The sequence below is a fragment of the Leuresthes tenuis genome, unplaced genomic scaffold (genome assembly GCF_036924035.1).
Source record: "Leuresthes tenuis unplaced genomic scaffold, fLeuTen1.0.hap1 SCAF_21, whole genome shotgun sequence".
Lineage (NCBI taxonomy): Eukaryota > Metazoa > Chordata > Actinopteri > Atheriniformes > Atherinopsidae > Leuresthes > Leuresthes tenuis.
Window position 1 is genome coordinate 29058888 of NW_027325375.1, and position 140489 is coordinate 29199376.

At 42.5% G+C, this 140489-nt stretch overlaps 10 protein-coding genes across 17 annotated transcripts in view; 6 read left to right on the plus strand and 4 right to left on the minus strand.

The window, feature by feature from the left end:
* Nucleotides 1-2357: 2357 nt before the first annotated feature.
* Nucleotides 2358-11979, minus strand: LOC140279479 (transmembrane protein 47-like). Its single transcript, XM_072374615.1, has 3 exons — nucleotides 11653-11979; nucleotides 7543-7683; nucleotides 2358-3190 (listed from the first exon to the last, which is right to left on the minus strand). The coding sequence occupies exons 1-3, from the start codon at nucleotides 11867-11869 to the stop codon at nucleotides 3009-3011; spliced, it is 540 nt and encodes a 179-aa protein (XP_072230716.1). The 5' UTR covers nucleotides 11870-11979; the 3' UTR covers nucleotides 2358-3008.
* A 9701-nt stretch (nucleotides 11980-21680) lies between these two features.
* Nucleotides 21681-44515, plus strand: LOC140279757 (neuronal migration protein doublecortin-like). Of its 2 annotated transcripts, none has more exons than XM_072374927.1 (7): nucleotides 21681-21880; nucleotides 25211-25636; nucleotides 29081-29421; nucleotides 37220-37340; nucleotides 38904-38993; nucleotides 41523-41620; nucleotides 41722-44515. In XM_072374927.1, exons 2-7 carry the CDS (start codon nucleotides 25273-25275, stop codon nucleotides 41776-41778), a joined length of 1071 nt encoding a protein of 356 aa, XP_072231028.1. In that variant the 5' UTR covers nucleotides 21681-21880; nucleotides 25211-25272; the 3' UTR covers nucleotides 41779-44515. The 2 variants fall into 2 exon arrangements, with proteins under 2 accessions (XP_072231028.1, XP_072231029.1); XM_072374928.1 differs by having other exon boundaries at nucleotides 21682-21880; nucleotides 37220-37322.
* Nucleotides 44516-47354: 2839 nt separating this feature from the next.
* On the plus strand, nucleotides 47355-56714 carry LOC140279788 (calpain-5-like). The gene is made up of 13 exons (XM_072374960.1): nucleotides 47355-47473; nucleotides 49263-49445; nucleotides 49607-49738; nucleotides 50745-50953; nucleotides 51245-51437; nucleotides 51521-51711; nucleotides 51898-51975; nucleotides 52053-52248; nucleotides 52339-52461; nucleotides 54818-55020; nucleotides 55440-55561; nucleotides 55654-55790; nucleotides 56502-56714. The coding sequence occupies exons 2-13, from the start codon at nucleotides 49281-49283 to the stop codon at nucleotides 56682-56684; spliced, it is 1932 nt and encodes a 643-aa protein (XP_072231061.1). The 5' UTR covers nucleotides 47355-47473; nucleotides 49263-49280; the 3' UTR covers nucleotides 56685-56714.
* Nucleotides 56715-57131: 417 nt separating this feature from the next.
* On the minus strand, nucleotides 57132-87231 carry LOC140279496 (serine/threonine-protein kinase PAK 3). 4 transcript variants are annotated; one of them, XM_072374641.1, is made up of 16 exons: nucleotides 87033-87231; nucleotides 72106-72299; nucleotides 71931-72031; nucleotides 69920-70073; nucleotides 69774-69811; nucleotides 66154-66216; nucleotides 64755-64910; nucleotides 64487-64661; nucleotides 63981-64044; nucleotides 63050-63098; nucleotides 62836-62948; nucleotides 62095-62212; nucleotides 61834-61933; nucleotides 61495-61691; nucleotides 60198-60335; nucleotides 57132-59767 (listed from the first exon to the last, which is right to left on the minus strand). In XM_072374641.1, exons 2-16 carry the CDS (start codon nucleotides 72275-72277, stop codon nucleotides 59678-59680), a joined length of 1728 nt encoding a protein of 575 aa, XP_072230742.1. In that variant the 5' UTR covers nucleotides 72278-72299; nucleotides 87033-87231; the 3' UTR covers nucleotides 57132-59677. The 4 variants fall into 4 exon arrangements, with proteins under 4 accessions (XP_072230742.1, XP_072230741.1, XP_072230744.1 ...); XM_072374640.1 differs by having other exon boundaries at nucleotides 64755-64925; XM_072374643.1 differs by lacking the exon at nucleotides 66154-66216.
* Nucleotides 87232-98494: 11263 nt separating this feature from the next.
* Nucleotides 98495-108978, plus strand: mepcea (methylphosphate capping enzyme a). Of its 3 annotated transcripts, none has more exons than XM_072374826.1 (5): nucleotides 98495-98811; nucleotides 99752-101590; nucleotides 105327-105545; nucleotides 105632-105755; nucleotides 105836-108978. In XM_072374826.1, the coding sequence occupies exons 2-5, from the start codon at nucleotides 99797-99799 to the stop codon at nucleotides 105868-105870; spliced, it is 2172 nt and encodes a 723-aa protein (XP_072230927.1). In that variant the 5' UTR covers nucleotides 98495-98811; nucleotides 99752-99796; the 3' UTR covers nucleotides 105871-108978. The 3 variants fall into 3 exon arrangements, with proteins under 3 accessions (XP_072230927.1, XP_072230928.1, XP_072230929.1); XM_072374827.1 differs by having other exon boundaries at nucleotides 98810-98854; XM_072374828.1 differs by lacking the exon at nucleotides 98495-98811 and adding an exon at nucleotides 98895-99090.
* Nucleotides 108979-112243: 3265 nt separating this feature from the next.
* On the minus strand, nucleotides 112244-113103 carry defbl2 (defensin, beta-like 2). The gene is made up of 3 exons (XM_072374866.1): nucleotides 113002-113103; nucleotides 112652-112763; nucleotides 112244-112542 (listed from the first exon to the last, which is right to left on the minus strand). The coding sequence occupies exons 1-3, from the start codon at nucleotides 113057-113059 to the stop codon at nucleotides 112521-112523; spliced, it is 192 nt and encodes a 63-aa protein (XP_072230967.1). The 5' UTR covers nucleotides 113060-113103; the 3' UTR covers nucleotides 112244-112520.
* A 2032-nt stretch (nucleotides 113104-115135) lies between these two features.
* spag7 (sperm associated antigen 7) lies at nucleotides 115136-120469 on the plus strand. The gene is made up of 7 exons (XM_072375777.1): nucleotides 115136-115266; nucleotides 116222-116289; nucleotides 116395-116483; nucleotides 116574-116658; nucleotides 116755-116844; nucleotides 118617-118773; nucleotides 119476-120469. Exons 1-7 carry the CDS (start codon nucleotides 115182-115184, stop codon nucleotides 119592-119594), a joined length of 693 nt encoding a protein of 230 aa, XP_072231878.1. The 5' UTR covers nucleotides 115136-115181; the 3' UTR covers nucleotides 119595-120469.
* A 1773-nt stretch (nucleotides 120470-122242) lies between these two features.
* On the plus strand, nucleotides 122243-127649 carry chrdl2 (chordin-like 2). Its single transcript, XM_072374668.1, has 11 exons — nucleotides 122243-122378; nucleotides 122722-122834; nucleotides 122942-123035; nucleotides 123133-123278; nucleotides 124127-124220; nucleotides 124436-124497; nucleotides 124959-125127; nucleotides 125231-125419; nucleotides 125519-125692; nucleotides 126067-126159; nucleotides 126791-127649. Exons 1-11 carry the CDS (start codon nucleotides 122312-122314, stop codon nucleotides 126922-126924), a joined length of 1335 nt encoding a protein of 444 aa, XP_072230769.1. The 5' UTR covers nucleotides 122243-122311; the 3' UTR covers nucleotides 126925-127649.
* Nucleotides 127650-132907: 5258 nt separating this feature from the next.
* Nucleotides 132908-138728, minus strand: xrra1 (X-ray radiation resistance associated 1). The gene is made up of 16 exons (XM_072374430.1): nucleotides 138721-138728; nucleotides 138526-138649; nucleotides 137661-137831; nucleotides 137515-137586; nucleotides 137360-137432; nucleotides 137177-137274; nucleotides 136938-137086; nucleotides 135856-135985; nucleotides 135487-135681; nucleotides 135313-135406; nucleotides 135109-135227; nucleotides 134766-134936; nucleotides 134496-134637; nucleotides 134265-134380; nucleotides 134058-134163; nucleotides 132908-133976 (listed from the first exon to the last, which is right to left on the minus strand). The coding sequence occupies exons 1-16, from the start codon at nucleotides 138726-138728 to the stop codon at nucleotides 133807-133809; spliced, it is 1938 nt and encodes a 645-aa protein (XP_072230531.1). The 3' UTR covers nucleotides 132908-133806.
* LOC140280080 (sialidase-3-like) overlaps nucleotides 138672-140489 on the plus strand; it is a 4261-nt gene continuing 2443 nt past the window's right edge. The window contains exons 1-4 of one of the 2 annotated variants that reach the window (XM_072375346.1): nucleotides 138672-138729; nucleotides 139040-139305; nucleotides 139390-139632; nucleotides 139743-140489. The exon at nucleotides 139743-140489 is cut by the window's right edge and continues 2443 nt beyond it. In XM_072375346.1, coding sequence (XP_072231447.1) covers nucleotides 139405-139632; nucleotides 139743-140489 — 975 coding nt within the window. In that variant the 5' untranslated portion in view covers nucleotides 138672-138729; nucleotides 139040-139305; nucleotides 139390-139404. Of the gene's footprint in view, nucleotides 138730-138964; nucleotides 139306-139389; nucleotides 139633-139742 lie in introns of those variants that run through there. The other variant, XM_072375347.1, reaches the window with a different exon arrangement.

A 140489-nucleotide genomic window follows, 5' to 3' on the forward strand; every position in this document is an offset into this window, starting at 1 on the left:
TGTTCACACTTTGTGTTCCACGGTGATCAGGACGGCGGTATGTGGCCTAAAACAGACCCAGGGAGCTGCAGGGCTGCAGAGGAGTGATAGTGGAGGAGAAATGAGCTGTTTTTGGGTTAATGTGTAATTTTGGTGGAGCCAATCTTGATAGAGGATTGGTAGGAGGGTAATGTATAGCCCAGGTGTTGCACTTCAGTTCATTTATCTGCTGACTCCCATGTGCAGAGGACTTCCACTTGAGGAGCACCAGAACATGACAACTTCAGGTTTGCACTTTGAATTTTCCGATTTTTTTTCTTTAAAGCATTTCTGCATAAACTTATCAATGAAACAATGTGTTTGTTTCCTCAGGTGCAAAGTTGCCAGAGCTTGTGTCTGCCTCTGTCCCCTGGGCTCAGTAACTGGAATCTGTCCCTGCAGAGTGAAAGTGTGCAGGGCCTGGCTGGTTACTGCCCCCAGGGGCCAGGCTGCCCTCCACAGACCAGATCATCTTCAAGGCAATCAACTCCTAACACATGTGACAAAATGCGTCGTCTGTCCTTGCAGCTTGAGGAAATACTTTGTCTTGCTTTGGTTTTGCTTCATCATCTGACATATTGTAGCAGTTGAGCTTATCTTCTGCTGCAAGGGCAAAAGCTGTGGTCACATTCAAAGTATTCAACGATGAATCCTTCATTTTGTTGTACTTAGGTAAGCTGTGGTAAGTTAGTCAAACAAATCTTTATTGATAATCTATGATTTAGGTTTAATGTCAATCATAACAAACAGTTTGGTTTTGTAGTTTCAGGTCAGTTTTACTGCTCTCTGGTGCCGTTCTTGTGGCAGGATTAGAATTAAAACAATCTTTGCATGTGCCAAGCATTTGTTTTGCAGCATATCTCAATAAAATCTAATATGAAACATCCATTTCTCACAAAGAAAAACTGATTCAGGATCACCATTCTGATAAAACCATTTAAAATCCCGTTTCTTCTGAGAAAGAATCCCAACTGCACGGCACAATTTGACCACTAGGTGGAGGAAGATGCCCATGGATGAGGCTGTGGTTAAATAAGCCGACCACGTAAACAGTCACAGCTCTGGGGAATTTAGCAACTGCCTCCACCAGAACCCCCAAACAATGCCTTTGGTGAGACATTTCATGTAGCTGCTCATATCTCTTTACGAAGCACAAGGAGATGTAAATGTGTGGGTGGAGAGCTGAGCAGGAGAGCCAACTGGCATTTCCACTCTTGACCTTTTGAAACACATCAAAACTAGAGACTGACTATGTTCTCCAATCTTCTGCTGAATAAAAGTCGAGAAAAACAAGCTTTGGAGAGTATATATGCATGTTATAAGGATCCACTAAGGCACAGTAGTGTGTGAATCCCTTCATCTTACCAATGAAAAGGTGTAAATGTTTTACTTGCTAACTCTCAAAATGTTCACAATGTGCGCTCCTCTAATATTTAACTAAACACAACCTGTCTTACATGTGCTGCATGTGGGACAGTAAGGCAACACGATCACATCTGTGTCATGTTTTAGAAGCTAAATGTGAGCATGACATAAAAAACCTTAACCTTTGACACATTTCAAGCGTTCCACACAGCTATTATATGACAAAAAAACGATCTCTGATCTCATACATTCACAATCCAACATCGAACAACCCACAAAGGCCATTTATCAGGTGCAAATGGAGCAATAATTAGTTATTTTCCTGGGGGGTGTTTCTTGTGGTGTAAATACTGTTCACAGCTGTTGGGTTTTCACACTGCTGCTGCTGTGGGAAACATTTGTCCCTTCCTGTAGATTCTCTGACCGGCAGCAGCAGTTTGAACTCTCTTCTGTTCTTCACAAAACAGCCAAGAAACGCACGAGTACCTTTCAAAATGTCCCTCTCATAGCCACACTTAAACAAAGTGGATAAACTGAATTATTCTTTCTTTTTAAACATATTTTGGCTGCACAATAAGAAGCAGCTGTAATGTTAAACACAACCTGAACTTTCAGTCTTCACGTGCCCCATTCATGACAAGTAAATTGTGATATATGTGCATTAATAAACGTGACCCCTAATTATATGAACTGTGCGAGCACACTATCAGACTTCTGTAAAATGCCTCTTGTGGTCACCAACACAATGTTACTCATGTTTCATATAACCTGGAGGTATCCCTTTAAATAGCCTGGCCATGGTCTCCTCTGAGGAATGTGTGCTCTGGATAATGAAAGTGGTTTGCATTTTTCAGTCTGAAGAGGGTGGGGGGGGCCCTGATGGCTCCTATATAATCTGTCAAAGGTCAGTTTATAAGCCACGAACTGAAACCGCCAAATCCAAGTGCTGCAAACAACAATTAACACTCCCGATGCTCCCAAAACTATTGTTATTTATTCTGAAATGTCCTTCGTGTAGAAATACTTTGTACACATTTACAATTTCTGTGAGACAAACTTGTTTCCAACCCAGCAGCACACTCGATAGCATATATAAAAGTTGGCTAATTTACACTGATTAAATATTTTTAAGCTACGATATAAGGAGTGAGTTCAGGTTTTCAGTTATTCTGAAGCAGAAAATGTTGCTATAAATACGATAACAACAAGCTGATCGTCGTGAAAAAGGTACAAAAACAATGAAAAAAAGGAAATGTGGAGATGGATCAGCCCTGTTAAATATTCAGCCACTGCATGTTCAGGACTGTGCCGTTTCTCACTAACAAAAGACCTCCGGGTCGGTGGAAACGTCCAGCATTGGTGGCTCAAGCCTGTCCAGAAAGCTCTGTGCTTTAGAGCTGCCACCTCGCCCCAGATACCAGAAAGGCTGAGGCACAGGCAGCGGTGAGTGGATGTGGGCAGAGGGAGGGGGGCAGACATTCTGCTCACATGTCCTAAATAAGGACTTCACAACCTGCCTAAAAATAACCGCCAGAGCAAGGCAGCAGGAGAAACTGGGAAGCAGGGTCTGTGCAGAGCGAAGGAAAGTGTTTGTGTGTAACTCCAGCAGCTGGGCTGGAAACAGACTAATACATCGCATCCTCGTAAATGTCCGTCCGCAGGCAGAAGAGGATCCCTCCACCCAACATGAAGATGGTGGCTCCCCAGCCGAGCCCGTAGCCCCAGTTGAACTCATGATACGTCTGCAGGACCGTCCCGTCGATGAACTTGATGGGGTAGAGGACCAGAGCACAGGCCTGCAGAACCACTGCAACCAGAGAGACAATCATGAGAAGCTGCTTCGAGCTAATTCAGATGGGTTTTACTCCCTGATCATGTGATTAAATCAGCTGAGGAAATAATCAGCTTAGAATCAGTGATGTAAGGAATCCACCATCAAAAACACCACTTCAGTACTTTAAATACGGTTCATCTTTACACCATTATAACATGTTATATTTCACACTTTAATAGTACAATTTAAGAGCATAGAGCACTGATGAAATGAATATTTTTTAACAGACACCACTTCTATAATCGCTCTCATCCTCATGAATATAACTCCAGCACACCAGTTAAAATGGAAATAATACCAGAAAGCAGCCATTTTCCCCATGAATATATGGAAATATAGTACAAAGAAAGTGTGATTCATGTTAAAACTGAGCAACAGTATTATTTTCTGTTCTTTTTCTTCAAATTTTTCAACATTTCTGAAAACATTGCAACATTTTGTTACTATAAAACAAATGTAAAAATGAAAAAAAACTTTATTTCCAAAGGTTTTTCTCCTTTCAACCCTTCTTTACTTCATTCATTCATCTACAAATGCACTCTTATCAAGACTGGACCATATATTCTTCGGATTTCTTCTGTCACTTCACGTTTTACACATAACCACGACTGCAAATGAGCTTTGAGCACCTGCAAACCATTTAGTCTGCACAAATGCACGATCCAGGTCAAAACACGTGATATTTGTGGCCTTGTACGAGTACATCTGACGGCTCCCAGGCTGCTTCTGGCTGTGGATACAAGCTAAAAGATAAGAGAAGAGGAGGAAAGTGTTTTTCTGCGTTGTCCAAGTCACTAAAAGTAACCAGAGATGGTTATATAACGTCATTATCTAGCTCTTGTCAGCGTTTCTGCTTCACACATATATATATATATATATATTATTGTACAGTATTTAATTTCCATTGAGCATTTTACACTTTTTTTTTAACCTGTCACACAGTCTCTCCCTTGTGTTCTTTATTGTTTTTACCTGCTAAATAATGTTTCTGGCTTTGTTTGTTGTTTTTGTTTTGCACAGTAGCTCCAGTTTCGTTGTACCACAATGACAATAAAGACTATTCTATTCTATTCTATTCTATTCTATTCTATTCTATTCACATGAATCTCATTTTCAGCCTCTACAGATTCACAAAGACAGTAAGTAGGAGTGTTTTCAGGAGCCTGCAGATGAAAACAATGTCAGATGGGTTTCTACAAAGTTCATTACTTTATTTAATCAAAATGGAATAAAAAATGTGACTCAATGCATATGAGAATAGTCCAAAATATCAAGCTGTGAAGCGTTTTTTAGGCATGTGACATATTCTAATCAACAGCAAAAGTGTTTTAACTGTATAAAGAACGTCTTTTAGCTTTGGTATGTTCCCTTTCCTCGTGTAGACTGACATCTCCATGAAGACACAAAGAAAACCGCCTGTTTAGCATCCATCTCTGTGGGTTTCTTGCTCTCTGGCCTCTTTTTTCTTACCCAGCTGTGCTCTACAGAACCTTAAGAGCATGCATTTTGGTAGCAGCACTTTGGCATCGAGAAGCAGAGCCTGAGCAGCTCTTAAACTGTGTGAAGTTTGGAAAAAATACAAACAGTAGTCATCGTACAAAGAGGGTGGTTTTAATGTTTCCATCCTCAGCAGCACGAGCTCCTGGAGCGAAATGATCAAAGACGTGTTGCAGTCACCTCTCAAGCCAGCAGCTTCAGTTCCCTTTTGTGTGTCCAAGGTGACTCTTTGTGTAAATATGGCTCTGCCTTTTCCTTTTTACAGGACGGAGCAGTGGGATGGGAGGAATGACGGTAGCCTGAGACTGTGCTGTGTTGATGGAGGCCAGACCGAGCTCGCTGTCCACTGAGGTCATATTTCTGGACAGAAAATAAATACCATACAGTCACGGTCTCACTGCCAAGGGGCATTTAACAGTCCAGCCCTTCTGCTGCTGCTCCACTGAGGACTGCGAGTCTGCATGGAGACCTTTTTCTTGCAAGGGTCTTAAAGCAATTACACACAGGAAAGGATAACACAGCATTCCCACGCTTTTCAGCAAATGGGTAACAGTCAAAGCCACTGAGCCGACTACAGAGGTCCTTTGTGGCCGATGTTTTCATTCACAGAACAAGACAAACGTTCCTTACAGTTTCTCTTAAACATCCTTCAATAGCAGATTGTTACTTAAGGCAGATTTTACAGTAATATAAACTATTTGTACTTTGAAACTGAAGGATCTGATGTGGATTTTGGACCAAACTTTACGTCTTTCCATATGCAATGAGCTTGAAACCAAGGACACACAACAGGGAATATTGGGCTATTTTGCTTTCAACAAAGTATACAAAACTCACTGAATTTAACTCACAGTAGTCCAAAAGTAACGTACGAGTTGATGAAACTATACATTTCGTTGTTTCTGGGGAAATTATCGTTTGTTCTGGCTTCTCAGAACAAAAACAGTTGGCACACAGGCTGAAATGTTATCCCAATCTTTCAGCTCCTCAATGGTTCTTCTAATGTATATTTGTCATTGTGACACATGTCTTAAAGGCTACAAGCTATAAATTACTACACTGAAGGCAGACTGGGACCTGGACTCTTGTCAGAGCCATGCTGTTGAAATTCAAGCAAGTTGTGGTTGGAAAATATTCAAAAAGGTGAGTTCAGATCGGAGCACAGACGGCACAGATTTCACTCAAAATATAACAAATAAAAAAGAGTTTGCTATTAGTTACATCTCCCAGTATAATAAAAAGGACTAAAAGTTTTATTTTGAACAAATTATATATGAATATAAGAAGTACACAGGCCTAATAATCCCATATGATGTGTTTTACAAGAGAATGAGTACTTATTCTATCACAATAAATACTAATATTCAGAAAGAAAAAGCTTTGGCACAGCTGACCCAATAAGCAGTATCTATAGGACCTCACTTCCAAATCAGTTTGCACACCCAGATCTGAAAGCTTAAAGCTCTCTAAACCTCTAATGAACCCACACAGGCCTGAAGATAGGAGCCTCAAGGAGAGATTGTATGTGAACTTCATTCGGTCTCACTTTGTTCCTGTTTATAGTCTCTGCAATCACAGAAACACGAGCTCCGACATCAACAGCAAACGGAGCGGCCTTGCTTTCTTTATAAAACACAGACAGACTGATACTTTGGGTAGAAATGGTACACTGCCCTTCACCGTGTGCACAGTCGCTCCAAAACATTCAGAAAGAGCCACAGCGAACGGGTTAACCGGCATCATCACGATGGTCCCTTCAGCCCAGCCAACAAATTAGGTTCACTGTGACGTTACTGGGTTTAAAAAGAAGGCCTCTGAGCGCGGATGATCCCCTTAATGTGGGTAAGGGCTTGTTGTAACAGCTCTAAAACCAGCAGCTGTTGTGATGTGGGGGCGCATTAGTGCACAAAGCATCTGTGAAGGCACCATTAACATTATCCAGAGGTTTTGGATCTGCTTTTGCACAGAAGATCTTGGTTGTTTCTACTGTTGTTTTCTGTGTACTTTTAAAGCTGAGAAATGTGGCGTTAACTTGATGTTTGTAACATTTCACAAAGTGTCCCAACATCCACACAAACATTTGGGTCTTCTGCTAATCAGAGGAGTGATACTATCCGTCTGTTAAACATGCAACAAGCTTATCTCTGTCTGAAGGTAACCTGCTGACCCTGAACCTCACAAACAGACATATATTTTTATTAATCCAGACAAAAACACACAGGAAATATGTCTGAATCTGGTTTAAAGGCACAATGCAAAACTGTAGAGGACATTAACTAGTTTAGCATAGGACGTCTGTTTCTTATATAATTACATTTTATTGTGGAAACTGGCAGAACTGGAGCTGGTGAGCAGTTAGTGTTTCATCACTGTTAAAAACACACGGTGCCAATATAGTACTTGGAGGAATGTGTCTTGACCATTCAACTTAATTACATGTTTTATAGTTAGATCCTCCCATCTTGGTGTTGACATTTTGGTTTTACTCAAAGGACTTTGTCACAAGGAATTCAAAAGAAGCGTTCCAACTCTGAGGCGATGATGGGCGGGGAGTCTGTGGTGGCTTTTCTTCCTCCTCAGTGATTTCACTTCGTTGGTAAGCCTGCATATTCTGCGGCTGCTTTTTCTTGGCTTATGAGCCAGCAGCTTTCCAGATTCCACACCACAGAAAAAAATGAGCTCAACAAGCCATTTCTGCAATGCATGAACTTAATGTGAGCAAAAAACAAGCCTGTGTGGAAACTCTTGTGGTGAACGAGAGGCTCTGTTTCCATCTGTTTCTACAGCACAGGGCTTAAAGGAAGCTGTGTAGGGGAAAGGTGACGTACCTGCAGTGAAGAGGAACACCGCTACAATGCGGTAGTGTTGCCTCTGGGTCCCCCTGCAGAGGGAAATGAAGGCCACCAAAAAGGCCACCAGAGTTGCGACTGCACCGACCCCCAGCAGCACCAGGGTGGCGATCTGCCAATCTGCGGGACAGGACACAAGCAGGTCAGAGAGGAGCATCCCGCTCAAAAACAAAAGCTCGATTCAGGGGACAGCAGCGTTGAATTGAACCGCAGCGTTGACAAACACGAGACACGAGCTAATCTGTCACATAGAAGAGAATAAGAAGAGATTCAAGCCTTTCCTTCATGGAAACGAGGAAGAAGAAAGTCCCAGAAATGAGATTATAAAGGAACATCATTACATAAAGAATCTATTCAGGACTGAGCCTCAGCGCAAGTTTAAGTTTTTTAATTCTATTTTAGTCCTTTTTGTTACTTGTTTCAATGTTTTTTTTTTTATATCATTCAATGTCTTGCTTTCAGAACTCTGTAAAAAGTTTTAATACAGTGCAAAAGTCTCATTTCTTTAGATGTTGGGAGGAAAACAGTAAAACAGGAGCAGCAATTAATTAAAACCTACTAACATGAATATAAATACAGAATATAAGACAGAGTTTGTTCAGTTCTGAGCAGCTTTAAAGTGAATATCTGCTCTGAGCTCCTTTATTCTCCATCACAGCCTGAACCCTCTGAGACGAGCTTTCTGTCATTTCTTTAAGGAGTCTTCAGGAATAGTTCTCCAGGCTTCTTGAAGGACATCCCAAAGCTCTTCTTTGGATGTGGGCTGCCTTTTGTTCCGTTCTCTGTCAGATGATCCCACACTGCTTCAATAATGTTGAGGTCCGGGCTCTGGGGAGGATTCATCCCTCCATAAGACCTGTTGCCACTGATTTTCAGTCCACTTCTTGTGTCATTTGGCACAGCTCAGCCTTTTCTCCCTGTTTCCCTTCCTTAAGAACGGCTTCTTGACAGCCACCCTTCCATGGAGACCATTTCTGATGAGGCTTGGGCCAACAGTAGATGGATCAGCTGAAGGTCCAGATGCATCTCTCAGGTCCTGTCAGGTCACAGCTGGATTTTTTCCTCTTTCTTAAGGACATCACTTTCAGATCCTGTTCATCTGCTGCAGATAGTTTTTTTTAAGGCTGCCACTCCTTCTTTTGCCCTCCACTTGTTCAGTTTCCTTCTTAATTTTCTTAACAACATGGTGCACACCGTGCTGGGACCAGTAGCTCTGTAGGAATAACCTTGCAGCTGTAAAAATACTACTTTATGCCAAAATGTGTTATCTTTTGTTATCCTTCACAGATGCAACTAAAGAAATGGGAACATATGATGTAAGCTGCTCGTACCAAAGTGTAAAGACTGAATTCATAAGATGATTATGTGTTGGCAGAACACTGGTTCAACCCAAACAAACACCAGGACCACTGCATCTGAATGGTTTCAAGTGTCAGAATAACAAAAACTAACAAACAAAAAAACACGTGATTGGTTGTAGTTCTGCAAGGCACAGCTCTGAGGGAGATTAAAGGTTTGTCATTCTCAGTGAGCGAACAGACTTCTTACAGCTCGCTGCTCAAATAAAGTGAGTAATAAAGGATAAAGGGTCCTGGTCAGGCCTGGAAGCAGCCTTCCTTTGTGGAGGAGGAAGGACCGAACAAAAGGACAGACTTCAGTGCAGCATTCCACCAATCAGACCTCCATGGTGAGGTGGGCAGACAGATGCCATTTCTCATTAAATGGCTAAAAGGCACGTGACATCCTCCTGGGAATGTACCAAAAGCCATCCGAACGAGAAGCAAAACCCTCCGACCTAATGGAACAAAGACTGTCCTATTTGGCCATCATTCCCACTGGCTAAGGTTTACATTTGAACAATACAGTGACACACAGCGTGCTGCCGAGAAAACCCAGCCTGAGTCTGTACAGAAGCTCTTTGGAGACACCTGAACATGTCCGTGTTGAGATGCTCCATTTCCAGCCTGGTTGAGCTTGTTTCTGCCAACACAAGCGTCAGAATCATTCCCAAGAGGACACTGGGAGCTGCTAACCAAGTACAAAGGGAGTCTTTGAGTCACCCCAGAAACTGCTTTTACTCAGTCACTTTGGAATATTGTGTCGCTTAATGATGTGAAACATAAAGCTTTCCGTGCTCAGCTGTTCCACACAGCATGGAAATCAACCTGTTTAGCACCATCTCCTTGAGGGTTTCAGCGTTTTATTCCATCTTGTTTCAACCACAGTGGCTTTTCACCACAGCATTTCAACTTATTTATTCCAAACTAACTGCAGTCGCTCCGGCTGGAAAAGTTCAACTCATCTCTCCCCGTGCGCCACTTGCCTGGAAAGATCTCCACAACTCGGTGTTGTTAAAACGGCACATTTTAAACAAAGTTCTGTTGCTGTTCTGTGCTGGGTGTGTCTGTGGTGTTCTGAGCCCCTGAAAATGCATTTAATTTCATCTGAGCTCATTATTATCCAGCCTTCAGAACATTTTACCATCCTTAGTCCTTGATTTGTGGTTTTAATTTAATAAAAACAGTGTCGTCACGTCACAGAAATGTTTTTATAGCGCTCTGAGTCATGATTTTATTATTTCAGTTATCTGAAAGTCACTCTAAAAATAAACAGGAACTCAAATATCTTTGGATAAGCACGAGAAAACGCAGATAATCAGTCTTCACTGCCTTTTGGCTAACTGCACCTTTAACCTCAGCACACCCCCCCTCACTGTTGTTTTAATGAGCTCTGCACACACTCAAAGCAATGACCCGCCTCCTATTCACCCGACACATTCCACAATATCAGAGAGCGGTCAGTCGCCTCACCGAAGCTGCAAATCCCCCATTTCAGCTGTGAAAGTGCAAAGAATAACTTTAAAAAAAGCTATAAGGTTCTCTTTCATCCTTTAAGGCTCTAATACTTCTCTAGTGGACAAACTTCAGTCGTAAAAACCAACCTACTGCACCAAATACTTCCAAATCGGCTGCTTTTTAGGTGGATTTGCTTTGCTGGTGGGGGAGACAGGGGTCGGGGGCACAAAAGCTCCTCTTATGAGCCTCTGTTTGGGGAAAAGGGAAACTTTGAATAATGCTGAGGTCGATGATGAGGAAGATGCTGAACATGTCTCTTCAGACGCACTCAGAGCTCTCTGCATGTGCCAAACGGATTATGCTGCCATTATTCAGCACGTGATCATTCTCTGCTGCCATCATTTCCTAAAAACAAACAGTCGGATGGTTTTTGGGGAAAATGGAACAAATTAAACAGCCTGTCTCAAAACCCACGGTTTAAAACAAACCCCACGGTTTAAAACAAAACCCACGGTTTAAAACAAAACCCACGGTTTAAAACAAGGCTCGTTCCAGCTCTTAGAACAAGGCTCAGCATCACAACGCACTTTTCTCAGAGTGACACTATGTCATTTCTCTGGTATGAACAAAGGAAATTTCAGCAGCACCAGAGAGCCTCAGCTGCTGGCCTACAAGCCAACTACAGTAAAACAAATCCCTACTGTGGGAGGATGATGGCCAGAGGTGCCAGACGGGGTGGAACACAGCTAAGTAGTTTCACTCCAGAATCTGTGCGTGAATTATTCAATTTTATGTTGCTTTATATTATACTACAGAGGGAAAAGGCTACTTTACAGCTGATGCACGCTAATGCATTAATAATGACAATCCAAGCGTAAAAAAACAACCACAGAGCAGCCAGAGGCTCCATTTTTGCGTCTCTTTATACTTTTAATTCTCTGCTTTAGGAATATTTTGTCGATGGTATTTACATGTCAGACTGAGAGTATTTTTTTAAGTGGAACTGGAAATTCTACAAGAGTAATCTGAGTACTTCTTCCACTACTGGCTGCCAGTGGGACAGTTATTACAGTTCAATAAACCCTTTTTATGTAAACCTAAACAGACCCTGAGAGCTTCCGTGTTACACAGAACATGATTCATCTGGTAAAATCCGCCAATCTCAACCTTTCAAGTGCCGTGAAGCATGTAAGACATCAGCTCTGTGCAACAACAGGTCTGAATGTGTGGTTCTGTCTCCAACAACATCAAACTATCAGAACAAATAAAGAAGAAACGCATCGCCACCTCCTACCAGATGTGAGGGTGGAGAAGCAGCTCCACTGAGCCTCCTCTGCGGGATGCCGAGCCTCGGACAGGCTGCAGGACTCCCACAGAGACAGGGAGAAATGTTCGGCCGTGACCCACGCTGGACTCAGCAGAGCCACCACGTCCAAACACAGCGCCAGAAAGACGCACAGCAGCGCGATCAGCTTGAAGGGTCGGAACACGTACACCTCGTTCACGGACATCTTCTCATTACACGGTGCGAGGCTGCGGGTCAGTCGCTGTCAGGAGAGCTCGCTGGAGGTCCGACTACGTCTTCTCCCACCATAACCCTCAATGCTTTGTGTGTGCGCGCGTGTGTGTGTGTGTGTTCAGCTGGGAGAGCTGAATGGGAGACATCCGGTTTTTCAGAATAAGCGCTCACATGCTGAGCCAAGAGAAGAAGAAGCACATATGTATTAATATAATATAATATGATATAATATAATATAACGTAACATAAGATGAAATAAAAACGAAATAATGTAATATAATGTAATATAAAGTAATCAATATAAGATAAGTTAAGATAAGATGAAATGAAATAAAATAAAAACGAAATAATATAATATAATATAATATAATATAATATAATAATAAACTTTCCAAGTGAACTTTCCACTTAAGGAATAATAATATAATATAATATAATATAATATAGTAATAAACTTTCCAAGTGAACTTTCCACTGAAGGAATGATAATATAATGTAATGTAAGATAAGATAAGATGAAATAAAATAAAAACGAAATAATAAAATATAATCTATGGAGAGGAAATGGGTGGAAAACCAATTTGTAAGTTGTTCAATATAACATACAATGTTTTTTCATACAACTGCTCCCATGTTCTGGGGTATTTGGAGGATTTGTTCCCTCCTAACCACATCCCAGATAACAAATACTTTTTTATCTCAGAGATTGCCCCCATTTGAGGTTTTCTTCTGGCCCTTATTGTTGACTCAGGGTGAATCTGTCTGCTTATACTCAGCCAGAGATCCAACAAACATGGCCCGGATGCACATATTCTCCTACATCTTGGGTGTTTGAGCTCGTCCGGCCCTCACAACACTTGCTTTTACTTATGTTAAAGTCAATATAAGACAGTTGGGCCACATCTGGCATTTACACCAAGTTAGGCCCAGTGCCACAACTGACCCAAAAGTAGCCCAGATTGGGTGCTTATATTCTGAAAGGAAAGTCAAGGAACCAGACTGGTTTAAACTTTTGGAATATTCATCTTTTTTTTTACATGCCTCCAGACAATATTCTCAAAGACACATATATGAAGCTGTACATATTAAACCTGTTAAAGGATTGAGTAGGGATGCAAAAAAATAAAAAAATCCTATATTTTATTTTGGACCAGAATGCAACGCTGAAGGATCAAAGTGCCAGTCCAGATTTTTGGCTTGGAGTGTCATGAGTTACTCTTTGATGTATGGACATGGTCGCAAGCTTTAATAGACTCTGTAAATGGAGAATAACCACAAGAAAGTAACCACTGCGAGCTCCTGACGCTGAAGGCTTGGACAGATACTGCACTGTTGCTATGATCCAGCAGATGGCAGTCATACAGCACTTTAACTCTCCTATGTATTGATTTATTCCTTCCCCAACACTGTATTATTTGTGGGATTATTATTTATTAAAGGGTGACATTTAGGGAGGAATGTCAGGCTGAGCTGCAGCATATTTAACAGAAAAAAAGCCGCCCTGACATTTGAACATCACTGGACTGTCTGTTAGCTTGCTGCTGTTTGCCGTTAATCCGGTTTTTGCTTCTCACAAAGCCAGTGAGTGGGCTGAGCTCAGTCATATATTTACCTCTTTTTGAGAAATCACCCTTTTTTATGATCCAATTCTTAACAAATGTTGAGTTTAGTATCGGCTTTGAACAGCCACAGATTTAAGACGCACTCAATAAATCCCTTAATTTCAGTGACAAGTATATAATTAGACTAGACTTGTGCACAGTGTGGTCCTCTCTATGGTTCTGCTTAAGTTCATATGTCTTGTGGATTATTTCCATCCTCTGGAGAGACACATGACTGCAGGTTATGGCGTTTTTCATCTTTTTTTATTTATTTATTTAACTTTTGGAAAGTTTTCACAAGCAGTTTTGAAAACTCCTGGTGGACCACAGTGACTTTACCAACAAATGGTGCTTGGAAAAGCTCAGTAATTGTGGAGAATCAGCTATGATCGTGTCTCCAGTTCATGCTTATTAACGTATGTTTGGTGCAACCTTTGTCATCCACCAACATGCTTAAGCATATTGTCATTTTTTAGTGCAGAGCATCAAATTTAGCATCAAACAGAGAAAAACAGGTGAACATTGCTTTAACGTGGTGCATTTATCACCTGTATGCAGCTTCAGTAACAACCCCATCATTGGATTTCAAGAGAGAAAGAAAATCTAGTGAGTAGAAATGCTAAACTGCCCTCGCATCAAAACATTTGTGACATTTCATATGATTACAGAGCTCATTTATCGCCATAGGTGGAGACAAACCATCACTCATTGCTCATTTTGTGTTGAGGGATTTATTTACCAGCTGTCACACCAGTATATCGGTCTCGCTCTAATCGTATCCTGACAGAAGAGAAGGCTTGTGGCAGTGATCTAATTCATGTTTGATGATAGTTTTTCACCCACCATAAACGAGGTCTTGTCTCAGCAGATGATGTTATTCCCATTTCTTCTAATGATGTTTACTTCTCTTTAGATAATAGTTATTTCTCTTGTCTTCATCCTTTGGGTAAACAGCACAGAAATGTGAATCTAAAGTGGCCTGCTGCTGTAAAAACCCGTCTTCTGCGTACAGAACAGGTGTCTAAGAAGCCTGACAGAGGGTTTGTGTTTTATTGTGTGAATCAGAAAAGGTGGGAACACAGAATCTGGCTTGATATGAAATCTTAAGTTATTTTGCTGCTCAGAGCACAGTGTTTGCTCTCTAGTTAAAGTTGTCCATTAAAGTACAAACAAGGCTGACTTGAGTACTTTGAATTACACCTCTGCTGCCTTCTTGCCCAGTTTTTCCCCCCTTTTTTTAAATTCTACCCCTATCACTTGGAGCCTGGATTAGGGGTTTTCAGTGTATCTGACATAATGAGAGTTTCAGACTAATGCCACCCTTCTCGGTCCTAATGGTGCTGCCAAGCTGCCAGCAGGGCATCTGAGTAGGGGGGATCTAGCAATAGGCGTATCTGAGGACAGAGCATTGCTGGTTTTCTTTAAAGGCCCCTCCTCCCCGGCAGAGCAGGCAGAGTGCTCTGTCATCCTCCTCCAAAAGCCCCTCATTAGAAAATCTGCCGAGCAGACAAAGCTACTTGAGACACAATGGTAACTCCCCACATGGTGATTTAAATGAGCATAAAGGCAATCCAGGTCATGTATTACTTTTTTTGGATCCTCTCTCCCTAATTGTGACTTGTCCACTGAGCCATTCTCCGACACAACCCCTGTTTAGCTTGAATCTAGTCTTAAACACAAAGATAATATTATTCAGGCACCGTACAGTGCAGTCACATGGATGGTGGACATATTTCCCCTTTGATTAAAGCAACAAATCAAACAAACTGAAGCAACAAAGACACAGAGGAATAGAAAACGAGATTGTGATGCTAACATGGCGTCTCTGAGGAAGAAACAGCTTCTTTGTGAGCTACCTGTCTCATATAATGCTCATCACAGACTTCCTGAAGAGTCTGCAGCTGATTAGGCTCAGAATAAGCCTCAGTTTTTTTTTCCTGCCCATGAATCAGCTGCCATGGTAACTGATGAGGCCTTGTTTAATGATGCTAACATTACAACGGGGGTCTGTCCTGCTCTCCTCTAACACCACCATCACACCATCAGGAGTCATGCTGCCATCAGGCTGCGTGAGCACGAAACCCGCCGGGATGAGGAAGGTTAACTGCTCTGATTCACTTGCTACTTCAGCCACATGTAACTTTATTTGACTACTTTCCTAAATGTTAAGTGGAGCCAATTTTACTTGTCAAGTCAACCTAGAATCTAAAAAAGGATGCATAGGTGTTTTCAGCGTTATAATTTATTCTGTGAGGAAGCTGATATAAAAAGCTTTAACAGCTCAGGGGGACTGCAGTAAAAAACACAGATGTGGTGATTTGAAAAGGCAATTATCTCTGTTACCTAGATCAATGTGGTCCTCAAAGGGAGGAGGGTCCTTCCAGGATTTTATGTCCCCCATCTTCATGTAATTTTCATGGATACATAACAAAATATGTCCCCTGGCTCTATATCTGCCTAATATCACATCAGCTGTTGTGAGATCTCATCCAAGGTGGAGTTGGAGTTGGAGGATGAGGCGAGGGGCTCACGCTCACACGAAATAAAAAACAATTGATAGCCACTCATTTTATTATGGGTCCATAATAGTTTTAATGTCATGTTCCAATAAAATAGGATTGCATTTATAAAATATCTTAATCGAGTTGAGTCTAATTTGACAGAAACAGCGATAATTGTGGTTCTTTAAAAATAGGTTTTCACATTCTTTGGTTGTCTTATAACTACAATTCCATACAAACCATTTATGGATCCAGATGATAGCCACACAGCTAAAGTATCAACCAACCCAAACTCACATGCTACACTTATTCATCCAAATACAAACAACAGATGTTTCTGGAGGAATTATAAACAACAAGGACTTACAGAAGCCCAAAAAGATTAATGAAACCTCCCCAAGTCGTCACTGCAGCATCTTTGGATGACAGAACACAGAAAACTAGGTTCATTATGTGACTTTGGCTTTTCACACTGTGGTATTCCCACTTTTTCTCAGTTGAATGGTCTGGATACTCGCTTCAAAATCCTCACATTTACACGTGTTTCCAGAAAACTTCAGTCAAAATGAAAGTGGGTTAAACACTCAGACTATGAATGTTCTTCCTGTGGTTCTTTATATATTTAAGCATGAACCAAGCGATGAACACGGTTTCATTTTAGACATGTTAGCTGGACCCACAACACTTCCATGACTGCATTTGTACATGAACTGTCCATCGTGGGGTTTGTTTGATTGTTCCATCGATATAAACCCTCAGGTTAACCCTACAAACCCTCGCAGTGCACACACTGAGCCGTCCTACTGATGCCGGCACGCTTATCATTGTTTTCCGCACTTCCTGTCACCAGAGCACAAGAATTTTCTCACCTAATGCCCTCAACCTGCCTCTCTTTGTGTTGCAGAAGCCAGAAACAGCCTTTGAGGGCATCTCAGAGCAGCTGGGTTTGAAGTGCCTTGCTCAGGGTCATGTTGACAGTTAGTGCAGAGGGACGGCGACGCCGTGTCTCCTTCGCTTCCTGCACTCAGATTTAGCAGCTTACCAGGGGATTTAAAATGATGGCTTTAAAGTTTCAAATAAATTCTTAAGACTTGTCTTGCTGCACAGACTCTGCAAAATGCTTGGGGTGGGAGTTTAAAATGACAGTTGCAGATTAGTGAGAACTGCTGAGGAGAAGATTTCCACTGTTGCGCAGTTTCATCGTGTCATGATTTCAGCCAGGTCTGACTATAACGATGACTAAGATGTTCTTCACCACGTGGCTTTTAAACTTTACATGATGTAATGGGACGGTGTGAGATGGAGTCACACTTTCTTTCAGTAAAAACCTCTAAACTCCATCAGCTCGAGTGGCTGGAACACAAAACCAGTCAAATGGGCCTTATTTGTGCTGCTTTTCCTAAATTAAACAGTAACAGATTTGTTTATGAAAATCTCCGCTGTTGGTGAGCTATAAGGGAAACACTGCTTGGCTTCACAGTCTCTCTGCAGTCCCACTGAGTTTCTGGATGTCCACCTGTCTCTCAGCGGCTCGGCCACTTCGGGCCTGTCTGCCAGCTTGTGGACATCTGTTTACTTCCTCCTCCATCAGTCGTCATGGCTGCAAACCCCCCACTATCTCCACCGCAGCCCCTCCTTTTGCCGGCCGGCCCTCCCCGCCCTTCTCTCGTGTTTCCCCCAGACACCAGCTGTGAACCACTTATGCTTATCCTGCAGTCCACCTTAGTCAGAGCTGTCTTGACCACAGTGAAATGGTCTAATATTTCACTGCATGCACTAGTTTGGTGTTACAAACTGGAACTGAGTTTATGTCCATACTCGTGAATAAAAACAAGATAGCTTCCAGAAATTGTGCACATGGTTGAATGGTGGAGAGATAGGCAAATCCTGCTTCAAATACATCCATTATATTTGATTACCACACTGCTGTGCCAGCGTACAGCTCTTCTTAGAGTTACTAATGACCATTAGATGCAGAGTGATGCAGGATATTGCTCTGTACTGCTGCTTCTGGACCTCAGTTCTGCATTTACTACTATAGATGAATACTTTCTGGTATGTTATCATGTTCTGTTGCATTACTGAGATGTTTCTCATCAATAAAACCATTTGAGTAGACAACGAGGGAGATGCTGTCGGATGGAATCAGTTCCTCTTCACATAGAATTTAGTTATGAAGGATGTTGAGTCACAACACCAGAGTTTGGGACTGGTCTCAGATGTTTATGTTTATGCATTTAGCAGCTTTTATTCAAACCGACTTACAAATGAGGATATAACATTACAGCTAACGTCAAAGCTAACAATAAGCTACATGGAAGGAAAACCACGAGTCAGGCTCTGTCAGAGGTGACAGTGCAGAGATAGAGGGAAGTACAGGGAAAGTGCTTAACTTTCTGCATGCTTTTATATTGTTTTCTGTCTTCTCTTCACTTGCTGTTTGCTTTTGATTTCAGTTGCTGTTTGGTTAGGTTGAGGAAACAAAACTACTTGGTTTCGGGAGGTAAAAGATGATGATTTGACTTTCAACACAACCATTCACAGCAATAACCCTCTGTACTGATTTGCAGTGTCTTTGAATGAGAAGGAGCTTGTTTCTTAATTGTATGCCATCCCAAAAACTACATCACTCTGGATGACAGTTATGTCACAGTACAAGGGGATAAAAACACAAGAAAATACTGGTTTATAGCCGCCATTCTCATTTTAACTTCCAGAACAGTGTCTAAGTACAAATAAATGGTCTTATACACACGAATACACTGAGAATAGAGATTCTGGATGATCACCCCTTTGAAAAGCATGTTTAATATGTGAATAAGAGGTTCAAACACGGAGGAAAAAGTTTGTTTTTCGTACACTACCCATAGTATTGTGAACAGGACTGAATATATCGATTGTTTTTTCATGCTACAGGACAGGAAAATAACTCCACAGAGAAACACAGGGCCCCAACATTTTGTCAAATGGTCATTAAATAATTTGCTGCATCACATTTAAGCGATGACAGAATCCACATTTGAGGCCAGAGTTGGTGCATTGAGCTGCACACACAAACAATCTCTGATGTTTTAAAGTGACTTTACCTCAAAATTACATTTTGGGGTTCAGTAGTTGTTTCTTTACTGTTTTTATCTCATTAATAAAAACAGCTCGGTTAAGGTTGGGCTTTTAAATCGACTTGATGAAGGTAAGACATTGAAAACAGCACAGGTGAGGTTAGGAAATCTGCATAAAAGCAGACTATCAACTTCCTGGTTCCCTCATCTTTTTGCTAAACCAGACATCCTACAGTAATGGATTACAGTGAAAATGATGCTAAGTGGCACAAAAGAAACAAAGATTACAAGGTTTTTTGTTTGTAATATGATCTAAAATGTAAGCCTATAACAAGGGTTGGGATGAGTGGCTTGGCTTGAGTGCTATCCCTGCAGGAGATGCAGGCTGGTGATGAACAGTCGTTGTTGGTTGGCACATCAAAGGATCAGCTGGATAAATATGAAGAGAACCAGTTTTAGACAGACCTGGAGTCCCTCACCCTGTGGTTTAACCTGAAACCAGACTACTGTGCACACAGCAGAGCCCTCACAAAGTGTCACACAATGATTTCACAATAAAAGGAATTACGAGACCAGATTTAGAGTCGCTGAGTACATCTTCACTCTTGGCAAAATGCTCCAAGAAACACAGCACCTTGCTGAGAGCCAAAGTCCAAATGTGCTCCCCGGTCCCATAAACCAGCTTCTGCATTGACACTTTGCTTTCTCTCGCCTCTGTCTGGCTGCACACGGCGGACAGTGGCTCTCGGGGAGCTCTCTGAGGGAGGTGTGGAGCAGCCAGTGATCAGAGTGAATTAGAGTTATGTGTGACATGCAAAGGAGAGGCTCCAGAATGTGACAACAGCTGAGTTTTAGTGTAGTGTAGCTTTTCCGCCTGAGGGGAGTAAAGTAGATGATAAAGAAGCTGCAGCCTGCTGTGAAAAGGCTTCTTTTGTTGCCTCTTAAAAAACACAGTCCTGGAATCCTTCAGCTTTTCCTTTAAAGCTGTGAGAAACTCACTGATGTCAGTAATAAGTAAATAACTATATCGAGTTCGAGTATTCGCGGAAGGTTTAAAGAATACAGCTCATCCTCAGAGGGTTTCAGCTCTTGAATGGACACAATCATATGGAATACATGACAAGATCATTGCTTTGCTGCACTTAAATGAAGATATATCAGTAACAGTAAGATGGATTATCGAAGGAAAACAAAGACACACTGTTTGCCCTGAAATCTGTGCCTGATTCAGAAGATGAACTCTTTACTCATTTACTCCGTGGCTCAGTTCTGCGGCCCAGAAGTCGTTTCTGCTCAACAATGGAGTTAATTTGCTTTGTGATGTTTAGCCTCGTGTTACGCTTGTTCTTACCACGTTTTCGTGTCATGTGACACATCTGAGGTGAACATCTCACCTTTCCTCTCACCCATCAACCCGACAGAGTATCAGTGACACCGATACTGCCAGCACTCAGCTTTTTGTCATTAAAACAACCTCCACAGGTACCAGGTGACCCCAGTTCGGTGAACTATCCTGACCCAGAGGAGCATATTTGTTGCTGTGCTTTCAGAGGGTTGTACTACAAAGCAAGTTCAACAAAGCCAGGCTTCCTTTTTATCAGATGGCTCCACTACTACCACTGCTGCTTTCCTCTTTGGCCCCCGTGCACGTCCGCTAACTTTCAATCCTTTTGGCCTGATGACATTCAGATGTTGTTTCGTGCTGGTTGTGCCGTCTCAGATATCATCAGGATAAGAACTGCTGAGAGGATTTAATCCTAAACTCTGAGAATAAACTACTCTGACCGGGTTATGAGTCCAGCTTATGTTACCGTGGCGATAAAGCCAGGTTAACGGCACTTAAAACTCTCTGAGATTGAAATGTTATGTCGTTTATGTCGTTATGTTTTTCCTAATGCTTTCCACGGGTCAGCCGTGTACAACAGGCCAGTTTAGTGCTAAACACAGTATTCTCAATTCTCAATCTTCACTTTGATTCATCGTCTCCAGTGTGATGCAAAGTCAACCAAACATCAGTTTCATTAGGGAACCGGTCGACTTTCCCATCATTACATATTACTTCCGTTGCCACTTAGAATTCAAGACAGAATACAATAACTTTGATGCTGTGGGAATGACTTTCAGACTACAGGGCACATGTTCTGTCAAAGGAAACAATAAGGAAAGAGGGCTGAGCATGTATCCCTTATTTGAACATGGCTAATCTTGATGTCCTATCCAAGCTTTCACTGTCGGGATACAAATCATACGGCCCAGTGACAATGAAATGCTGCTTTTAGGGAAAGAGAAAGAAAAGTCAAACACAAGCACTGAGGTAATCGAGCTTTTATCTGCTCCCAACAAAGAGCTCCAGCAGACTGAGCATCAAACTGTGGTTTGTCTGAAAGGAGCACACTCATGATGGCTTTGCCTCTCACAGAGAGCCACAATCCTACAGGCTAAAATAAAGTTGGCTGCAGAAATCCACACAGAAATCTAAGAAAGGATCATCTCTTGACAGATAGTCTCATTGTCTCATGACATCTCTTTCGTCTTTCATCCATAAATCATCTCCTGTAATTCACGCAGGTCTTTGCTGATCAAACAGGCGACCTTTGGTGACCCTGATATCAGCTCCACCCCAGCCCAGGATGCCTCCCACCTATACTGCTACAGTGGGCGGGTCCGCTACTCTTTAGGACCCAGTGGCTCCTCAACCGAAGCAGACAGCGACTCGGCTCTCAGACTGAGGCAGACAAAGGCAGGGGAGAGACGGCGTGCCGCTATCCTGCAGCATCGACTCGCACACACTCTCATCCACTCCCCCACACACACTCCCTTCACTCCGCAAGCAGCGACGCAGGTGAGTCTGCCACTGGGTGTGATTATTTCCAGATTTACTCATTAGAATAGACATAACGTCCTCGTGCTTTTGACTCTGAGTGGGTAAATTGAGATGTCATTGAGGTTGAATGTGTTAAGAGGTGATTATTGTTATTTTTCTTTAGATTTGCGTTTGGGCAGGTGGGTTGTGAGTAGGTGTGTGCGCACCCAACCCCCCTCTTCCCCCACTTTCCCCCCCCTTGGAAGAACTTGCATTTTAAGCAGTTGCTCTGCCATGTGGCTGCGCTCATCCATCATAAATGAGAAAAGAAACTTTGTATCCCACTTTTGCGGCTGTGTTTTAACACCATCTCCGCGCGGATGGGTGTGAAAGATGAGATTAATTTATAACGTTCACGGTGAAGGCTGAAGTGTCACAATGTGGTGCTGGTTTGTCTGAAGTGTGCGGTCACCGGGGTGTTGTGTGGGTGGCTCAGTCAGGAACACAGAACCAGCCAAAAATATCAATGACACCACGCAGTGTTGCTGCAGTGCTGCTTAATGGCAGGTCTGGAATTAATTTAGACCAACACGCGCCTTTTCCTGTAGTGGGGCTCATTTTCATTAACTGATATCATCGGTCAGCCACACAAAGAGGTAATCCTATGTGTTTTAAAGGCTGTCCTCGTGCAGTTTAAAACCGAAACGCTTCGTTATGTTCCACTGAGAGGATGCACTTGATGAACATGAGCTGGAGCCTGAGCTGGAGCCTGAGCCGGCTGCTGCAGGAGCAGCTCTGATGGTGATGTCACTGAAGGCAGGCCCCCTGTTTGAGACAATGGACTGTCCTAGTTGTTACTCCACTGGGGAAGGGTCACTGTTAGCTCTCCTATTAGTGCAGCAGATGGGCTGAAAACCTGGTCTTTGTCAGCTGAGGAGGACCACAGAAGTCCCACCCCTCTCATAAAACACCAGTCAGCAGCTCAGCCGTGGGTCGGAGTGATCGAAGGGCCCTGCCACATGGATGGGCGGTGACTGCACATGTCCCCCGTTCATGTGTAGTCGTCTACTCATATGCATTATATAGGATATTAAACGTTGGATTACACACATCAGGCATTGTGTCATAGATTTGTTTAAGTGGTAAACGAAGAGTTAAAAGTATTTTGTGTTCAAAGCAGGACCAGATGATGTGTTTGACTTGGTTATCATGGGCATCAAATCTGCAATTACTGTCCTTATTGCTTTGTTTGGATGCTTATTGTAACAGTTTTATTCCATAAAACATGAGGCTGTAACCTGATAAAAATGAGTTTTCTCTCTCTTTTTATGATGGAACTCACTTCAGAGAAGTGAACCGTGTCCCGCTGTAATGCATAAGCTTTGAAACAGGAAGTGAAAAAGCTCAACACAATTTTCATATTTTTGTCTTTCATGTCAGCACAGTTCAGATCTGAGGGAAATTTAACTCAGCAAAGAGCCAAATGTGGCCTGTTGGAGAGACTGTGCACAGTTGAACTTTCTTTCCTCACATTTCCCTGTCAAAGGTGTTGTTCACCCCATGAAAAAGGCGTTAGTGGAGTGAGGTTCTAGTCATAGCATAGATAACTTCCTCTTTTATGTGGTGGATGGGTGTGGGTCAGTGTTTTGGGTTGATCAGCTGGAGGGATATGGGTCAGTGACTTCTTGTGGCTTCTAGGTACTTAAATGTGGTTGTAAGGTGGGAGTTTCACATGAAAAGCTTTCATCAAAAGCTGACGCAGACTTTGCATTAGTCCACCGCATAGCATTGGTGGCTTATTGTTTATTGATGGAACAGGTGCATCTTTTGCATAATTCCTAGGGAAGAACCATCTATCCTTACCCAAATCTGCACTTAAATGTAGTTTAGAATAATGGGGATGATGAGAGAAGTCCTTTTGTCCTTGTAAATATTTAACATTGGTCTGAGATTCCAGTATTTTCTACATGTTTCATGTAACCAAGCCCGGAGTGAGATCTGAAACCCTCGGCGTATTACAGACCACACAGCCTTTGAATATTTTACGAAGAGCTGAATATTGACTTAATTACATTTTCTCCAATAAGTTGTAATAAAATCTCACAGAAGTTAGAGAAAATGTCAAAGGTAAATGAATGACTTGTGCTCTGGAACATGACTTTTTTTGTTGGTTTACATCAAAATAACTGCATATAAATGTACTGTTTTGTCATATTTTGCCACAAAATGAGTGTTTTTCAGTTTTATTAAGTGAAAAGGGAGCCTGAGGGGTGTGTTGAAGGAGTTGTGTGTTCTTGTATTCAATGTTTTCTTTTTCCTTTAAGCTCTCTCTGGTTTGGTTTAAGCACCTAAAACTCCTTGGTTAGGTTTCGGCATGAACCATCAGAGTAGAAAAACTACAAAACGTGCATCAGAATAAACTCGTTCACAGCAGTTAATGTTAAAAATCTCCTTTTTTGTGCTTAAATGGTAATGATTGTCACCCCATCTGCAAAAGCCACCAATGTGGTGCAGATAAAGACTAATTTCTTTGAGAATTAATTGTTTCATTCCTATGTTAACAAATGGCCTCAATCAAAGAATAATTTTATGAACCCTTTTGTTTAGTGGTTGGCCATCTGCCAATTACTGAATCATCTGATTAAAACGGTTGTTAACAGCTGCTTGGAGGCGGGACACAGAAGAAGAGACGGTTTCATCATACATGCCACATACATGAATCTGGCCAAAACTGACGTAATATTCTGAGATTACATCATTTAAGTGGATGTAACCAATGATAATTAATCATATTCTGAGTATGATCCCATTTTTAGATGCTTAAATTCACATCCCTGGATCCCCCAACTGAATCAAAACTCGATTTAAGCCGAGCATTTGACATTTTTGAGAAAATGAGCTGTTTTTAGAGTTTTTGGGGCTGTCTGCAAAGCTTAACCGATAACAATGCTTCACAATCAGATCCTCTTACAGATATTCATGTTCTTTTTTGTATTAACTGAAAAGGTTTCACAGAAAAACTCATGCACATATGGTGCTGTTTGAAGTGGTTAAGTTTGGGTCACAAGCAGAACTTTGAATCACCGTTTTGGATAAAGATCCATTTGGCTGCAGCCTGAAGGCCTGTGATCTAAACCAGCCTTTTAAATATGATTGATTTTCCACCTTTTTAAGACAGTTAAATCATTACTATCAAAGCAGATTCATGCAGTAATCCATCTTAAAGTGAAATTAAAAAGAAAGTCTCTTTGTATTTGTAATACAAAATGAATGGTTTCACTTCTGGTTACTGTTTTGATGTATTTTGGTTTCTGCCTCCTTATGAAGTCACATTGTCCGTTGCTTAAGTAGCTTTCCTTGTTTTCCCAGACTCTCCGGAGCTGGTCCCCACCACCTCACATCTGTCACAACCACCATAACTTTCAGTGATCATGGAGCTAGACTTTGGACATTTTGACGAGCGGGACAAGGCCTCCCGTACCGCACGGGGGGGGCGCATGAATGGACTCCCCAGCCCTACCCACAGTGCCCACTGCAGTTTCTACCGCACACGCACTCTGCAGGCCCTCACCAACGAGAAGAAAGCCAAAAAGGTGCGCTTCTACCGCAACGGAGACCGCTACTTCAAGGGCATCGTGTACGCTATCGCCAACGACCGGTTTCGCACCTTTGACTCTCTCTTGGCCGACCTCACACGCTCACTCTCCGATCACATCAATTTGCCACAGGGAGTCCGCTTCATCTTCACCATTGATGGATCACGCAAGATCGCATCCTTGGAGGAGCTAGAGGAAGGTATGCATATTCAAGTAGAACACATTTCACATCTTCCCTTCAGAGTGGAAAGCAGTTTGGATCCTAGTGTTTCCCAGTCCCGGTCCTCAAGGCCCTGCATTTTTTTCCATGTTTCCCTGCTTCAACACACCTGATTAAGATAATTGGGTCACGTCTTTGAGCTCTGCAGAAGGCTGAGGACGACCCATTCACTTGAATCAGGTGTGCAGGAGCAGGGAAACATGGAAAACATGCAGGGCGGCGTGCCTTGAGGACCCGGATGGGGAAATGCAACATACTACACTGGATCAAAAGGGACAAACGCTGGCTTTAGAATAGGCCTCATGATTTACAGGTAGTGGGGAAAACTGCTGAAGTGCAGAGATATCGTGAGCCACCATGTTAAAGAGGTTTGTGTGCTCTGAAGATTTAAAACAGGGATGCCCAAAGTTGGTCCTGCAGGTTTTAGACACGCCTGATTCAGATGAAATGGATTGCTAAGTTCTGCACAAGCCTGCTAATGATGTATTGATCTGAATCAGGTGTGCTGAAGCAGGGGAACATCTAAAACCGGCCGGACAGCGGCCCTCGAGGACCGGATGTGGGCATCCCTGCTATAAAACAAATATTTAAAGTCTTACCTGTTAAATCCAGATTCCTCTAAACTCCCAAACAAGCTCAATTCTTTAGTCACACATTGTTGAAGTTGTGTCATGGTGCACTTCTTCAGATTTAATCAAAATGTGGTTTAGTTCACTGAGACCGAATACTGAACTGCAAAGTCGGGTCAATTGAAATGACCGCGATGGATCCATCAGACTGATGGTTTAAATGATAGATTAAGCCTCATGAGAAGCAGCCATCAGCTGTTGTAGCCTGTATTTGGCATCAGACAGCAAGTTGGAAGAAAAATGGATTTCTTTGGCCCAAATTCAAGCTGTGAAAGTTGTCAGAGATGATTTGTGGTTTTTGAGTAATCAGAAACCTTAATATGGACCTGCATGTAGAAAAGTCATATTTCAGTGGAACTATTACTCAGATACAGGGAAATAAAGCTCAAACTAAATAAGAGTTAAAACTGCAGTCGGGAGCTGAGAAGCTTCCTCGTATTAAAACTGAAGTTTCATGAGAGCAGAAACATTTATTTAGAAAACCGCTCGTTATTTTCCATGATCGTAATTAATTCTGAATGATCCCGCTAAAGAAGTGGGATGAAGTGGACGGGACGAGTTTGGGGTAGAGCTAAAAGATCAACCGCAGCTTAACTGGTCTAAAACGAGCTGATCATCTCTGCTTCTTGAGCTGCTTAGGAAAGATGGGAGTGTGGGTGGCTTTGGATGTGTGTGGCAAGTTGGGGCAGCTCTGTAAGCACCACGGTTGGTGGGAGGGGGCATTTCATTGTGCTTCCTCTTGCGGGATGTAATTAATCCCTCCATCACCTCCTCACAGTGTAATCCAGTTTTGTGCTTTGCTTTTTTTTTGTCTTTGCTGTAATTTCTTCACATTTGGCTTAATTGTTGCCGTCTGGATGTTGTTTTTTGCCAGTATTTCTCTTTCTTTTGCTCCCTTTGTCAGAAGAGAAGCAGATAAAACATGATTAATGTGAATATTTTAATTCGCTGACAGATTTTTACATTTTCAGTAGGTTGTAAAATAAAGATATCATGACTTCAGTCTTTATGAAGTGTGTCTTTATGACCAAAGTCTTCCTTAAGTCCCGTCTAACAAGGCAGCTGTTGCCAGAACAGCCTTATGGCTGCGTGTAAATGTAAGAAAGCCAATGACTGGTGCTTTAAACTGAGTCTCTGACAGTGTGAGGGTGTCTCTGCCGTGTTGCTTTTACTGTCGGTGCATGTTGGAAAGCAGATATTGTTGAACAACTAGGACTCTGGTCTCATGGGAGAATCTTGAAGTTTTTTTTTATCCCTTTCAACACCGAATAAGGACATGCAAGTGTTCTGTGGAGTGTGTGTATTAGACTCTGATATTTAAATGATTGTTGAAAGGGATGTTAGTAAAAATGAGAAGAAATTCCAGTTCCATGCAACAACCTTTTAGCTCATTGTCTGTTAGCTGGATGATCGTTTTGATAATCCAAGTCTGAAGTTATCAATCAAAATGAGCTATTTAAATTCTGAAATGAGCCGCTCAAACTGTAGCTGTTTGCATCCTGAAGGTTGCCCATAGTCGATGTAACACTGAACTTAATCAAATGGGGTTTAATCATTTAGTAAATGCAGCAACGAGAACTCAGTTTAAGCAAATCCTAAATGCAATATTGAGTTTATATCCTTTGAAACCTGTTTGCCCCCTGACCTTTTGAACAGATGCAGCCGTACAAACGAGAGATGAGCCTCACTAAAAAAGTCCCTGTGCTCTGACAGTTCTACAGGAAAGTCAGATCCAGGATGGGTCACTCTCACTTCCACAGCTGGAGCCTGTTCCCAGTCCATTCTCAACAGAAAAGTACAATGATTGTTGAAAACATGGTGCAGGACGAGTCCCGAACCAGCCATCTCATGCACATGGGTGTTCTGAGTGTGACTGGGGTCCAATGGGGGTCTCCCACCATACCCTCCTCTCTGTATAAGCTAGCATTCGTGGCCAACTAAATGCTGGAGAGGCATGAGAAGTGGACATCATGTAAGAACACGTATGACGACGTGAATGTGCTGACGAGTCCATAAAACTGGGTTTCTGTGACTACAGCTGTGCCTCCACAGCAGGGAAGAGCTTTGAGGCAGTGGCTGAAGCACAGCAGAGAGGAAGGTGTAAGGCCTGCAAGTTTTATTTGAAGCCAAATTGACCTTAAGTACTCTTCCAAGTCCTTAAACTTGCACATTTTTGATTGCTTTAATAATACCAAAATAAAAGCAGGCAAAATCCAAGCAGGACTTGCTCAACCATGTTAATATACAGATAAAATATGGGTGAATGTATTACTGAATTAGCAAAGGTCAGTGATATACATGACTCCTGACATATTTAATGTATAAATCACTCTTTTTGTAAGAAGAACATGGGTGCAATGTGCAAGTCTGGCACGTCTTTCATCCTCAAAATGATCTTGCTTGATACAAACTTAGTTCCATCATCATTCATTTGAATGCACACAGTTTGTCTTCTATCTAACCAACAGATAGTAGTGCAGTAGTTTCAGTTTTGAGTCATCCAATCTCAATGTTCCTGCTGCTACTAAAAACTAAAAACTTACGTCTGTTCAGAGGGAAATCTGGCTCCTCAAAGCCTGGCAGTGCACTTCAAAACTTCAGCAGACAAAGCTGACACCAACAGCCGTAGAAGCTGGTTTCATCGCAGTAAAACAACTGTTATTAAAGGATGTGATTGTATGCCCATAATTTCTCCCACTGGTTCAAATGTTGCCGAGTGGACAGACACTCTGAGGTTCTCCGGTGTCAAATAGCTGAAATAAAGCCCACTAACCCAATTATTTTGCCTCTACAGGGGAAAGCTATGTTTGTGCATCGGAGAACTTCTACAAGAAAGTCGATTACACAAAGAACGTCAACCCAAACTGGTCTGTGAATGTAAAGGCCTCGGCGAGCCAGAAGAACATGCAGTCCTTGGCTGCCAAGGCTGCCGGCGAGACCAGAGAGGGCAAGGACTTTATTCGACCCAAGCTTGTCACGGTGATGCGCAGCGGCGTGAAGCCCCGCAAAGCCGTGCGCGTCCTGCTCAACAAGAAAACGGCGCACTCCTTCGAGCAGGTGCTCACAGACATCACGGAGGCCATTAAGCTTGAAAGTGGCGTGGTCAAGAGGATCTACACTCTTGATGGCAAGCAGGTAAGGCGTGTGTCAGCCATGTGCTGCTCCAAATCTGAATGGACCGTATCATGATGTGAATATGGAAACTACGACCTTCCAAAATTCAAATGTGTCAAGTGGGATTTTTCTGCATGAATTTGTTTAATGTTGAGAGGGCTGTGTCACATAAAGATGGTACAGTAAGGTGTGTAAATATAGCTGCTCAACAGGAAAATGTGTGGTTGGGTTGAGAACAGTTTGCCATTCATGAAACCTTACACAGGCAGGTGTCATCAGGATGAAAGCGGAGACAAAGTTATTCACATGGAAATTGCAAAAGATAGAGCTAAAAAAAACCACAGAACAACTACTGTTTGCTTCTAACCTCAGTCAACAGGGATGTGGTATGTCCATGAGAGCTTTATTCTGACTCTCAGTTCAACTTTTTCTCCTGTCATGTGGCTCAGGACATCGGTGTCCTCTCCAGCGGTCTTTGTTGGGGAGTTGGGCCGTTGGTTTGTCTGATTCCTTTGGTCATAAAGGCCTCAGACGTCCTGGGAAATGAAATCTTCTTTTCACTGCGGTTGTGTACAAACAGCCAAGCCCTGCTTTGTTGTGGGGGATCATTTTGTCTGCTTTTGTTGCTCCTGAGATTGTGCAAAGCGATGATTTAGTAAAAAATGTGAGAACATTTCAGTTTATTCACATATTTAAGAAAAGAATAAAAACTTATAACTTGTTTAACTTTTCTACCCTCTGACAGTCGCAGAGATGGACTCATCCTGTTTGGGATTAAGCATTAATTAAGTCCAGGTTTAAAGTACAAACATTTGTTTTTCAGTGCAGCAGAAGCCAAAATGTCTCTGGTAATTTTCTTAGAAATAAGGACTGATCCCTGCATTGTGCAGATAGCTCTGATGGTCATATCTGGAGAGAAAATGGATGAATTGAACCTTTACTTTGTTCATGACTTGGTTTTAACACGGTTGAGTGCAGACTGTTGGAGACGGCGTTCGGCTTTTGTCAAGGCAGCTAATTTCTGCTGCTAAAAGTTCACCAAGCTCAGCTACAGCTACTGTGAGACTCTTTTGTTTCAGCTAAATTTACAAATGATCCACATGGAGCGGAGGCACATGGCTTTAACTTTGCATGAAAATCATCCTCTTGGGAACACTGTTTGTTTAGCACACAGCTAAAACAACGTGATGATTTATTCATGTTCACAATTTCTTACAGTAGTCTCAAAGCACAACGGCAGCCATCGAGCAAGGTCACCCGGCCGGAAGGCTGTGGAAGGTGTGCGAGACGTTGTTTGTTAAGCTGCAGAATCTCGTTCGTGATATTTTCCTGTGCAGCAGTAACCTTTTTGATAAAATCCTGTCGCCTTGTTAGATAAAGTCTTGCAGATAAGTTCCTCATCTGTGGTTAACGGCATGAATCAGATGCACCGTCTCCTGACGACGGTGAATCAATCAAATTAATAGAGGCTGGGATGAAGTGCTGCTGTGAAAACATGTGGATGTGGACATCTGTTCTTCTTTGATACGGTTAAATGTTCAAGCATCGGGGGGGGGGGGGAACCTGCCCTTTTTAGGTGTCGTGATACTTGATTTTTCTTTTATATCAGTGCTGGATTTGAATGTGTCTGGGAGGAGGGGAGGTAATCTGAAATGATAGATGGGGCAGAATTTGATTTTAATGCTTTCTCCCCAGGGTGCAGTCTGGTTGCCCCTGGTCTTAAAATGGTTTTCTATAAAATCCTTGATCTGAGGTAGTACTCACTTTATGTCATGTTGTGCTATTTTCTGTTTATTTTTTTTGTCTTTTGGTCATGCATTTTTAATGAAGTGATTCCACAAAGGAAATTTAATCATCACCATGTTACAAATCCTCGTCTTACAGCAGACTGAGTGAGAAGTCCTCACTGTGTGTTGGAAATAGATCATTTCATAACGGCTCTCCACTCATGTCTGACTCATGCTGACTTCTGGTTTCCCTGCAATGCACAGAAATGTAAGAAAAACCGAGGAACAATGTTGTGGCGTCTTTGTGTGCAGAGGCACACTGCAGCTGCTCTGTGGTGGAGGTGATATGGTAGAAGCAATATTGATGCAGTGCCCGCCCCTCCCTAACTCTTTGCCGATCCTCCTCTTCCTCATTCTGCTGTGATAGCTGCTGGGACTGGTTGCTAGGAGACCACATCCCAGGCACAAAGAGAGCCCAGCTGGTGTGGACTGGTCTGTCAGATACCACATCCTGTAGTGAGTGGGAGAGTTTACTATCAATGCGAGCCTTTGGTGTTCAAAAGGAGGAAAAATAAAATCATGTCATGTGTATATTCCACCGCTGGATGTGAATCTGAAGCATGATGGGCTCAGTTGCATATGGCTGTGTGTGTGTGTGTGTGGGGGGGTTCTCTTGAGATCTGTTTGTCACAGAGATAAAATGGTGAAAAGCTGTGTCAGAATTGACTTTCTAGGATTTCTAAAATGGCTACTTTTCATGCGTGCTGCTCTTCCCGGTGCCGCATAGGCAGCCAGCCCTCCTCTCTCAGCCAGAGTTGTGCACAAAATCATTCCCATTTTCCTCTCAAACGCTCACGGTTTCAGTTCAGTGAGAGAAGGGTGGGGCCCCTCGATTCAGGATATTCGTTCTTACAGCAAATTAGGATCATTTTACTTTCGCTAATGGGAGTAATTATTCCCAGAGTCTTTGGAAAGCTGCAGAATTTGCTCTTCCTGCCTTTTAAGGCTTCTTCTTTAATTGCTCAAAGCCGTTTTGTACTTATTCCTCCTTGATTGAGGTGGCTGCAGGGGAGAATAGCTCAGCTTTTCATTTAGGAGCCACTTCTTCTTCATGTGAATTACACTTAAATGGAGGAAAATCTAATATCATTTGCGAAACATGTTGAAGTTACGGAATGTGTCTTATCTCGATGATTGTGCTGCATCTGATGCGTATTTTAAAGTAAATCCTGTCTTGATGGTTTATCAAGACAAAGCCTTGGAGGTAAAGTAAGTGTTCCTGTATCCTTCAGACACAAGGTCACGCTGTTCTTGCCAGAACAAAAGACTCAGATTCGGCGGTAATAACAGTGGATACAACTTATTCAGTAAAGAATAGATCTGCATGTAGGCTCAGGGATTTATTTTTTTATTTTTTAAGTCTAAAATACATCCGTTAACTGACAAGAAAAGCCTAATTTTTTTTTCTCCCCCTGTTATCAGGGCTTTTGCAGTCTGCCTGCTCCTTGCCATGCTGCAGAAGCGGTTGTCATGGCAATAAGCTCCACTGTGATGTATTCAGTTTGTGACAATGGCTCGTAATGCGCTGAGTGTGCTTTTTACAGAGTCTTACCTGCCCTGCCCCCTGTTCCTTATCTGTCAAGAGCCCACTGCCTCCGCATCTGACTCACATGTGCACGCCCACACATGCACACAGGGGCGCTAGGAAAAGGAGGCAGACGATCAGTCTCTCGGAGGGGTGTGGTCCCCACGATGAAGGCCTGGAAGCCTGCATGATCCTTGCTGCCTGAATCCCTGAACACCACATCAACTCGTGAGCATGACCTGGAGGAAGCACAATTCAACAAAGCTAAGGCCACATCAGTCAGCCAAATGGAAAGCTTGCTTCCTTGGTGTTGGGGAGGGGTGGGGTTAAACCAGCATCAGGCACCAGCTGCTCACCATGACTGTGCAGATATCATTGCCTAAGTGGGTGATCTGCGCCCCAGATGCATCTGGTTCTGGATGCATAAACTCTGCTGCTGGATGGAGGTTATAGATGTCCTGATATTCTATCCATCAACAGAACTGTTGTTTTTTCTTTTAAATACCCGAAACCTTTGGTTTGGTTGTGGAGACGCCGCTGTTTCTGGAGGAATATTCCATTCACATCACTTCTATTGATGGACTCTGTGCCTACAGTGAATACAGCAGTGTGGGTGTATCCCTGTGGGTTGCAAAGCAGGATCTTAACTTGCTCTTTTTTCTTCACTTTCTTTTTATACAGCACGGTAAAGCTGGGACTACATGATACAACACCTCCGGTTGTGTTTAAAATGCTGTGCTCAGACTTTGTGGCCTGGCATTATATCGGTGCTGAAGTGTTGCAGCGTTAAATGGCTTCACTACTCAGAAAGATGCTGGTTCCTGGTAAACATCCCTGGCTTTGCTTATTTCTGAGCTGTGTGTTAGAGTTTGTAACCTTGTGGTTTGATGATTAAACCAATTGGGTTCAACACTACAGCCTCACTCTTACAGAATCAAACTATACTCAGGATTTATGATTATGTGACAGTGTTACATCACACTGATGAAACACCTGTGGGCCTGTGTTTGATGACCCAGAGTCTGGCCAAAGCAACTCAGCTCTGAATAATTTAGCTGGTGTATCGCAGCATATATAGCTGCTGGTGGGTTGGCGTGGTGTTTTTTTGTTTTTTTTAAAGGGGTCATGTGGTTCTGACAGCTGGTGAGGCACAGATTAGGGATAGGCTTGTTGGGACATTGGGTGGTGGGCTCCTGGAGTCTGGAAAGAGCCAGTTTTTCCTAAAAACCCCATTCTCAGCCTTCTAAAAGACCCAAACATATACACTCATCTGTGTGTCACCTCTGTAATTTACAGTGCTTTTGATTATCTTCGAGTTTAATGGCATCAGGACTTCTCATCTTGGCCTTCTCATGGATGCCATTGCTAGGTGGGTAAGGCTGACCTTTACAGATTGAGAGAGGATGCTTCTTAACTTGCAGTACATCCAAATTTTCCCAAGCTGGCTTGCCATTTTCTTCACCCCTGCCGTGTTTCAAAGGGGCTCTGACATTTTAAATTTCATCCAGTCGAATGCAAAGCCAAGCTGTTTCCCCACAACATGTCTGCCAGCTGAGGACAGGCCAAAGCTCACTGATGACTGGTTCCAGTTTCTATTGATCCATGATGGGAAGCAACAAAGCAATGCCTGCCGATGTAGTCAATCAAGAGATTATGGACATGTGAATAGATGTAAATATGTAAATAGACTTTTACACCCATTCACCCAATGGCAAACGCATACATAGCACCTCTTATTCAGTAACATGTTACAGGCTACACGCTTCTTTTTTGCATCGATGCGTCCTTCCCAGGGAAGGAAACTTAGACGTGTGGTCGGGGAAAGCCGGGGATTGAACTGCTGACCATGACTGCTGTTCTGCAGCCGCCCCACTTGTGATTTTTGGAGCATGTGCATGCAATTTTATGTTTATGCATTTAGCTTTTATCCAAAGCAACTGTGGGGTAAGGGGGTCTTGCCTAAGGACCCCTACTGGAGGCAGTACCTTTCATGCAGATTTGAACTCAGGTCTCCCACATGGAAGGTGGCAATCATACCACTACACTATCCAGCCCCACATTTTACTGACCGTTTGAATCATAAAGTGACCTGATGACACAGAGAGGACGGGTCTCCTCCGTAATGCTCTGACAGTGTGGCGCTAACGGGTCTCTGTTGGAATAGGAGGAGTCAGTGGTTCTGTTAAGAGCTCTGCAGCAGGGTGGAGGCTATCTGGAACAATGACTTGCACTCTTATTTTTTTATTTTGTATGGTTTAGTTGGCATGAGTGGCATTGGTTGAAAGTGGAGAGAAGACAGGAAAGCAGGCAGCAAAGGACCCCAGGCTGGGTCTACTACGACAAAGGATCCGTGGCCTCTGTGCACGTGGAGAACGAGCTCAGCACACCTTTTCCATCTTTTAGCTTTTGAATGAGGCACTTTTGACTACCAGATAATAATTTGTAAGGACCAGAGACGCCTAAATCACGGTGCCATGGGAGAAAGTTTGGATTTGGAAGTGAATGAGTGTCTTTTTGCAGCGATGCTGACGTTCAGAGCATCTTAGTGTTTAAACCAGTTCATCATCTTTGTCTGGAAGTTTACGGCCTTTGTTTAGGCTTCACAATGTTTGACCGATTCATATGTTGTGTGCGCAACTCATCCAGACTCCTAACTTTGATTAGAGATTTGGTTTATAAAGATTAAGTTAGCAGTCTGCTAGATAAACACTTAATACCTTTAATCTGCTCTGTGCTTAAAGCTATTAAAACATGAACTACTGTCTACCCTCCTGCTCTGTCCCAGCCCAGTTCTGTCTCCTCTCCGCCCGCCGGCCCTGGAGGGAAAAGAGCACTTCCCGTCGCTTCCATCTTATGATTAAGTGCCAGGTGCCCTTGTTACTGCACACCAGTTTAACCTAATGACAGTAACATGTATCTAATCTCATGATGATAAACACAGGAATACCCTAACGTATTGCCTGTGAATTAGGCTTCGGGGGGGAGGGACCAATTAGATTTAGTTCCCTGGAGTCAAAGTAAAATCTCTGCTCCTCAGTAGAGATCCCAGGCCTGTGTCGAGGGAGTTTTGGAGGGTATAGAGTCTTCAGGGTACAGCTGTTGGATGCCACGCCAGCGAGTCACCACCACACACTTTTAGCCCGTCCAGCAGGATTGAGAACCAACATGGCAGCTGCTGGGGTGGGGTGCTCTCAAATTATCTGCAGCTCATAGTTTGGATGTGCATCACAAAGGAAACCGTGATGCATATTGATTGCACTGGCATGTGTCCCAACACAGAGTTATCTATCTGGCTGTGGACCTCTGTCAGAGCAGCAGAGTGGTTTGGTTACAGTAATAGCGCTGTACTGTACAAGTATTTATCTCAGAAGTCAATGGGAAGGAACACATTTCAACAGGTGTTGAAAGGCGAGCTGGATATCTGACTTGGATGCTTTGGAGCAAATCTCCTCTGCACTAGAAGGAATAAAGCAGCTTTCAGCTTGAATGGCTTTAATAGGCACGTCTGAGTTGTATAATGGAGAGCAGAGGAGAAGGTGTGGCCAGAAGACATCTGTCTACTTGGTAGCCCATATTGTTTCAACAGCTGCTGCGGAGTGAAAAGACCCTGTGGAAGGAAGTCAACTCGTTTAAACATTAGAGTGAAAATGTAGCATTGTTCAGGCTTTTTGTGTCTTTTGTGTGTGTGTTTTGTTGCCTGAACCTATGGCAGCTAAAGGCATGTTTTCAGGAAGAGTAAATGGTAAACTGAGGCTTTAGACCATAACCATTAAGTGTCTGGATTCTTCCACATGATGCCAAATTATTTATTTATTATTTTTAAATGTAATCAATCTCAGATTTTGGACATTACTTTCTTTGACATTTATCTGAGGATATTCCAGATGTAATGTTTTAGAGGATGTACTCATGACATAACAGATGTTGGATGGATTTTTGTTAAGTTTTATACAGAAAATTCATAGTTGTGACTTAGAAATATGCAAATTTCTTGTTGGTATTTCAGTGATTCACAACTAGAGTCAAGCTGCTTATACTAAAGGGTATGTGGGGAAAATCATCTAATTTTATCTCAGTAGTTTAAAATTAAAAAACGTGTCAAGTGAGCCGAAAAGTCTCAATTTAGTTTACGGCTATGAACCAAAGAACACAAATTAAAAGAAGAAGTGGCTGAAAATGCTGAAAGTGGATTAAATTGTCAGCTAAAGTGGTTAAGGGCTGAAGCGTTTCAAATAATTCAATAAATGTTGCATTTTGTGTGAATAGATAATAGATAGAAAGCTAAAAATGGAGGATAAATGGTCAGAGATGGCTTGTGGCTGTAAGGTTTTGACATTTCCGATGAGAATGGTTAAAAATTACAGATGTTTGGCATGTTTTTGCAAATTTGCCTTTGAAAGTAAATGTGAGGCGAGCTCAGTGACGCCTGAAGTGCATGTATGTGAACCTGGTCTTATTGTACCAGTTATGCTTTGATGTATCAAATTGAAGTGTTTTGTCTTCTCAGGTAACCTGCCTTCAAGATTTCTTTGGTGACGACGACGTCTTCATCGCATGTGGACCAGAGAAATTCCGCTATGCACAGGATGACTTCTCTCTGGATGAGAATGGTGGGCTTGACAGTATTGGTCAGTCATTTCCAAAGTAAACCTTAAGTACAACACTGCTGATGTAGATCCAGTAATTTATCCTGATGTCTGAGAAACTAAGCATGAAGTAATGCTTCTGAACAGATGTAGAAGGCTGAGTGACAGCAAAATGTGCCTATGCAAGAAGAGAGGCTGACAGAGAAGCTGTGAAAGATGGAGTCAGAAGTCTGTTATCAGCAGCCGGCAGCAGGGATAGAAAAAGGTGGAGGAGCCATTAATCTGTCCGGTTACAGGTTTAGGCCAGCTGATCTGTTGGTGCTGATACTGCTGAGAAGTCAAGGAGAGAAAATGTAAAGCTGACCCACTCCCTGAGTCTCTCAGCTCCCTGGGCTGTGGCTTGTTTAACAACCTATTTTTAACAACCCACTTTCATCTGAAGTCCTCTTTAAAAACAGTATCTTATACGTCTTTCGATCCAAACACGGCACTGAAGCAGGGCCGAGTCGTCATTATGTTCCCGCTGTTCTTTCTTTGCCATGGGGATGCCGGGAACTTTATAATGATGTATATCCTTTTCCGTTCTGCATACTCCCCCATGGACCAAAGCTAAATTGTTTCATTCAGGCTGTAATAACCTCTGGGCCTTTGCCAAATGAAATGGCTGAGTCTCCAGCATCCCCGCATCTCTCAGTTGGCCTCGGTGGAATTGAGGGTGGAGCTTTACCTGCGATACATCAAATGGACATTGGTTCAACTGTGTGTCTACAACACACATCAATCTGGAGGAGTTATGGTCAAATTCATAGTGTTAGAAAGAAATGAATTTAAGGAGATTTTACATGGACAGAAAAGAGAGATGCTGTGATATGTTTTCACTGTGGTTCTTCTGTCTGGATAGAGAAAAACATTGAATATTTTGTCCTTTTTTTCCTCTTTTCTGCTTTGCATGACTGCTGCTTTGAAGTTTGTGTCAGATTAAATTGTTATTTGTCACACACCTTACATTAAATACAAGACGCACAGAGAGGTGCATGCAAGAACCTGCAGCTCTGTAGCATCGACGGAGAAAGAATCTGATAGACTCCGGGCTATTTCGAGACCACAGAGTAGACTGGATAGGCTGCCAGACTCGAGTACTGTCAAAGGAGTGGTGGTGGCATAACATGCAAACAATGGCGCAAGAATGTACGTCTGTATCTATCAGTGTGTGAAGGTTAGAGAGACAAGAGAAATGGTGCGATCCCAGGAGATGGAGGGAGGACAGAAAGTATAATTAGCATCAAAAGAGGCAGAGGGGGGGAGGGATGGGGAGGCAGGAGAGAGCCTGACAGTACAAACAGAAGGGAAGATGCAGAGGGAGGAGCTGCAGTGTCTGGAGTCTGTCTACTCTGATTAATACAGTGACCCAGAATATACAATGTACAAAAAATCCTATTGTTATCTTGTTTCTTTCTTATGGAGCTTTGCCACACTGTTCTGTAGTCAGACTTTCTAATCAATGTTTAACTTATAATTCGGATTGAGCATGCATGATTTGACATTTGCAGTTTGGAGAAAAGCGATTTTTACCATTTCTAACTTTGTCTCTGCACTTTGCGACAGAATGCAGGGTGATGAAGGCCCCCAAAGCCCAGCGTGGTTTAGTAAAGAGTCCTGGGCCAATCAAGCGCAGCAAGTCTCCTGCTGAATCAAGTGAGTCTGTCGGTTAACCTACATTGTAATCTTTCCTTTGTGTTGCTGTAAATGAACAAAAAATAACAAATAATAAACAGAAATGTGATGTAGCTCAGCTCGACCTTTGACCTTAGTCTGGGGGGGTGGTGCGCATAATGATGAGTTTGTCTTTTAGGATCAATAATGTATGATGGAGGATGGTTACCCGAGCTTGCATCCAATGAGCAAATGTAACGACAGGGAAATGTGTTCCTCACACCTTTTAACACGTGTTGCTTAAAGTCTCGTATTTTCCTGCAGGATTCCCCCCCCCCCCCCCCCCCCCCCGGTTTCATCATGAAAACCTTTCTGTCTTAAAGATGGAGACGAGTCTTTGTTTGATAGCAATCTGGGGTTCAGTATGACTGGAGGAGTATGAATTAAACATGAAAAGTAAACCAAAACGACACAAATGGCTTTCAGCTGTTTGTTTAACAATGACTTGATAATATCCAGGAGTCAATGAAACCATTTGAGATTCCGCTCATGCTTAAAATATCTTTAAAACAGCTTGGAGAAACCGTGCTTATCTGAGTTTACGCAGCGAAGGGAAGAATAAACCTCTGTTTTCAGCTATGAGCATCGGATGATAAGACACAGCAGGACCATCCCTCTGATTCCATTTCACAAAAGGCGCCCACTCGATTCCTCCACTCGACACCTCTTTGCTTCTTAGTTTCTCCCACCAGAGATGCAACAGAGGAGGCGAGGTGAGACGCATTTAACAGAGTGAGACGTCCTCGCTTCGCTGCGTCATTTAAACCAGAATCGACTCAATCTGGCGTGGGACACAGCTGCGTCTGCTAACCATTGGTTAATGAAGGCTGCCGCTTTGATTACTTCTGTTGGAAGCAGCTGCAAATTAAAATTCGGTGTAGGACACACCGGTGTTTCCTCGCTTATACGTCCTTATGCCTCCTCTCTCCTCAGTCCTCCGGCCTCTGGGTGCATTTCAGGACTCCTTCACATGTTTTATTTGTGCTTTCCGGGTCACAAGCGGGAGGAGAGGACGGGGAGGCTAAAATTAGACGTAAAAGATCTTCTCAATGAATTCCCAGCAGGAGTAAATGAGGAGAGATGATGCTCTCAGATCTGGTGATTACACATGAACTGTGTCCTGCATGCACAGCAGGGCACCGTTCACATGTAATGTAACTCTGGAGCATAACACAACAGGCTGGGCAGTCCTCTGGCCTCCTGGTCCTTAGTTTTTCATACATTTGATCGCTGATACCTGGCCTTTAAGGCAGCAGATGGTTGGCCAATATACCAGAGAGGCAACTGTTTGTTGAGCGTTAACTACCTCTGTGGAACCTGAGAGGTCAGCAGGGAGATAATGAGGTCGTAGCACAGGAAACGTGTGCGACACGCCCGTGTTTACTTGCTGCTACTTTATAAATAATAGTGATGCATTATCAATAATTCAAAATCTTATTTCCTGAATTTTTCTGTTTTAATATGGCTTTATTCAGCTGTGGGTCTGTCTAAAGTTGAATCTTTTCCATCCAGCTAACATGGAGATTAAACATTTTCAATTAATAAAATAAAGATGAATTCACCCATTTAGAGCAAAGATAATTTCACAAACCTAATCAATGAGTGTGTTGTTAGAATAGCTGTTTAGATAAATGTAGTTTGGTATAATCGGAGTGTCTTTAAACTTAAATAATATCAAATTTAAAGCGCAGTTAGCCTGTTAGCACGATCTTCGGCCTCTGAAATGTTAGTGCTTGTTTGCCATGCTCCTGGTGCTGAATAACAGTGAAACGCAGTACTCTCCAGGTAATTATTCCAACTCTCAGACAAAACAATGTGAGGAATTTCTTTGAGTTGCAGAGAAATAGTTACTGTGGCTCCTCTGCGGCTGAGTGTTTGGACCTTTAAACACTGGCTGCACCTTTTTGTTCAGCAGTTTATATTTTACTTTGCTGAGCTTAAGATTCCTAGAAAATGGGGCTTGTTGATTTCTCTGTTTTAGGGTGGGTTTTATATTCTAAAGTGTTGGAATAGCCTGTGTTTGCCTTTTATCTGGCTGTGTGTAAGCAACAGTGAAGCTTTATCCACTGTTTTTTCCCCTCTCATTGGCTTAAACTTTACTCTGGCCATCTGGTTTATAGTCTTCAGAATTCCTTTCATCTCTTATAGACAAAAACTCTTTTAAACCACTTAACGCACACAGCTACATCGGCTCACACTGCTCTAAGATATAAACACAATGTTCCACACAGAGAGAATCCTAGCAACGCGGCTCGACGCAGAGGGAGTGAATAAAATGTCGTCTAACAAAAACGGAGAATTCATCAGCCTCGTAGACCTGGAGTAACTGTGCCTGGAGCCAAGCCACAGTTCAGGCCTGACTTTCAGAGAGTTGCAGAGCAAGGGAAGGAGGCTCAGACCTCTGTTGCACACATCTAATCCACACTACTGTTTACCTCTTTCACTTCTGTTTCCCTCCTCCTCCCTCATCCCTGTTTTGTCTCCTCCACCCTGCTCTGCTTGCAACCTCAGCCAACGGGACCGGCTCCAGCAGCCAGCTCTCCACCCCGATTTCCAAGCATTCCCCCACCTCCACCCCTACCAGTCCAGGCCTGAACAGCAAGCAGAAGGTACCCAAACCCTTGCTCCTCTCCTGAACTTGTTGCCCTTTGTGTTTCCTCTCCCAACAGTGTAAGTTTACAGATGTAACGAAGCTGCTCTGTGTCTGCAGGATCTGTACCTGCCCTTATCTCTGGATGATGACGATTCTCTCGGCGAGTCGATGTAGACTCTCCTTCTGCAGCCAGGCTCCCTTCTGGCCTGAAACAGAGGTTTTATACCTCTCCTGCTTTCCTCCTTCAGTCACAGTGCCACCTCTTGAGGAGACCCACTCTTTATCTCTTTTTAAGGCCTTAGCCACCAGGGCTATGACACCATTTGCTGCTTGAGAATAACACAAACCGTTTTGAATTCTGCTTCAACCACTTCAACTATCTCACTAATGTTCAGATGTGTTTCTATGTGGGGGGACGGACATTCTTTCTTTTCTAAATATAAAGATTTCATGGTGTGGTGGGAAAAACACTTTTGTTTAAAACATTTTGATAAAGCATGCACTCTCAATTTGATATTTCACTCACAGAATTCCAAGCAGCAAATGGATATTTTTAGGGGCTTTCGCCTGAACTGACTCAACTTTTTTATCACTTACCGTATTTGTGATGTTCCTCCATGTCCTGCTGTCCTTCTGCCCTGTAGTTAAAGGTGTGAAAGGTAATGGTTCTTTGTGAGGGAAGTCTACTAAGCCACATTAAGTCTTTCTAACCCGCTGTAAATACTGTGTATGGCCATCCACTCGAACATCTCTACTCAGTGTCTATTGCTGTGCTTCCATAATGTCACTACAATGTCTAACATTTGCTCAACATGATACAGGGTGTGGTCAAAGTAAAAGAAAAACCCAAAATGAAGCCCTGCCGCTAAAGGTCAGGATGTGTGGGATGCGGCATCCGACCAGAAGTCGGAGGATGTATTGCATTAAACTGCCTGTCAAATTATCCTTTATAGACCTTTTAGTCCATGTGATAGAAATAATTGGTATAAATCTAGTCTCCGATTGAAGGAGATTATGTAGAAGAAAAGCATCCCACGACTCTTTATGTTGGCGTTTCCTCTACTTTGACCGTCTACATAGACAGTAGGCTATAGGTGGTCCATACCCTCCGTGTTTTTTCATAAACTGCAGTGCATGATGTCGATGAATCATAATGAAACTTTTTGTCTTGTAAAAAGCTGAACTGAAGGACCTAACGGTGCAAAAAAAAAAAACAAGCAACCAAAGGAAAACAAATAGGCCCTTTTTTTTTTTATTTTACTAAACCAACACATATTCAGTAGACAGTTTTTTATTGACCCCCTTTTTTCACCAACTCCCTTCTATCCCTTATTGGTGGTGATGTCACCACAACTTGTGGTGATACTTTATAGTCGCTGAGATTAGTTTCTCAAAGCCAAAGTATGTTTTTGACCAAGAATGACGTTAAGAGGGGGGGGAAATGTGTAAATTGTATTAGTTCTGAACATTCTGGACGAAGCACACATGGAGTTTTATGCATGTCACTTTTAGCATCAAGCTAATATCGAGATTAAATCATCTTCATCTATGACGGTTAGATGCATCACGGCGATAAACAGCAGTGGGATTTCTCCTCTTTTGCATGGCTTGGCATAGTTTTGCGATATGGGGGGGTGATGAAAACTTAACTTTTGTCTAAATCTATGTGTGGGTTTTAAATTTTTATAAAGTTTATTAATTTATATCGAGGGTACTCATGTAGGATGTTTCTTTTCTAGCTGAACTAGTTTAACACACGAGCTCTAAACACTTTTTTCCAGGCTTCTGTGTGCAACTTTGTATCGCCATATTCCTTTTTTCTATCCTCACCACTTGCATCGTGTCTCTGAATCTACTGATGGGAGGTTTTTGTTGTTTTTCAGGGATTCGAGCCTGAGAAATCTCTGAATTTGACACTGAAGCACATAGCAGGGAGCTATTTATTCAGACACTTTACCGTCTACTTGCCAGCATTACAATGCGTGACCACAATTAATTCCCAATGTACTGATACCATGCTGCACATGTAGCATTCTTTAAATTAAGATCTATGCATTTGGATTAAAAAGTGTTGTTTTTTTTCTGTAGGAATGGCCTTTTTGAACCCGATAGCGTGACTAGAAAGTGAAATATTCATGCAGTTATTCCATTGTGATGAAGTGTCGGTGTGAAAGTTGTACGTCTTTAGGATGATGAGGTGTGCGCCCTCGCTTTGAATAGCTGTGTCCGGTCAGCCACTTGATGCTCAAGACAAACCATCGCAAATTATCTGGTGCTGTGAGCTCCATCTTTCCCCAGCAGGGGGCGCTGTTACATCAGCACAACAGCAGGGACACTTAACCCACCATTTTGTACAGGAAAAAAAAATAATAAAATCAATTTTCTGTCTTTCTCCCAAACAGCCACTTCTGTAAAACCTTACTTACTGATAATGTCCTTGTTTTTTTTTATTCTACAGCTTATTACAGTGCTGCAGCATATAAAACAGAAAGTGTTGGTTGTCTTGTGTACCCTGCTGCCGCCATGTAAGATGGATGGTGCGATTCATCAACTTTCTTTTAGATTACTGTCTTTTGATAAGAAAAAAAATGAAATGGGTCATTAAAGGTTTGCTCTTTGTTAATGGCTGTTTGTAATACATTTTTTAATGTCCTGAACGATGAGGCTCCCCAACACACACACACACACTTTGTTTTGTAGAGATGCAGGATACTTTGTCACGGTGTAAATACGCCCCCATCCTGTCGTCTTTCATATGTATGCCTTTCTAATCGAATGAATGACTTTTTATTTCTCTGAAATTTACGATGTCCTTTTTAGTGGAATTTTTGCGATGTCACAGTGGCTTGTTTTTAGTGCTTCATTCAGTGTATTAACCGGTATCCTTTTGCAATTAAACAATTGTATTTCACCTCTGATTCTGAGTTTATTATGTTCTCCTCTTGAAGATTGTCCTCTACACCATCTAAGTGATAATCTAAGTGAGTCGAGAAGTCTTAAATTGGATGAAAATATCAAGTAGCTGAAATAAATACTGGTACCAAAAACAAAGAGAATAAATGATGAGATTCTTAAGGAAAGGATGAACAAAGCAGAGAACTATTTATTCATCACAGTTGTGGTTAAAGAAGCTGATAAATGAAGTTCTGGCTAGTTAAAATTATTAGAAAATCATCACTTTAGAGGGAAGGAATTGTATGTCAATGTTGGATAAATAGATGGTGAAAAAGCTAAATGTTGGGAGTTGCTATAAGTAACTCATAATTGGTTAAAATGGTTTCAGTAGCTGAATGTGGTTCATAAATGGGTTTGAAGTTGAAGGGCCCAGTTTCTGCCTGAACTGTTGGAGCCGCAGGAGTCGGGCCCCGTGAGTTTTTGGTAATTAAATTAGGATTATGAAAAGCAGGCTACTAGATGTCTGACGGGGGAGCACAAAAGAGCAGGTTTTCACCATCTAAAATGACTCAAAACTGAAACATTTAAAAGCAGCTTAAACCAACGCTGTTTAGTGTAATATTCACGGTGACTTAGACGTTGTTTACTTCTCCACGGAAGGAAAAAACACCCATCTTGCTGTGTGTCATTGCCTGCATGGTCACAATGAAAGGATCCGCTGGTCCTAAACTGCACAGTCAGCGGTTTTTCTGGAGAAGATGGGACTCTGAGGTGTGAAATGGGAAGATTACAGTCCCCTGTGGTGCTCCGGGGCTGCTGACCACCTTCTCACGAACTATGAGACAGAGGAAATGAGCAAAAAACACTTATTACTTTACAGTAACCTTGAAAAACATATTGCATATAAATGAATCAATGGGATTCATCACAGCACTTCCTCTCTTGCATTGTGTCTGTGGTGCTCTGCTGCAGGACTTGGGAATATAAAGATGCTGCTTTAGCACAGACACTGTTTATTATTTGTGAGTGCATGGACTTTATGCCCCCTGCTGGCTGTAGTGTGCACGTGCTGCAACTCCTCCTAAAGACCCAAGAAAGAGTTGAAGGCAAAGAAAGTCGACTGAAAATGATAAATCACTGTTTCGCACTATTAAAAACGACTTTATCAATGTTTAACTCCATGACGAATTGTTGCCAAGTGTTCCAGGATGACGTAACGTCCTTAGACTGTTTGTAGAAAAGTTAAGATACTGTAAACATCAGCTGTGAAAAGTCATCTTTTGTAAGAGCTTGATCTCAAGGGGTCTGGGTATTGTCTGCATTGTTTAAATTGTTCAGTCTGAACAAAGAAAAAACAAGAAAGAAAGAAACCTCCTTCTAAAGTAGCTTTTATAACCAAATCACATGACCAAATAAACCAATATACTTCTGTAAAATAGAGTATTTTACAGAAGTATAATACTTCTGGTGTGGGGGGGTATATTCAAAGTACTGAGGACAGCTTCACTAAAAAGGCTTTGAGGAAATATGACACAGAATTCATATTTGTGAGGTTTCAATATCTATATTCATTTTGTTCCCAGCAGATTCAAATCTCTGGTGATGAAGGTTTTTATTCAGTGTAATAAGTCATTAAATTATGGAGTAGAATAACTATAACTAATGCTAAAAGTGAACACGGTGTGTTCACTGACATCTGTCTTAAGTTGTAAAAGTCAAAGATGTCTTTATTTTCTTCAGGAGGCAAATTGATGCTCAGCAAGCAGCTGGAAACAAATGATCTCACATACAGAATACAACAGATGTGACTGTGTGATGCTGCACTATCTCAGAGGCCGATGGCAGTCTGTTACGTATGTATAAGCTGCCAGACAGGAGCAGCAGGACCTCTGCTAAAAAAGGGGGTGGCTGGGTTCGTCCACATCTGACTGGGCCATTTTAACGCCCTGCATTTAATCAGACCTGTCAAGTTATTCAGCGGCGCCTGTAATTAAGCAGAAACTTTGACCGAGCCCAGCAACCTGTTCCAGTTTTAATAGCTTCTTGGTTGAAACGGTGATGACAAATGATGACACACGAGAGGTCAGTTTTCTGAGGAGCTGATGAATGCATTCCTCTAAAGCAGGAAACACAGTGGTGACCTGATGCACCGTCACACAGCAGGAGAAATGTTGCCTCTTAAAGTTGCATCATGTCTAACTTATACTGAACACTGAAGCTCACTTTGTCTCATGTTAAAAACTCTTTTAAGTATCACAAATAGCTGGAATGAGCCACTCCAGCATGGATTTACCTTATCATTGTTGGCGGTCTAAGAGCATTCCTCCTCGGCTCTCTCCTTTGCCTTTTACGCTGCAGTTGGCGGAGGTTTTGTCAGTGTTAGGACGTCAGAGTGCTCCTGTGTTCTCTAACAGCTCAGCCCAGACCTCTGAGCGCCTGCCAACTTGTCTTCTTCCCACAGTTCACTGACTCTGAGAGGATGTGCCTTATTAGCTACATTCGTTCAGTGTGATGGACCACTGGTGCAAACACAACAAAATAGCATTAAATTTCAGTTTTCATGGTGACAGAATAAATCTGGGCAGGAAGGACAGGTTTTTATTTGTTTCACCTCTGGTGGCAGGGCGGAAGGTGTTCAGTTTCAGTCTCCCCTTCCCTCCCCACTTGTAATGACCATATCAGCCTTTGCATAACACCTCCTGCTGCAGGGATGTACTCGTCAGACTGGTTTCAGAGCCGTGTTTGTGTGTTGATGTTTGGGAAAGCCCAAGAAGTGACAGAGGATAAATGGCATTTGTTCTCTGAGCAAAGGTGTGGTGAACACACTTCTTTTTTTTTTTAAATCTAAAGTTGAGGATCTTTTAACAGAAAGGTGGGATTTATTTTCATTTTTACACACTTTACATGAGCTCAACAGGACTTTGAATGAGTTTGAGCTCATCCCCACAAAGTTGAGACAACCTGCCAGGTGAGTGTTGCCTTCATTCAACATATGTTGCTTCGCTCTGGTTCAATTTCATTGTGAATTTACAATAACTTTGTTAATGACAAACAACTTTCCTGCTCTCTGTGGTCATTTATTATTGAACAAGCGTGATTTCTCAGCCTCTAGAAAGCGTAAACCTTTCTGTAAAAGACCACAGCAGGTAGATTTGAACACTATAAACAGTCTCTACAGTCACCGTCATGTACGAGCATGTGTGCCGAAAATGTGGGGAATGTTATCTGCCACCACCTTTACACATGTTGCACAGATCAGAGATTATAAAGGTCGGGTACAAACATTGTACAGGCTTGTATTGTGCTTTAGTTAATTAATGTAACGCAGTCTTGTTTCAAAGAGAGCATTTAAGCACAAGTGATAATGTTCCAATTAAAAAACCCAACTGAAAGTAACCCATCTGACCACATTAGCGAAATCATCTCAAAGGAAAACACGACGAAACTATTCAGGTATGACTGTAGCACAGGGAGCTAAGGACGAATGCAGACGGGTGCGGTTGTAAACGGTGTACATGTGAGAGGGCGAGGCAGGCAGGTACATGACCTGGAAACTTCCTTATTGTGGAGCAACAGGGAAGAGGTGTCCCACAGCTGCCTGAGAGGTTGAGAGTTTGTTTCTTTCCTCACGATTACATATGCTGATTTTATATTTTAAATCACCGTTCCTCTCTGTGAGCTGGTTCTTTCTGCACTTTGTACATATAAAGTTATTTAATCTCGATGCTTTCACTAAACGCTTGACTCCCACATGAACAGGCCTATGTGTTCCTGTAAATTACATTAGACATGTCCAGATGTGTTGCTCTTGGCTAAAACCAAAACATCAGGATGTATCCAGAGCAATGATGTTGGCTCATACCGTCCAAACAGAGTTTCAGTGTGACGGGACAAAAAGTTTGAGTTACTCCCGGGAGAATACAGCTGTGTTGCTCATCAAGACTTTTATCACAGTTCCAGTGAGGACCCTTTAAAAAATAACCCAAATATAAATAATTTTACTCTTTCAAAACAATGCCCACACTGTGGAATGTGTTGCCTGCTGCAAGTTATAAAGAAAATCACTATTTTATACGTTTTCCACATGTAAAAGGCTGGTGAGGCAGAAAATGGCTGCACACAGTCTTTGACTCTGTGACATTTAGCTATTTTAAGATAGGCTGTTTCCATCAAACCGTAAGCAGCAGCGGTTTTCAGAGTGAGACTGTGGGCTTCATCTGAAACAAAGTGTGGAAAAAGACTCCCCCTCACTCCCCCAGCAGCTTATGTGCTTAGTCCTACCCAATTTCTGGATGCCTGTGGGATCATTATTATGTTATTTGAGCTGTTTGACTCTACAGTATCAACTCTGAACTTCTTTCTTAGACCAAATCATATTAAATCAGGCGTTTCTAAGAGTTTATATAATAACTAATTTATTCATCACTTTACTTCATTCACTGAGCCTCATCTGTAACCTCTTGATGCCTCCCAGAGGAGAACAACCTCTTGGACACAATGTTTACAGCTCAATTAGGGTGTAGATTAATGCTCCATTCATTTCTCATCGCGTCATTCAGACCCCCGTATGCTCGTCAGTAACCATAGACTCTCCAGAGGAACTCTGGGTCACAGGTCAGTCTGCTGTGATTCAGAAATGAGACAGAGCGGAGATTTACAAGGAACTCATCAGTGGATTTCTTCCAAATAAGTGGTCAGGAAATCCTGCGCATACATATGAAGCTGAAACACTTTGCTGTCTGTCTTTAATCTGCAGCTGTGAGGTTTTTAGCGACCCAACCATGTTTTCCTCGGCTGTTCCGTACAAAAACCAACACTACGATGACCTGAAGAAGAACTGCATCAAGGACAAGACACTGTTTGAGGATCCAGAGTTCCCAGCCATCAATTCATCGCTGTTTTACAGGAAACCGCCTCCTGGTTTGGTGGAATGGAAACGACCGCGGGTGAGTGGCAACGAGCGGTGGTTGTCCTCCATCAGGGAGTCAAATCACTGCCAAAATATGACATTATTTTACCTTGATTCATCTTACAAAACTCTCCCATTTCATCAGAAATGTAACTGTGTTTTGACTCTTTTAGCGATGACTTCTTTGTCGTGTTGTAGGAAATAAGTGAATCCCCTCATCTGTTTGTGGAAGGCATCAGTTCCCACGATTTGAACCAGGGCAGTGTGGGAAACTGCTGGTTCGTTGCCGCCTGCTCCTGCTTGGCTTTAAAGCCAAACCTCTGGAAGAAGGTGCGTTTACTTGGTCTCCCTTTTCTGAATCTGTAAATGTTCTACTCAGTCTTGATAACAGCATTTTTTGTGCCGCAGCTCAAATACAAATAAAGCTATTGGCACACTGAAGTATCAGCTTGAAGGTTAAAGAATCCAATGATGTGTGAACAAGAACAGGTTCAACAACTCAGCTGGTTTATTAGTCTTAAAATAAAAATGGACAAGAAGAAGAAGAAGGGAACCTTCAGTAACTGGGATGCATTGTTTAGGAGGATGATGGCCTGGTGGTTTTGGTCTTGATGGACCTGAACCTGCGGCCTGATGGGAGGGTTATAAACAGGGAGTGAGTCGGGTGTGATGGGTCCCCTGCTATCCTTCAAGCCCTCTGCCTGGATCTCAGCCGTCTAACAGGCTCCTGTTAGGCGGCTGGCTGTTCACACAACGCGCTCCAGTCCATCCAGAGGATGCAGGGTCCCACACTGTGATGGAGGAGGTGAGGACACCTTCGATGCTGACTCCGTAGAACTGTGTGCAGACCTTGGGGAGACGCTCCTGTTGCGGAGCAGCCTGAGGAAGAACATCCATGCCCAAGCCTTCATTACATTGCTGTGAATGAAGGAAAGCATCTATGCATGTTGTTCCTCCCACAAATATTTCAGCTGATGTGATCAGATTTTCTGTGACGACACTGAGGACGTCTGTATATCAGTATGTTATTCCTACTGATGTGTGTCGATAGAAATAAAACAAATATCTGATCTGAGCTCTGAACCAATTTATTGTCAAAATGAAAATGCTTTTGCTGACTGATCTTTTGTTCTGTTGTCTGACTGCTGTGTTTCCAGTCCAGATCAGTGTTTCTCAATCCTGGCCCTGCATATTTTCCATGTTTCCCTGCTCCAGCACACCTGATTCAAATGAATGGGTCGCGTCTTTAAGCTCTGCAGAAGGCTTGAGGACCAGGACTGAGAAACACTCAGGGCCATATGTCATCTTCCCACACCTGTGTTTTGTGTGTTTCCAGGTCATTCCCGACTGGAAGGAGCAGGAATGGGATCCCAGTCACCCAGAAAAGTATGCTGGGATCTTCCACTTTCAGTTCTGGATCTTTGGTGAGTGGGTAGACGTGGTGGTGGACGACCGACTGCCGACCATCAATGGAGAACTCATCTACTGCCACTCAAAACACAACAATGAATTCTGGAGTGCTCTTCTGGAGAAGGCCTATGCCAAGTTAGTAAACTCCAACTGGATTCTCCCTCTTGAATAAAGCTTTTCTTTACACTGTTTCGCTGTACTATTTGTAGTTGATGTTTCCTTAATATACAGCAACTTAGAGCAAAAACCAGTGATAGAATTACAAATTAATATAATTCTACCACCTTTTATTCTGGTAAAAAACTATTAAATAGTTTGTATAATCCATGTAATGATGTTTTAGGACATTTAAAGATGGCAGGAGTTTTTCTTGGTAATTAAAGGCCTTTTTTTAAAGTAAAATTGTGACATAAACACTGTGTCCAGGCTCTCTGGCTGCTACGAGTCCCTGGAGGGCGGAAACACCGGAGACGCTGTGGTGGATTTCAGTGGAGCTGTGGCTGAAGCCATCAACCTGGAGGTGGAGGCTTTCTATAAAGACCAAAAAAGACAAGACCAGCTGTTTGAGGATCTGCTCAAGGTGTGGGATCGTGGAGGAATCATCAGCTGCTCCATTAAGGTCTGGTCTGTTTCTGCCTGTTTGCCTCTCTGTCTGTTCTTCAGAGACACCGGCTGTTGTTAAAATGTAGCCAAATGTCTTAGGCAGAGCCTCATGAAATTGAGCTGAAGATGGCAAACGGGCTGGTGAAAGGCCACGCATACTCAGTAACTGCAGTGAAGCAAGTGCGCTTGGGTCACGGGCTGCTGGCCTACTTCAGAAATGAGACCATCCCTCTGATCCGCATGAGAAACCCCTGGGGCAAGACAGAGTGGAAGGGAGCCTGGAGTGACAGGTGAGGAGGAGGCATGTGGGAGTCAGTTCAGACGGGCTGTGCACGAGACTGACACTTTTCATAGACTCAGAGGAGTCAAAACTGTTTAGAACTGTTGTCTTTTGGTTAGTTATTTGGTTTTTATGGCATTTTAAACGCACCATTGACATTAGAAAAGCCCTGATTTCTATTTTGCCTGTTTGTTAGCTCTGAGGAATGGGCAAAAGTTGGTGACACGGAGCGGGGCAACCTTGGTATTACCGTGGAGGACGATGGAGAGTTCTGGTAAGCGTTGAAGAACCTCACATCCCTTATAATTCCTCTTTAAGAGTGCTCAGTAACATCTTATTTCATGTCCGCAGGATGTCATTCACAGACTGGTGCAAGTTCTTCACAGACGCAGACATTTGCCGCCTGATCAATACTTCTCTGATCAGCATCCATAAGACGTGGCATGAGGTCGTGCACTTTGGGAGCTGGACCAAAAACTCCGAGCCGCTGCTGAACCGCTGCGGCGGCTGTGCTAACCACAAGCAGACATTCCTCCAGAATCCTCAGGTGCTGCAGACTCTGGACGCAGTTTGTTTTTCAAAGACCTGCTCTGACGCTCCTGCTTATATGCTGACTCCTTCTCAACTTCGTTCACAGTACTTGTTTGACGTTACAAAGGAGTCGGATGAGGTCCTTATCTCCTTGCAGCAGAAAGACATGAAGATCCACAGAAGAGTCGGTCAAGGAGAAAATATAACCATTGGCTTCAGCATCTTCAAGGTATTCACATGAAAGATTAGCAACAATACACCCAATGCCACCAGCTCCAGTGCAGTAAATGACTTTGTTCTGAATACCTTTTAATATAAGGGGCTGATTTGATGTCATATTTAGATCTCATTAAGGATTAAGCGGGTATAGTAATGGATGGATGGATAAATCTCATAGATTTGTATGTATGAGGACACTCTGGATGGAGGCAGATGGAAGACTGGCAGGTTTTAATATTTTAAAATCCTCAAGGCTGCAGGACTGTGATCAAAGATAAAAGACTACAAGTTAAATATAAATACAACCCACTAAAATTCATGATTGGCTGTTCCACAGACATAATATCTCTATCTATCTCTAGTGGTTTCCCTCTTTGTAGTTTATTGTTAGCTTTTCATATAGCTTATTATATCTTCATTTGTAAGTCGCTATGGATAAAAGCTAAATGCATAAACATAATAAGGAAAAATGCCTTTTAGCTTTAGTTATTACTTTTCGATTTGATCAAAAGTTAATTTTAAGAAAGCCTTTGGGTTCTGGAGAGATTATCACAGAGTTAAGAAGAGTTTTGTGAACCAAGTCAACCTTCAGATCGGTTCTGAATATGAAAGGTGGCCAACGAAGAGTCATTCACGCAGGTGCTGATAGATCAGCGCCAAAGATCTTGTGTGCTGTGATGATGAGAAGTAAGGCCAGCGGCTGCGGTTTTTTGGGGAATCAGTAGCAGCCCCCAGGTATAAGAAAGTGAAGGAGAAGCAGAAGGAGAACAAAGACGAGGGGTGGCTTGGAAAATGAGAAAGAGCAGGTGTGCAGGGTTTGTGACAAGAAAGGTCCTGTTTTTCTTAGTTTCAGCTAAAAAGAATCAATAGAAAGAAAGAAATACCTCCATATTTGGTATCTAATGGAAAACTACTGAAACAGTCAGATATTTGTAAGGTTTGCGTGAAAAAATGCAAAGATCATTGTTGGACTGAGTGGGAAACGGTGTTTGTTTGGACTGAAAATGTCGATTAAGGGTCAGTTTATTTTCTGGAAAGAAAAAAAAAGCCTTTTCACCACAAATCGTGTTCATTTTGGTGAAAGAATTTGGTTTGGCTTCAGTTTTCTCCTCATTTGTTAAACAGTTGAAAATTATTAATGACAAGCAGACCTTACTTGAGACGTTTATCGGAAACCAAACAGACCTTTTAAGCTGGAGACTAAACCATACATGATTGAACACAAAGGCTACACATGCTTTTGAAATTGTTTCAAGCTGGAGAAACCAGTGGGAACAGCAACAAGTTCTTTTTATCTACCAAGAAGGTGCAGACACTTGAGATGCCTGTGGACTAGCTCACTGTCTGTGCTGTTGAATGTAACGATGAAAATGCACCAAGAAGCTGAAAACAATCTAACTGTGTTGAATTATAAAACAGAGAAGATTTCAGTGTAGATGCCGCCCTCTTTTAAAACCAGATTTGATCTTATATACTGTGATTACACATTCAAATGAGGCCATAACGCCACATGCAGCCAAACTGATATCGTATTCCCCACAAGGGTGTTATCAGAGATCTGGCTAAGTTCAAACACACACCATACACTCTTATCACGCTGGCAGAGGTGCTGCTAAAGGAGGTACATTCTGGACAGCAATAAAAGCCGGTGACATCAAGAGCCTGTGACTGAAAGAATAAAACGAGCTGTGTGCTCACGGCCTGTCAGACTGTTAACCTCGATTGAACCCTTGACTTCTATGGTCAGCGAACAGGGGATGTAGCCTCCTCCTTAATCTGACAGACTCCAGGCGCCGCTTTCCTTTCCAGAAGTTCCAGTCATGTCTCTTTAAATCAAAACAAATCAGAGTCTTAGTCCTTATGACACACAGTTCATACCAGTACAAGAGGTGTAGTGCTCTAAGTTTACCGTGTTGCACGCAGGAGAAATTCAAGTTTTGTTCGTTATTCTGCCACCAGGAGGCAGAAGATTCTTTATGTAAAGCAAACAGCATGTTATATCAGTTGGTGTTGGACAAAGTTAAGAAACATTTGTAGTCCGGCATTTAAATGTACCTTTAAGAAAGCACAATTTGATGTACTGGAGCGGGAAAATCTGTAAGCTGTTTGTTAGTTTATTATATCCTGATATAACTGTTAAAGCAGCACAGATACAGTTGTTTTGGGTTTTACTTCCACTGTGTTTTATACTCAATATTCAAAGCTACAGGTACATTATACAACAACTAAAACTGACAGCTTCTGTGTAATGGAGTAAAAACCACAAAGATTGGCTTTAAAATATGAAAGAGGAGAGAAAGGAAAGTACAGATTAAGTGCATTAAGTTGCTTTCCACCTCCGTAAAAAGCCCAAAACTACTTTCCAGGTGGAACTGAACAGGAAGTATCGAATGCACGACATCCTGACTCAACCGTGCTTGGCGACCTCCACCTTCATCAACGCTCGCACCGTGTTCATGAGATGCACGCTGACTCAAGGTCGATACGTCATCATCCCCTCCACCTTCCAGCCTCAGATACTCGGGGATTACATGCTGAGACTTTTCACCGATGTGGACTCAGGCTGCAGGTATGACAGCGGCGATGAAGTAGGAGTGACAGTGTGAAGCTGAGTCTGTGTGAATCAGACGTTTGGCAGACAGAAAAGTAACTGTTCTTTAATATTCATATCAGACACTAATGGATAGTTTCCAAGAATAACACTCAAAATTGTATTTTGGGGAATAAAGATATTCACATAAAATCTTTTTTTTGAAGTAATGTTCCTCTCCTCCAGATATTTCCAGGCAGATTTAGTTTTCTTTGGCAGAGCAAACACAAACGAGTCATATTTGGTCACATATTTATAATGAACTGTCTCGCCAAACCAGCGATGTGTCTATGAGAAAGTGACACCTCTTTGGTTTTCACAGTGTAGACGAGAGGATTGTGTCAGGATGCAAAGGGCCCTAACTTCTGTCCCTGTCCTCCCATCGCCTCCTTTCACAGGGAACTGACGGAGGACAAGCCAAAGATAAAGTGCTGGAGCTCGTTCCTTGGATACCCTCGAGCTGTTACTCACATCTATGTCCACGCAGCTGAAGGGCTGCAGAACCAGGACAGTTCAGGAGGTCAGAGGAGTTTTCCACAGACAGGTCGTGACTCACAATTCAGGGTGGAAAGTCTAAACCACCGAAATGACTCTCCACATGTTTGCATCCAGGTGCCGACCCCTACGTGATCATTTACTGCGAGGGCAGATCGGTCAAGTCCACCATCAATAAGGACACTTTGCAACCAGAGTTTGCAACCAGCGGCGTTTTCTACAGGAAAAAGCCCAGGAAGCCCATAACTGTGGAGGTAAGCCCTGAACTCTCCCTCATGTGACCGAATTACTGGGATCCGTGTCGACATCCCACTCACAGACCTTTGTTTGAAGCTCAGAGAAGGTGGGTTTTTTAGTTATTTAGTGTGCTCATAAGAAGCTTTGAGAGCATTAGAGGGGGGGGGAATCATCGTCACAGGCTGCTAAGAGATGTAAAGCTTCAGTTTAATTAAAAAACATTCATATCTGGAAACTATTTTGGACAATATTGAAGACAACTTGGTGAGCTGCCCCTAATATAGTACATTGTAATCAGCTAATATCCATTGAAAATAAACAGCTCTATGAATAGCTCTTTACTATAAGCAGACTTCTCCAACATATCATATGCACAGACTCATTATCTCATGGGAGTAATTTTGGGGTGGAAGACCCGCTCATCCTGCTGGACCACAGCACATCCTCTTCTCCCAATTATAATGCAACCTCATTAAATCTGACTGAATGTACTGTGGCTGGTTTATTATATGCAACATTAAAGTTCTCACAGACACGTTTGATGCTCTCTCGCTGCCATAAAAGAGGGTAATTACAAAGTTATAAGTTCACCAAATGGCAGCTTTTTCGTCTCCCTAATTGAAAAATCCAGATTCTCTCTATGAATATTCACAGATTGATTTAGTTCAACAGTAAGATAAATGAAAGCTACTCCTGTTGGGGTATTAACCCTCAAACGTCTCCCTCAGGTGTGGAACAGCAATGCAGTGAAGGACGAATTCATGGGCCAAGTGGTGTTGTCGGCGGCGGTGAAGGACACTGCAGACCCTCAGAGGCTTCAGCTGAGGAAGAGAGGCCGGCAGATGGCTGACGAGATGCCCGGCAGCATCAGCGTGAGGGTCTTCACTGCAAGTCAGCTGACTGCCATTTGACCTCATCTAGGACCTGACACGGGCCTGAATTAACAGTCTGTAAACCATCAGAGCACCAAAAACCAACCGCAGCAGCAACCTTATTGTGCTACTGTTTGCTGTTACTTAAACGCTGGGGAGTCATGTGGCCTGTTGGCGGACAGAATGAATGTCACCTTCTTATGTTTACCTGTCATCAAAGTGTTTTATCTTACTTTTATCCATCCAACTGTGTAACTTAATGTTGTTTTTTATACTTGTGATTTTATAAATGTCTTATTCCGCTAAACTACACTGTGAGTAACATGACCAACACAGTCATTATTATTGTGTGAACAGTTCATATCAGTCCTTTCATTCTAATGATTATCATCCTAAGAGGAATAAAGAACATTTTAAAAACCAAGCACCTCCACAACTCTGTTTTTCCTCCTCTTTTTATTTCAGTCCAGTTCCCAAACTGCAATATTTTGTTTTTGATTTTTTTTTTTTTACACTCAAGACACAGCCATGCACAATTCAAAGTTCAAAAAGTCTATTGCTTCAACCACAATTAAAAATATTTTATCCAAAACTTCATTTCCCCGTCACGTGTTTGTCCTTTTCCAAAGATGGGGAAAGGCCTGCTGAGGTATGCCAGATGGATCAGCAGTTTTACAAAGCTAGACAATAGTAAGAGTAATAATAATAAAGATAATAATAATTTAAAAAGTAACATTTTTTGTCTTTGTTCCATTCTCTTGATACACATTAATAGAGGAAATTTCACACCACGTGTACAGGTTTACACATTCAGAAGATAGGAATGTACAGGAGCAACCACAGAAAAAGGGGCACGTCAGCGGTGTCTCATGTCCCGAAATTCACCTTTGTGCTCATAGTTCAGACCTGTACATGGGGTCGGAGGCCAAATGTCCCAGGGCCTGCGAAGCTTCCTGACAGGCCGCATACATCTAACGCACACACACACACTAACACTCAGGACAGCAGTGGTACTCAGACTGGACAGACTGTGTGGGCCCGCACACAGAGTGCTGCATTCATCGGCTCTCAGTCCAGGTGAAGGAGCATCCGATAAAGCCCAAACAGGAGAAGCAGATCCAGGAGTGCAGAGACAGCGTGTGTGTTGACTTTTCTCTTCATCAATTTCCAGGGTGCAAAACATTTATTGATACATACCATCAAGCAACCTGAATATTGTCATTTTAAGTTACATAGTTTTGAAAAAATGGGGGTTTCCTGTCTATTTACATACATACATACATATCCTAACAATCTTAACCTATTGAAGATGAGATACAGTGTATAGTTTGTTTTACATGCATGAAATCTGTTGCTTCCTCCTACCTATTATCGCTCCTTCATCTTTTGCACGTTTGCTGTACAATGGAGGTACAGTGGGACCGAGCAGCCACCCTGCACCTCAGAGTTAAAGTGGAAAATATGAGTGAGGCATCTTCCAGTGCAGTCCGAGGTAGCCCTCTAACAGAGGGATGCTACGTGGGGAATGCCTGATGAAGCTACCAACTACAGACACAAAAGAGAACCTCTACACAGGAGTGAGCTGCAACTTTAAAGCAGGTACGAGGGGAATGTTGGCAAATGTGAACCTCTGGGGGGGCGGGGATGGTACAATCATGAAATGACAACTCACTACTTCGCTCAGCGGGTAACTCCTTCTAAAATCTGCCACACATCCAAAAAATCCACTACAAAATGTACAGACTTATGGGTAAAGTCATATAAGACACCATTTAAAGCAAAATTAAAAACAAAGCTTGAATGAGCAGCAAAGTGGGTCGGTGGTGGGCTTTTTATAATTTCACCTGAACACGTGGCATCTAATCCAAACGGCCGATGGAGGAAGTGATGATTCATTCAACTGTGAGTGGTTCATGGTCACATGATCAGGGATTTTATTTGCCCTCCACTTCCAGTTGTAGTTTGTAAATCGGCTGCACGTTTGGACTGATGAGCATCATTCTTCTGGGCTTGGGGCACCGTGGCCCTCCAACTCCCTACGGCTAAACAGCATTTTGTATGCATCCTCATCTTTATACTGGGTTACAATTAAAAAGAAAAGGCTCATCCAGTTTTCATTCATTTACAGCAAGTTTGAAAATCAAATGAAGACAAATCTACACATACTTATGCGTGAATAATCTTGTTTGAAATGCTACAGTTTGTGAGAGTTTGTGGATTAGAAATCATATCAGGTGCTGAGAACATCAAACCTCTTGGTAATGTTTCACAGACTGAAAGAACGTGTCTGAGAAGCGTTCCTCACTGATATGATTTGGACGACTGTAAGGTGTTTAAAGCTGATGTGGGGCATGTGAAATTATTCCTGACTTGTTCCCCCAGTAACTGCACCCCTACACACATTCACAAACACACAGAAAACCAACAGAGATGCACCACCTTGAGATGGGACAATCTGTGGAGGATTAGTCCGGAGCCGCTCTTTCACATCAGCTGGTTGCCGCAGGTGCAGGTGAGGCCTGATGCTCCATGAAGGGACGAGAGGAAGTAAAACCGAGCCTGAAGCTGGGCAGGGAGGAAATCTTTGCTTCTTTACTTCTGCAGTGATTTCTTGAGATTTAGCCCACTTCCTTTTTCTTTTTTTGTTGTTAATGTTTGGACCGACTACCTTCCAAACAAAACGTGACAGATGTGCACAGTTTGTTTGCACACACACACACACACACACACACACTCACACACACACATAATTGTGATGGACTGTTCTACATGTACAGAGTGCTGGAGAAGTAAACAAGGAGACAAGGTCTTTTTCAGCAGCATGGGGCCGAGAGGCTGCAAGGCCAGATGTCCATCCTGCATACGAGGCCCGGGGGTCTTTTGTCCTTGTGCTGTCACTTTAAGTCACACAAACCCCTCCTTGTGCTGTCACTGTCACGCCACCCACCACCCATACACCCAAGCCCCTGCCGCCATGAACCCACACATCACAGGCAGGGCTCCAGCCTCGGGCGCGGACAGAGAGCCCATCCTTAACGACTGCTGTTCTTTATGGCTTCCTTCGCAGCTACAATCAGAGGCGTCAGGCTGGAGAGAGGCTTCGCCAGCTTGAGGAAGGAATGCTGCAAACAGAGAGGAGGGAATTAATGCATGTATGAAGCCAAAGAGAGGGACTTAAAGAGCGGAAAAAACTGGCAAAGCTTTGAGTTTGTCCACAATAACTGGTGTCCACAGGAGTTAGATTTGATCAACAGTGTAATCACATGCCAGTGTCATTTTGTCCTCTGGATCAAGGACATTTTACTGAGCTGAGACTATGAGACAAAAAGAGGAACTCAAGCATCTTTGGAGAAGGTCCAGATCACTTTATTACGAAATAGGTAATTGGATTTCTGTACCTGGCATTGTGAATATCATCAGAATACCTGTTTCGGTGGCTAAAGCCACATCACAATCACCCTCATGGATGTTGGACATTTGTAGATGTACAAGATTTAAAATATAGTTTTCAAAAATAACACAAACTGAGCCTGGATTTAATCTCAGTTCTACCTGAAGCAGCTCCTTGGCAGAGCCTCTGCGGTCCACGTCCATCTCCAGGCAGCGGTTGAGGAAGTCTCTGAACACAGATGACAGCTTTTCTGGGTTCTGCAGCTCTGGAGTGCCGTTGGTTGCTATCAGGTAAAGTGCCTGCAAAGACAAGCGTCGTTTTTCAGTTTGTTTGAATCTTTAGTCAACAGACGCAAGTACAGAGAACATTTAATGTTGTGTCTTCACTCAAAAGTTGTCATAGAGGCATGAAGGGACAAAGCAGAAGGGTAGAATACACCAAACACTGCAGTGAGGTGCTGATCACTGGGAACAAAGCTCCAGCTCCATGTGCATCCACGTTTCAAACCTCCCTAACATCAGATTCAACTGATCTTGAGGAAGATATTTATAAAAATGAGGGCAAAAGTCATTGTTAGACAGCATGTTAAAAGTGTCATAGCAACTGTTTTTCATAGATTCTCTGTTCAGGATTTTTAGGTCAAGTCTCAAGAAGAAGCAAGAGAAGATTAAACAGCTCTGCTCTGATGCATTAGCCTTGGACTAGCCGCTAGCCTTCTGCATTCATCATGGAAATTGCATCTTCACTGGATGCCAGAAATAGCAGAACTTGGTATATCCACTTAAAATGTAGAGGGACAATGAGTACAAGAAAACCTGGATCAATTTTGTGATGAATGAAGCTGAAATGTGGCACCACTGCAGATGTGGCAACACTCCAGCTTCATCACGGAGGTTTGAGGGCAGCGCATCTGCCGAGAAAGCTGAAGCTTCAGGAGTAACTACGGTCGGCGGATGCTTTGTGGATTAACGTGGTTCAGAGCTGCAGTGACAGTGAGTTCAGGATCACTGCCAACACCTGATTCATTATTCAGCAGGTACCTCTGCAAACCTTTACTGGAGATAGCCGCTGGCTGAATCCCTGGCAGTTAGGATATACCCACCATGAGAATTTAAGCTTCACAACTGAGCAGTTTTGCTCATTTGTCTGTGATTTGGAGTCTTTTATTTACTTCATAATTGTTTTAATCATTAATGTGTGGCTGGGTGGTTTACAACACATTTGTGAGTAAATTATTTCTGCTTTACTCAGACTTTAACATCTCAAAGCCTCAAGAGGCAGAGAAATAAAAGGTTTATGTGGACAATTTTCCAAAAGGAAAAACTCTGGTTTAAGAGCATTGTTTTAAACAAAGAATGTGTTAAATAAAGGTTCAAATGAATTAAATGAACAGACTTGACAGACATTCCTCACAGCAGAGAGCCTGAGTCCTAACTGCTGTGTTGCGGCTGGGTTTACCCTGAGAGGATTCTCATTCAGATACGGCGGCTCTCCTTCCACCATCTCTATCGCCATGATTCCCAGAGACCAGATATCCACTTTTGGGCCGTAAGCCTTCCGAGTCACCACTTCTGGCGCCATCCAGTAGGGCGTTCCCACCATCGTGCTGCGCTTGTTCTGCTCTGGAGTGATCTGAGCACAGAAGCCAAAGTCGGCTGCAGAGGGAGAGAAACAAACACTTTGTATGTTAACTGTATTTAACACGTCACCATGTCTCCTAAACTCAGCCTTTTCTTCTCTGATCGGTGGTGTTTTTCTGGATTAATTCTAATTTACTGAATGGAAAAATAGACTTACTGAGCTTGACCGATCCGTCCATACCCAAGAGGATGTTGTCACTTTTTATATCTCTGTGGATCACCTGGTTGGAGTGCAGAAAGTCCAAGGCCTGAAGACACTATGAAAGCAGAGAAAAAAGCATTTTGTTGACATCCACATTTATAAAAGGAAGCCTGAGCTAAGTCTTTTCTTCTGGTTGGGTGAAATGTTTCACTGTGAAAGTAGGGGTCATACTGTCATGGCCACAGCTGTAAAAGGGGCTTTTGCTTGGCATCCTACCTCTCTGCAGACTGCAGCGATCTGGCCCTCGTCCATGCAGGTCTCAGTCACTACATCTGTCAACGAGCCTCCGGCCAAATATTCCATCACCACCCATAGCTCATCTCCTACCAAGTAACTAACAAAAGAATGACAGAACAAATGTGGAGGTGAAAAGATGCTTGTGCTTTTTTTACACACATCCAGCACACGAGTTGTCCAGTCGTTGCTTTGGGAGTTTAACGTCTGCGGCATGTTGAATCAGCTACATCACATAAAAAAGGTGCTCAGGAGTGTTGCAGAACTGTTACAGAAGCAGAAAGGCAAAGAAACCAGAGCTGAGAGGAAGAGAAGCCAGAAAGTTGATTTGATTTTGCTTTAAAACACCAGGGTGCAGTGTTGCACCAGAGTATGAGCTCAGCCCACCATTAAAAGGGGAGAGAAGAAAAAAACAGCAGCAGAAGCAGAAGAAGAAGAAGAAGGAGGCTCAGAAATTCCCTCAATGTCATTATGATTGCATATTAAACTGAAACCATTATACAATCAATGTGCTTGTATAATTGCATTAGAACCAAATTATTTAATTTGCTGCTATATAAACAATTATGTCTGTGCCATACTCCTTTTTTTTCTTTATATGTGCAGTGAATGTGTTTGCTTAAGCCCGCTTAAAGTCATAACCTCACGGCAATCCAAACTGTTCTGACAGGGTTTCTACAGTCACAGCATGTTTTCTGGGTCTTTTTGCATGTGAAAACTGACCTGTCCAGGTAGTTCACTATGTTGGAGTTTTTGTTTTCCCTCATCACCAAAATCTCGTTGATGATCAGCTCTTTCTTAGGTTGCTGCTGCAGGTTCATCTGCTTGATGGCCACCTGAGACAGGAGAAAAGGCATTTTGCAATAAGTTGCTGAGATGACTTAGCAAATGAATAAAAATGGGAATGTGGTAAAATGGAAAGTGAAGTCTGACTTACCTCTTGGCCTGTTGCTATGTCGATGGCAGTGTAGACGGTGCCGGATGCTCTGATAAAACACAAAATCACATAAGTAATCCATCATCTAAGAGTTCTTCATTAGCTTTCATTTAGCCTGGAAATCTGCTTTTGACAAAAACTAAATGGTTTTATGAAATGATTACTCTACTGTCCAATTCAGCAGGATAAGATGAGATAAGATAAGAGCAGGATAAAGAGCCTGTTGTAACTTAACAGGAGGAATAAAGTGATAAAATGGGATCATTTGATTCAAATAAGCCGTAGGTGCATTGCTGTGTCTGCACAGCCTGATTCCTGCTATACAAAGACATAAAAACCTAAAATTAAATTCAGTTTATGAGTAACAAGAGTGGAAAATAGTCTGAACTTCATGCGGCTGAAGTAGCTTTTGGAATCTTCATTAATAAATCGGATCAACAGATGGTCAAAAGGATGGTGTGTATTCAATCAGCCCTTATTTGGAGCTGAGGATATTAAAGCCTTTCCACTGTGAATTCTAGGTTCTTCCTCTTTCTCTGCAGCTACTGTCACAAGCTGTGAATAATGAAGCACAGTTCCTGGTAATAAGTTCAAGATAACCTGACAGAGAGTAAACAGCTATCCACTGTTTAAAACAGAGACTTCCTGATCAAATATGGAAATAGCGTGTGATAACTGCGCCGTGCACAGACAAACGGGTAGAAAGGCTTTGAAAAAAAAGCACACAGACAAAGAGAGAGCTGAAGGGAGGAAGATGGTTGAGCCAATCTGGCTCTTGGCCTTTTTGGGATACAGTTCTCATTTCCTGTCTTCTTAGTTTTCTCTATCGTTCAACCCTAATCCTGCCTCGGAAGCTGCACTTGTATATCTCCTGCAGAGACTGACCGCTCCTAAATTTGCTCCATTTGCAGAGGATCACAGAGAGACTTACCCTTGTCCTATTTTCTCGAAGCGCGTATACTTCTTTTTGGGATCTCCCACACTCACAATACTCCCTGAGAGAGAAAAACAGATATATAATGATTGTCCTTGTTGAATGTGCCTTTCTAGCTCAGTGCACAAATCTGTCCATCGCATTGCATTCTGGTAATTTGGGCTGAGGTTACATCACAGAGATCAGCGGGCTGGGAAAGGCCAAAGTCGATAGAAAAGGGACTTTTTTGGGGGTCAAAACTCATATTAGTGCTCCTTGTTTTTTCCATTTTGCATGATTCCTGTAAATGCACAGGAAAAACATCCAGTCTGCCTTTTGAATCACAGCATATTGAATAATTCAGACCACACACAAACACAAACTGACACATATACGCATCAGGGTATTAGCTCGGGACGCACTTGTTATGTAATCTGTTAAAATATGTGGATTCTAACCTCTAAGGAGTTTACATTCAATAAAAATGAAAACTCTTTTAATGATACGTCTTTTAAGACACATACTGAGTCTCTCCAGGATCTCCTCATCCGTCATTTTGGACTTCTTCCTCTGCCGATCAGTGTGGCGATACATTGTGTTGGAGGTATTCTCTGGTTGGACCTGCGACTCTGGTGGAGTCGGCACCTCTTTCACCAGGCTGGGAGGCTTTGTTGGTTCCAAGACAGAACGTGTGTAGATCTGCATGATCAGACGTGAGGTTAAACAGGAGGGTGTGAAGGGTTTTGGGATCATAGTGGAAGGATTTTCACCGACTGAGCCACACGAACTCACAGATTTGGTGTGTTCAGGTCTAGGGGCGATGACCGGGGGCAGCTCATCGTCATCATCCTCATCTTCTTCCTCCTCTTCCTCCTCCTCCTCCTCCTCGTCCTCCTCCTCCGACACAGGCGGAGCAATGGGGGGTTCTGTTGATGACGTTTTGGCACCCTGAATGGTGGAGATCTAAGTAAGTATGGGTGAATGCGCCGTGTCATGAAAGCATGGAGTCAAAAGAGAATATTCTACACATCAAACACTGTTTTGAGTCGTCACCATCAGGTGTAAACGGCCAACCCCAAACCAGCCATGTGCACCACCGGAGATCTGGCCAGTAGAGGTCTAAAGATATTTTGTGTAACATGCATAAAAGGGTATTTGTACACATGATAGACTCTATTTACTAATTAGATAATAATAATTCATTATACCGTGACACACATCATTTAAAGTGGTTGCAAATCAGTAGCGACTAATATAAAATAAAATGCTCAAACAGGAAAAAACAAGGGTTAAAAGTCGGGAAAACCCCGGTTATTAGCAAAGGAAGCTTTATGAGTCATGTGAGCGCCAAAGAGACAAGAGCGAGGCTGCATTCAGTGCACTTTATCTGAGGGAGTTTGATAAGTGAGGTCCGCTAAGGTGCGTCACGAACCAATGATGAGAATGAATTTTTAACTAAGAAGATGCTACATATTTAAGTGTAGGAGATAACATCCTGCAACACTGCAGAGTGCAGCATCATAGTGACGTGTAGACACTGGGAAATAATAATAAAACTCATTTTGCCAACTGTGTCATCTTTTTTCCTCTACTTGCCTCAATTTTTCTTCCTCTCATGAAATGGAAACACTTCATTTCCACCCTCGTCATGCATAAATGAAGCAGTGCAGCTTAGTTCTGGTGTGTAAAGGGAAAGGGTCTGTCTGGAGGAAAGTCCCAGTCATTCAGTCAGACATATTGGGTCTCTGACTGGGCCAAGACTGCAGTGCAGAAATGAGTGCATGGTGCGTGTATTTCTTTTTTCTTCTATCGAGCCATGCAGTAATGCCTAAAATGGTGATGAAGTTACAGGCACATTATTGGCGATGTGGATCAAATTGTTAAGGTTATAAGCTCATACATGCAGTTTGACAGTCATCACAACCCTCGGTGGCGTGCGCCACTGCCGTGCCTGTGAAATAAAACGACTGACTAACGTGGTCTGATAATAAAATACATGTGTAATATCTAACAGATCCAATCATACGCCCATTAAATACCAATACAGAGAGTGATGATGCCTCTGATAAATATTTGTCTCCATTGTGCAGTAGCCAGATGGCATAATCAATATTTAGTGATCAAATAGTTGAATTTAGCTTCGAGGCCAATGCAGAGATACATCATATGTGAAGTAATATGGAGGAGTTACCTTGTCAAATAATGCGCTGCAGGTTCTAAGGCTGACAGGAGGCCCAGAAGACAGCAGCCGGTTCTGAATGTGAAGGTTGAAAATGGGAGGATTTACTCAAAACAAACCCACACAGTGTGTAAGACTAACTGAACTTCAGAGGAGGGTGGGGGGGTGGGGGGTGGACACTGTGTCATCCACTAACACACAGCATGAGGAGAGGACACGATAGCAACAAATCAATCCCACCTGTGATTGATCTAGAACCTCTTCTCTTCTGGACTTTTCATCTGATTTTAACTTCTTCTCGATCAAATCAGTGATCAAATCAGTAATCAAATCAGTGTCGGTAGTGAACAAACCACCAGAATTAGATCAGTTATTGTCCCAATACTGTGAAAGTTTACACACAAGCAGATGCGTTCAGATCAGCATCGGCTATTTCCCTGAAGTCTGCGAAGCGCTGCCTGGTGAGATCACTTTGTGTGGTTTCGTCACCTTGCACTGGCTGCCTGGAGGGCGTTGTTATGGAAACCAGTGTCACTGGATGGGTAAGCAAAGTCACGGATCACGTCTTGGAAACTCTCGCAACAACTGAGCTTCAGCTCTCATCATTATTTCATTAAAGCTTTCTCATTCAAAGTAATAATAATAATAAGAGGTCCATAAGTTGTATTGATGGCCGATGTTTATCTGATCATTGGATTGATTTTTCACTTTGTGAGCACTTCTGCACAGTTGTGGTCTGGATCTCTCTCCACGGTCTCACACTCAGATTTTGACAGTAATTAAACACAGAACGAACCAAGTTTAAGACGAGCTTCACAGGTAATATTCTAAAGCTGGCGCAGTAACAATGTTCTTTACTTTAGTTATCCTACAGTGGATAAGTGGACAGGTGACATCCCCAATATTATCAATAAATTCTAAGGTTTTATGTATCTGGTCCATACCAGGTTTTACATTTAGAAGCAATGTGTGAAATACTAAGTGCACCCCTCGATTCCACAGCTTTCAGAACCTCTTTTGAGGATTTTATTTTCTGTATGATCAGTTTCCCATCGTTGCAGAGACTTCAGTTCACTGATGTCTGCAGGTGATCAGCTGCAGCTCTCTTAAGGTCCAACCACAGCCTTTCAGGTGGTTTGAGGTTAGATTTACTGTTGTTTTCATTGTCCTGTTGCATGAACCAACCTTTCAGCCAAGCTTTGACCCCAGAATGCTTTGGTATACAGAGGAGTTCATGGCGGACTGCTCAAAACAAACCATACTTGTTGAACATTTCAGAAGTTGACTGAGGCCTGGAGCTCTCGGATGTTCTGATGTTTCTCTGAGCATCGCATGGTTTGGAGGGAATTTGCTAGGACGTCCATTCCTGGGAAGATTTCCAACTGTCTTGAATGTTTTCCACTTGATTAAAACTGTTCTCACTGTGAATTCCACACTTATTATTTAGAAATTGTATTAAATTATAATCCTTCTTATATTGATGGGCAGCAACTTTCCTCTTTGGCATTGTGTTAAAACACCTGAAACTGACAAAACTTCTGCTTTTCTGGAGGTGCTCACACTTAATTATCAATAAATCAACCTTCTCAGTTCCTACTAAAGCAGAATTTAGTGGATTTAGTTTTTCACACTTTCTTAAATAATGCAATAATGCAGTGTGATAAGCCACATGTTGTTGTTCACCAAAGGTTGTGTTTACCTAAATCTAAGACCTGGTCAGGTCCAGATGATTTTCTGTTACGTCCTGATGTATAAAAAACCCACAGAACTGAAAGAGTGTGGAGTTATTTTAACACAATAGTCTATAAAGAGTGTTGCTATTTTGCTTTGTGCGCAGGCCTAAAACTGCGTGACAATTTTCTCCTAAAATCCATCGTGAGAAATGATTAATCCTAGAAAAGATGCATAAACCAGCCATGCTGGGTTCTACTTCTGCTGTAGAGTTGAACAGCAACATTGTAAACACGCAAGGGATTAAAGACTGAGTGCAATTTGAGGTGAAATCCACTTTTTTCTGATGTAACTACTGTAAATGCTGCGTATGTGAAGGGTGGCCTTCTGGACTGGCTGCCTTACAGATGTGGTCAGAGGTTTACACACACTCACAACTGTATGTGATACAGGGGAAACTTTTCAAGTGCTGCAACAGAGCAGAGAAGCTAGGAATAAAGATGCAGCAGAATTGATCACAAGCACTGCTCGTGTCTCCTACTTTCAAATTCTTTGTTTATTATATGAAAAAAGCAGAAAACAAAGTCAAGTAGAGGCAGAATCTGGGTTCATTGTATCATTTCATTACCCAGAAACTGATTTTCTGGTCTGTCCAAAGCCTGAATTAATGCATTATCACTTATCTGCCGTTAGACTTCTCATTCGTGAAAGAAATCAAATATAATTCTGAGATTTTGCAGTATGACCAGTATTAATTATGCATTTACTACAGAGCCAATATCAGCAGGATAGACATGGACTGTAGCAGGTGATCAGCATCGGGGGGGAAAGTGAGTCGCTTCACCTGCACAGCTGCAAAATCATCTGTACTGTGATGATGGACTGATGTTTTTCTCAATAAACAGACCGTCTGCTTCTTTCGGCCGCTGTTATTGGTCTTTATTAGTTCTGTTTGCTGAATAAGCACATCCCAACTTCCTTAGTGAAGCCAACAGCTGACTCACCCCTGCATGGTATTGAACGCTGTGACAGTCTGAGACGCTCCTGAGTTCTCTCAACCTCTTAGGCTGACTGCCACACCCATTTGCCCTTCACTCCCTGCGAGCCCTTCAAGCAGCAGCCCAGCATGAAGGGAAGCCAGTGTAGTTTCCCTAAGGCGGCAAATCCAACCGATTCCACTTTCTTTTTCTTCTTCACGCAATGTGCACAGGCCGAGGCATTCAAAGCATAGATTACTCTGGTCAAAGCCAGGAATGAGGTCAGCACAGCGGGAGTCCTTCTAGATGCAGCTGAGCCTCCAGTGAAGCCCGTCTACGAGCATTTCAAAATATAATTGAAGTAGATTGGAAATATAAACAAAGAGCAGCAGCAGCTCTCGTGGCAGCCACCGTCTGTGCAGGAGCTGCAAAACTGTTTTGCATGTGTGCAAAATTCAGGGAATTGTGCCACATAGTGGGGGCAGTGATCCTCCAGAAGGGAGCACGCACACTTTGCCCATCAGAGGGTGAAGTCTGTGAGAAAACGACACGTTTGGAAGTGTCTGTTCCAGGAATCCCCAGAGAGACTCAGTGGAAACTGAGTGAGAAAGATTTACTGTGGTGTAGTTGGCGAGGCATAACTGCTCTGAGTCTAAAGACAAATAAATAAAGCCATATAATGTTACAACTTACCTGTTAAATTTTTGTTCTGTTCTATTAATCAGTATGATATACGGTATTTTTACCTCAGCACATTACTCTGAGATTTTCCAAAGCAATAAAATGCAGCAGGCATGGCTGCTCTGGTTAAGATCCAGAGATTATGTTGATTTGTAACAGTACTACAACAACCGGGAAGTTCAGGGACGTGACGTTAGCAACAAAGTTCCTATTTCAGAGGTTTTGGGAATAATAAAACGTGTCATTTAGGCTGAGCAAATAACCAACATTAACTAAAGCAGGTCTAGACATACAGCAACTCACCAGAGTGTTTGCAGCTATGTAGCCGTGTGCTGACTTATCTGAAAAGAAAGAGAAGAAGAGATTCTTAGAGAGGCAGCACACTAAAGATCTTCTGTATTAGACACAACAATTAATTCAAGATGCACGACTTCTTCTGTGAGCTTTACCTCCCGAAGTGAAGCTCATGTATTTCTGATTGTTGACGGTCTCTTTGGAGTCGTAGAACTTTAACACGTCTAACACGGCCTGTGGGTTCTTCTTCTGCTCTAGCTTAGTGATATTTGAGGTTTGCAGGAGCCGGGCCCACTGCTCTGGGATACCCTGCGCAAACAGAGAAAGGTCATTTGTTAAAAGTTCTGAACCCAGTGATGCAATAACCAAGTTATGCTCTGAGGAATGAGTGTCGGGGTTCAGTCATACATGGAGGTAAATGTATCTCTACTGCCACTCACAGCAGCTTACGGGTCAACAAGCGGAGACACTTATTAGACTAATTGAACGTCCTCTTTTACCCTCCACATCTGGCCCACATTTGCACTACAACATATCCTCCTATTCTTCTGCAGAGGCACTCAGCACAGTTATATGTACAATTGGGTCGGGCCATAATTACAGCTGGAATTGTTCGCTTTATACACGCACTCGAGCGAAATCTGTGGGCTCATCGTACATGTTAGCGTAGCCGAATTCACTGCACAGACGTAAGTTACCTGAACGGTAATGGGAAGAAAAAGAAAAACACATGTCAATGAGAGCAGCTTATTGGGGGGAATATGGAGTAATTTGGAGTGTGTATAGCACACCTGGGCCCACCTGAGTCCAGTAATATACCTGGTCTCATGAGGGGGCACAGAAAAAGATTCCACTCGGCTCAAGGGACAAATCAACACTAAAACACTCAAAATAAACAAAAGCAAAGTGCTCGCCATGTGCCTCCAACACAGGACTCTACAAATGAACAAGGAACTATGTGTCACTGATGTCATCTGCTGCAGAGACCAAAAATTTGGAAGTCAAATTGAACCGGACAAATTACCCTTAGTGCAAAGGCTGTTTTATAGGGAGGAGAAAGTAAGAGTTAGTTATGTCTCAGCTGGAAAAACCCTGTTTCAATATATCTGGCAGCAGGCTAGAACATGTAAGGGAAGCTCTTTCTGTAGCAAAGTTAGCATCAAGATGCTCAGATGAGCTAAATCCAGGCTACACAAAGACTACGACCATTTAAATCATGCTCACTCTGTATAAGACACATGGTGTCTTTAGAAAAGAATGGGCCATAAATATTCTCACAAACAAGGTAGAACTCTCTCTAAGAGAAGCAAATAAAAGCCATTGAGCAGCACACAAGACTTTTATCTCCTACATTAGTCTGGTGTTGTTAAACTGTTTTAGGTTTACGTTTGTCCCTTTATTAACAGAATAACACGAACACTTTATGAACATCTGCTCATGCTTCTTCTTCTTCTTCTTATTCACTGAATGATGCTAATACTCTTCCCATTAGAAATGAGTTAATCAATGATATTCAACAAGCATATACGAGGCGTTCAAAACAATTTTATGAACGCTAACACAGTAAAATGCAATTTCCCTCGTAAAACATCCTATTCAAACATATTGGAAGAACAAGAATGGATGAACCAGTATTTGTTCTGGTCCTTAATGACCCATCACCACTAACAGGGACACATAGCTGAAGAAAGATCGATGTGGAAACAAAACCTTTAAAGGTTTTATAAGCTTTGTGTTGGAAAATCAGAGCTTTATACAGAAGCACTCACAAGATCGTCCCAAACAAGTAAGTCTCGTGGGATCGGTGCGTTTCTTGCACACTGTGCCTTGTTAGACTACCAGATGGCAAAGTATTAAAACAAGTAATACCCCTTCGTATGAAATACTAACACTATTCAGTTATTTGTAAAAGATGCTAATCTAAAAGGAGACTCTTCTCCCTGGTATTGTACATTTAAACTTAGGTAAGAACAGAGTGAAACAGCAGCTGTGGAATTTACCAATAAGCATCTGATGGGTAAATAGCAGGAATGTCATCAAGTCTTTTGGATTAACAAAACTATTGTGGAACAAAATAGTTTATTACATAACTGCGATCACAGGGAGCTGCGATCTTAGAAGTGGGCAGTGAATTTTAGAAGCTCCTCGGGTGAAAGGGATACTCACTGTGAATTCTCCTGTTACAGCATCAAAGCCAACATGAATGGTGTGTTCAAAGTCTGAGGGAAGGGATATCTCAGGACGTTCCTTCTCCTTCTTCTTGTTTGCTACAGAGAGAAAATGTTGTTTTTAATCACCTGAAACTAAGTGTAACTCTGTGAAGGTGGGGAGCGATACTCACTCTTGTCTCCCCCTGGGAAGATGGAGCGCAGGCGGACTTTCTTGTTTTTCTCTTCAGGAGCCATTGGAAGCGGTTTAGATGCGTGATTCACTGATGAAGAGTCTCGGGAACCACTGTTCATTCTCAAGGGGGGGGCTGGTGGTTTCTCTTCAATATCGACACTATCAGACATCTTTAGTGGCACTCACAATGTCCTGGGGAACAAGGGAAAGAAAGAGATGCAGGAGCTGGGTTTGAAAGAGGGTCAGTAGGGCTTCAAAGCAGCAGGCGACGCACAGATCTCAAAAGCCCTGAATTTTCACAAAATGTGAACTTGATCATTTACAAGTTTGTCAAAGGAAGGCTGCAGGTGATGGATCTCCTGCTGAGTTTCTCTGATTAGGTTTGCGACTGTACGATAACCCGTACAACGCACAATGGTGTGAAACTGACCACCTCCACAAATTCTCATGAAAAACAGCATATTGACAAATTTTCTGCTCACACATCAGATACTTCGCACAGCCGATTTGGATAGAAAACACTGCCCCATGCTATGTGTGTGGGGGATAACTGGAGCTGAGGTGGAGTCTGCTCAGCTGTGAAAACAGCAACCAGGAGTTGAATCTAAGAGAATCTGGCACGAGGAAACGCCTCTATCACGCTCATCTTCCATCTCCCCGTCCCACTACCCTCATAGACCTCTTCACTGCCTCACCCCGAGGCCAATCCCATCATGTGATGTGCAGCACAGCCATCCCAGAAAGCAGGATATCCAGGCTGCCCCCTTAGTGGAGACCTACATTAGCAAACAAAGACACACAACTCTGCTCTTACACGCTGTGCACCATCCCTGACAAATTACACATGTGCCTCCGCGGTGCCCTTTAGGGTTTTATGTAACCGTCGCCTGCACAGACAAAAATCTGGCAGGTTACAACATACTCTTTGTTAACTTTCCAAAATAACTGGTTTTGGATGAGAAAATAAGATTAGCAGAAAAGATGCAACATGATAAGAAGCTGTAATCTAATCAAATATGTCTCCGGTAACAGCTTTATTACTCCAGCCTTCTGTGCAGCCCCTGCACCCCACTTTAAAAAAGAACGGTCAATAACGAGTAAGTTCCTCATAAACCTGTTTGGGCAGGACTGCAGAGCAGCTCCTGGAGGATCTTGTTGTCTTTATAACTGTGTAGTTAGTCTATGATGCGTGTCTGATAAAAAGAAACCACAAATCACTGCCCTCCTCTGTCAGTTCACATAAATTAGTTTAGATTCTGTCCTTTCCCCACAAAGGAATATTATCTCCAGTTCTAATGTTTTATTCATATAGGCCAGAGTGACAACATATGTACATTTATTTGATTTGGAACAGTTTTCAGGATGTTTCTGAATCTCTTTTTATTTTACTTTGTAAATAATGTTGCATTAGAAAAACAGTATCTTCCAGTTTTGTAATCTGCTCAATAATGAGCAGAGGAAGTTATTTGGTTAATGTCGGCCCATAAATGCAAGCTAAGTTAGTTTTCAGGTCTTATCTGAGTTAGGAGGCAATAAACTATGGATGTGGGTCACGCACTGAAAAGCAAAAAGGCGACCACCCAGAAACGTGGACCATGATGGATGAATAAAGAAAAAAATCACCCCTGTATCTTTTTTAGATAGTGGTTACATCAGCCGTACCCACAAGAATCTCCTGAATAACCATAAATCACCACGGATTCATGGAAAAAGTGACTCACTTCTGACAGCGAGTTACATTTAGATCCTGCTTAGATGGAGGAATCCACCACACTCAAACATCCAGGCAGCTACAGAGGAACCGCATGATTATTCACTGGCATATTCCCAACATATACTGGTGGTGGGGGTGGACTGTGCAGGCGGTTTCTACTGTTCTGGGTGACTTCCAGGTGAGACAGCAGAAAACCGGTTCTGTTAGCTTGGAGTTTGGGCGTGTCGCTAACAGCAAAACTTGTGTTTACAAAAGAGTGTCGCAATGATGACACAACAAAGCAACAATGAGTGGGGGACGAAACCAACGTCAGGACAACCAGGAAGACGTGGTGGGAGGCCGAGAGCATCTGCATGATGACCCAGTGGGGTTTGGATCATAAGTACCAGGACTTAGTGAAGCAATTCATGCTGAATTGAGCATTTAAGGTGAGGATTGTGGTCGGAAATGTTCGGCTAACAGATAAACTATTGTATTTTATTATAAATGCAAATAAGGTTTTCAACTTTCACATTTCTTTACCTGAACTCTGGATGAAGCCAGGTTATAAATTGCTGTTGGATCTGGTTTCACCATGAAGCAGTTTGTGTTCTCTGCATAGACTGATGCAGTTATGTTTGGTATTAAAGGTTTGTGTTTGACTCACTTTCCTCAGTCTCTCTTCTGTCCAGTCGTCAGCTCCACTCACTTCACCTGTGTGTCTTCCCCCAGCTGCCTTCACTCACTAATCACCCTCCTCTGCATTTAAACTCCCGGTTGGCACACATTCATTGTCACATCCTCACTGTCACTGATGTTGCTTCATGTCAGGGGTTTTTGTTATGATCCAAGTTATTTTTCACAGTTTTTTTGTCTCTTCTCATGGTTTTTGAATCCTGGCTTTGCCACACTTTTTGTTATAGTTTCTTTGGAATAAATCAAGTTTTCTTTTATAAATCTGCATTCTCCTCACAGTGTTTGCTATATAAATGTATTCTTTTAAATGGACTTAAGCCCAGATTTACTAAAGTTGTGCAAAGCTTCTTTACTGTATGCATTAACTGTTTAAACACTGTAAGAAGTCTAGTGTCTGAAATGTGTGGATACAATGCACACAGCAATTTGATAACAATAGCACATAAAAAATGAATTCCCACAGCTTTTTCCAAGGTTTTTCTGGGGCGTGCATTTACACACAATGCAGACTCTTGTTATGCAGCCTGTGAACACGACGTAAAACTTTTTATGGTCTCAAGTGAGGTGTCAATACGTGACAGACGAGGCAGAGCCAGCTCATTTAAAATGATGCAACAATCATCTGTGAAATCTTATTTCACTGAACTGAATTACTTTAATTTTGCTTTGAATTCAAAATTAAACAGAGTGAAGACTTATGACATTCATGGAGGAATTTATATTTATTGATCAAAGAAGCCAAAGAGTTGATCTTAAATATTTCTGCTGAATGGTTTATAAAGTTCATGGTTCTGTGTTGTCACAAGAAACAAACTGGGCTGGTGTTCCTGGTGGATAAAAGGCACCAAAAGGTCTGCTTCTTCGCTCTGCTCCTGGTAGACTGGTTTGGTCATTACTGAAATCAACTGGTTGTGTCTGTATTAGTGGGTCAGCACAGTTCCCCCGACCTGCAGAACCGGACACTCTCAGACGGTAAATCCAGGCTAAAGTGGAGTAAAATAAAATAAATGGATTATCCCAAAATCTTGAAATATTTCTATAAAGTTGCTTTAAATGCTTTAAACCAGTAATGGATCAGTATTAAACAACGATACAATCAGACTTTTGCCATTCAGACCTCTCATGCATCCCAAAGTCTGTAGACATCCCAAAAATTAGTTTTAGCAGTTCACCCTCACACAGCACATCTAAAATCTCCAGTATTTAGGGTTAGGGTTAACTTAGGGTTAACATTAACCCTAACCCTCGGTTAACCCTAACCCTCGGTTAACCCTAACCCTAGGTTAACTCTAACCCTGGGTTAACCCTAACCCTCGGTTAACCCTAACCCTCGGTTAACCCTAACCCTGGGTTAACATTAACCCTAACCCTAGGTTAACCCTAACCCTAGGTTAACCCTAACCCTGGGTTAACCCTAACCCTGGGTTAACCCTCACCCTGGGTTAACCCTCACCCTGGGTTAACCCTCACCCTCACCCTGGGTTAACCCTAACCCTGGGTTAACCCTAACCCTAGGTTAACCCTAACCCTAGGTTAACCCTAACCCTGGGTTAACCCTAACCCTGGGTTAACCCTAACCCTGGGTTAACCCTAACCCTGGGTTAACCCTAACCCTGGGTTAACCCTAACCCTAGGTTAACCCTAACCCCAAGACTCACACAACTGATTCTCGCCTGATGTTGTGAAACAATTGTTTTATTTGATTTAACTTTCAGCAAAAGATACTAACTCAAACAGCAGAGCTGACACGAGCAACGTGGATCTAATCAATCAAATCGTGGTCTGGTCAGAAAAAAACAAAAGGGCTAAATCTTTGGCGACAGCATCAAGTAGTGATTTAAAGGGTTTCAACACGCTAAACACAGGATTTGTTCATTTCTTGAGGTCACTATGGTGAGTCATTCTGTACAGCTTTCCCTTAGCATGCAACACAGAGCACGCTTATATAAAAGGTTAAAGCGAGCTATGGTCAGCCATGTTGTTGAATGATATGAGCTGAATAACTAATTAGTTTCTGGCTTCTATCAGCCAACAATAAGGATTCAACACCTGGAAAAGCTAAAAATGTAATATCACAAATGTGTGGACCTAAAGGCTGCATGGCTGTGTGGCTATTTACCTGCCTGCTGACTGCCGCCCCAGCTCTGCTGTGTGGTTTAAAAGCTAAAAATGGCAGATTGGTGAATGGCTAGACACCGATTCTTCACTCACATAAAACACTGACCTATTTCCTGTGCAGGCAGGCAATCTGTGAACGCTCTGTCCCTAAAACAAGCAGCTCTTCTCTCTGAAACACACACAGGCTACGCTCGGAACATCAAAAATCAACTGTAGATGTGACTTTTATTTGCCTGAAACTGAGAATTCACTTCTGAGGCCGAAATACTCCAACAGAGAGGGAAGAGAGTACTTTTATTTATAAGAGCGCACAGATTCGTCTGAAATTAAGCCACCAAGTGACATAAGAAAGTGTCTAAAAAGCACCAGAGACACATGAGCTCAGCTCAGACGTTACTGTGCATCTTTTCACATTTCTCTTCCATGAAATATTTAGACTATCCATGAAGAGCCGGCATTTTCTCCCCTCTTTCAAACATTAATGCTGAATTTGAATGGCTAACACAGGAAGAGACTCTAATCTTGAGCCCATGGCAGCCCAGTAATGGCCCCACAGTGGGGGGAAGGGTTCCATAAGCTTGGCTCTCCATGCCCCTGATTAGGACTTACTCTCAGTTTTACTTGGCTTTAGCTTTGGCTGTGCTTCTTTGAAGGATGCTGATTACTTTGAATGGGATGGACAGTTCGAGGACATCCAAAGTTTATGGATGAGGGAGGGATACTCGGTTGCAGCAGCTTGCCATTGTCCTCTCCTTTTGCTTTTCAGCACACACAGGCAACTCAAGCTTCTAACAGACAGACAAATCAGCTCAGAGTAAAGCAGACAGACACAACAAAAAGACATTAAAACAGCACGGAGTGAGGAAACACAGATGTCAACATGTCACTACTCTCTCAAGTGGTTGGCCTCTCAAGGTCAGAAAAGAAATACCCAGAGCCACAGTGCAGACGCTGTGCTTCTCCATTTAATTTGAAATACAGGCTCTGTGAGGGGGAGTCTGTAAAACTCAGTGACAGAAGACTCCCTTTTAAGGTAAATGAGGAGAATTTATTGTAACACGATCCAAACCTTATGTGGCCAATCATGCAACACTATCTTCTGGAAAATCATGTCATTTAGTTTGGAGTTGAAGAGCCTGATGTTTAGTTACTGTCATTACATGGATACTTCATACAAACGTGTCAATAACACCATCATCGTTTGACATTTTGAGCCACTTACATCTTTACTTTCTTGCAGAGAGTTTTATGAGAACACTGATACAATTTTCCTGCCTGAAAGGTTATGATAAAACTGCTGTATAGTCATCCTGTAGTGCCCAGTTTTGGTCTTAAGTCTGGTCTGAAAGCTACTTTTTTACCTTGAAACCAACAATATATTTACCCTAAAATGTCTGTTAGACAGAGAGGATTTTTTAAATCATTTTTCGATGCAAATACCCAGATTTCTGAATTATAGGGTGGATATTACCACCTCATGCTTTGTCTTATCAGTCAGTTAACTAGAAAGTTGCATCCATGTCTGTGTAGACTCACAGAAATCTTAATAAATATGTTAAATGCATTTAGTACACGTCGCTTAAATGATAGCTACGTTGGTCCATGGTACAAAACCATGTAGATTCACAATAAAGGCTGAAAACCTGTATACCGTATGTTCAAATCATGACATGGTAACATTTTCTGTGCTTGAAAGCATAAACTTGGTGTCTGAATTCACTACCAACTCGATAAAGCTTCTGAAAAAGCTTCTCAGCCGCGGCCAAAATACGTCCCTCAGAGGATGGTTTCGATTTGTGGAGGATCTTTATGTGGCAATCCCAGCTCAGTGGGAAGCTATCCAGCCTCAACATCTTTATCTCCACCCAACTTCAACTGCAAATCACGCTGTATTCGCTGTGCGTCGGAAATGGGACGATGAAACATATTAACAGCTGAACTTAAGAAGGAAATGAGCTAATAAAGCTCCACCAGTGACTTGTTTGATTTATTTCTTGACTAGGAAATCCAACTTCTAAATGGCATTCTTTAGGTTTTCCTCTCAGTCAGAAGTTGGAAATTGTGTTTTTTGCTTTGTCTTTGAATGCACCGCACAAATAAAAAGAAAGCTTAAAGGCAGCCAATATAAGCAACAAATCTTAACACGAGCTGCTAAAACTTAAACTAAATTGACGAGCAGGGAGCCGAGGGTTTATTGAGGGGATGTGCATTGGGTGAATTGCGTGACTTCAGACTGGTGTAACCGGTCGGCCGTCAGGGCCGCGGCTCCGTGCTTTAGTGACGGTTCAGGCTGAGGTTCTGTATGCTCTCACATACAATATAAATATGGTTTAAGGGTTATTGATGGTAACTTGAAGCCATAGTTCAGATCACAATTGGGACAAACATGGCAGAAGACCAGAAGTCACATGAAGTCAAAGGTTTGCCCTCTTAAATGATTTTTTTCCCCACAAACGCTGAGGAATAAAAGCCCTTTTCACACAGCAAGGTGTTACTTTTGTCGCTGATCTGTTTGTAAGTTGTGGAGGAGAAATTCGGCGTCTCGGCTGATCCATCTCTGAACTGGCAGTGCACGTGATCACAGAAGCAGATCGTGACAGATCTGCACAGTTCACTCTGCTGATTTCAGCTGATTCATCGACTTATCAGCCATGTTTCATTACACCACTGGTAATCGTGTCACTACCTTTCCTTTTTTTGCCTCCTCTGCTCTCCTTACCCAGTCTTCTTCCTTTCCCTTTTCTCTAATCTGGCTTAAGAAGAAAGTTGTTGTGGATTCACCCGACACTTACGAGTTTCTGGCTAAAACTAACAAGAGCCAAGCAAGAAGTCAATAGAGGAGGAGTGATACGAAGCAACCATAGCCAGTGGTCACCAAACTTTATTGGCTTGGTTTTTTACGCTAACAGCCAACAAACGAGTGCCTGGATGCCCAATTTCACTGATTTTTGCCTCAAAACAATCAGACTAATATTCAAATAGCAGCAAATTCGTCTATGAAGTCCTGAGTCAATACATTTCCCCCAGAAGTGAGGCCTCAGTGATAAACGTTTGTGTGCAGTCTGGTTTAAGGTATCACTCTCCAGTTTGACTCTCTTGTCTAAACATGATCACTTCTGGCTAAAAAAAACCCACCAAACTCAAGGCTTCACAAAGGCCGTTGACAAACCAATGGGTGACCTCAAAGTGGTGACTTCACTACTTTTATACAGTCCATAAAGATGTTGAGGCTGGATATGCAGTCCAGCAGAAGGCAGCATGAGGATCTGTGATCTCTTTTCAATCCACAGTTAAAATGGAAACAGTTCCAGGGACTTTTTCCTGGAAAACTAAGACATCTGGTCATCCTACTGTGAACCAAGGGGATAAAGATAATAAATGACCCTGTATGGTTTGATTTATTTTGTTATTCAGTCATTATGTAGCCTCTTGTAGGCTGTATGTTTCTGCATGTTCTCCATCTGTTTGCCACCTGGAACACAATTTGTTCACATATATTTAAGGATCCAGAGCTGTGTAATTACTGTATATACTGTAGTTACAATATTAGCCGTTGTCAGTTCTAACATAATATTTACAATGAAAACAGACTGTTATGGTAAGAAACTGGTCTGATAAAGACCATATGAAACCTTAACCATATTAGCACTTATTTTTTGCCATTGCTCTGTATTTGACACATTTGTGTACTTTAAATTTTACAAATCTCCTTCACCTGGTCTCGCCATTGCCCTGTCCTCAATTTGGAGTCAATCCCTTGTCTTGATCTAATTTAATTCTGGTTTTGGTCATGACCTGGCCTCAGTTTAGGGGATCACAATACTAACCGACAACCTGTTTTAGCACAAGCTGTCAGAAACCGGCAGGACACAGATGCAGGATTGATTTCAGAATAAGATTGTTTATTATCTCTTAACAGGTCTCCGAACAGAGAAATAAACACTATGAAAATGACTATGGCACTGATCACTATAACTATGGCTGTGACAGATGCCGGTATAAAACTTAATCAAAAGAAAAAGGAGGAAAACGAAAAATTCTATAAAAGATTACTTACATTTTTCACACTCTTCTAAAGAGGTGGACAAAGAAAACTCTCCTTCTACTGGAGGCACGACAAGATTAAAGAAAGAACAGAAAACGAGCTTCCACTCCTATAACGGAGGAGCTGTGAAACATTACAACAAAAATGAGTATGAAAAGTTAGTCAAAAGCTAAGCTGAGATAATCAGAAAAACATTTACCAAAAGAAACTCTGAAGGAGAAACGCTCGACTTCAGGAATCCACCAAGGGGTCAAAAACAAGGTACCACAATGGTCAAGAATCTGGGTTTTTCAGAACAAGAGAGTTTCAGATGTTTGGATGAAGACTGTAAGGTAAAACACAGTGGCAACGAGACAAGGGAAGACAAAGACTATATAACACATGAGGATCCAAGGGGAACAGGTGGAAACACTTGCTTGGGTAATCAGGGGAGACGCAGACACGGGAGGAAGAGCAAGTTAACCGAAACGAGAGGAGATGTTAATTTTCAAAATAAAACCGGAAATGACAAGATAAGTTTTAAACTAAAAGTATACACAGGAATCATGACACAAGCAGTGAAACAACTATGCTACCGCAGTCCAAAGGTAACCGAATTTACATCCCAGAATGACCAGCTCACAGAAGATCACGCTTTATTGTTTGCTTCCATAAAGTCAGCAGAAGGTACAAAAGTACACAGAAAAAGTGGCAAAGACATCACAACACACATCTGGTTTCTGTTGCACACAGCTGATGACACCGGCCTGATTCGAGTGCTATAAAAACATTTGTGATATAGTTTTTTGTCAAATGTTGCGACGCCTTTTGAGCTCGTTTCCCCTTCTGCAAAAAAGCCGCCGACACTTAAAAAAGGAAGGATAGAGCTAAGCTGTAAAGGAGGAAGAGTCATAAAAGTGATCTTGTCTTAGTCATAACTTTGGTCTGTAAGCTCCTGTTCCGAAAGCAGGAAGATTAAAACTTCCAAACAAGGCTTAATAAAAAAATCAGTTGTTATCCGTTACAGTGACATTTTTATTCATTTCTCATTTCTTCTCGTGACTACAATCGCATGCTTTATGCAACAAATAATTCGGATTTAAAAAAATGTTTCAACTTCTATTTTTAGGAGATCAGCATGCCTTGGAGGATAAACATTAGCATCTTCTAATCGTGTGGGTATGAAAGCTCTATACCCATTAATAACATGCCAACTAGAGCATGATTACACGACATGAAAGGCAAAGCTAAATAAATGAAGTAAGCGTTCTTCCACTTTCAAATGTCCGTTCACGCTGACCCGCTACGTCCCTCAGAAATTCAGAAGATCCCAGTTTCACTCTTTCTCATTAAGTTAAATAAAATCTGACTCATATTGCATTTCACACACAGCACAGTGCATGAAAGTGCACAACACGTCAGGTCCTAAACTCACCAAATCAAACATTTCTGCAGTAATATAAATCTCAGTCAGATTACTCTGCTCGTTGAGGCTCTATAGATATTGATCTTGTCCGGTGCCAATTAAATAGCACAAAACTAATGAGATTGGTAAAGGTAAATGCTGTCACTAACCAGCCTTCATTTCTAATCAGTGGCTGATTAATCTCCCATAATCAAAGGATTCAGAAGTCTCACCACAGGATATGTCCCCCGGTCGCCTTATTTTCTATTGAACGATCCCCATATTAAAAAAAAAACCGGGTTAGTCCACACTCAAGACTTATTTAATCCCCAAAGCCTACAGTCCACAGTGACTCTCATTTTACATCATCCATTCCTAAACTCCCCTGCTGGGGAGGCTTGAGAGCACGCTCTGTCATTTAATATTTAGTTCTGGCAAACCTGCTCCAGTGCTGCTCTCTAATGCGCATTCATTCACACGCACGTGCACACACACACGTGCACGTGCACACACACGTGGTCAGTTCTTAATTCCAGATTTTTCTATCAACATTGGAATGCTGCAAAGTGAATAATGTCACTTTTAATGATACATTTCTAAATGCTAAGAGGTGATAAAAAGATGCCCCTTGTGTTCTGAGCTCCTCCCTCTTCATGGGCTACCATTGAAGCAGGTGGTAAAACTCTATCAGAATGGATTATAGGTAATGAATAAAACAATACAGCAGCTCATTCTGCCAAGCTGGCAAAAGCAAGCAACATTCACCTCATTTTTAAGCGTTCGGGCTCTTTATGGGGACGTTGTTCCTCAGTATCAAAAAGACCTGATTTTACTCAAAGCACTATTTTATAGCTGTCTAACCTCTGTGAAAGAGCAAGATTCCTCATTTTCAAAAACATTTGTCAGCACAACTTGAGATATTTTAGCTCCTCTTCAAGAAAAAGTTACTTGCCAATTTTAACTTCCTTTAGATCAGGGTTCTTCAACCCTGGTCCTCAGGTCCTGAAGATGATGGAGCTTCATTGACAACCTGTACAAAGGCTGTACTGTAGCCTGATGGTGTGAAAATAAAAGACTGCTTACACTTCCTCCGCAGAGAGCTGAAAACCTTCTGCTGTGCTCACCTGAAATCTGAATTTATGGTACCAGGAAAACCAACATGTGTCGCACCGGAACAGCAGCATTTCAGAACAAAACACAGAGACTCTGAAGAAGGTGTGAAGGGAAGTGAAGGGAAGTGAAAGCTAACCCTGCTAGCAGCTTGTAGATGAGAGCGAAGCTGACTCCGGTCTGATCCTTCTCTTTAAGACAGGCTTTTAAGCTGAGAGGCTGAAAATGTGCCTGCACCAAGCAGCACATCTGGGACTTATTGTCATTTTGCAAATAGTTGTTTGCTGCACTAAGGTTAAAATATTCTAAATATAACTTTTAAAGGCCCTAACACACCAAACTAATGTGATCTGATAGCGATAAACACACAGACTTTACTGGCCTTGCTACAGCTGATCGTCGGCTCGATGTGTCACAGCCTGAAGGCCTGTGAGGAGTAAAATATGGAGACAACATGCCTGAGAACAATGCAAAAGACATTATCTATGCATCTTTTTTAAGGATCTTTCTTTTAAATAGAGAAAACATGCACCTTGCCACTCAAGTTATGGTGTAAAGGTTTATCTAATGGTTGCTGGTGGAGTCTTACAGGAACCAGAAGGAGAATCAAACCAAGGAAGTTGTTTTTATGCTGTTAATAAGTACCAACTGAGCCACGCCTGCCTTGGCCTGGGAAAGTGTCATAAAAGAGGTCTTAAATCCTCTGGCTCGTTGCTTTCATTCTCCAGCTGAAATTAATTAAATAATAATAAATAAAATGTGAATTGATGAGAATTTTGTCCCATGCACGTATTTTCCAATCGATCATCTTACATCTTCAAGTCATCGTCAGTCTTTGAATCTTCTGAAATGATCCACCTAATGGCCTTTGACATTTTAAATCCCTCCGTATTCTTCTTTCTGCAAACTACTGACCAAGAGAAAATGTTTAATCTCTGAACCCATTTCCTCCTCTGCAACATTTCATCAGCAGCCTTTAAGCATCTGGAATATCCATCTTATTGTAAAGGCTTTAACACGTCAGGCTGTCTGTGATCTTTCCCCAGACATCTCTCTGAATATCCTGAAACCGTATTTGCAGTTTGTGCTTTACACACTGGAAACAGACTATCTGTATGTGCAGAGTCCACAGACAGACAACTAATAAACACTGATAGTCACACATGCAAGTAAACCTACTCTAAGTAGCAACAGACATCAAGTAGGGAGATTACAGAGGGAGCTGTGTCAATGTGTCAGTGTGTGAGTGTTTCCTCTGTCTCTCTTGCTAACGCCCCCTCCCCTTCCTGAGACAAAATGGCCAGATGGCTTCCAATCCTACATGCTAATCCACAACACACAGACTGTAGCTGCAACACACCTACCGCAAGAGTGCTGCTCCGTTCTATGCCCTTAAATACACACACATGCACCCCTTACATGGGGCCACCGTGCACAAACGAGTGCAAATGATGATAACTCCACTTAACAATAGCAGCATAACTCACCCAGACTAAGTCCCTAACAGATGGAGGCCTCCTTATATGTGTTTTGTGGGTCCAACTATCATATTTCAGGCAGGCTACAGGCCAAGATGAGGCTCCATGTCTACTGCTTTTGTTAACTGAGGTGAGGTAAGACAAGCTGCATGTGTTGGGTTACATTGACCAGTGGAAAAATAGGGAAGCCCAGAACAGCACGCTAAGACTGGTGGAGACAAACAGACTGGCATGCTGAAAATAAGAAATACTTTACACTGCCTCGGTGCACAAATGAAGCGCTGCTTTCATCATTTGTCGTCTGAAATCACATTGATAAAAAGCCCAATTTAGGCCAACATGAGCAGGCCAGCTAGACCATAGTTCCTTATATATTATCACAGATAATGGTGTTATAAACACAACTTGCAACTGGTATTGGTTAAGTAGTTGTGAGTTCCTCGTGTGTTTGCAGCTGCTGCACAGATCAAGCTGGAATAAAAGCATTTATCATTTACAGTAAGCACAGAGCCACATTGCCTGAATGAAACAGGAAAAGCTTATTTATTACAGTGCATACAAACCATCAGCGATAATAAGACTTTCTCTTCATTGTATGCCACATTCCTGCATGTCAGTTCAAAATAAAACTGTTTCTCCAAATACTCCTGTGACCGCCTGACCAATTCAGCAGCACTATGCTGATGTTGCAATTTTATTTTAATTTTTAGTAGCATAAAATATACATTTTCTGTGTGAGAAAAGTCCGATTGTAAGACTCTGGCTTGGTCCCTGTCTGTATTTACATGAGAAAAGACCATTTAACCTGCACAGACAATAGCTGACATGTATATTGACAATGTCTATTGATGATAAGTAGCCCAACATCATTCGAAACGGAGATGCAAGCTGTGCAGCCATTAAATGTCAATTTGCCCTCGTTAGACTTCTGTAGATGAAGGTGTAATGAATATATGATCCATGTGGCATATGGAGCATGGCAGGACCAGTGTGATGCAAAGCAGAAGAGCAATGGAGACTGATAATCCAGCGACAGCTACACAAATCTGCCGAACAGCAGGACTTTTAAGCACTAAACACTTTTCCTCTAATGGTGTATCACAGCAACTCCACTCTGGCTGGCTGTCTGCCGTCTGAATGTGACACATTAGATGACTTCTGGAGCCGTGGCCTCTTTTCTGTAGAAGCAGACACGGCGCTTGGAGGGCATGGAGTTGAAGGTTTTGACAGATAGATTAGTTGTAAATGGATGGGCAAGTATCACATCTAAATCAATACCACAGGCCAGTGCTCACAGGGAGTAGCACCTTCAGCAACCCATCCCCCAGCCCCCATCTACAATCATCAAACCCTCCCTCAATCACTGACATAACTCCCTAACATCCCTCCTTCACGCCAGACAACAGGTTTCCCATCAAGCCCTGCTTCTCGCAGGATGACTGCGCTTCCTGGGAGAGGAACCTCACACTCCCTCCACGCCGGCTCTGGCACAACAACTGCAATAGGCAGAGAAGATAGCGAGATGCAAATTCAGCTTGTTCTGCAGTCAATTCTTCTGTCCTCCTCCACTGATGACGGCTGTGGAAGAATCCGAGGAAGAACAGCTCAGCTTTCAGAGAACCGGCCCCCACCCCCACTCCCACTCCGATCCCCAATGAAGTCAGGTGACCAGATGTTGTATGTCTCCCTCTAACTACAGCCGCCATGAAGCTGCTACACACAGCCGTGTTGGAGCTGGGACACAGGGGATAACGTCTCTGTCGAGTGTGTGTGTGTGATTACTGAAAGCCTTTTCTTCACGATGCTCACTTTAGAGACCAAACGAGGCCATACGTTAGGCGGTGCAGAGATAACAAAAGAGCATCCATCAGCATATTAACCATCCATCACCCTCCCATCCACAGTACGTACAGCTCAAAAACGTCCGGCTGCTCTAGCTTTACAACCCCAAAATAGCACTGCTTCTCTTTTGCTTCAGTGTTGCCACTGCAGCAGCTGCATTTCTCCAGGACTGACAAACACACACACACTCTCACACACACACACACCAGGCCCATACAAATGCCACCATTGATTCTAACAGCTCCCCATCAATAAGGATGCTATTTGTGAGGCACAGGGGAGTGTACACAGAGGTGATGTGATGCAGGGGATGGAATATGATGACATAAAACACGTCCAGCAAATCTGATGCAGGCATCCATTTCCATTTCGCTCTCGCCGACAGACTGCTGATGAAACAGCTGCCTCCTTAGCAGAGCAGAATGCAGAGTGGAGGAAGAAAAAAAAAGGCTACAAAGCACCCCTACATACACAGCCTCCCCCTCCTCCTCCTCTCCTCTCCTCCTTCCTCTGCCTCCCCCTCCACATCCCTTATTGCCTTACACAGAGAGGGAATTACCTGAAATATGTCTTCACATTCTCTTGCTCAGTGATTCGCCTTTGGGTCTGGAGTCCTGGTAGATTCATCGCCAGCCGTACAGTCCTACTGACAGTTTAAAGGCAGGATTGCCATTCTCTTGTCAGACCAGTTCCTGACCCTAAAAGCAAGCTTGTTCGGCAGGCTGGATGCTTCACTGGCTGCTCACTGTTCCCTAGTCCATGATGTCATCCACCCTGCTCTGCTGATTGGCTGAGGCGCTGAATATTAATGCAGGCAGCGTGTCTGGGGGAGGAGGCAGCCAACGGGCAGACCTGGTTGGTTTTCTGTTTAACAGGCCAAACCTGCAGAAGAAGAAGGAGGATAACATTACACATGCAGCTCAGGAGCCTTTCTCTCAAAAGCTTTAAGCTAAATAAGTTCAATCAAATGTCTGATAAAACGTTTCAGTAACAGAATCTCATGGACTCCTCGGCTGTATTTGCATTATTATTATTTCTTTTAACATGGCAGATGTTCACATTTGGAGGAATACAACAAACATTTCTTCCTGAAGTCAAACATTTATGAGTCAAACACCAGCAGATTCTTTTTTGAGCGTATAAAAGTGGCACTGGGTTTGTAAGGAGGCGGAGACAACAACCAAAATACTCATTTGCCTATGATGTCATCTTTTTCCTCTACCTCACCTGTGATTGGCTGACTGATCCAGCATCTGCTAAGTCTCATGGCTAGGGCTTCTAGCCCAAGGTGGAGGCCTATCTGAGGCTCCGTGAATCATGGCTGGTTGTCCTGACAACCCCTGTAATGTCTCCTTGTTGGAGAGTAATATGGCTGTTCTGTGACAGTGTTCACTCAAATGGAGAAGATGATGATAACAAGAGGTCAACGTCTTTTATAATCACATCAGACGGTGGCTTTTAGAATAAATCCAGTTTATATTAGCTTCTAAACTGGAGAAAAATGGCTTTTAAATACATCACTTGAATTATTTTGTGTTATATATAGATATAAGTATAATTTTGTAGACCTAAAGAGCAAAGATCTGTGTACATCTTGAAAGAGAAACCTCCCCCCAATGCAAGAGAATGAACAATGCAAATGTGAATTAAGCCCATATTCAAAAGAAGAGAATATACTGTGATGTGACTCCAAGCAGCAGAATCACAGCAAACCGGCAAGTGAGGCATTAAAGTTGCATTAAAGCCCGGATAAAACAATGAAGGTCTGGATAGTCTTGGCTGGACTTGATGGTTCACTCACAAAGATCTATCTTAACTAATACTATGGTCAGCATCAAAGTGGAGCAGGTATCCATCACAGGCCCAAACACGGACTAACAAATCACTGCATACCACGACAGAGTGAAATCTGCTGAAGTTTTGAAGGTTGCTCACATTTATGAGGCCCTGCCATGAAAACTGAGCCCAGCAAATAAATAACACACACAATCGCTCATGACTCCACTGAATTAGCAACTCTTCTAGCTCCTTTTCTTTTGCTTCACTGTGGAGGTTCAATTGGCTTTAACAGGTGGAATTAACAAAGGATTAATCCTGCACCTGGATTAATATGAATAGAAGCGCAGGCATCACACACTGACAGAACCAAACTGTGATGGCAACAGAGATTAGAAAGGGCACAGACTCTCGAGTGAAGCCGGTGTGCCTTTCACAGGCATGTTCATGGTTGCTGTGGCCTTTGGAAATTATGACGCTATACCTGGTCCCTCATTGTCAGTTACAATAGATGAGAAGCATAAACTATTCTAATGAGGACAACCACACTTAATGCTTGGTGGTAAAAGCTTAGCTCAGGCAGCGACAGGACAACTCGCAGCTGCATCTCAGAGAAGCGTGATTTACTGTCCATAGGCTGCTGTCAGTGATCAGGTTTATATAATGAATCCTATAAATAACCCCAGAGGCAGAGCACATCTCTGTGGTGACATTTTGTAATATGCCCTGTCAGGAATTTACAACTGTGGTGTGCAAAGTTGAGGAAAATGGCCCTCTGTAAATCTGTATGACCTACACGTGTCCTTACTGATAATCAGTATCAGAATGACGTGCAGTGCAGAGGTCTCGAGTCACCCCGCCTTTATTTAGATGCCGCGAGGAAAACGGTGTTTGTACAATTCTAAGAATTATTCTCCAACACAGCCTGGACCGTCTGAGACGAGCTTCCTGTCATTTCTTTAAGGAGTCTTCAGGAATAGTTCTCCAGGCTTCTTGAAGGACATCCCAAAGCTCTTCTTTGGATGTCGGCTGCCTTTTGTTCCGTTCTCTGTCAGATGATCCCACACTGCTTCAATAATGTTGAGGTCCGGGCTCTGGGGAGGATTCATCCCTCCATAAGACCTGTTGCCACTGATTTTCAGTCCACTTCTTGTGTCATTTTTGCATAACTCAGCCTTTTCTCCCTGTTTCCCATTCTTAAAAATGTCTTCTTGGCAGCCATCCTTTCACAAAGTCAATTTCTGATGAGGCTTGGGCCAACAGTAGATGGATCAGCTGAAGGTCCAGATGCATCTTTCAGGTCCCGTGTCAGAACTTTGCTGGAGTTTTTCCTCTTTCTGAAGAACATCGATTTCAGATCCTGTTCATCAGCTGTAGATAGTTTTTTAGGCCTGACACTTCTTCTTCTGTCCTCCACAAATACTGACATGATCGATTACCAGCAGTGTGGATTTGGATGGGAAAGTTGGTCCGATCTGTGTGATCTATAATTGTACATTTGACACACAAGAATGAGGTTAACATTTTTGTTTCTCAGTAGCCAATTAATTAATTGCCATGAAAAATGTCTCAAACTTTAATGTCAAAAATGATTGGTAGCATGTGTCGCCAGGGCAATCAAGTAATTTGCCCCTAAATTAAGTTGGTCAAAAGAAACAGTGACACATACAGTGACCCCCGAACTTATCCAAGTACATCAACTCAAGTTCTGAAAGGTAACCAGTGAGTTACTTGTCCAGAATCAAGTCACCACATGTGGTTCCCTGATGGTTTGGATGCTGTAAAATGTGCCAATTCCAAAAATTTGACCCAAACTAGCAAGTATTACGAAACCAGAGCTGACTCACCGGTCAAGTGTGCATCTAATATCTCCAAAAGTGACTTTCCAAAGAGCCTCATCTGTACTTTATTCTTACCAGCAAACACAAATGTTTGCATGCTAACTTCAGTTGGTATGCTGGCACACATTATAAATGCACGTGCACTCCTTCACCAAGGCGCTAGCACAGATATAGTTAGCTTGCAGTTCTACTGTTCCTTTTTTCTTTTTACATTATTGGAGATAAAAAAGACTTATGCAGCCGCTGTTTTTGTCTACTGGAGAAATACTCTATCACTCATCGCTTCAGGGTGCTCCAGACGTTTTCTCATTTTCTGGCACAGAAGCTTTGCAATCCCTTTGTTTTACAAACCAGGCAAAGCCAGTCATGAATTCCACCAAAAGAAACATTGTGCAGGCATTCTCCTGATGAGCCTTCTTCATCAGGCCAAGAAGTATGCACGGCTGAAGGGAGGAAATTGGAGATGATGGGCTCTTTGGTTTAGAATCAAATAATAACAGCACCGGTCAATCACCAGTGTATAAAACATATCAAATTATGGTTTAGATGATCACATTATAGCAGAGCCTACTGTGCCTTGGGAGCAGGGGCAGAGGGAATGCTCAGGCCCTGCAGGAAATGATGGTATATGAGATGAGGCGAAGCATGTGTAGGTAAATCCCAGTGAACAAAACTTTGCTTTCTGCTCTGGGCATCAATAAAATCTCTCATCATGCCTGAAAATACATGTTTATCAGCTGTAGAGTTTTCTTTCACCTTATATTGACCTCAGGTAGTGCAGCCTAAGTGAGCACACTCTCAAGATAAGTTTGTCCTGTTGCAAGAATGAAAGACACATCTTATTTGAGTCAACCGACTCAGTGAGAGTGATTAATTATGATGGAGAACGTTATTTGGCAAAAAAAAGCTTAAAACAACCAGGTCTCCGGCTGTAGCTTCTTTAAAAGGGTTTTAACTGGGCAAAGTTGTGAGTTCCTATGCTGAAATCAGCCAATAAACCCCAAAATGCATCTAAACTAAGTTCTCTCATGGAGAAAACATCTTTAACTGCTGCTGTGTGTTTATAGAACTTCATCCCGAGAAAGTCTTTAGCTTGCATTTAGATAATGTACAATATTCACGGTCTTAGTGTTCGAATGCGTGTGGGAAAACAGAAGAGAGGCTGCTGCAGGCAGTGAATACAACGCTTTTCATCTCACCACATCAGATTAACCTATGTAAGCTCTCCACTGGTAACTTGACATGTAACAGATAATAGGTTGCGCTCATCCATGCTAAAGCTAAAGTCACTTTTTTATGTGCTGGCACAGCAGAGATTACACCCCCCCCCCCCCCCCCCAGAAAAACAACTGAGGTTAGTTGGTGTCTATTCATACCGATTGACTCGGGTTACAACGAGAGTTCATTCATCTGCTCATTTTTCAAAGTCAAAATGAATGTAAGAGCTACGAGTCAACAGCAGTCATAGATTACAGCACAGTTTAATGATGTGTATGCAACACATTATCTGTTATTCCAAGAATTTAAAGGCTGCATGTTCAGCCTGCCGATGAAAAGGAGCTGCTGAATGTGTTCAGTTTGTGTCATCAAACACATTAACACTTAATCTGTGGCTACCAGCGATGAGGATGCCGTGCTTGGATGTGAACGAAGGGAGATCCGACGGACATTTTTCCATTATCACAGTTTACTCTGTCTGATGAAAGGTATTTAGTGTTTAACTGACTCAATACATCTGCTAAAAGAGTCTGCACTGCTTTAAATACGGATAAAACCAAGTTGTTAAGTGATATTGGCTGCATGGTAGTGCAACAGAAGAATCCAGTGGAAAGCTTTATTCTCCTAAAGTGATGGACAATCTCCTCCTGCTGGTGAACATGTGGTTGGTATTTTGGTAACTTTTAGGATTCAGCAAACAATAACCTCTGGATTGAAACTCAGTCTCATAAATCTGCTCTTAAGGGGGATTTGGGAATTTTTATTATGACATTTGTGTGACAGTGGGATCTAAAGCGCACAAATCCATCTTACATGATCTTGGACTTTGAAACAGGATTTTCTGATGATATTATGGTGTAAAACTTAGCAGCTGAAAAGTGTACATTCAAAACAAGGTAATATCAGAGCTGATGAAACGTCACAATCAGTATAAAATGACATGAACGGTCGGGGAAGCCGAGCAAATGTCAAAATAAAAGTAAAAAATAAAGCCATTATCATATGTCATAGCTTAGATTGTGTGGGTCTATTTACATTCCACATATTCAGAAAGTAGCAACCCTGGTTATGATTTGTGCTGCATAACGGCAGCTCAGGTTCACACATAATCACACATAAGTCATTTAAAGGCCTCAGCAAGGACATCAGCTGAGATGCTGCCATAAAGACGCTCAGAGACACACCTGAATGTAAAACAGGTGTGGAGAGGCGAATCAGTGACCTCTGGGGATTAGTGGAGGGAGGCGGCTCTGGTGTGAGATGAATACTGCAGACAACACACTGTGGGGTGGGGGGGGGGGGGCAGTGGTCAGACATAACAGTAATCCAATAAAGTGTAAAAGCTGCAACATCCTCAGATACGATTCATCACGATAAATCAGAGCTGTCTCCCTGGTGGAAAATTAGCGTAAACTATTGTGAAATGATCACATACAACAGCAGTGCTGGAGTATTCATATTCACTGCACTTCTACAGGCCTTTCTGTGCTGCTACAATCCCTGAGGCACTTTCTACCGCCTGTCCTCAGTCAAACCTTGTGTCAATATGAATCTGTGCATGGCAGCATCACATAGGACCACCTATCAGCTCTCAAAGGGCAACACAAAAGTTCTATCCATGACAACACTGGTCTGGACAAGCCCCTCCCACTGACAGCTGGCTTATTGTGTGCTGTGGCTGTGAGGCGCCTTGTCCCCCTTTGCTTGGACAGTTCAATAACTAATCTCACTGCAGCCAGCCGCATGTAGCTTTGGAAATGAGGAGGGCAGGACCAATGGAAAGTCATCGTCTGCTTGCCAGTGTTGTGTCAGTTAACTGGTGGAAATCCTTGTCAGTCTAAATGCTGCCTGATAAAATCAAACAAACCAAAAGCCCCCCAAACAAGGTCAACAGTTCAGCCAGAAAGATCCGCTTTTCACTTTGAACATTTACACTTTTAATTCTTTAATTCTGCAGAATAATTTGATTTCTATTAAAGGTTATGGTCCCCATCCTTCACTTCAGTCATACATCTGTCCCACCTCAATGGGGATGATGCATCTCATCAAAGCTAATGAAATTAGCTCAGGGAAGGCACTACAACCATTTCCTTTGGTTGATTGTATGTAGAAAACTCCTAACGATCTCTCAGTGGACAGAGGGTATGAAAATCGCTCTTTCCTACTCCACAAAAATTGGTTTTGATTGTTCTTCTACAGTTTTATATTTGAATAAAATAGAAAGTAACTGTATGTTTACTTTGTGCAGATCAAGCTCTTTAAACTCCTTATTTGTTTCTCCATCTGTCCACTACACCGTATAATCAGAATCGGACAAAACTTGACTGAATTATGCATTAAATTCAGATCAAACAGGTCACCCACAATGTCTCGGATACAATGTAATTATGACAAAGAGACTTTCAATAGCGAGTTGACCTGCCGAATGATCCCTCAGCCAACGGTCACTGACAATGACGTCCCACACAAAGTGCAAACATGCAGGACAAACGGTGGCTCGCTGCTGCACACAGGCCACGCGAGCAGCCCCCACCCAATATGTCACACGCTGGCTGATGAACAGCAGGCTCGGGCTCCTGATGGAGGAGCCTATTGGGCCTCAAGAACCGTGTGTACTCACCACTTTCTGCTTGGACACACACAAACAATTGGACACATCTGAAGAGCTTGGGGCCCAAACCCTGAGGAAGGGCAGATGGTGCCCGGGATTCAGGACCGCGCCCACATTAACATGAGAAAAGAGGGGAAACGGAGGCGGGGGAACAGGTACCCTCACTCCTATTTTCCCCCTTCTGTAGAGATTAGCGAGAGGGGGTGACTTATTTACCCAGCAGAGTCTGCGGCAGTGATTTGGAACCCAATTAGGAGCATGCTGTCAACTCGGCAGCGAAAACCATCAAATGTGAGGATCCTGCCTTTGAAGAATTCATAGCTGCCTAAAGAAAAAACCCATATTAGCATTTCTCATAGCCCCCAAAAATGCCAGAAGCAAATTTATATCTTTAATATAGTATTACTGGCAATGATGAAATACCTAAAGCTTTCTACAAACAATATGTCAGAGTTTTATTGGTTTGATTTTAGTGGGATTTTTGTGTAAATAACAGTAATTATGGAAGCATGGCAGGCAGAATATGGTTGTTTTATTAAAATATACCAGTAAAAAGGTTAAATATTGGCACATATATTTTCAAATCTCAGATGTAATGGGTATACCTGCTGGGTCACGTTGCTAGGAGAAATCTGCAGGTGGCCATGGCAACCGGGATTACAGTGACTGAAAGCTGGAGTTGAGGCTGCTAGGTCACTTATCAATTATTATAGAGTAATTGAGATAATTGTGTTTAAAAAGCAGCGGCTTTATAATTATCTTAAAGCTGTGTATACATTTTGTGCCGTTAGCAGTCGCTCAGATGAACTGAAGAAGGCTGGAAAGTCAAAAATGTACATGTGGTATCTACAACAAGCACATACAAGTCTTTCCACTAGAGGGATGTTTCACCTACAAACAGAAACCCTCTTGTTGCCACAGCTGTATGCTGCAGTGCAGGAGCCTCTCTCTGGGTGGAATGAGGCCACTTTGTTGTTCTGACTCATTAATCATACATATTATGGTAGTATCAGCCAAAATGGCCACATAATTACCCCTAAAAAGAAAGTAATTCATCTATTTTATTCTACAATAAACCCACTTAATAACAAAATGTAAACAGTAAAACTGTAGGATTTAATCTGACTTGCAACCACACATGATTTAGAAGAAGGAAGTAGTGACAAAGAGGAAGTAAGAAAGAAAATACTGATAAGGTTCCGTACATCTCAGTGTGGAGCACAGCGGGTTGTAAAGGTGGACTGAGTCTCCCCCTCGTGGCTGTTTAGGCTGTGGGGCCATTAAAGTTCAGAGTACTGCAGCGCCACCTTCAGCTCAGTACACCTAATAACCCGTCATTCAGGGACGCCCAACCTCACCTAACCTTAGTTTAAGGGAACCTCAGAGATTTAGAGGGATAATGCTGGGATGCTCTCACATTTCCTTTGTCCACTCTGCTAAAAAGCATCAATTCTGATGGAGAGAGGGAAGAGATGGGGAAGAGATGGGGAGAAAGAAGATGGACCTGACAGGGAGAAAACAAATTCTGGCCAAGTCTTTTCAAATTAAAAAGAATATAAATTATGTTATAAATGTAAAATTTCACACGTCCTTAGAAGCTCTGTTAATAAACAAAATGGCTCAAAACTGATCTACTTAAATTAAATGAAAAAGTAGTTGATTCATCCCAAAGGGACCTGATATAATCACAATGTGATGCACATTACAGACTTTAGAACACCAGTGGTGTTGTGCATGAATGTGTTATGACTCACAATGTCTTTTTAAACACGTCTATGCTGGTTTGAAAGCTTTACTGCTGCAGTGATTTCTTCTCACACTGCCAGAGTGAGCCCGAGTAATGCCTGGAATAAGACCCCAAATCCAGTCAAGTTGAAGAGGAGACGTCAAGGGTGCAGGGTACGAGCAAAGTGGACACCAAGGAGGAGGAAGTTTGAGTCTTTACTTCCCTGAAACATCACGGGGATCACAGAGCGCTGACAGATGGAAAAAGATAAGCTGTGAGGACGTTTGATGTGAATCTTTCAGTCATGGCCAAAGGAACATATGGAGAGTTGAGCTGTGTTACCGCCCAACGACAACAACAAGCTGATGCATTCAGAGCGATTTTACCACAACTCTCTCTGCTGCACTCAAACTTTCCCATAGTTCAATTAGTTTTTTCACTCGTATATACACTAAACTCTCCAGTTTGACTCGTGTAACATCTCCTGTTCAAGGTGGGATTCATTCCACATGTTCTTCTGACAACGATTATTCCTTTTGGGGACGTTTACAGTAGTTTCTGATTTATAAACGACATAAAAAGACATTTAAAACCCGACTTTGTCCAATATTCTGACTTCTGTTCAGGGAATCTATACAAAACGTGCACTCGTATAGAAATAAAACACCTAATTAGCATATTTGAACATTTACATTTCATAAAACAAGACAATACATTGTGTAAATCGAATCAACCTGTGAAGTTTTTATGTCGTATCTGTTGATTAAAATATGTTTTCTCCATTCACCTTCAGTGCCTCGCCTTTATCATTATTATATACCATTATATATTATATACCAGATCTTCTACAATGTCCATGTGGAACCTAACTCTCACATTTCTGCCACCCTCACACTTTGATTTCACACCAACAGAATGCCAATGAAGATATAATTCAGATTACAAAGAAACAGGCTTTAAGCCATGTAAATGTTGCAAATTTAATGACTAAATATCTTCCAAACCCAGTCTGCGGATGTGTTGCTGTGAAGAAAAAGAGAATCCACTTTGCTACATCTGCAAAAAGTCTAAAATTAGTCTTACTATAAACACGTGTCAGAGGAGCCAAGTTACAGGCTTATCTGGCAGACTGTAAGGGTCCTGTATCAGCTGGAAGATGCATTTATGCGAAGGATTTTAATCCGTAATTATAGGGCTGCTGGTTAGCACCGCCGCCTCACAGCAGAGGGTTCCAGGTTTGATTCCCAGCTGTTGCCTTTCTGTGCCACACACGGCTTCCTCCCACCGTGCAAAGATGTGCATGTTAGGTTAACTTAAGTTAACTACTTCTAAAATGTCCTTAAGTGCGTCTCGTTTGTCTCTGTGTGGCGACCTGTCCAGGGTGCACGCCGCCTCTCGCCCAATGACAGCTGGGATAGGCTCCACCCCCACCCCCAACCCAGAACTGGAATAAGTGGGTATAGAAAATGAATGAATGAATATCAAGGCCCAATGACGGCAACATGAATTATATATCTGAACTCTTAGATACAGTCATAGATGAAATATGTTCCAGATGAAGCCTGAAGTTACTCTAAAGAGGAAACCACCTGTGCATAATGCAAAAAAATATATATAATATACCAGGTCAGTTATCTATGGTGGGAAATGATCTAATATGACACATATATATGAGGGATGAAGGTAAAAACACCTTAATTATTAGCAGTTTATTTAAAAGTGACATGGCATAAATAAAGGGTTCACAGTGAAATAGATGTTGATGCTCTACTGGAAAAAAAGGGTTCAAGTGTTCTCCTCGCCAAGACCAACAAAGACCGCCTCAAAGAGTGTGTAATGGTGTCGTTGATCGGGAACCCAGATTAATTTCTAAGTAACAAAAGGCCAATTCAAGAAGAGCATTGCTGCCCCAGAGATATGTTGATGAAGCTCACATGGATAAGCAAGGGGGCAGTTGGAAAAATGTCAAATGTGTTGTTTGGAAAAGGGGAAACACCGCAATCTTTGAAATAAAGTGATCCTGTGAGCAATGTTTTTGCTGACTGGGGCGCAGGCTGGTCTGTCATTTGTGGTAGAACAATGAATTCGAACATAATAAAGGGAATTTAAAGGAAAATATGAGGACTGGTGTCTGTGAAAGTATCAAAAGAAAGAAAGATATGTCACAAAGCAAGATAATGGCAAGTTGTTTCACCAAAGAACGAACATTAATCCCATGGAAACGTTGTGGAAGGACCTGACTTTAGGAGTTCATGAGAGAAAACTCACAAACAACCCACATGTGAGGGTATTCTCCACAGAACAACGGGGTAAATGTCCCCTAAGTTGATTAATGACCGCTGGAATAGGCTCCAACCCCCCGCGAGCCTACAGTTGGATTAAGCGGGTATAGAAAATGGATGGATGATTAATAGGGCTAATCCTCAATTGTAGGAAACATTTAGTTAAAGAAAGCTAAGGCTCACAAACTTTTAACACTTAAAAATGTATAATATTAGACCACTTTCATGGATAAACAGGCTTATAAAACCAGGACATATTTTTCTCTTTACATAAATTGGTTTTCTTATTAGGCTTTTATACAACCTGGAGATGTTTTAAGGTTATATCCGGATATCTAAAGCAACTGCATTAAGACTTCATGGAAACATTAATAAGTGGGTAATTAGCTGAGTTTGAGTGATTTATCCATTATATTAATAACAATAATTTGTCTATGCTGTGCCCTCACTTAGCATCTGACCAAATAATGACTAATAATAATGAACTTGATAACTGTCATGTGGGAGAACGAGTCTGGACTTCTCACCACCTTGCGGGCTGGAGTCTCAGATCTCCGCCCCAGTCACACTGAGCTACAGCTCGGAGCCCGGATGCGCCGCCATGCCGACTCTTCCAGCGAATGGAATAATTTATTCACCAACCTGTCTGACACTGGCCGACTAGAGTTGACTGAAGAAGTCGACGAGGCACTCTGGGGGACAGAGGACCCTTTACCGCGCGCAGACCTGCACGGAATATCCGCGCCGTGCGTGTGCGCGCGTTTCTTTGCACTGTTGTGTTGATGTGGAGACACTTGTGTGCTAGCTAAGCTAACGTTAGCTCGAGCGGAGGGAGTTCGGGGTAGCGACAGTCCGGCCGGAGGCGGGGAGAACTGAACTGCGAGGTGAGACTGTTATTTTGATGGTTGCACTGCTGACTGCACGCGGGTAGGTGGCCATCTGGGAGATAGTAACACTTCCAGAAGCGTGACTCACGGTTTTAGTGGGAATCGGGCGGCGGGATATCGCTGTGGCTATTTGGCTTTTTATCTAATGCCGCTGTTTGGCCCGACTGCTGCCGAACGTTGACTCGACGTTTCGGTGCTCTGGCCCGCGGTATGGAAGCTAGCAGCTAGCTTGCTAACAAGGCAACTGTCCAACACAGAGACTCTCAAACTTTTCAGGTCAGTAACCCCTGAGTAAGCACTCTTCAGATGTCAGGTTACCGAGCTGCTTCTGGTTTTAGTCCTACATATATTGCCTCTAACGGGGGTTATTTTGCTGTACATGTGATACTGTGTGAGGAAAAGACAGCTGGGAGTAAATGGTTGTTTTATGCAGTTAATCCAACTATGAAGATTATTGTTGTTGTTTGTGAGCCTTGGAGTGAAGGTGTCTGGACTCCCCAGAGTCCTGGAGAACCCAGTCTTAATTCTGGCCAACTTTTGACTACTTATTGACCTAAGACCTGAGTGTGCACCGTTGCCAATGTTGAATCAGATTACATTGAAACGCAGCCAGTAGCTGAGAACAAATTACATTTAAACCATTGTAATCAATAATGTAATCCATTATTTCACACAAACATGTAATGTAGTTTTAATACTTCTAAATTCTGTTTTAATGACCTGAGAGTACTGCTTTTAACAAAATATGTTAAAGGTTTTAAGCTCACAAATAGTATTTTTAAACAACTGAATTATTCTTTTATATCATTGTAATCCTAATTTCAAGTATCCTGAAAGGACTTTGTTTGAATAACTTTGTTAATTATATTTTAATTTATCATCAGAGGTCAGAGGGTCATTTCTTTCTCATTTAACAACGGTTTTCTTTTACTTTCAGACCCATACAAAACTTCAATGTCTTTATCTGCTCTGGAAACAAAAGATGTCTGTTGATGAGGAAACTGCAAAAACTGGCAGTCCGCAGGCCAGCTCGACGTCACCCCTGCAGCTCTCAGATTGCACTGGAGGCTACAGCAGTGTGTCTGTGATGATGGAGGGTGAGGCAGCCACCCCGGACTGTGCGGCTGCTTGTCCGGTCCTCGACTCTGCAGCCTCACCGAAACACACCAGCACGGACGGTGCCGGTCAGAGAGCCAGAGGGAACGAAAACAACATCAGTCGAAGGAACAGCTTCCAGCAATCCAAACCACAACAACAACAACAACAACAAACCAAACTAACAAAACGGCGCTACACAGCAAATTCTAGTTTCAAACATCCGTCAACTGGCAAAAGAAGACGAAGGGCCAACTCTGAAAGTGACTCCGTCCTGCCGACCAACTTCCTCTTGGGTGGCAATATTTTTGACCCGCTGAATCTTAACAGCCTGCTGGACGAGGAGGTGAACAAGGCACTGAATGCAGAGACGCCAAAATCCTCCCCGCTGCCAGCAAAGAGTCGAGACCCTGTTGAGATTCTCATCCCCAGGGACATCACGGATCCACTGAACCTGAACAGCGGGATAGCAGACGGCAGCTTTTTGGTGTCTCCCTTCAAAAGTGGTGGGAGGAAAAGACACCGCAACAGACATCATGGAGGAGGAGGGGCAGGAGGAGCAGGAGGAGGAGGTGGGAGCGGCATTTCAGCCACACAGACAAACCTCTCAGAATCAGGTAAAAGTGAGGTCAAAACTATCAGCTCCACGCAGCTTCCAGGGCTGCTGGGTTCGTGTTCTGCACTAGATTCCTCCAAAGAGTCCGACTGTCTGTCAAGCGTCCCGGGAGATTCGCATGAGCACACCGCTGACAGCTCAGCCAGCTGTAAGGAGGAGATGACTTCTGTATCTGTGGAGGACACCAGCTCTTCCCTGTCAGGGGGACCGCAGCACACAGGCAGACGCAAGCGGAGGCGCAACTCCGGCAGGATGGAGCCCCCCGTCGTTCACTCCACGCCCATTAATAAGTCCGCATCTGGGGACAGGAGCTGTGGCACAGGGGGCCAGAGAAGTTACTTTCACACACCAAGAAGCGGTTCCAAAACTGGCCCCGGATTTCGCCAGAACCAGCACCCCCACAGTCAGCCAAATAAGCACCAGAAGAAGTTCCAGTATGGGAACTACAACAAGTATTACGGCTACCGCAACCCCGGTTGTAGCGAAGACCCCCGTATACGAGTGCTGCACCGAGGGTGGTTTGAAGGTAAAGATGTTCTGGACTTGGGCTGCAACTCGGGTCACCTGACGCTCTATATCGCCAAAATGTTCAGACCTGCACGCATATTGGGCCTTGATATAGACAGTGGTCTGGTACATGCAGCTCGGAAGAACATCAGGCATTATCTGTCTGAGCTGCAGACCCAAGAGGCCAGGCATGCGATGCAGGCCAAGAAGTCTTCTAAACAGGAGGAGAAGAGTGGGACTGAGAGTCAGGAAGCCACGGAAAAGAAGCACAATGAAGCCGGGAGCAGGGGTGAAAATGGGAACGCGGGGAAAGGACAAAGTGGCCCTGCAGAGGCTGTAAATGACAATGACTCCTGTCACACAGAGGAGAAGGGAGCCCAGAGGCAGGGCAGCAAAACAGAGCCAGGAGATTGTGATGCACCCCCTGCTGATCGCTCTGTAAGCAGCTCGTTTCCGGTCTCCCTGCGAATCTCCAGGGGACCCATCGCTGCACCCCCGCTGACAGAATCCTCCACCGCCCAGCCTGGAGAGTTCCCTTCCAACGTGTCCTTCATCAAGGTAAGATGTGCCTAACATCGTATTTATGGAGAACAGATGCTGCTAATGCCTGTAAGATCTCCATTTTACTCGATAAACAGTTTGAAGCATCGTTTTTAAGAATATGCGGCATATTCTGAGATGATTGACTTTATATGAGACTTATTATTTGTGCGCCCATGAACTCTCTTGGACCTAATGCTGATCTTTTTGCACATAAATAGGTCGGATACTGTGGAAGCACACAGAAAGCGGGGGTGCATCATATCTAAACTAAAGCCTGCAGGAGGAAGTCAACTCTGTAATGGCTGTTATGAATTGCTCACGACTATAATAGCATTCATAGACTCTTAACTTCTTCAGTGTAGATGTTTCCTCCTTTATGTTAATATGGTAGGGATTATATATCACTAATTTATAAAGAAACCTCTTGGTGATAAAGACTAAAACTAAAACTAAATCATTTTCTGATTTAGTTAATTGACAAAAAGGCTGAAAAACTTGAACCCAGGGTCAGGTTCGGCATTTTGGGACATTTGATCCTTCTGCACGACCACTTTGATTACAATAAGTTTCTTTCCTGATGGGATTGGAGATTGGACCCCACCAGGATGACAAAGTCCACATCCTCGGAGCACGAGGGGTCCCTGAACGGTCTGAGAATTAGAATAACGCGAATCAGGCAGCAGATGTCAGCACAAATTAACATCTGTGGGAGATTTTCAGCCAATATCATTAAAAACACCAACACGGGGGGTATCTTTTGAATGAATATGATGTTTTATCCCTCAGGTAGAGTTCCACAGACTTGTATGCTAGTTTCCAGCCAAGGTGGGAGCTCATGCTGTGAGTTAGTGGATTCGTCGCCTCCTCATTGAACACTTTGAGTTCCTGCTTTAGGACACACCGTCTTACTAAGAAAGTTTCTGTTGCTTTTTCCTCTTAAGAACGTGTGACTTGAAGCAATTCTTCTGGCCAACACATGACAAAACTTCTCTTGATAATGAATAGGTTAGAAATAACCCCTCAGTTGAAGTATTTTGTCATATTTTCACTGCTTTTCAGATCATCTTCAGTCTTTGTGTCTTGCAGCTACATGAATTGGTTGGATGCACGCAGTATAGTGCTTCTGAATGAAATCAATCGCTCCCTCCTCCGTTTGGCTATTAGACGTAATGGCTGCATAGCACAGAGCTCGTTCTGTAAATCACTGAAATGCCTGAGACCTGGATTTGAGGGTAAAATGGCTGGATGTGTACTGTTTGTTCCACAAACTAATCCACGGCGACTGCAAACAAGATGCAGAAGCCCTCAGTCTGTGTGTATACATCATAGCAGAGAGTCTGGCTGGTAATAGTAGATTCCACGCTGTTTAGGTGGTTATTAGGATGAAGGCTTCCTCGTATCATTAAGCAGATTCATGCTGGCTCTGCTCAGACCTGGTTTGAAGCACCTGTGAGTGTGGCACCAAAGCCCCGAACCTGTCCTGGGATTCGCCTTTTAGCATTTTTATAGCTCCGATATTAAAAGCTTCTACTCTTCAAAATCTGTGTTTAGATTTAACACGGAAGAACCAGAAGGTGGCTGTGTTCCCGCTGATTGGGTGCATGCAGCCAGTGGATCGTTTACAGGCAGCGAAGTTGCTTTAATGATGTGTGTCAGGCTTTTTTTTTTTGTTTCAGACGCTGAATAAAAATGGAAATAGCAGCGTTTAAAAGCTTCTGTGTTCAGTGAGCTGAGCTTTGCTAATCAGTTTGTTTTATGCTCCTTTGATTTTATGTACATATATTTATTTGCTGACATGTTCAGATGAAACTGAAATGTCCTGGTGTCTGAATATTGATGCCTGCACTCGTTTGGGATGAAAATACGTCCGGGGCGAGCAGATCTAAATATGTTGGTTCACACCAGGTGTAAAAACGTGTGAGATCAGCACAAAAAGGATATCAGCAGATATTTCTGTAACCACAACCACATGAAGTAGCTGCATTTCCCTTTATTCAGGCTGAGATGCATTTATTCCAGGATTATTTACCATTAGTTCTTGTTCTGCACCAGGCAGGATATGAGAGAAGTGAGGAAGTATCCAGTAAATGATTTGTTATCTGACGGCACACCTTATCTAAGAAGGACACACACACTGAAGCTTTAACGGGCCATCAGCTGTTCGCTGGGACAAATTGAACATTTAAAGATGAGCAGGACTTTCCCTTCTATTGTTACACCCAGAAGGCATTTATTCCGGAGAGCTGAGAGAACGAGAACACATCCTGGTGGGAACATCTGCGTTCAGACTGCTAAACAAATGCATTTTAGACCCTCCTTAGAAAGTGGCCCGAGGGATCGAATGTGAATGCGTCCTCAGTCCATCACACCTGTGGTGCTGTCCATGTAATTACCGTATATTTAAGACTATAAGACGCTCCTTTTTTCCCAGGCTTTGAGCACCGCGGCTTATAATACGGTGCAGCTAATATGTTTTTCTTTTTCTTTTTGTCTTTTCATGCCGCCAAAAACATTTTGCCTGTAACATTCCACCAATAAAATAGTTCACAGCGATCCAATGAAATTGTACGATAAATCAAACAGACTTACACTGTTAAAGTACTGTAATTCGGTCATTTGTACTCGTCCTCAACATGGAAAACAAACGAAGTAATGCACATGATGCAGGTTTTAAATTGAATCAATGACTTTTCCTGGTAGGCTACGGTCTTAAAAAAAAAAAAAGCATTTAAGCCACGTATTTGTGCGTTAACGATAGGTATTTAAGTTAAAACCATCGTGTTACAGGCACTGTTCGGGAAAAAAGCATTTTCAGTTTGTATTTCTTTATGTTACCCTACGCATTTAATTAAAATTTAAAAATCCTCGCGTGTAACATCTTTCTGTGTCAATATCTCATATTACAATGTGGACACCTGCGGTTTATAGTCCGGTGCGACCTGTACAAGCACAAAATGGATTTTCTTTTTAACATTACGAGGGTGTGGCTTATGTTACTGTAGGTCACCCAGGACACTGATTAATACCCGGTGTGAACGGGGCCTTAGGCCACGTCTTAATGAGCATATAGATTAATGCCAGTTGTGCACCGACCTACTTAAAGCTGTGCATTTGTGATTGGATCCCCGACACTGAGGATTATACCAGGTTTCTTGTTCCCGTTCTGATTATCCAGTTTGCCCAACTTTGTTCCCACTAAAGTTTCCTTTCTGTCCCTCCTCCTCACCCTTTTCCACACTTTCAGCAACGGGTTTTAAATACATTTTTGCTCACGTTGGGCGGCTTAATATTTCCACGTTTGAGTGTTTTCAGTCGGCTGATTTGAATCTTTTATTTTATTTTAAATCCGATAAGTCCCTTTAAAACGATGAACTAATTATTACAACAGATTATTTTTCTGATGCTGCACACAGGATTAATATAGTATTTAAAAGTAAAATGTTCTTATAGAGCAGCAGTAAAACTAGTTGTTACATAAAATAATTAGTTTCTGCATAATTATTGGATGCATTTAAGTGTTTTTCGGGTGTCTGTGAAACATTGAATGCTGCATTCATAGGTTCACATGTGCATTTCTCCTCTCTGCTGTGCAATAAACTCCAGAGTAACACTTAGTGAGTCAAAGCATCTTTATTAAGCCTTTTCTTGCCTGCAGCCCTGCTGTGCTAATGTTCCTTTAAAAGGCTTTGCCTTGTTCCAGCTGGACCACTGAACTGCACTAAAAAAAAGTTTGTATTACTCTCTCCTTCAGGCCAATTATATACTGGACAACGATAATCTTCTTTTGACCCAGAGGCCAGAGTATGACGTGATACTGTGCCTCAGCGTCACCAAATGGGTTCACCTGAACTGGGGAGACGGTGGTCTCAAGCGGCTCTTCAAGCGAGTTTACAGACACCTCCGTCCCGGGGGCAGGTTCATCTTGGAGCCGCAGCCCTGGGACTCTTATGTGAGGAGGAAGAAGCTGACGGTAAGAAGCCGAGATGAGCGCCGCGATGAGGCTCGGTTGTTTGGCTGAAGTATAACTAATATTTTCCATCTTTCTTACCTTAACAGGATAACATTAACAGGAATTTTCACAGCATCCGGCTCAAACCCGACCAGTTTTCGTCATATCTTACCAGTGAGGTGGGCTTCACCAGCTTTGAGCACCTCGAGGCCCCCAAGTGTTCAGTAAGAGGTAAAAAAGTGCAGCCGAGTTACTCCAGTTCTTCTCAAATGTCACCTGAAAGACGTTAACTTTATTTTCCATGGTCACAGGTTTTCAGAGGCCAATCTACGTTTATCACAAATGACCTCTTCTGCCTTGGACAGCGCTGAATGTGAGTAGCCTAATCTACCACCGTTCATTCAGGCCAGCAGCCTGCACTGGACTGCGAGGACTCATCCTCAACAGTTAGCGCTTGATGCTGAAGCTGGAACTCTACAGAAAAGAAAAAATGGGACCAAAAGTGGATTCAATAAAGTAAAGATGAGCTCCAACATGACTACAGATACTTTAAAAAGTATGACGTGAAGCTGGAGTTTGGCAGGATGAGCTCATCTGATTATTTCCTTGAACTATCCGAGTGTTAATGACGCCCCAGAATAACACAATGACTTCTGTTTCAATATCTTTGGCCATCCATCACTGCCTTCATAACATTGTCGTGTGCAGCCACATCACTATACATAATACATATTAGGCTTGGGCGAATGAGCAGACTGATTCAGAGGGTGTTAACGAGCCGGAGATGGTTATATTCATCAAGTTTGTGTTGCATCTACAGCATCTACAGAACTGCTGCGTGGCCGTTATACAGGGAGCCTGCTGAAATGTCACAATAAAGTGCTGGTTAAGTGTTTTACTCTGTGTCAGACGGTGCATAGAAATCCCACCTTGCTGGTTAGACTTTTGCACCATGTTTTAAGCCTTAAAACCCTGTAAGCGAGCGTAAAAATGCACATATTCTGGTGGTTTTAACATGGTTAAGGGCAGTTGGTGCAGGACTGAAGGCTGGTGAATGCGTCCCATCTTCCAACCCTGTTTTTGGCAGAATCTGAATGAATCTGTCAAAATACGCGACTCTGCATTTTGAAATTGGCGTAATGAGAAACTCAAAGAGGAATAAAAATAACTCTGAATCTAAACCAGCAGTTGACCCTGATGTTGAAACATTAGACCCCGAGACGCTTCCCGACCTTCGCAGCTGGTGGAGACCTCAGAGCTGTAAGGTTAAGTGGAGAAATCGATTCTCTCTACAAGCAGCCATTTAGGAAACACACGAAGTGTTCTTTGACATTTTGTTTTTGCGCTGCTTTGGACTAAACCTCCGCCTGCAGCTGTCCGGACAGTGAAGCCATAGTCGTGTCTTCTGTGTGGCTCGACGTCTCTCCTGAGGCGGGCACAAAGGGAAGCAGCTCGTAGGAAGTTTGATCGTTTTCTTTGGGTCGGGGATGAATTCCAACAGCTCCGGTGTCTCTTTTTGGAGCTGGATGTAACTCCTGCGAGGCCGAACAGCAACGGATAGTTTGTTTTTAAAAAAACATCCATGCGATCTTCTTTTTAACCAGATTTAGATACGTTTATGCTGTTTGTACTGAAGCGCTGCCAAAATGTTCCGAGTCTTCTCTCCATTCGACTGCCACCCTGAGGTGGCTCCCTGAGGTCCAGCGGTCGGTTTCTGTGACCACGCTCGGCTCGTCTCCAGCCTTTTGCTCTAAGTGGCTCGTTGCGGCTCATTGATTTTTGCCATTCGTGGGTAGGAAACGGTGGCTGGTGTTTCTATTTCGTTACCTGATCAATGTAAATAAGTTTGCAAATTTTATTTTGATATTGTTGAGTTCATAAACTGCTTTTTGTAATTTTGGTGTTTTTCTTCAGATGTTTGCTGCCAATCGTTCACTTTTACTTTTGTCCTAAAACAAATTGATAATCCAGCTTTGTAACAACAAATGAATGTGTACATTGTTCTCTGTTCTGTCCTGGCAGGCACATGGATGTTAGATTAGGGCTTTATTTTGTTTTTTATTTTTGATAAAGCGTCTGAATGGAGTGCTGGTGTCTGTGCGATCTCATTTCCCTTCGTTTGACATATTTTTCATCTCTTCAGCCTCTTTTCTCTCGCTGTTTCTTTGAGGTGGAACAGGACGAAGCTACATGTTGGCCCATCAGATCACACTTTATGCTAAGCTAAGACAATCGGACTCTCGGGCTTAGATCAACCCACTGCTGTAACTTCAAGGACATTTTTTGATTTTTGCATCCTAAACAGATGTTGTCTCTCTTGCATTTCGTGTAATCAACTTGTTTAAAGTTAGTTTGTGCTTTGCCACTGATGTTAAAGATTGCACCTTAACGTCTAAGCGGTGGTATCTAGATAGATTTTAGCCCAGTACGCTTGACTTATAAGTCCAGCCATCCGAGCAAAAGCATGAGAAATCACGTTGTCATATACAGTGCTTTATAAACAATTTCTACTCCCCTCAAAGTTTTACACAAGTTGTGCTAAGCTGGTGTAATTTGTATTAAACTGAATTATGCACAATTATTTTACAGTGTAAGACGAACGAAAGCCCTCATTTTGGCAGGTTTTAATGCCAGTGGGAGGTGAAACTGCTAATGCTCCAAGCTCATATTCAGGTTGTAGTCGTGCAAAGTGTGAGTCTATGCAATTTTTACTTAATGCCGCCCTGTTGGCTGGAGTCGGATCGAAGGTGAGACATCGTGTGCGTTTGCTGCAGAGCGAACAGCTTAATGCACCAAGATAACTTACAGTAAAAGTCCTGTCCCTGTTCATTTTGGCCCGTTACAGGGAGAGGAAATCTGGTCACCTGGCTGAGATAAACAGGTGTTTATCTTCAAATTATGCAGATAGTTGATTAATCCTGCTTAAAACAGCAGAAGTTTGGCGCACAATTCCACAGATTTAAGTGTTCTGTGTTGACTTATGACTAAAAACCTGGAGCTACAACCTGATTATGAATGTTGAGCTGCATTAGATGAGGTAATGGTTTGGTAGAGATGCAATAAAACTCTGAGGCCGCTTATTCCGAACTGAAAGCAGATAAAATACCTGAAAAAGATTTGATTCTGTCGGGCACAACAAATGCATAAACTCAGGGGGCGCGTGGTTTTAAAAGGCACTGAATATCACCTTTTCATTTTGAATTTGCACTGATATGAAACATGGAAATTTGACTTGTTTTTTTTATTCTTTTTTAATATTTTTTCGGGTTTTTTGATGATTTACATGTACCTTAAATTTCCTAGAATGGATTTTCTTTAAAGAAGAGGGAAAAACGAGTTTGGTACATTTGCCCCTATCAGGGAAACTTTTCATTTTGATGCCTCTGAACAACAAGATATATCTGAATGTTTCTGTGTTTGACCTTTTAATTGATTAAACTGATTCTGGATTTTTGGTGGCTCAGTATTTGCTCTCACAGCACCTTTACAGAGTTCATTTTGAGATGGCATCCGTATTATGTGCTCATTGAGGAAAAAACAGTCATGACCCTTTAATGGTCAACGCGATCGTAAAAGACACACCTGCAGTCCAAAGATTACAGAGAGCATATTTAACAGCTGTTTACCCTTCTTATATTCCACTGCCGACAGGCTGCAAGTTTACCCATAAACTAAGATGTTTCATTATTTCATATACATCCACTTTTGTATTTCAGGCCTGCAAAGCATCTTTTAAAAAAGCTTTTAGCACTTTTTAATGTTGCTGCTTCTTGATGTTCTGAGTTGTGACATGTTGCAGGAGATTATTTGGCCCATTCTTCCTGGATAAAGGTCATAATTTATTGTCATGGCACAGAGGGGTCTCCACACATTCCTTATTGCATAGAAGTCAAACTCAGACCCGCAGTTTAAGTATATTCAGCCTGTGAGATTACACCAAAGGAGACAGCATGCACCGCTAATACTACAAATCCCAGAATGCTCTGCTGGTGCAATGTTTAAGCAAAGCTGAAGTTATATTGTTATATCTGGAGAGAAAGGAAAAGTTGTAGATATTTTTTCTTTGAACATCAAGGCTGGCCCGCGGCTTAGTTTTGCCCCTCCGTGTGTTTGAGTTTGACCCCCCTGCCTTATTGGGAACAGGTAAGGACTGCAGAGGCCTGTCCAGGACACACATCTTCTTCCAGATGCACTCAGAATCTAGCCATGACTGCCTTGTTGTGCCTTTATAGACTAATAAATGTCACCGTGAAGGTCGCAAATGTTGCTTTTCCACCATGACAGAGGTGTGAAGTCTGTATGGAGAGAAGTTCCCCGGGACAGAGTTGGACTAATTCTGTGCACAGCAAAGTTTTATTTTGTGACTGTAACTCTGTAACTGGGTGCTTCTGAAGGTTTCTCACAGTAGCTCTGCCCCATGTGGTTTCACCAGTTGTTGCTGAATGATGGTTCCTGCTGAAGGAACCAGATCACAGGAGTCCATCTTACATCATGTCCTTGGTCTTTAATAACTCAGATTCCTTAAATCGTTCAGTATTATACACCTAGGGAAGAGAAATATGCAAATCCCTTCCAGTCTTCCTTTGAGGAATACAGTTTTTAACATTTCAGTCTTTTGGCATTTCTTGACTTGCTGGGTTTCTTCAGTTCGTTTTGCTCTTTGAAACTCAGCCTTCTGCAGATCCTGCTTTTAATGATCAACCAATCATGATCATGTGTGGGTTAATGCGGGTTAATACTGTCTGCAGTTAGATTTAAGTCTAAGAATCACTCTGTTTTTCCCCCATACTGCCGCAGCTTCCTTTATTTAACCCAGGACGCCACATTTCAGGCAGAAGACACTTCACAGCATTACTTAACAAGGATTTAAATAATCTGGCCTTTCAAAGCAGAGCACAGCCAAACAATATAAACAATTAAATTTAGATAGGTTTAGTGATAAATAAGTGGAGAATAGGTTCATTTACCACAATGGGATGATAGATCTACTCACACAACCGTGCAGCCGCCTAATAGTCAGACCTTTATGGATAAATTAAAAGAGCTTCAATGCAGAAATAACTCATCAGCTGGTTAATACCATGGCTGGGGTGAGGCTTGTTGGCAGAACAATGCTGTGGAATATTTACACGTCGGGGCCTTGGAGACTGAGCCAGGCTTACAAATAGATCTTATTTAAGAAATATCTCATCCAGCCGACCCTCAGCAGAGGAAAGATTAGATCACATCTCAGAGGAAGCTTTATAGAGCTGCACAAAGCATGTTAAAGTCCTGTTCTCATCAGTCCATAATTCATCAAACCTTCCAAAGATGAAGAAAACCAAAGACTTGTTTCTGCTGTTTCATGCAGAGCAGCAACAGGAAGCTGCTGCATTAAGTGCTCTGATAAACACTGGTTCTGAGAGCATCCAAGGCCCTTCAGGAAAGGCTTTGTTTGGGGGAAAGAAGAAGCCTCACCTCATCCTGTGTGTGAAGCACGATGGAGGGAGCTTCTGTGCTGCTTCAGCATCCAAACACCTCACAGTTACCGAGGGAAACACTTCAGTCCAGATCACACCCAGAGATTGTTTATTAGACTCCGGGTGATGCTACGAGACCCAAAAAACAGTACTGCGTATCAACAATGCAGTGGTTAAAAAGTCAAATGAGGTCAACTTAATAAAGATGCCGTGAAATGACCGAGAAGTTCCAGAAATATTGATTAACTGAAACATTTTTTAAGTGTCCACTTTCTCCGTCTTTTCTGTCTTCACCACATAACCCGGAAAGACCAGACGTGAACGTGTTGTTGGTTTCACCACATGGTGCATTTAATCTGTTTCCTGAATAACAGAATGATCTTAAGAGAGACTGTATTTGTGGGTGATTAGCATCAAAATGTCTCTGATTTAGAAAACACACACAGCAATGCGGCGCGTCCATTTTGTGAAAACCTTCCGTTTTAAGCTGTTGCTTTGTGAAGACAGGCGGGTAAACAGGTTTTGGGGGGTGTACCTCTTTGTAGTTTGGTCACGCTGCGCTGCCTGACGAGTACAAAGATTTGACCCGGAGGACAATGCAGAGCACAATGCAGCGGGCCTTGTTTACAAATAGCACCCATGCCTGTGATGCCTATATCTAATCAATGGGGACTTTTGGATTCTTGCCCAGTAATATCCAGTTGAATAATAAAATGAAGTCCTGCACAGTTTAGAACGGCACGCCTTTTACTGGGTGGCGTCACATTGGCTGTGCTTCCCTGAATTGGATTTGGTTATAAAACTGAAATTCATCAGCAAAGACATTTCACTTTGCAATCAGATGCTTGCAGACAACAATGAATTTGCTTGGCAGCCGTGGCCGGTGTTTTGTGACGTTGTCCGTCTGTTCCAGACAGTGTTGTCCTGACAGACAGAGTGACAACATAAACACAGACAAGAGACATAACACTTCATTCACAAAAGCTCGGCTCCATCGCAGCTATTTGGGTCAGTCACTTGACCATTATTGTCTCTTTTCAGTAGAGCGCTGAGCAAAAGCATGCCAGACCTAACTCAGACTGCTTTTCATGCTGTTAAATCCCAGAAGTCAAGCCAAGTGGGGTGGAGAATGCTTTATGGATGTTTTATTTTTAGATGTTAAAGCTTAATTTTGCAGTATATTTGATAGAATTAAAGCTGAGGAGGATCCTGGCTAAACAGCAACACAACCAACATCAGAAGGTTTGTTTGAATGTGTTTATTTGCATCTCTTCATTTCAGAGACTAAAGCTAGTAACAGTGTGAGGTACAGGATTAGTTTCACCATGACTGGAGCTACGTCCGTCAGGAAGGTGCAGATGAGTCTGTCCACTTCAAACACACTTCATGTTAGATCGAACACGTTTGGAGAGTAAGAGGAAAGAGTCAGGCGGTCATCTGATCATCGCCATGGCTCCCAGCACCCCAGCTGCCCGCCCTGACTGTCACACCTTATGCTTGGACACCATGCAGGCGTCATTTAATGACTGGCAGGGTGTTAAGATCTCATAGCACAACACCTGAAAGGAAGCACAGCCCAACTTAAGTTTCTAACGGCTTCTTTAGTAATAAAAGTGCAAACACCACAAAGTTCTGAGCCGGTCCACAAAGGGATCTTGGCAGGTCTACCTGTATCTTCGAGGACAACCGTGATGACCGATGGTATATTCCTGGGCATAGCAGAACCGTCTGCAGAGTCCTCTATACCCACAGGTCCAGTACTGCATCTCTGGATCCTTTTCTGTGGAAAGAACAAAACCTCAAACACCCCAGTAGTCCAGGTGTATAACAAATGCTTTACTACAATGTCCATCAACTTTACTGTAAAGAAAAAGTTAACCCAGACTGAAGAAAACTGGCACAATGTGTATATAATTACTGTCCCCCACAGAGCCAAACAAACAGATCCTCTATGGTGACAGTGCAGTCTGCTACATTATTGGTTTGTGTGAGTTGAAATGGGTGTTTCCATTGCTTACCCTCCCCAGCTGCGAGCATCAGGAGAAGCACAAGGAGAACCAAGCTGAGTCCCTTCATGTTTGAGTACAAATAAGCTTTCAGACACTGCTGCTGACGGGCTGATGCTGCATTTATACAGCATTTCAAGCATGGGGGAGGAGTCCGTCGTGCTCTGTCCAAATCACAATAACAGAGTATCGCTGAACGATGGGAGTCTGAGGGCTCGAGGTCAGGTCAGGACTGTCAGCTCACTTAACTTAGTCAACACCTCTATAGATTTGGAGATTGATTTGTAACATTTTACAGCAGAACTGTTCTGTCATCTGTATTCAGTAAGCAAAACAATGATTTATTATTCAGCCTGTTGGTGATTTAATGATAGGAATCCTTTGTACATTTAACCATTTGAGAAATGTGAAAGAAAAAGGGACGGTTGTCTTGTATTGTACTCACATATGCCCCTGTGACAGGACAGAGAAGTAAACTCTGACCACAAAGGACTTCTTAAAAATAAGTCCAGCAAAAGTTGCAATTACAGTTGAAGTTCTGTTTGTCTAGACACAATAAGCAGCACAATTCTGTCTGTTCTGCTGTGTTTTCAGGCCAGCCCTCTGTTCATCCAGTCCTCTGCCCTCATCTGTATATGGCAGTAGTTCATGTGTTATTGCTGATGCTGTGAAACTACAATCACATCGCACAAAACACACAGACCCGTGACGCAGGGAAGGATTGTTAACAAAACAATAAAAAGCCATGAACACATGGAGATATTCTTGTACAGCATGCCCCCTAGTGCTTCCATAAAGATGTTTGTGTAATTGATTATTCTCTTTTCACGTGCTTATGTAGTAGTATATAACTTTTGGAGCCTGTCTGCCATCAGTCTGGGTTTTTTTTTCCAATTATAACATAAATGTTATAATATAAATGTTTCTGAGGACGGCTGAGGATAAGAAATCAGGCAGAGTCGCAGTGGTCTGCATCATTCTGAGGCCAGCTTTAAAAGCACCTTTGCTTCCACCTCAAATTCAATGAGCTTGTGTTACCTTTTCTTCAGAAAAGTTGAACGGATGACCTCGTGTCATACTGTAGACAGGATTATATGATGGAAATAATAACTATCTTGGCAGCTTTTATCACATATGAGACTAACAAGTGCAGGAATTTATATCCACAAAAATTAGGCCCCGTGAATCTGTTATATTTCCATGCTTTGGATAACTTTGTCTGTCACTTTACTCTCAGCTTTATATGACAAAGGGGTTTATTTGCCCACAGACATGCTGCTCTGTAAAAAAAACAAAAGAAAAATACTAAATTCACAGTTTAAACATTTTTTTAAAGAAACATTTGTAAAGTCTTCAAGTGGTAATATTGTCTGACTTTTTTCATTCATGGGAATCACTACAGGTGAATGTTTTCTCATATAGACAATGAATTATATCGCATTGATATTGTCCCAGCTGACAAACAACATTAAGACATGTACTACAATTTGCATCACAAGTTCTCGGAAACAGTTTATTTAGATATAGATTAGAAATCTTCTCAGTTGATAAGGTCAGTTCCAAATACTCAAAGGTTTTGATTCTCCTATTCCCTCTTTATATATATATAATGTTTAATAAATCAGGTGTTAAATGACTAAATTCTTCTGTGAAAATTAAAAAAAAATACAGATTGGAATTAAAATTGATCATTTGATCAATACAAGTGTTACTGGTGTGGAATGTCACTAAAACCCCATTTTAATTGAAAATGAAGTGGATTGTTAAATTTCACTCATTTTTATTGGAAAAAAGAAACAATATTCAAATAATTTTTTATCTAATGTCAAAATTAAACTTTTCCACTGGTTATTTACATGCATTTATATCTAACATCTGGGTATTGTAATTATACACTTATTTTAATAAATATTCAACATCTAAATGTGGACGTTTTATTCCCACTTGTCTAAAAGTGGACATGTCATGGCCGCAAAACTGACCAAAGTCTAAACAATAAGAAATTCATCTTTCAATTGAGGCATTGTGGTGGTAATACCACGTTTTTGGACACGGTGGCGGTAATGTTTTCAAATACAGTTTGTTTTAACTACAGCGAAGAAGAATTCCGTTTACTAACGCATGCGCAGAGACTGTACAGCTGCGGCCAGCAACAATAGTCTGAACTGAACGGTCTTCGCTATCATTCCAAGATGGCGGACCTACTAGGTTCAATCTTAAACTCGATGGAAAAGCCTCCAACAGTCGGCGACCAGGAAAGCCGACGAAAGGCACGAGGTACACAACATACGGTCTAACTACGAACTCATTTAAGTTAGAATGAGACTGTTAAGATGAACGTTATCCGGGAATTAGATGTAGGTACAAAATAAAAGGACAGGCGGAGTGACCATTTCTAGTGCTACGATTGGCCAGTTTAGCTTTCAAGTAAGCACCGTTGGCCCGAGTTTCGGACCGCCTCATAAAAACATGCAGCCCCGCATGTGTGAATCCTGTTTCAGACGAGAGTCTCGGCCACAGACAGCTGCTGTAACATAAGCCAGCCAACAGCACTCGGTAAACAACCGGGACAGCTTTATTTGCTGCGCTTCCAGCGTTGTTAACAGTCAGTACGTTACCTCTAAGCAACCTTCAGCTTGACCTCCTTTTATTTCAGTCCTAGACCAGTTTCAGCTTCCCTTTCTCACTGCCAATTAATTAATAGTTTTAAACAAATCATTCATTGTATCATTGGCACAGGCTTTGGGCATTTCAGCGAGTTACAGTAGATGCAGTCTTTTATTATTTAAATTATGTCCATTTATGTTACTCGAAGCGTTTTCTTTTGGAATAACAAGCAGCAGTTTCCATTAGACTCCATCAAAATGCTGTAAATCATAGCAGGCACGTGGGTGCAGTAAACCACTGGATGTTTGGAGTGCTCTATATTTCCTAATTGCAGGTGTAATCTGTTTCTAAAGGTTGCAAAGCAAATATTGACCATATCTGTTAAAGTGTAGAGGGTACAAAACAATAAAACATGAGCCGGCCTGCAACAAATTATGGCAAGCGATGTGAGTCACTATATTTAAAGGTTCGTAACTGTGGTTTTCCAGGAAGGCCGTCTTTTCATTGGCCTTGATGTGGTTTAGATTATTAAAAACAAGTAGGCCAGCGAAAGCCGTAATTCCCGAAACCCTTGAATGCTGTCAGAAATAAACCCCCCGAAACTAAATGTTTCTCCTCCTTATAGAGCAAGCTGCGAGGCTCAAGAAGATGGAGGAGAATGAGAAAAGAAAGAAAGCAGAGTTCAGGAAAAAGGTACGAGGTTAAGTATCAGATCAAGCCCATGATGGATTTAAAAGTAGCTCAACGCTCTTGTGACTGACCTTCAACACTGTTGGCGTTTCTCCCCGTTACATCCAGATGGAGAAAGAGGTGTCAGACTTCATCCAAGACAGTTCGCAGCAGAAAAGAAAGTACAACCCAATGGGGAAGATTGAAAGGAGTATATTGTAAGTGGTCTTTGCTTTATTAGAGGAGTGAATTAACCCTCTCCTTCACATAGTTGTGCTTCTTTTAAATCTTATCCACCTGTCTCAAAGGCACGATGTCGCAGAAGTGGCCGGTCTGGCCTCTTTTTCTTTTGGTGAGGACGAGGAGAGTCGCTACGTCATGCTTTTCAAAAAGGTATCGACGTTTTTAATCCGGCGTTAGATGTGTTTGTTGGCGGTAACGTGTTGATAATGGGGAAATCTGATTGTTAATTACCTCGTCCTGTGGTAGGAGTTCGCTCCATCAGATGAGGAGCTTGAAGCCTATCGCAAAGGAGAGGAATGGGATCCCAAGCTGGCGGAACAACGGCGCAGACTAAAAGTAGGACGAGATGCTTTGTTTTGTTTCACAAATGCAGGTTTATATGAGTATTGTGGCTGAAATCTTCGTAATATTTGATCTAATATCAGTTTGTTTTTTCTGTCTTCTCGTTCTCAGCTCAAAAACCAAACACTAAATGCTGAAACGTATTTAAGTTACAGTTTTTCAATAAAAAGGGGCTTAAATGCAGGTTGAATTTGAGGTGGTTCGGATTCAAAGTAGATGAAGGGGTTAAAACGTAAAGCTCCTTAACATTTCAAACCGTGGGCATCACCACAGAATGAGTTTCTTCCTTTGTGATGTTTTCCGAGGCCCTTACTGCAGCAGTTTTCTCTTAATATTTGTGGGTCTTTGTTAAGTGAAATGCTCTCTCAGCTGCATTAACATCCACTGACTCATGAGCCTAAAAGTAAATATTCCATTTCTTCTCCTTGAGAAAACTCTGCTTGGCTTCCTCATTGTGCTTCCAAGCAGCAGCCAATCGGCTTTGTTGCAGTCGACTGAATCTGAACAGACGTCATGTCCTGATACATTAATCTGGCTGCTTTTGTCTTCTGTGACATCATCTGTGACATCATCTGTGACATCATCAACGAACCTCTGGAAGCCGCGTGTGCCCTTGTCTTCCCGAAGGCACCTGGATGTGTTTTCTTGGTGCTTGTAGAAAGGTTTTGTCAGTATTTACAGGCTGGTGAAGAGGCTCAGGCTGTCAGAACATCCCATCCTGTGCATCATTTGGGTAATTTTTTTACGTAACTGACCAATACGTGAGATGTTTTGGTCCCATGATACAGAGGGCAAACGGCTGTGAAACTGCTTGGGGTGGGATTGTAAGCGTTGAAGCCCTTGTAGACCAACCCAGGGCTTATTGGTGAGAGCGCTCACTCTGATTGGCTGTTCAGATGATTGTGATTCAGGACAGACATGACTGAAGAATAGAACTGTGTACATTATATTTTAGATATGTGCACAGTCCCCCCCTTCTGCGCTGCGAAGCTATGCGTCCGTTGCACATCTTGGTTGGAAGTCGTCTTTGTGGTGCGTTCAAGTGCTCTTTTGTCTGCTCAGACGTTGGAGACATGCAGGGGCCTCTCATTGCTGCTGGTTCTCGATGTGAGTTGGATAGATGGGTGATTATGTGATGCACCACCTCCTCTGTTAAATCTGAGTCTGAATTTCTGAATCTCATTGGCTCAAAACCAGTCACAGCTGAAGTCTTTCAGAGGAGAAGGCAAACATCAAGAACAGGAAAATACGTCCTGTTGCGTCTGTTTAAGCACTGACCTGCATGCCTGAGAGTCTGCACAGGATCCTGTGATGGACATGCTGCTTTCAGGCATCTTATTCTTTCCTAAAACGTTCCAAGCTGCTGCGTTAGCCTCTCCTGTGGGGGTGCAGCCAGAGACCGGCTTGTTTCGCTTATATCAGATCCGCACCTTTTATGTTTTAAACAGCCGGATCAAAAAGCTCCTCGGGCCTTCTTCCAGACGAGATGTGAATACCCTCAAATGTAGACGGCGCTGGCAGCCCTAATTCGCTGAATAACTGCGATTTCAGCATCTAAAGCAGCTTGGATTGTCTCAGCGTTCAAATGCTGCAAAAGGTCCAAGAGGAAGCCCTAAATGTCCACAATGCAATTAGAATATCAAAGTAGAGGAAGGCAGCAGAGTTCAGTGCCATATGACTCCTGGGATGTGTTTCACTTCAGATTGTGATCGTCTCTAATTACGATTAGATGTCTGATACGTCTTCTCTGTCGCTCATCATTGCAGGAACAGGCTGCATTGGAAGAGGCAGCATCTGCTCAGACGGAGAAGACTCAAGCGTGTCCCAACTCCAACTACAGAGACAAGTACAGTCACCTGATTGGCACGTCAGCTGCCAAGGATGCAGCACACACACTGGAGGCCAACAGCGCTTACGGCTGTGGTGAGTGGACCTGCTGCCTCACAGAAGGCTGGAGGACTTAAAGGGGAACTCCGGTGTTTTTAAACCTTATTTCTGGCATAAAATACGTTCATCTGCTCACCGAGAACAGTTTGGTGAAAGTCAGCGTCCTTCAGAAGATATTTAGATAACTGGAGATCCATATAACGGAGTGAACGGGGCTTAGAGCCTCTAAATAAGGCATTATCTGTCTTTATGTCACCAATACTTTAAGAAGAATGAATGAATGAACGTGTGCTATAGCTCTGTTAGCTCATAGCTGCTGTTATGTGGCTACTTGCAGCTATAGGAGAGCTAACGGAGGGATTTCTACACAGGCACTCTACTGGGCCCACTTCATCCACACGCCCCCCTGCAGCACAGTTTATTCACTCCGTGCTCTGTGACAGTCGGCTAACTTCACACAGAGTTTGCTGCTGCTAGTTTTGTGCAACATGGCAGGATATTTATCAGATTTTGACAACGTGAAGGAAGACTTTGAGTAAGATGGACGTTATTACAGGAGTGAATGAGCTGTGCTGCAGCCATGCTGTGGATGAAGTGGTCCCAGTAGAGTGCCTGTGTAGAAATCCCTACGTTAGCTAGTCCCTAGCTAACGTATTTCATGCCAGAAATAAGGTCCTGGTTTAAAAACACCTGGAGTTACCTACATTATTGATGATAACGGTCATTTTCTTTCCTCAGTTCCGGTGGCCAACAAAAGGGACACTCGGTCCATAGAGGAAGCCATGAATGCAATCCGAGCGAAGAAGCGGCAGAAGCGGGAGGACGACACAGGGGCACACAGCGGCAGCAGTTCTTGAGTGTTTTTGCTTGGTCTGTGGTTGTGTGTGAGCACAGCAGCGGGTCTGTCTCATTCATCCTATGATGCAATATCCTCTCCTTCAGATATTTAAAAGTATAACTTATATGACAGGCCTCAAATCTTGTATATATGAACAAGACTGTGATCTGAAATCCTGAAATCCCAGTCCGGGAGCAGGATTATTCTCGGTGTTTGTCTAACATTTGCCTGGGACTTTCTGCTCATTTTTAGGAATCTGACACACAGAATTGGACCGTCACAATATGTTTGGAATTTTTGAAGTTTTTAGGAGTTTAACTACGTAGATAAAGCAACCCGGTACCACGATACACGCATTTTAACTCAGCAGCCTTCGGCAGTTCTTCGCTATCTTGATGCAGATGTCCATTTACAGGCGATAGTGTGTGTTTTATTACACAATTTCTGATCCTTTGCTATGCAGGGTGGAGTTTTTAAGTCCTGATTTTAAGGCTAAAGAAAGCAGCATCTCGTCTTGAGCAGCTTTCTTCTTCTTTCTTAGTCCTGACCTGTTTTACATCTTTGAGTCCACACATCAGACATGTTGTATGTTCTAAAATTCCTTTTGGAAGTGATTAGGTCTGTGATTTTTATTTGTTTCTATACATCTGCACTGATTTAATTATGTTTAACTGGCATTTGCCCCATTTGTTACCCCATGTAAGGGCTTAGGAAAAGGATTATGCTTTATTAGGAATTACAGGCATCAGAATCCTTTTTTTGGCGTATGGGTCGAGTTTTATTCCGTGTCCTTCCTTTGTCGTCATCAACCAAACAAGAAGTTCATGGGCATCGTGATGTTTTGATATGGTTGCACTGTTTTATCCCGTCTGTGGTAATAAATGGAGATTAGTATTGGGCCTTTGTCTGTGTTCATTTTTTCACACTGAGCAGAGTTATTAAGCTCTCGCCGCATTGCTCCTGTTTAAAGGTGCGTTGTTATAGAACTGAAGTGATTCAGTACCTCAGTGTGACAGAACCTAATAAAAGAAGTGCACTCGGGTCTTTTCAGTACATACAGTTCTGTGTATTAGTCACATTTGGTGATGTACTCGTCTAACAGCCACTTTTTTATGTAGTTAATGTGAAATTGTAAACATATGGTTCGATATCACTCATTCTAAGTACCTAACTTACATCTTAAGGTTCATGTCTCGACTCGGGACACCAGCTGAAGACAATCCAGACTCTTTCCATGTGTCCCACGATGGTGGAATGACCCACAGAGCGCTACCAGAACTGGGGCGTCTGTCTTATCTTCAAGAAACTCTTGAAGACGCAGCTCATCAGAGAGCACCTGCTACCCCAGCACTTACCCTGTACCCCCTTAACCCCCCAACTGCACTCTTCTTTCTGCACTTCCCTCGGTGCCTGCACCCCATTCTACCCCCGTCACCTCTGACAGAGCCTGACTGGTGGCTTCCTTCTACGTAGCTTATTGTTAGCTTTGACGTTAGCTGTGATGTTATGTGTTATAAGTAGGGGAGCGGGGGGGGGCACCTCTGCTTTTTGTGGAGGATGTAATTCTGTTGGCTTCATCAAGCCAAGACGTTCAGCGCACACTGGAGCGGTTGTGAGTGTGAAGCTGATGGGATGAAAGTCAGCGCTTCCACAGTTAAAGTCTTGGTTCTGAACTGGAAAAGGAGCCAATGCTCTCTCCAGGTCTTGGATGAGTGCCTCAGGCGGAGGATCTCAGGATCTGGTTCACAGGTGGTGGCCCGTTGGAGCGAGAGATAGACAGATGGATTGTCAGCAGTAATGAGGGTGCTGCTCCAGTCTGTCGTGGTGGTGGGGGGGAGCTTCTCCGACTGGGAGGAGGCTCTGGGTTAGAACCAGGGACTACATAACCCTGGGAAAGCCTGAGAATCCCCCAGGACAAGCTGAAAAGTGTAGCTGGGCTGAGGAACGTCTGGGTTTCCCTTCTGAACGATTCTCTCTGACCTCTGACCTCCGAATCAATTTTTTTGTGACTGCATGGACTGTTACACCCCTTCAATACCTGTTAGTCCACCACTCCAGGGGAGGTTATCCAGGTTTAGATTTTTTCTCTCTTCTGTCTGAAGAGTTCAATCTCTGTGGAGGTAGTTTTGCAACATTTTCCAGTAGGTTTAGCACCAAGAACAATTTTAAAAAAGTTTTCTACATCTTAGATTCACGCTGTGATCTGATCCGAATAGAGCTCCCTCATCCTAAGGAGAACTACCAGATTAACAGCCATCCTTAGAAATCCACGTGCTTTTTCCACTCACACCTACGAACCTGTGGATAATTTTCTTTAATGAAATTAAATTTTGGTGTCATTTGATACTGTTTATTTACTGTTAGGACTTTTTAGGTCATATTTAACTAAATACATAACTAAAACATTCTCATGTTTAATGACGACGAGGTCATTAGAAAGGTCACTAGCTTGGTCGGCTTCTTCCTGAGAAAATAACAAATAAAGGACTTTTACTTGTAATTTAACGTCTGCAAACACGTTCGTCTTGTGTTACAGTTTACATGTGTTTGGTCACTGCCTGATAAGGCCGATGTGTTCTATCTTTTGTGTCCTGAAGAAGGCGCCATAGATTTACCAACACAAAAAATACATTTTTCTATTTTTTTTAGCCTTGTTTCACACTGTCCTGTAGTTTCTGTCCTGCAGAAGCACATATTTATTGCGGGTTGGAGAATCAGTTACGCACGTGTGAGAAAATGAAGTCCCTGCTTTTGTTCTTTTTCATCTTTTGGCCTGCAGCTGCGGAGCTAAAACCCCGGCAAGGTAAGAGCAGACCCTGCTGATGCTGATTCTGTCCTGATCAAACGTGTGGAGCTTAAATTGAGGAAAAGAGTGAAAGTGTGTCTCTTTTCGGACTCCGCCACAACTTTTACGCACGTTTCGGGGTTTGACGCGCTGTTACTCACAAACGCAAGTGTGGGGTTTTCTCCTAAGTCTTATTTGTGTCATGCTGTCACAGAAGTATCCAAAAGTTTGATCATGATTTGTGGGGTCAGTGGCATTTGCAGATTTCCGTGTTTAACTCTAGGTTGCTTTACTCCGAGGGATTCTCGAGTGAGGAAATGTGTTGGTTCTTTACTGTAGGCTTTATGTTTTTATCATCCAGCCTCCGGGGTGGTTTGTACATTCAAAGACAAGACATACAACCCAGGAGACAGTTGGCATCCCTATCTGGAGCCTTTTGGATTCATGTTCTGCATGCGTTGCGTCTGCACAGAGGTACCTTTTTATGAGCAAACTAAAGAAATATTACACGCAAATTCCTGCCTGTCTGAGGAATTCTGAGTTGTTGAGTGCTTGTAAAACTCGACATTGCTCCCTCTCAGACAGGCCATGTGAAATGTAACACAATCAAGTGTCCGGCCCTGTCATGTGAAAACCCTGTGGCCGAGCCCCAGCGGTGCTGTCCAAGATGCACAGGTAGCCTGCCTCTGTTTGAACACCTGATCAGCGTTAAGCTTTCCAGGGAGGGGCAGTCACTTCACAGTCTCCTCTCTTTTTCATGTGTCCTGCTCAGATGAGCCCCGGGTCCCTGCAGGACTGAGAGCCTCTGTGAAATCCTGCCGGTATAATGGGAGTGTTTATCAGCCAGGGGAGACCTTCACTAAACACGACCTCTTCCCATCCAGGCAAAGCAATCAGTGCGTCATGTGCACATGCTCTGTAAGTTGCTGCCATTTTACTGCTTTTGTTTGATTTTTTAAATTTTTTTTTTTTTTTTTTAAAGCGACTGTCTTGTTATTAATCTGCAAAGAAATGATCAAATGCAGCTTCTCAGGGAAAGGTCACGTTGTGCTTTATGCTCTGTTGGAAGGCTATAAAATACAAAGAAATGGAACTCATAAAAAAAATAGGATTTCAGAGCCCTGCCAGAGGGACTGTTGAGTATTTATAAATTCCTACAGTGTCTTTTACTGGGATATGTTATTTTCCACTGGAACGTAAGTACGTTTTACCACATCAGCATAAAAAAAACACTAAAGGAAATCAATGAGGGTGTTTAACCACTAAATGTAGGGAACATTAAATGAAAAACTTAACGTACTTAACCTAATGTCTCCGTGACACTTAGGGAATGTGTTTATGTTTCCTTAATCTGTTTTACTGTGTTTATGATGGAGCTTAAAAGGTATTTGTACACTATGTTACAGCTCCGCTGAGGTCTTTAAGGCAAGAATTGTTAGATTTAACTGTGAGAAAATCATTAAGTGTGTTTGAGGGCTTTATTCGGTTTTAATGCACATACAGAACGAGCATCTGTGAGGGTTGTGTTGTGGCTCCTAAAGGGGAAGTGCTCTGATCAATTCCATTTTATTTTTAAGAGTGTAGCTGGTGGAAACATCTCGCCTTTGTTCGTATGTTGGCTTTACTTTACAGAGAAAAGCACGAAGAAGCAGAACTGAGGCCAGCGCTGGACTCAATAAGTTGTTTGCTGTTGTTTTTACGCGGCTGACTTTGTGCTTTCGACCTTCTTTCAACACATGTTTGGGGTTCTCCCTTTCTTTTCACAGAATGGAAACATCTTCTGTGCTCTGAAGACATGCCAACCTATCACCTGCTCCTCACCAGTTTCAGTTCCAGATACCTGCTGTCTGGTGTGTAAAGGTACTTAAACTCCAGTTGGAGAAAATGCCTTTCTTCTGTTTCCAACCTGAATGCTGCTTTGAAGAACTGATGCAGAGAGATTTTTGCTGAATTCATTGAACTTTTTAAACCTTAAGGGGCTAAATCATACAAAACAGGACAGTTATTATAAGATAAAACTGTATCTCGTCAGCCCCGTTGCCTTCACGCTTGGTTTTGATCATTTTCTTTTGCAGATCATGGCACCAGTGGGTCCTCATCCATCGAGGATGGGAACCAGCAACTGAACAGAGGCGTTGTATGTTTCCACTTGTTTTTTTTTCAAAGAATACCGTGTGCTTGGCTTTGCATGGGAAAGTTGCCGATATTTGAATGTTTATTTAAGCGGTGTTATCAGTGATTCAGCTGCAACTTAAATGCAAGACTTGGTTTCAAGTCTCACAGGTAAAAAAGTGATCCAGGTTTCTATGAGGAAAACTTTTCCAGCTTATATCTGCAACATGAACAAGGTGTGTGATTTTAGCTCATGGTCTGTGGGTTGCTCGGCCCAACAACGGCACTCGGTTTCTGTGTTGTTCTATTTTGGGGCGGCTGGAAAAATCTGAGATGTCGGCAGTGTTTCAGATGTCTGCAGCCAGGATATGAACCTTCTGATTTATGGCATGGTTTTGTGGCTCCCTGTGCTATCAGTCAAGGATAAGCAAGTAAAGGCAGCAGCTGAAAAGATGAAGGGTAACTGTTTTTTTTTGTGTGCAACAGAGGCATTCGGTTGACCAGTGCTCCACAGAGCAGAGCAGGGCGCGGTCTGACCATGCCACTCCATTCAGGGTCAAAGCTACTCCCAGAAGCCTGAGCTTCAGCAAACTTAACCTTAAAGGGGCTTCAGAGACCACTGTGAAGATTTTGTTGCAGAGGAAACACCAGAGAGGTGAGACTTAGTCTAAACAGATCATTTTATGGACACTTTCCTCACAGATTTACGATTGGTTCCGTATGTAGCCCAACTCTCAGATGTTTTCCATTTCTCTCAGTCTGTTTATACAATGGCAAGACGTACTCTCATGGAGACATGTGGCATCCAGTTTTGGGGAAGGTCCTGGAATGCATCCTGTGCACTTGCACTGATGGCCTTCAAGACTGTAAACGCATCACATGCCCCAGCCAGTACCCATGCCAACATCCTATAAAATCAGCAGGAAAGTGCTGCAAGACTTGTCCAGGTTGTCAAACATCTCTGTGCTTGCAGCATGCTGAGGAATGATGCCGATTGGCTGTAAACATTATCCAATCAACTCCTCTTTCTGTTTCGTTCTCTTCAGAGAGTAAAGCGGAAAGTAACCAGACCCACTGCTTTCTGGGGTTTAAGAATAACCTCTTGGTGTATAAAGTGGAATCGTCCTTGAAAGTCGATTCGCCGAACACAGTTCGGATCATCGCTGTGGAAAGACAAAGTACTGCTGAGATTGAGGTGCAAGTATGGAACACCGTGGAAGGTACTGTAACTCGTTCCTCAGCGTTTTATCAAATTAAGTCTTTTGGGAAATGTTCTGGCTGAAAGTTTGATAGATGTCACTCATGTAGAGTGTCAGACTTCTGCAGGTCTGCAGCCACTTAGCTTAGCGTAGCCTCAAGGCCAGAATTAAGTACATTTGATGAGGTTTTCAGAAATTTTAGGGGTGTTGGTTTGCAGGTTTGTCCCCATTTGACTGAGCAGAACAGCCATGTGTTTAATGTACAAAATGAGCATCTTCTCCTCTTACTTTTGTCCAAAAAGCCGATAAGATAAGAGTATTTTCCTATGAATTAAAGGTTGCACTGTGCTGCTGCCCAAGTTTTGGATTCTCATCTGAGTTCTTCATTCTCACAGGTGTTTTACAAATAATGGAGATTGGTGATGTTCAAAGAAAAGACATCATGGATCATCCAGAAAATTACACACTGCTTACGACACTCGATGAAGGTTTGTTCTTGCTGTAGTTTTTAAACTTGTGACAAATGAGTGGAAAGTGAATGGTTATTTCATAAGGTCTCAGGCCACAACGTGCTACCAGGGTAGTGTCTGTATATCAGAGGTCAACGTAGCCACTCTAATGTCATCCATTACTTCATTTTGAAGCCTTGAAAACAGGGTTTAGCTGGAAACAACCTTACAAACAATGTAAATATTCCCCTTCTATTCACCTTGGAAGGTAAATTCAGCTGAATTCACAATCATGAGAAAGTCCATCCTGACATATGAGATGGACGAACATTTTTCTTCCAAAATATATTCCCTCATTTGGTGTTTTGATGATGAAGTTGGGGAGAACCGACAGCGAGGCGTTCAGTTGGGTGTAGATCTGGCCGTTGAGGCCATAGAATGACTTGCAACAGTCTTATTCTCATCACTCCCCTCAGTTATTCCTCTGGATGGGGACATGTCCATCCTGGAGGAGGATAGAAATGTTGAATAACAGAACTTTGAGCTTTAGTCCTTCCTCTAAGCAGAGCCAAACCACTCAATCTGGGTCCAGGTGACGCGTCTGTATCTAGGTTCTGGACTGATTTAGTTTGTGTTTTTGCTTCTGTTTTAATGCAAGTCCATTTTTCAGAGATGTGGAGAAGATTTAAGGAGGAAGGAGAAAATCTAAGCAAAGCACCACAGGCCACAGTTTGTGAGGACGGCATTCGGGACATAGTGACTTTCCTAAATCCCAAGCACACAGAGGACGTGTGCTCTCCCTAATCACCACTCCTAACATCAGTTTTCCCGATGATTATATGGCTAACGTATATAATCAATTGATACATGTTGCACTTGTAAGCTCTCATTCATAATGATTCTTCTTATCTATTATTTTTATACGTCATTGTCCATCATGTTTTAATCATCACGTCATTTTATTTTTAAATGATTAGGTTACGAAACAGGGCACAGTGATGTGGTTTGTTGTTAACGTGTAATAATTTAAATGTCATTAGATTTGATTGATTAGGGTGTGAGCTCGAAGTGAAGATGAGGAGGATCTTTTCTCTCCTTCAATCCTCTTCGACAACTATAAGAAAGAAATTTGTGTTTCTGAACATGTTTTGTGAAGAATGTACACGTTTTTCATCATGCTTATTGTAAATAGGAGCTGAAGTTTTGTCACTTTATTTAAAGTGTGCTTGTTCTTGTACAATATCTGTGTATATACATGTGACTGATTTATTATTTTTATTCATAAAGAGGCTAGTCGGAGTAAATGCACAGCGATTTGGAACTGTGTAGTCTTTCTTTGTGATGTCAAACGTAGACCTGCTTCTAGCAGCTGCAATATTTTGTTGTTTTTTCATAGCCAGACATTTTACGACGTCAGATACCTTCAGTGATTGTATTTCCAGTGGACCTAGTTGATCTGGCTGAATGCGCTCTGTATTTCTGCAGTGCTCCCCGGTGTTTCACACCATTAAAAAACAGTATTTGGCTGATTTGTTTTTGGCTGTTGCTTGCACACTTAAAACCAACCGCTGTAACTAATACAGCGGGAATGCGTTCTTCAGAGAAGACGTGTCTCTGCGCTCAAAGATTTGCTGATTCATCAGTGGTCTGCATGTCGGCTGCAGCAGAGAAAACACCGGCATCGCCTCAAGGCTTTCATTAAAAAAAAAAAGCTCTGGAAGTCCGGAAAAACTGAGTTTCCACTGGAGATTAAACGTTATTGGAGGCATGGAAATCAAAAGCAGAAGTTGAAGAAACAGTGGACCAGCACTGTCACATGACTTGTGACAGATCATTGCATCACAACAAGCCCGAAGTGACTGGTCTCCTCTTTGTCCCTTTAAGGCTAACATATGGAGCTTTAAACTATTTCCTTATAAACTACAGTTATTCAGGATAATGGATGAGAGCTGAAGGCAAACTTCAGGTCTGTGTGTGCTGACATGACCGTTCTCTCCATCTGTACGGATCTGTGCCACAAAGCTGAGCAAAGGACCTTCTGCTAAAGCCAATCAAAATGTAAAATGTGAAGTAGAAGACTGATAAATTCCTGTGTATGAAACCATCAATTCGAATCGTATTATACCACATAGATGTGTAATTACTCTTTAAGCCACCTACAGTAGTCACTGCCACACATGTTTTAGAGAAAAACTGACTGTGATAAACTGTGTTAGTGTATCACATAAGCTGCATCTCAGCCCCCCCGGCACATCTACTTAACTTTATTAATATTATGGCTCACTTTTACTGGTCTCATGGTATGTTTTCTGCTCATAAAGTCTCCATGAAATGGCTACAGAGAGAGATTTGCCTCTACAAAGTTACACACTTCTCATTACAGAAGATGCTCAAAACGTCCAATCTTCCTCGATCCACATCAGCTTTGAAATTCAAAATAAGTACACGAATATATGATGAATTAACCACTTTTTACAGTAATACCAGCAAAGATTTAATCGTATGTGAGCAATATACTGATGTACTGCTCACCATCCAAGAGCAGATTAGCTTTTTGGAAAATAGTGTTGGATTATGGCTCATTTTCAGATGTTTGGGCCGTTTTTATATTAACTAAAAAAGCAGCAGATTATTATTTTGTCTTTCAGATGACTTGATTAGAAACATTTCTGGAGTTTAAGGTTTTGAAATCAGGTGACTGACTGTTAGATGTAAACGTGGGCAGAGAAACTGACGCCATCTGATGGGAAAAACAAAGAAACCAAGGCAGACTTTGGGATAAGCGCACCATGGATGGTGTCGCTTGGCTGCCTCGCTCGGGCAGCCCTGAAAAAGCAGCAGCTCAGCGGCCCTGTGTGCAGTCTTTCCTTAGGCCGGCTCGATCAACAGGTGTCAAATTATCACCGAGGTTCCCATGACTCAGTCAGTGTGCAACTGCAGATTCGGTCGACTGAGTGGGCGCTTCAGAATAATATTGCTTCCCTCCTCCGTGAACTCCCGACATGCTCTCTGTCCCCTCCCTTTGGACAATGACCCATTGTATTTCCTTCACACTTTGCGCCAGACGGCTCTGTTCATCTCTCGCTGAAGGGATGAAACAATATTTGTAAAATGACACACTTCCCTTTCTTTTGTCTTCATTACTTTCACACAGAGGCTGTCAGATTTTTCCAGCAGCCGCCGGACCTGACAGTTTACAGCAGTCTCTTCCTCGGTTGTTCCAGTCTAAAGAGTGAGAGAGGGGTGCTCTACTTTGACGCTGCCAACTTAAATTGGCAGGATGAGTAATAAATTATCCTTTTCCCATGCCGGCCATTAAAACACAGACGCTAAATGTTACCAGGTTTTTTTCAGCGAACATGCGATGTCCGTGAAAAGAATGTTTTGATATCTTTATCTGTCATTTCTGAAGGAAATCCCATCGGCCTGCAATTTGTGGATGTTTGAATTTGTCCCCCGGGCTCATTCAGCTATGCATGCTTAGTCTTGGATCTGGCAATTGTAACAGCTGGGGGCAGTCAGTAGGTATAAATCATGCAGCCGGTCAGCTCTCTGTGTATGTGTACTCCACCCTGCTGCCCATGCAGCCCAGATCCAGTGAGAAGTGAAGAAAATGTTGGACTCTGGCCTCGGCCCTGAACTGGAGGCACTTCTTGGCCAAAAACTGTGATCCTAATAAAGTTGTTTTTGAGCTGCTCTTTAGGTGACTTCCTTCGTGGGACAGTCAGAATTCTTTAAAAGACTTTAAAATGGATCGTGTTAATGTTGAGTGCAGACTGGCTGCTAAATAACTGAAAAATGAGTTATTTCTAAATGTGCTGCAGAAAGTAGTTCCTCACAGATGCATGCAGTGTTTGTGAGGAACTGAAGCATCGCAAATCTATCGGGCAGTCTTTTGATTCAAAGGGAGCCAAACTGTGTTAAGTTAATTAAGGCTGATAGATGTGTTTGCTTTCATAGCTGATTAAGGTGCTCAGCAGAACCCCAGAGTTTACACTTCATCAAAATACTTCCGAAATCTATCAAGAGCTCTGTTTTTTACACCCTTACCCTCTCATTATTTGAGTTGGCCCTTATCATTTTAGCTGATAATTGGATGCGTTGCCATGAAAACATGGACAATAGCAGGATACATGTGATGGACACTGAAGTCTTCGCCCTGGAGAAGCTGAGCCTAAATGTCCGAGTTTTAAACATACTCCTAATGGCTGTAAAGTGTTAAAGACAGATCAGTGTTAATAAGGAGCAACAACAACTTCACAGTTTCGATCTGTAATTAATAATGGGCTCCATTCAGATGTCAGCCAGAGTATGTGAAGCCTTTCCAGGATTACATGAAAAGTGTGTTACAGTTCAATTGTCCATCAAAAGAAATAATGAATAGTTCCAGTCTGCAGTGAGCTCATTTGGCACTTGAGTAATGAGGAGTGTTGATGAGGTATTCAGGCCTATATTCTTCCTGAGCCAAATTGGTGTCTGAGTCTCCGCGGGGTTATTCTCAAAGCTTAACTGATGGCCCTCAATTTGAGAGTCAAACAAATCTTACCCAAACATTTCTCAGCTTTGATTGCTGTGATGACTGCTCCAGATGTGAAACTGTGCAGTGTTCGATGCAGAAAAACATAGACACACAAACACAGATCTGCTTCTTAAGACGGTGTCTTTCTTCCCCTCATCCTTTGTTATTTCTGCTTTTAAAGAGTTTCCTGCTCCCCAGCCAGATCTTGTTATATCACCAAGAGCGTGGATAGAAATGTGTTTTCAGTTAATAACTCAACTCATTGGTTGTTTCGTGCTAAGAGCAAAGGAGGTTACGGAAGAAAAAGCACAAGTGAGCCTCTTTGTGTTGATGTTAATGTGAGGAAGCATCCAATGAAAATAAAAAAGGAATGATTTTCCACTGGCTTCACTCTACAACGTGAAGAAAACGAGATTTGTGCTTATTAAAGTGAGTGACTTTCCAATTTTGGTGGAAATAAATTGCACTCGGGTGGACTGAAACTTCCTCCAGTCTTGAAGTGATTTGTCACATCATTAGACTGTTTTCACCTCTTTAGCGTGCGCACGGCCAGGAGAACAGCAACTGTGAATCTTTACAAGTATGCTGAAATCTCAAGACACAATAAAATACACGATGCCGTGACAAACTGTGTCATCGGAGCACTGATTTACAAGAGAAAGCCTGTTGTATAAATTGGGGTTGAAGGGTTTGAGAACAATATGGGTCTTTTTAAGCTAGCCACTGCTACTATTCTGTGTTTCTCCTGTTCAATACTTTGAATTCACTGACAGTGTTGATGTGTTGCATTCATTGCCATCGTACTTTATCTAAATAAAAGTAATCAGTCACAGATTTTTGCCAAGTCCTCGTGAACTTTACCCAACAAGCTTTTCTCCTGAGTGTTCAGGAAAGGTAGCATGGCTCCAAAAAGCAGGGAAAGTGTGTAAAATGTGCATAAACCAACATTTTATCCACAATTTATGAACAAAAGGGAGACTTTTTACTACGTGGTGGAAAATATCAGCTCTTCTTGAAATTGATGGCACAAAAAAATTGGGACGGGGGAACAAAAGGCTGGAAAAAAAAAGAAAATCCAGAGAATTTGGAAACATCTCTGCAGGCCTGGGATCTTTAAGCCTTCCTGTGTGGAGTCGGCATGTTCCGGGTATGTTCGGGTTGATGATTGTAAACGGGCCCCAGTTCCTGTTTTAATTTTCTTATATTTTTTATCTACATTTCACCCAGTTTCAGAGTGTTGGAGCAGAGCTCTGGTGCATCTACAGACAAACAGAAGGTGATTATCACTAAATAACCTGTGGCAAAAGCTCAAAGAGCAGCATTTAAGCAATCCTTCCCCATCTTGTGAACATGAGGGGAAGTCGCCTCTGTTATGTTACTTTGGAGTTTTGCAAGTTTGTGATGAGGTCAGTGAATGCTGACACCGTGCTTGGAATATAACACCCATTAACAGGGATGATCACTGCCCAAAAACTCTGGAACACGAACACGCATTACAGCCTGTTGCACAACAGAAGGCGCCTGTGTGTTTTGTGTTATATCAAAGATCTCCAACGCGAAAAAGCTGCTCTTACGCAACCATTGAAGCTTAAAGTGCTTATCATTATCACTTCAGAGTTACTTGTAACAGCATTCTGGGCGCTGGCTTTAAAACAAATGCATCATATCACTGAACAAATCCTCAGAGGGACTTTACTCGAGTTGCCTTCAAGCCTGGAAAAAGCAGAGGATGGAAAATGTGTTGTGGAAAAAACAGGAATACCCAAATGTGATAGATTTCAATCACTGTGGTGCCAAATACGATGCGATGTCGTGGCAACACGGACGAGCTCCAGTGGACTGGAAAATAGTATTTCTGCAGCAGAGTGTCTCTCGTTTGGCACCGTGTCCTCGTTACCATCAAATAAACCGCTGAACATGAGAAAATAACAAGCAGAGGCCCAGGTGCTCCATCAGAAAATGGCTGATTGTTGCCAAAAAGTGAAGCTTTACCAAACCAACGGGACTATTCAGAGGTAAATAAAATCATCATCGTATACGTTAAAGTAATAAAGGTGCTGTAAAGGATTAAAAGGATTCATTTGTCATAACACATTAAAGGTATTTAAAGTCATGGCTGTACGTGGATGTGTTGAAATAAAGGAAATAATGTTTTCTTTATTTAAAAACTAGGTTCGTCAAACTATCTTTTAATTAAATGAGAGTTAAATATCAAATAAAGTTCAGCATATGGTGCTAAACTATCTGCTTTTTGCGTACAGAAACCAGTTTGCTTAACCTTTGAAAAACAGAGTAAACACAGACAGAAAAATATCTCGATATGACTCTAAAATCCCACAGATTTATCCCACTAAGGCTGAATGTGCATTCCACATCTGCAAGCTGCTCTGAAGACGAATAATGGAAATCATATGAGCGACGGGGCTTTGAATTCAACCAGGGAATGAACAATGGAAACAGAACATGACCAGAAATATAAGACAACTACCATTAAAACCCTGCAGTAATTTGACACAGGGCATTACATTTGTTTGGTGTAGTAAGACCTCATCGTTCATTTCCAGTAATGTGGAGCATGAATCATGCTGAGCTGCTCGCTCATGGCTTTTAAGCAGTGTGGTAACTTCTGTCGGAGGCTGGAAAAAACAATCCTAATACAAACTCTAAATACCAGGAGGACGACGGCCAAAATATGAACAATCAAGTCTTTTTTTTTACCAATCATCCAATTCTCTTCTGTTTCTTCCCTGGTCAGAGAGTCAGATACAAGAAGGTGGCATCCCAACATATCACTCAGATCATATTAGGAAAAAGAAATGCACTCAAATAGAGTAAACTGACTGCTCAACAGATGGTCCGCTTCTTATCCATACAATTAATTCTTGCTTGATACAGAGGACACATACATTCATTCTTATCATAGCTGTGGTGGTGCAGCTGCTGGAAACCGTCAGACTCACAGCAGCACGGAGACACTATTTCTGCAGATGCCACCCAGTCTGTGAACCCTACAGTTAAAGACAGCATCATTCATAGCATGAAACCTGCAGGTTATGCTGTTGGTTATCGCAGAAATGTTGGTGTTAGCTAAAAGGCTTCAGCATTTGTGGCTGTAGTCATTTCGACTCGAGGTTTATTGCGTTATTCCGCCCAAATGGGAGCACAGCTCAGCTGAGAACCTGCTCAGGTGGAGGCTCAGCACCGTGTGGGTCACACTCAACGCTGCGCACTTGTTTCATTGTATTCTCATGGACCATCTTGTATTTTCTCTTCATATCCCTCAGCAGCGATAGAGCCTCCTTACATTCCTCCGAGTGCACGCTGTGTGCAGCACTGCCTGTGTGGAAAACAGCGTTGCATTAAGGGAGGTGAGGTTGTAATGGGTGTCCTACTCTCTATAAAGAAGACATGAGCAAACCTAAGGAAACTGCTTTTGTTGTTGAACTCGCTTTGATTTCCTTGATCATCTCATAAACCCTTTCAGCTCGCTGCTTTGTGGGTCTCAGAGGTGGCATTTCCTTTATCTGCGCCCAGGAGAAAGGAGACAACGCTGCTCGGTTTATCAGGAGTGAAAGCAGTGATGCAGCTGAATTCATTAGGTGTGTGTTTGGAGAAAATATCAAACCTTTTTCGCCTTTTCTCTGTACGCTGTCTGGATGCTATCAAGCTTTGGTTTGGAGTCTCTGTAGACATTAAGATTCCTCAGCGTGTGCTCCAGCATCCGAACAGCTGTTTGAATTTCTGATGAATGAGAAGAAAAATAAGCATCTCTGTTCTCTACGGGATGACTGTGCAGCCAAACGTTTGAATGTACAAAACACTCATTGCTGCAGGGGAAAGCAGATTCGCTCCTCACCAACGGACTTCAACACATCAGGGTTTGCTTTAGCATCCATCAGCACCTCGGACCATGAGGACTGTTCAGGACTCGTTCTGCATTTCTGCTTGTTGTCAACGGTTTCTCTTTCTTCACATTCATGCTCAGGTTCGTCCTCTGCCTACGCAAAGGGAAACACAATACTTTAAAATGTTGAGACAAAGGGCTTATGTAAACAATTACGTAAGTCATTTTTCTTTTTTATTTCTTGACCCAGAGGGACCTTTGTTCCCGGACTCGTGTACAAACCTGAGTAATAAAGAAGCGTTCTGTGTTGTCCTGCACAATGCTGTAATTCTTTCCCTCACATCCTGCCGTTATCTTGACACTCGCTCCACATTTGTCAGTCTGAGTTCGAGTGGGACAAGCTGCTTTCGTCCACAATGGTCTCTTTGACACCGTTGGAATTTTTTCTTCCACCTGTGATGTGGAAATTTCTAAATAAATGCCAAAACAATGGATGCAAATGGAGCTTTGAATGGTCTCTTTCTGTCCAGCTGCCCATGACTTCAGTGTGATCCACTGTGAATTAGCTAAAACTGCCGTCTTTGGTCATTTTGTGTTCATTTCAGCGATGCACAACACACCCAACCTGCCATTGTGGATCAGTGGAAACCCTCAGTGGAACCTTCTGAACCTCTTGCGTCTTCTTCCGCTTTATTTTTATTCCCAGTTTCTCTTGAAGGTAAAAGGTCAGAAAGGGAGGGTCTCCTGTGTTCAAACAAAGACGACGAGGGTCATTTCTACATTTCTGCAGCACCTTGAAATAAGTGCGACTGAGTAAAGGGGGCATCACCTCTCCTTTGTGTGGTCAGAGGGTTCGAGTGGATATCTATTTCCCGAAGCCTCGGAAACACGGCGGCAGCAATCAGAGCTTCTTCCGTGGCAATCTGATAACAAACTATTGATGAGACGTCTTTGCTCGTTTAAAAAAGAGAAAGAAATGTCATTATTTAACACAACAGCGCACCTTGTTGTTGGCTAGATTGAGCAACTGAAGTTCTGGTAGCAGCGTACCGGGTCCCTCGCTGTCCTCCTCCGAGGTCTTAATTACCTTCAAAGGCTCATCACTGTGAGGATTTGGCTCTGAAAGAGCTGCATTAGGAGCAAAAATGAGTAAATAAAGATCAGTGTGAGGATGCTGAACAGGCTCTGACGTGCAGTTCTGTTTTTGGGGTAAAAGCAAAGCAGATGCTGAGTGTTCACCCTTCTCTTCAGAGTCTGTCACAAGCTTATGTGGTATTTCAGTAATGCGGTTCCCCTGGAGGTTCAGACACTTAAGCCTGTAAATGACAGTGAAACATTTCTGTAATACAGGCGTGTGTGAGAGGTGTCATACGGGAAACATCAAATCACAATAAGACCTCTTCAGGTTTTTAAGACTGTGGAAGACTCCGGAGGAAAGTTTGTTATCGTCAAGCATCAGGACTTCAAGAGCTTCGAACCCTTTGTCGTCCTCTGCAGTCGGCCTGAAGGGAAAAAACAGATAATTACATATGCAAAACACTGGATTCATGGCACTGAAACATACAGCTTCAACACACATCTTCTGCTCTACGGTAAAGCAGGTGCATTATCTGTGGTTCCAGTTACTTCAGAGCACTTGTGCGCCCTCTTCTGGTCAGTTTGAAAACTGTTTTAAAGTTTGTGGCCTTTCTTAGGGATTTGTAAAAGAAGTTATGTTATGAAAAAAGTCCCAATGTGCTTATGAAATGTACAGATAAGGATGTAAGCAACATGGGCAGCTACTCAGAGATTAATTTAGCCCTACATTAATAACAAGTGCATTATAATTGAACTGTGAATGCATTAGTGTGTTAGGGGCTCCTGTTGGAGAGTTAGGGGAGATATCAATCAAACTCATCTTCCTGCAATCTCCTCACTATATATAATATATATATATATATATATATGTGTACACACTATAAAGTAAACATGACATTTTCAAACAATAACGACAAAACAAGCATAAAAAGCAGAGTGCAGCCTTTTTATACTGATTGTTATACTGCAGATTAGTTTATTTTTGGCTATTTCCATAATTAGCACACAGCATATATTAATATATATATATATAAATCTCACATGTATAAACAGTCTGCTTAAATCATTTCTCATTTCTAAACCTTTGGGATGAAATTTAAGGGTGTTTTCTGCAGCTCACGTTATTTTACTGAAGAGGTTTTGTGCTATTGGGCCCCGCCTTTGTAAACTTTAAGGCATTTTTATTCATCAAAAAGTTTATCGCTGTATTCCTCATACATGATTCTTGATACTTTATTTTTTGTCTTGTTGTATTTGGGGTGAAATTACACTAAAATTACACCAAAGAAAAACACCAGCAAATGTCTGAGGTATTTTTGCTGTGAATAAACAAACTGTCCTCCTATATTCCTGATTTGTGTTAATTAAAGTACTTACAGCTGAGTGTGGTCATGGCTTAAAGAACCCATGATAGGAGGAAGGTGATGAAGCTGATTTCCAGTCAGATGAAGGACTTTAAGTCGTGGAAGCCGACTGAGAGAGATGATAGCTTCACCTGATAGACTGTTGAAGGACAAATCTAAAACCTGTTGGAGTTGAAATACATTATTCAGATGAAGGTGACGGCAGTAACAGATACGGAGGATCAGATTCTGCATTTCATATCAAAGTCATACCTCGAGATGAGAGAAATCAGAAGCATCAAACGTCATGTCGCGAATCCCATTTAAAGACAGATTGAGTTCTCTCAAAGACACAAAACAGCTGAAAGACTCTGTAGAAAACCGAGAAATATGTCTGATGCTTTTCAGAAGATGCAACGAATCAGCCTGCAGATAACAGTGTGTGAGGAGGATCACCTAAAGAGAGGCCGTTAATGGATGCATCGATGCGAGCCACGCTTCCAAACACCCTCAAGTCTTCGGGCTTGACCTGTGCGCATTAAATAAAAAGTCCTGAGTCGTGCTCGCCCACAGCCTCCCAAATAAAACCAGCAAAATGCGGAAGTTCTTACAGAATTCAGTTTCTGCCCACTGACGTCGACAGAGCAGAGCTGAGGCGGCTCATCAACACAATGCAGCTGGAGCTGCAAAAGAAAAGGAGAAAGTGTCTGCGGCTGCTTCCGCTCTGCTTCGTCACATTCAGACTGATGCTCCTTACCAACAAGCGTCCGTCCAATGTGACGCCACAGGGAGATGCGGCCTGCTCGTCCTCACGTTGCCTCAAATGCTCCTTTATTCGTCTGAGGGCAGCCCTGGAGGTCTGCTCCTTTGCTTTTCTGTGCGCCACAAGCCAATGACCGGCACCTGCGATGAAGATAAAAACTGACATCTGAGCAGGTGTTGTTCGCAGATTAAAAAATGGGAACATTTTTCAAGAGCTGCAAGCTATGAGTGGCAATCGTTGTTGATTATTATACATGACTTGTCCAGCCGACTGTGCTCAAAGCTGGGATGTTTAAGGATTACGTAATAAAGTGTAATATCTATACCTTTTCATATCTAAACTGGTTTATTGGTTTATTACGTAGTCATGAATAACTTCAGTGTATAACAGTAAATTTTGATCACGTTTGTATTTCATTGTTGTTTCAAAGACTGAAAGGGCTTTGAAAATAGTACTTCTCTTGCATTACTGCAGCAAAGAACACTTACCTGATAATAGCAGCTACATGCAGTTTTTATTATAAGGAGTTATGTTGTTTGATTCTGACGTCATCCAAAAGTAATCTTAAAATGATCAATTAGGATATTGTTTCCGTAGATCTATCGATTGTGTTATGAATCAGCAGAACTGTCATGCAATTTGGATTCTGGCTGACAGACTTTGCATAATTACACAAACATACTTCGATTAATCTGATTTCACCAACCCTCTTTTCTTCCGCGCTGTGATGTCCCGGCTGGGAAACTCCTGTTCGGGCAACTCTGACCCCGCCAAGATGCCGAAGTCATCTTCTTTTTAAGCCCTTTATCCCCACATAACTTTTCACGTAAGTAGTTAAACGTTAAAAGCGGTTTCTTGCGGTCTTGACAAACAGAACCGGTTCGACCGCTATTTGATCCTGAGTGAGGCCGCTCTGTATCCTAGCAACAGCGTGTGGGACGACAGCTTCTCCTCCCGTCCAGCAGGTGGCGGCAGCGACGTTTCTGTGGCGACGACAAGCGGAAAAGAGCGCTGAGCAGAGCTGGTCAAAGAATCGTTGTTGATAAAATCCTACCCCGCCATGGTAACCTTAAACTTTTTTTATTTTTTATTAATTGTGCAGTTTCAGTTAGAATTAGAATTTGTTAGATGAAGATAAATAACGTTAGCATTGGTTTCGCAAACTAGCTAGCTTCAGTTCTTAACTGACATTATTATCTGTGAGACGTCAAAGAGTTCAGAGTTTATTTATTTTTCATTCTTACTAACGACTAAAAGCACCCTAATCTGTTATGTCCTAACTTAGTTAGCGCAATAAATAATGGTGATCAGTGTCAGTAAACTCTAAATAAAACTGAGTTAAGAACAAGTTCCCTGATGTCTCCGCCTTGAAGCGTCTAAACGAACACGGAAGTGACAGATAACGCTGCTCTTGTTTCGCTGCCGTCTCCGTTTCTGATGAACCCACAGCATCAGAGTCGTGAACATCAGAGGTCCCTGTTTTCGCTTCCAAATAGACGCTATTATGCCTAGATTCAGGGTAGCACAGGTGAGGAGTGACGAGTGAAAACTAAGGCTTGTGTTATGCATGCACCAGAGATGTGTGACGCTGTTCGCCCTCATCTGTGTCTGAGGAGCTGCTGAAGTGTGAACTCTACCTGTAAGTATGAGCTTTAAAGGTTGTTGCAACAGGATTATAAAACAAAGTAAGAATGGTCATGTGTGAGGAATATTTCTATCTCAGGAACCCTCATTCACCATGGGAAACCGGTCCTCAAAGAGTGGCAGCGGAGAGGAACCAGTGAAAACAACTTTGTTTAAAAGAGAGTCAAATACCGGAATAACATACAGGATTCCTGCTCTCCTCTACCTGAGGCACAGTCACACCTTCCTTGCCTTTGCTGAGAAAAGATCCTCGTCCTCTGATCGTGACGCCAAAGTCCTTGTTATGAGAAGAGGATTGCTGAAAGATGACGGCTCTGTTCAGGTTATTATTCCGGCTCAGTATCATCTGATGTTAAAGCATGCACTTTAATACTCAAACCCATTAACATTACATTCTCTTTTTTAACGTTTAGCTGTATTCTTTTTCTCCAGTGGTCGTCCAGTCAGGAGCTTTCAACTGCATGCCTGCCAAACCATCGCACCATGAACCCCTGCCCAGTGTATGAAAAAAACAGCAAAACACTCTTTCTGTTTTTCATCTGTGTTTGGGAGAGAACCACAGAGATGAAGCAGATCTTTACAGGTAAGAACAAGACGCGTCTTTGCTGCGTCAGCAGCGGTGACGATGGACAGACTTGGAGTCAAGCGACAGACTTAACAGAGAGTGTGATTGGAGAAGCTGCCCTCAAGTGGGCCACATTCGGCGTGGGTCCTGGCCACGGGGTTCAGCTCGAGAATGGCAGACTGATCATCCCTGCGTATGCCTACTATGTCCCTTACAGATGCTGTTCATTCCCCATTCCTTTTACAGTCTACCCTCGTGCACTGTCAGTATACAGTGAGGACTTTGGACAGACATGGCGCATCGGTAAGATGCTCCAAAAGAAGTCGTGTGAATGTGAAATGGCGGAGATTATCGACCACGAGGGCAGAAGTCATCTTTACTGCAACGCGCGTCACACCGGGGGGCACAGATGTGAGGCCCTGAGTGAAAACAGCGGCGTCTATTTTGACAAGCCCCACATGGCTCCGGAGCTCGTGGAACAGCCCTCGGGTTGTCAGGGCAGCATCATTGGCTTTCCCGCGCCTGAATTTGTCCCCAACGACGATGCTGAAAGCAAAGCTTGTGGCACTTCCCTCTTGTCGCCAGACACCCAGACCTGGCTCCTCTTCGTGCAC

Bases quoted from the DNA above. Each gene is read 5' to 3' on its own strand.
- LOC140279757 (XM_072374927.1), top strand. From the start codon at position 25,273: ATGGAGCTAGACTTTGGACATTTTGACGAGCGGGACAAGGCCTCCCGT. The intron at 25,637-29,080 runs GTATGCATATTC...TTGCCTCTACAG, and splicing joins CTTGGAGGAGCTAGAGGAAG to GGGAAAGCTATGTTTGTGCA. The intron at 37,341-38,903 runs GTCAGTCATTTC...ACTTTGCGACAG, and splicing joins TGGTGGGCTTGACAGTATTG to AATGCAGGGTGATGAAGGCC.
- chrdl2 (XM_072374668.1), top strand. From the start codon at position 122,312: ATGAAGTCCCTGCTTTTGTTCTTTTTCATCTTTTGGCCTGCAGCTGCG. The intron at 124,498-124,958 runs GTATGTTTCCAC...TGTGTGCAACAG, and splicing joins AGCAACTGAACAGAGGCGTT to AGGCATTCGGTTGACCAGTG. The intron at 125,420-125,518 runs GTTGTCAAACAT...CGTTCTCTTCAG, and splicing joins GTGCTGCAAGACTTGTCCAG to AGAGTAAAGCGGAAAGTAAC.
- LOC140279496 (XM_072374640.1), bottom strand. From the start codon at position 72,277: ATGTCTGATAGTGTCGATATTGAAGAGAAACCACCAGCCCCCCCCTTG. The intron at 61,692-61,833 runs GTAAGTCTATTT...CTCCCTCTGCAG, and splicing joins GGACGGATCGGTCAAGCTCA to CCGACTTTGGCTTCTGTGCT. The intron at 59,768-60,197 runs GTAGAACTGAGA...CTCTGTTTGCAG, and splicing joins CTGCCAAGGAGCTGCTTCAG to CATTCCTTCCTCAAGCTGGC.
- xrra1 (XM_072374430.1), bottom strand. The intron at 137,087-137,176 runs GTATGACTTTGA...CAACTCCAACAG, and splicing joins CTGATTTCTCTCATCTCGAG to GTTTTAGATTTGTCCTTCAA. The intron at 135,682-135,855 runs GTATGACACCTC...CCCCAAAAACAG, and splicing joins ATTGTGATTTGATGTTTCCC to AACTGCACGTCAGAGCCTGT.
- defbl2 (XM_072374866.1), bottom strand. From the start codon at position 113,059: ATGAAGGGACTCAGCTTGGTTCTCCTTGTGCTTCTCCTGATGCTCGCA. The intron at 112,764-113,001 runs GTAAGCAATGGA...TTCTTTCCACAG, and splicing joins GATGCTCGCAGCTGGGGAGG to AAAAGGATCCAGAGATGCAG. The intron at 112,543-112,651 runs GTAGACCTGCCA...GCTTCCTTTCAG, and splicing joins GGTTGTCCTCGAAGATACAG to GTGTTGTGCTATGAGATCTT.
- LOC140279479 (XM_072374615.1), bottom strand. From the start codon at position 11,869: ATGTCCGTGAACGAGGTGTACGTGTTCCGACCCTTCAAGCTGATCGCG. The intron at 7,684-11,652 runs GTAGGAGGTGGC...CCTGTCCCGCAG, and splicing joins CTTCTCCACCCTCACATCTG to ATTGGCAGATCGCCACCCTG. The intron at 3,191-7,542 runs GTACGTCACCTT...CTCTGGTTGCAG, and splicing joins GGTGTTCCTCTTCACTGCAG to TGGTTCTGCAGGCCTGTGCT.
- LOC140279788 (XM_072374960.1), top strand. From the start codon at position 49,281: ATGTTTTCCTCGGCTGTTCCGTACAAAAACCAACACTACGATGACCTG. The intron at 55,562-55,653 runs GTCAGAGGAGTT...GTTTGCATCCAG, and splicing joins GAACCAGGACAGTTCAGGAG to GTGCCGACCCCTACGTGATC. The intron at 55,791-56,501 runs GTAAGCCCTGAA...CGTCTCCCTCAG, and splicing joins GGAAGCCCATAACTGTGGAG to GTGTGGAACAGCAATGCAGT.
- mepcea (XM_072374826.1), top strand. From the start codon at position 99,797: ATGTCTGTTGATGAGGAAACTGCAAAAACTGGCAGTCCGCAGGCCAGC. The intron at 105,546-105,631 runs GTAAGAAGCCGA...TTACCTTAACAG, and splicing joins TGAGGAGGAAGAAGCTGACG to GATAACATTAACAGGAATTT. The intron at 105,756-105,835 runs GTAAAAAAGTGC...CCATGGTCACAG, and splicing joins CCCCAAGTGTTCAGTAAGAG to GTTTTCAGAGGCCAATCTAC.
- spag7 (XM_072375777.1), top strand. From the start codon at position 115,182: ATGGCGGACCTACTAGGTTCAATCTTAAACTCGATGGAAAAGCCTCCA. The intron at 115,267-116,221 runs GTACACAACATA...TCCTCCTTATAG, and splicing joins AAGCCGACGAAAGGCACGAG to AGCAAGCTGCGAGGCTCAAG. The intron at 116,484-116,573 runs GTAAGTGGTCTT...CCTGTCTCAAAG, and splicing joins AAGATTGAAAGGAGTATATT to GCACGATGTCGCAGAAGTGG.